The sequence below is a fragment of the Magnolia sinica genome, chromosome 5, assembly GCF_029962835.1.
Source record: "Magnolia sinica isolate HGM2019 chromosome 5, MsV1, whole genome shotgun sequence".
Classification (NCBI taxonomy): Eukaryota; Viridiplantae; Streptophyta; class Magnoliopsida; order Magnoliales; family Magnoliaceae; genus Magnolia; species Magnolia sinica.
The window spans coordinates 18,488,846-18,633,024 of record NC_080577.1 but is presented as its reverse complement, the minus strand read 5'-3'; the positions used below and the strand labels follow the sequence as shown (position 1 = coordinate 18,633,024).

Genomic DNA, 144,179 nt, shown 5'->3' with positions numbered 1-144,179 from the left:
GGGCAATCCTCACGTTTCAAGAGTCGATTCGTCTCCCAATGATGATAGAGTTAGTTGGGATCAAAGATCTTGTTGCGAAACTCGGTAGTAATCTGAACCCCACATTCCCTTTCTCTTCCTTCCTCCACCTCTTCCGTATTCTTTCTTTTCTTCTTCCTACAACCCACATCTAGGAAATTACTGGGTCAAACCAGATCTTAGACTCAGGAAACTCACTGAGTCAACTCGGCAATGACTCAATGAAAGGTGGTGATGAGTCGAGCCATCGTAACACGGCACATACCAAGTTGATCAGGTAGCAACATTTATAAAGTCATCTCAGTCACCACTTGTCTCATTAAATAGCAAATGCTCCCCAAATGAATCGGATACAAGTTGGACCCGACGGACTCAATCGAGTTAACTCGGCAGTGATGTACAACCTCTCCTCTGTCCTTTCTTCTTCGATTCCTATCTTTCTTCTCTCTCATTCTCTACTGGAATTTCATCATCACGCGGACTAGACCTGAGTCTGGATTCGAGCCCTGAGTTGTCAGCGACTGGAACTAGCAAGTCACGAGCTTGACTTGGCAGCGACTCTAACAAGTCAGGCTGGTTTGGCAGCGATGCAGCGGCCACTCCACTCCTTCTATCTTCATCTTCTTCTTCCTTTGCTTCTCTTCCTACTGGAAATCATCTAGTAACGTATGCCCGAGCCGACCTGGCTCGGTTATAGTCGAGCTGAGTCACCTCAGAGCGACGCAAATGGTGCGATAGGGACGCACACACCTCCCCGCTTCTCTCGCTCTTCCTCTTCCTTCTTTCTTCTGCTTCCTTTCTTTCTCTTTCTCTGATGGGAAGCTTGAATGGGATGATGGACTCAGCCAGATTTTACAGCAACTCGGGCCGAGTCGACTCGACTAGGTGCAGGAGTCGAAACGGTGCATCACTCTCTTCTCTTTCCATTTTCTATTTTTAGTATTGGTTACCCTAAAAGGCCGCCTTTTATAGGCTTTATTAACCTATTTTTAGACTCTTCTACCACAACTAATCAGGGGATTAGTTACGGGTTAATCGTCTCAACTCGTTAGAGTTTTGAGACGGCAGTCCTGGTTACGGATAGCATGGCGTTGATCTAACATTGTAGATATGTTTTAGGCACCCTAGGTCACTAAATGAACGTCTCAGATTAGGAGGTGTGACCCATTTAGGGAAGATGGGTCTTTAAGCTTAACGGGGAAGATGATGGTCATTATAATCGCAGATTTGAACTCAAGGGTTAACCTTTCGATCTATGTCTGGAGGGCGTGGATTTGTCCCCTGATCATTGTGGGGCCCATGTTTTGGTGTTTCTCCTTAGTTTCATTGATTTCGTTCAAGGCGACTCGCGCCGGCTTGGATATCCGCGAGATATCGTTTTTGCTATATAGGATTCCCTGACGCCCTAACCTCAACGTTCGAGATCCTTTAACAAGGCTTTCATAAGCAACTAATAGTTGGGATTGTTTCAGCACAAGGAGTGGAGAGAATCTTCCATGCTGGCAGAAGTCTATTGGGAAAACCCTAATCCGTGCGATGAGGGTCGGATGGCTGGGTTTCAAGCATCATATGGTTGAGATTGAAGGGATTGAGCTTGCTCAGGTTGCTAGCTCACCTAAGAAGCGAGTTTTTCTTTCTACAAAACAATCGCACGCTCAGTTTGAGCTTGAACTGGCATGTGTACACGGGTGTGATATTATGGAAAATTTCTTGGGTGTTGGTCAGAATCATATGCTTGACATGATGAACAGCTTAGATCTCTGGTACGGATTGGAATAGTGGCCCGATCTGGATGAAACGTCTACTGTACGTTTGAATCTTGGTTGCTTGTGATCGAATCTGTGCGCACACAGGTGAGTTCCAACGAGTGTAAGGACTAGGATTTTGGTTAGACCGACCCTCCAAACCAGATGAACGATTCAGATCTTGATACTGTATCATGAGGTGGGCCACAAATCATGCACAAAATCGGCCGGTTTAAACGGCTTTGGCAGGAAAAACAAAGAAAGAGGGAAGAAGGTTTTCATTCTTTGGGAAACTGTTTGGTCAAACCCAGTTTGACTTGACTCTAAGTAGGGTGCACCACGACTGCATGCAATGTCCGTGCATATTCATGTAAAACGTGGGGTCCACTATGATGTTCAGTGCAATCCACTCCGATTACGAGGCTTTATGGATCTCCCTGAGTCATTTGACCAGAGATGGGAAAGATCACAGCTTAGGTGAGCCATACTCAATTACTTTAAGTTCTTATTTATAGATTTTCATCGACTCAACGGTCAGATTGCCCTATTAACACGATCAAGTTGTTTGTTGATGGAGAAGGTGTTGCAAGCCCAATAGATGATGGATTTGATGGTTCAAGTGTTGAGACTTAATAATATATAGTCCACTGTAACCTTTACACTATGAATCAATGGTGGGATTGATTCGAAATCATTTGTTAACAATCCTAGTAGCTCTACTATCCATCTAAGTGAACTTTAATATTTGACTAAACATTTAGATTGTTTGATTATTGCGATTAGGTGGTGGGTCACTTTACGGGATGTTGTTGGCCTGATGGATGGTATATTTGATGACCCAAGTCTCGATATTAAAATATTTGGTTTAATTAATGCATGGTTAAATTACATGCTGATCTCAACATTAATTGCCCAATTGGACCCATTCTATGATTACGATGGGAATTGTTCAAGTCAATTTAGGACCAAGTTGAGAGATTGGTTCATATGTGTAATTGTACCGATTATGGGTTGGATCACCATTGTTGGTGTAGTCTTAGGTTGAAAGGTCAAGGGTCAATTCAAAGTACTTGGTAGATACATTGTGAGTTGTCATAGTCCGAATCTAATGGTCAAGATGGATAAATTATAGATTGCTGGATGGAGGTGTGTGACGTAAATTAAATCTGTTCCCACACATGTACATACCTATTTAGGTCTCCATGGTAATATCCGAGTATAGAAAGTATGGGGTGTTACAATCTACCCCCCTTAAAGAGAATTTTGTCCTCAAAATTTAGTGCTTCTATCGTGAATAGGATCGACGATAATTTAATTTTTAGTGTTCTTAAGGATTCACTATTTCCCATAAAAGGTTGTGTGTTTGTATAAATATATATGGCTACTATCGAGATTGTGATTGTTACATAACTACTTCGAATCCACGGAGTTTCTCAATGAGACTTCTCGAATCCAAGAGGAAAAAGCAAGGAAAATAGAAAATAAATTTTATAAAATTTGTAATTTGATTGATGAATGAAATAAACGAGTTTACGACCCTTTAAATAGGGATACTAAGCCATTGTAGAAGTTTCGGAATTAAACCACAACTAAAATTTGTAACTTACTAGTAAATTTACTATTTATATTAAGTGTCCAATGTGCTTAACCATGTTATTATCCTAATTTTTCTAAACATTTTTCATGTTGGACACAACTTATAAAGCCCAACAGATGAAAATTTATAATCAAACCAAAACTTACTAAAAATAGTAATAACGGAAATAAATAGGAAATTCGACTGTTGATCTGACGGAATCTTGTAAATTCAACATGGGCAACCTAGCTATGTTGACTAGATTAGCTCATCCTACCCCAAAATCATATATGGTACATCGAGTAATTCATTCCGGTTTACGAGATATGTCAGTTTCAAAGTTCTGATGGTCTTGATGAGTTCCACCTCTGATTGGGCCTTCCCTGGTCCATTTTGGTCATGAAAGTGTCCACGAGCCACTCTACATCACCTTCCTTCCTATTGTCGGCAAAACATTAGTGGGGCTTACGCATGCGGAAGAAATCTCTCATGAGAATGAGTTTTTGAAAGTGAAAATCTCTCTCTTTTTCTCTTGATTGAGTTGAGTTGTATATGATAGGTATACAATTTGTGTTAAATACTTAAAATACCTGTAGTGAAGATTTGTTAAATCATACAACATTATCATGGAAGAAGTTTACTTCAATTACCCGTAACAAGAATTTTATTGTAATGGTGATAAGTTATTCTTATTTCAACTATATATAGCAGGGAAAAAGTTTGTTTGGTAAGCAATGTAAATGTTGTAGGATGCACGCCCACTTTCTTCGGCTTTACTATTGGATGAGTAAATGAAGCATCAATGACTCTGGTATTGAGTGCATTTAGATTGAAGTCACCACTACCCAAATGAAATTTCAAAATCTATAGTTGATTAAAAATTGTAGAGTTATTTGTGAGCTAGGAGATCATTAGTTTTTCCTTCTCATGTGACTCTTGTGGTTGAATTGCACTTTAAAAAAAGAAAGGGGTCAGACACTCTTTCTATCCACATGATGTGCATTATCTACTTTACGAGATTTTACTATTTCTGAGATATTTGGTGAAGATTCAACGATTTTACCTTAAGACATATTTCATAGGGTATTAAGACTCTTGGTAAATGAAATAAAAAAGTAAAAAAAGAAAATATAAGATAAAAGAGTACAAAAATAATACATGTGTGATTGTTGAGATGTTATTGAAATATGGATTGATATGAGATGTGAGAAGAAAAAAGAAAACTAGACACTCATTTCATGTAGAAAGAATGGTCGGATGTCCCTAAGTCTAACACAACTCTTTGGCTTCATTAGCTTCTTCTACTTTTGTTATTGAAACTTTCCGGTTGGGTGGAGTGACGACACAATTAAGCCTTTTCTAAACTTAGTGGGGCTTGGAGCGGATCCTGGCACATGCAACTATAATTTGGTGGCAACATGCTAACTTCATCCTTCCTTGACTTGTACCCAAATAATTCGAGCAAATTCCAAAGCCTTTTAGCTCTCTCAACTCTTAGTCACTGCCTTTTCAAATGGCTCATTATTGTGGTCCTTAACTAAGGCATTCAACTAACCTTTTATGTGTCAATTGTAGGCTCATAGGCTTGATTTCTGTGTCTTAACCTCTCTTTGGTGCATTTCTCTATGCCACAATTGGTACCTTTATTCAACTAGCCCTTCAAGAGCCTATCATGGAGTTGACCTATTTTACACAACCGGAATATGTATGGAGTCCTGTGTGTTTATGAGGCCGAGTTGCTTGGCCCTACGTTGCTGTTTGCCTAGTATGGTGTTAGCCAATCGGATCCTATGGTTGTCTTTAGGAGGTACCAAGGATCCTTTCGGCTTGACTTTTGTAGATTTTGATACCATTGAAGCATGTAGATGTTATTTGATTGATCCGTAGCTCTTTCACACTTACGGTGATTGATTGATATCAGAAATAAAGGGGTTCCGAGCCCGCCAATCTGTTCCGCTGATCACCTCGAGGTGACACCGATGATACTTTCTAACCGGCCCGTCTGGGGGTTTAAGGCTTTTTGGGCCAGTCAGAGGTGGATTTATTAATTAAATGACTTGCATTTTGAGTTCTTGAAGGATCATGGTGATTTGGTCGGCATCAGATCGGTTGGTCTTTTGATCCTTTGATTTGGTCCATCGACTGTTCTTGGGACCTACCCGAGACATATTTTGCCCGACTCGTCTAACATGTATTGAGCTATATAGATACATTTTGTTGAAGCTTAATTGAAGTTGGAGAATAGTTTTAATATTGTTTTCAGGTGGAGTGTCTATATGAGCCATGTAAAAAGTGAAGGATCTTGTGTCACTTCTAGTGTTATAGAAAATAAGAAAGTAGGAAATATGGGTGGAGTTTTTGAGTCTATCAAAGAGCGTGATGTTTGATGTTTACGTTAAAAATTCTTGCTTCCTTTTTAAAGATAGGAAAACTGAGAATTTTGAAGAATAGAAAAAGTCATTTGAAGAACATACATATCAAAGACATTAAAAGTGCATTACAAGATCTTGAAATATCAAAGGTGTATTTAGTTAAGTTAAAATTTGTACTTCATGATATCTTGAGTTTCAATTATATAAATTTTGAAGAAAACAATGAAAAATAACAATAGGTCTATTATAGAGAATTTTATAATTAAAGAGAATGATAAGAAAAGAAATATTCTACTTAACTTGAAGAACTTTCTAAGTATGAATTGATTTTTATATGATTGTCATAAAGAAATATTATGACCTGGGATATCAACAATTGAAGTTAGAGAAATTTCATTGGGATCCATCGATACAGGTGACAAAGTAAAAATATTCCCTGATACAAAAGAAATCAAGGCAACACTTATTACAAAAGCCAAAGGTTAAGATGAAGCATGTAAAATCCAAAATTTGCCATGTCATGTGGTTTGACACATATGACAAGGTCGCTGAGTATATTTTGCACATTAGTCCATATGAGATTATCAAATATGGTTTACACACAAATTAAACAGCCATAACAACTATAGCAATTGATATAAGTCAAGTAGAGTTCGTGTTAAAATCAATGTTAATGGTTCGGCTAGGGGTAACATGGGCCTCTCCGATGGTGGAGGGATATGCAGGGACAACAATGGAGACTTTCTTTTTGCCTATGCGGCGAATTATAGCATAGGTACAAACTTTATGGTAGAAATCACCGCCCTTGTTGATGGGCTGGACATGTCTATCTCTAAGGGCTTCTTTAACATTGATATGGTTATTGATTCAAGCTGCCTGGTGGATCTCTTGAACAACGATGGCACCCTGGGCTAGAGTAATTGGTATTTGTGGGCCAAATTATCCCGCCTCAGGTGGCAGGCCTCCCTCAAAATTTCTTTCTCGCCAAGGGAAGCTAATGACGTTGCGGACGGCCTGGCTAAGTTTGGGAGTGCTACCCAGGGCCGAACTGAGTTTTTGAAAGTAACTGATTTTCCGTTCCCTGCCAGGGGTGCCTTTTTTCTGGATAAGGTGAGATTAGGAGCCATTCGATTTGGCAGATGTAAATAGCTCCCCTGTTTTTCCGTTCTTATAAGTAACTGTGAGTGCTTTGATAGGATAGGTGCGGCTCTCGATTTTGGTGAGGCCCACCTGAATCTCTTGTAATTTCCTCCAATGGATATATAAGATCTCAAGTTTGCTTTAAAAAAAAAATAAAAAAAAATGAAGTAGAGTTCGTGTTTTATAAATATAAAGAGGAAGAGCCGGATAAGTTCTTGAAATCACTAATAATATTTTAATATTCTATCAAATGAAGACATTGAGCATAATGAATTTTGAAATGTCCAATTTAAGGGGGATATTGGAAGTCCTGTTTATTTGGACTTTTCAAAGTCTTTAATTTATACCATGGTAGAGGTCAAGTATATAGAGTCCACCGCTTTTTGTGTCTTACTTCATGTGAGCATAGAAAGTAGCGTCCATATATATCGTATTAGTATTATGTTAAGGGCCTGTTTGGATAGCACTAAATAAGTTACTTTCCTACTCACAGCATTAGATAAGTGCCTTATTTCAATTAAGTTTGATTTATGATTGGTTATAAGTAACTTTTTTAACTTTGAAGTTCTTAATCATTTTAGTTAAACTTTTTTTTTTTTTAATAAGCTTTTCTACTTTTCATAAGTTGTTAAAGAGAGTCATTAGGAGCAACGAAAGAGAAGAGAAGCTAATAAGTATGCTGTTTAACAAATGTACTTATCTTCTTAATAAGTAAAAACTAAGACAAGCTATATAATTGTAATTGTGGCATAAGTAGCTTATCTTAAGCAGCATACAATCCAAACACCCCATAAGAGTCTAAGGTCATGTTATTTGTATACTTAACATGCACGAGCCTGTTTGATTTTTCGGATCAACTGTAATCACCATTTAACACTTAAATTGAGGAATTTACAAAATCAATGTGAGGCCATTGTGATGTATATTACTTATCCATACTAATCATTTGTTATGCCAGCTGAATTTAGGGCACGACCAAAAAAACGAGGCAGATCCAAAGCTCAAGCAGACCACGCCCACAAGAAACAATAAGAATCGAACACACCCACTATTAAAAATTTCTTGGGGCCCTTGAAAGTTTTGGATCAAGCTGATATTTGTGTTTTCCACTTTTCCATGTCTGTGTGACCCTATGAATAGGTTAGATGATGAAAAAACCTCAATGTGGACTTAGAGAAGTAAATAACTTTTAACGATGGATGAATTAACGCTACCGTTTCCTTTCATGTGGGCCATTTAAGTGTTAGATCTGCCTCATTTTTCGGTTCATGCCCCAAAATATTCTAATAAAATAGATGGGCGGTGCGAATATATCTTGTACATTACTCTGGGGCCCATATTTGTATCGATTTTCGAGGTGAAATCAAACAAGGTGAAAGGTGAAAAATTAGTAAATACTTATTTAAGTCAACACATTTGTACCAAGGGAAGCCAACCGTTGGTGGACTAGGGAATTATATGCAATGGACCACATTTCACAACCAGCATACATGCAACTTATGTCACATGTAAATGGCACATATAGATGGTCCGCGTGGATAAAACACAAGCATCAATGACGGACTCACAGATGTAGGGATTCTTCCGTTAGACCTGGATAATGTAATACTAGGAATAATTCAATGCTTTTCATAGTTTCCAAACTTGGACGGGTTTGCACGGACCCAATGCAATTCCGTATCACCTGATTCTATGCACCAAACAGTTTCTCAGGGACTTCGATTGAATAGTGAGGAACACCTACTCCCGATGAAATGATGTCAGATTTGATGGATGAGGGTTTGTACATATCTAAGTACGGAGCCTTTAAAAATAAAATAAAAAAAACTCTGCCCAGCCTGTAGCTCCACTAATCAAATCTTGCCGCATCATCTCACCATTGAAGTGGTTGGTGAGCTCCTCGTCACCCAAGATGGATCCTTTTCCAATTGGGTTGTTGTTGAGATTGTGCATTGGGCCCATCCAGGGCTAACATGCTTCAATCTGTCACTCATGTTAAAAAAGATAAAAGAGTTCAGTTTGGTCCTTTCATCCCCGTGTAGACTTTTGGAAGGTTAAATTTAGTATCTTCTTGTAAATGAAAAATCTTAAGATTCTTATTTTATTTTATTTTTTTCCTTCTAAAAATATCTCTTATTTAAAACGATATTTAAGAAAATAAAATCAAAAGACAGCAGAATCTGAAAGTGAAACGTTGGGACGTTGATATTTGAAATAACACAAGCCATGCAGTCGAACTTCTCGGTAAAAGATAGAAGCTCGGCGGCTGATGGTAAAAGATATCGGTGAACAAAGATTAGAGTGTGGTGTCGCCCCAGTGTACACGTTGCGTACAGGTACTTAAATCCAAACCGTCCAAATTCTGGGACCCACCATCCGTCGTACATACCCCATAAATCACCCCGAGTGAAGATTTAGCCATCTGATTTTTTGTCTGTTTAATTTAGACTGTAGGAACGACTTTTTAACCATTGGTTTGAAGCCCGCCGATTGGATGGTTAGGATTATCAATCATTGTTATTTTTAATCTACGCATCTGCAACGGGCGACCAATTTGTGCGGCTTGGATGGAGATAAATATGTACCACGTGTCCAATGGATGGACTGTGACAGCTGTCATTAATGGTGTCCAATGCACACAATAAGCCAACGTCCACAAACAAAGTATCGTAGGTGGTGGTGCATGGTTGAGAGTGTGCCACGTGGTTGGCCCTGAACAAAACCTCAAAAATCCATCCATCCAATTAGAAGACATCTATAGATTTCGCAAGATAAGGACGGTGGGCGTCTTCCTTCCTCTCTCTCTTCTACTTAAACAACCAAAAAACCTTCTTCTCCTCCCACCCAAATCAACCTCATTTCACAAGCCCATTTCCTACGCTCTCTTCACCCCAGCTTAGATTAGCAACGACCATGGCTACAATGGCACTCTCCTCTCCTACATTGGCTGGGAAGGCCCTCAAGCTCTCTCCCTCCTCCTCTGACCTCCTCGGAGAAGGCCGCATCACCATGCGGAAGACCGGCAAGCCGAAGCCTGTCTCCTCCGGCAGCCCGTGGTATGGGCCAGACCGAGTCAAGTACCTGGGCCCTTTCTCCGGCGAGCCACCTTCCTATCTGACCGGTGAATTCCCCGGCGACTACGGGTGGGACACCGCCGGCCTCTCCGCCGACCCTGAGACCTTCGCCAAGAACCGCGAGCTCGAGGTCATCCACTGCCGGTGGGCCATGCTCGGCGCGCTCGGATGCGTCTTCCCTGAGCTGCTCTCCCGCAACGGTGTCAAGTTCGGCGAAGCTGTGTGGTTCAAGGCCGGTGCGCAGATCTTCAGCGAAGGCGGGCTGGACTACTTGGGCAACCCCAGCCTGGTCCATGCACAGAGCATTCTTGCAATCTGGGCCACCCAAGTTATCTTGATGGGTGCTGTTGAGGGCTACCGCATTGCCGGTGGGCCACTCGGGGAAATAACCGACCCGCTCTACCCGGGTGGCAGCTTCGACCCACTTGGGCTGGCCGATGATCCAGAGGCCTTTGCTGAGCTTAAGGTGAAGGAGATAAAGAATGGACGGCTGGCCATGTTCTCCATGTTTGGATTCTTCGTTCAGGCCATCGTGACCGGTAAGGGCCCACTAGAGAACTTGGCGGACCACCTCGCCGATCCTGTTAACAACAATGCATGGGCCTATGCCACCAACTTCGTGCCAGGCAAATGAGGGAAGTTTGTGGTTGGTTGAGATGCGTGTGAGAGTTTGAACTGATATCAATGTTGTAAATTAGTGATGAATGAAAGAGCGTTTTGCGTAAACCGGTGTGATTTTTGGGTCTATTTTTAATTTCTTATGCTTGCATTTGGAGCCAGTTCTTTAAAGCTTAAAGGCTATGGTTGTTTTACAACTGGGAAAGTTCGGTTTTAAGAGTCAGACAAGTCCCATGCGATTCTTCCGAGTTGACTCGGACTCAGTGTGACCGTATCCGGTCGGACATTGCCGGTCAAAATTGAATATAATGGCCGAGTAATGAGTCAACCTGGGATCTAACGAGTTGGTCTGAGTCACTGAGTCTTAAAACCTTGATGCAAACCACATTAGCCACACCGGCCTATGCAACTTGTCGGAGTCTTAAAACCACTCAGTGACTCAGTCCAAGTCACTGAGCTTTAAAATGTTGATGCAGCCACCTCGGCCACAGCTGCCATATTGGCTTATACTACAGCCAGTTGGAGTCTTAAAACCACTGGGTGACTCAGTCGAAGTCACTTAAGGGGGCGTTTGGATATATGCTAGGTTATTTTAGATAAGCTATTCATGTCATAAGCTACTTATGTTCATTTTTACTTATTCAATGGATAAGTATAATTGGTAAATAATATACTAATCAATTAAAAAGTAAAAAAAAAATATTTTGTTTTCAAGATCACACATAAGTATTTATCTCTCAAGTTTGTTTAGTCCACCATTGTATGTGAGGCCAACCTTTGAGGTTGGCGGTTCATTATGTGGGCCTCACCTTTGATGTGGGTTGTCCATCATGCAGGGCCCACCCTAGATGTGGGTCACTCATTATTAGAGGCTAACCTTTAATGTGCACTAGGGCCCACCTTTGATGTTGGGCATTCATCATGTAGAGCCCACCATCAATGTTATTATTTTTCCCATGGGGCCTACCTTCAATATCCACCAGCTATCCAGTAGAGCATACCTTTAATGTGAACCGTCCATCATGTAGGCCACACCTCTGATGTTGGCCGTATATCATGCAAATACCACCTTAGATATGGGCCACTCATCATTATGTGGGGCCCACCATTATTAATTGCCCATCATGTGGAGCCCACCTTTGATGTGGATTGTCTATCATATGGGTCCCACTTTCAATGTTGGTTGCCCATCATGCGGGACTCGCTTTAGACGTGGGTCATTTCTCAATAGGAGCCGGCCTTAATTTGTGTGGACCATCTATCATGTGTGGCCACCTCAATATGGGCCATTTATCATGTAGTACCCAACTTCACTGTCTACTGCCCATAATGTGGAACCCACCTTTGATGTGAACTGTCCATCATGTAGGCCTCATCTTTAAAATGAGTCGTCCATCATACCAGCTAGCTTTAGATTTGGGATATATATTTATTATTATGGGGCGACCTTTGATGTGGACCATCTATTATGTGGGCCCACATTAAGGTAGGGTCATTCATCATGTGAGGCCCACCTTTGTGTGGACTATCCATCATGTGAGCCCCACCTTTGATGTGGACAGTGCATCATGTGGGGCCTCTTTTGATATGGAATGTGAGAGAGAGCCTGCTTTGACATGATAGGTGAGAGAGAGCACTCTAACATGAGAGAAGTAGAAAAGCAATAAGTTAAGGAGCTAAAAGAAAAAATTTATTGAGATATAAGTAGTTTTTAGAACATAAGTTACTCTTACAATGATGCTTACTAAATTAACTTAATGGCATCTTTAGATTTAGTGAAAGAACAGGAAGAAATACTCTTTTTATTGTTTGTAAACACCTAAAATATAGGAAATGAAGGGAGTTCTATTTTCATACTCAGTTAATTTTTCAAAAAAATCAAATTTTAATTTTCTCACCACCTTCCAAAAGCGTTTCCATTCTCTCTGTCTCCTCTAAAAATTTCTACTAAACTAGCTTGCTATTGTTGGTGCTCCGTAAGTCCCACCATGATGTATGTATTTTATCCACCCCAACCATTCATATTTTCAAATCATTTTAAGGCATGAGCCAAAAAATGAGGCTGATCACCATCATAGGAAAACAATGACAATTGAACGCACATCATTAAAAAATTTCTAAAGCCCACTAATGTTTATTTACCATTCAGCCCTGTTTATTTACCATTCAACCCATTGATAAGGTCACACAAACCTAAATGAAGGGAAAACACTAATATCAGTTTTATTCAAAACTTTTGCAATCACCACTGCTTCTTATGGTAGGTCCATCTGAGATTTGGACATGCATCTGTTTTGGGTTCATCCATAAAATGATCTAGCAAAATGGATTGATGGCATGGATAAAACACATACTATGGCAGGGCCTACAGAGCACCAATCAATAGGGACGCTGTTACAGGCATCGTGATCGTGAATGGGTAACCTGCATTGGGCCTTAAAAACTAGAATTTTGAATAGGCCCGTCCGCCCAGCCCAAAACAGTTCAACCGGGCCGATACTTCCTCAGGCCCGACCCATTGACAGCCCTAACCCGCATTCCAACTTTGTCATTGAAAAATGCTTCCGGTAGTTCAGAGTATATAGATGATACACATGCTTTTAGAATTTGCACGTAAGAAATATAATAATTTAAAAATTGTTGATTCCACTTTAGATGTATCATGAACCTAGCATTACCCTTATTGGACCATCTTCCTAATGAATTGGTGGAAATCTATTCGATGGTTAAAAATGAAAAATATTCAACGGTTCTGTTTCAATAGACAAGTATCCATGAATCAATGGTTACAATTATTCAATGAATCTGATTTTCACCAAGTGACTTGGAGACAATGACTTCTATAGTCTAGCCGACTTAATTTAAGTTAATGAATTCAACACACAATTTCTAAGTTCTTTTATATTAAGCCTGCGAGATTATGCAATAACTCATGTTGGAAGTAGTGATCCCAAAATTTTAAAAATAAGAGCAGGATAACTTTCTTTAATTGAGTTTCACATGGGGCCACCATGTTCTCTTTGTCAAATTCACTCCGTCCATTGGAATTATTCCTAAATGTTAGACAATGGGATAAAAAATCAGTCCTATCCATAATTTAGGTGGGCCATGCTACAAGAAACCATATGAGTAGGATGAACATAAGTTTATGTCTGGTATGTTCCATCTAAACCATTCATTAGATGTCTCTCGTCCCTCTGATAAATACTTCCACCATGTTGTTAAGGCGACACTCTACCTCTGAGTTATAAACCTTCACTGCTCCAACTGAGAGAATAAAAAAAGTGCAGAGACTCAATGAAAGTTACTCTAGCAAATGGAGTTGGCTGCATTGGTAGAGGAAGCAAATCAATTAGAATGGAAACGAAAACATTAGTGAAAATAAAAACGTCAACAAAAATAAATTTTCTTTTTTTCATATATTCCTAGTCAAGGTCCTTGTAGCTCATATCATCCACATAAGATATAAAAAGAAACTCCAGATATTTGATATCTTTATCTTTGAATGAGATCTCAATTCGGCTATGGTTTCATTGGATATCTTATCATTAGAATTCTTCTTTTTTCTAATCTGGTTTCTCCACCACTGCGAACCCCAATTATAATTAACAATTAATATTTCTATATTGAAAAGAACATATTAATTGTTAATTATAAATTAATAGATAATTATTATTTTTAAATATACAATCTTATAATGGATTGGTTAAAAAATTTCAAACATTTTTATGTTAATATCGAGATAATTTCAAGAAAAATAGTAAAAAATTAAAGATTGCGATGGTTTTTAAAACCTTATAATATTGTTGGATAATATAATTTAGATGATTTCTTGCGACAAGTTTGTCAGATTTTTAATCTTAGCGATATGTCACGGTGCTTGTTTGCCATGGGCACAACTTTTTTGATTACTTTCAGGTATCTCCAAAGCATCATGTTAATTTTAATAAAATCAAATCAATGGTCATGATTCCACAGTCAAAATTGTAACATACATATGCATAACGGTATGAACTAAAAAACTACAAACTACAAATGAAATCCAATAAACGGTCTTAATTCCACAGTCAAAATTGTGTGGACCCCACCATCATGCATTTCGAACATCAAAACCGTGAATTTGATGGGTCCCCTTTAAATTATGAGATATCCCAAAAATCAGCCGTATACAGAACTCAGGTGGGCCATAGCATCTAAAACGATGTGAAGACATGCCTAAAACATATAAAGGCACTTGGTGGGGTCAACATGAAAGTTGGATGCGTCTGAAACTTGATCTGACCCCTCATCCAAGTGGGACACACATAATGGATGGGCTGGATTTGTGAACCACATCTCAGTGGGCCCAACAAATGATTATGAATGTTTTAAAGGAGGGAAACCCCTCTCAACTTTTGTACGTGGTGTGGCCCACAAAAGTCACGGATTGAACCATTCCATGGTGAGCCCTAGGCTCACCATGGAATGGTTCATCTAAATGATGGGGTAGATTTTCAACACGCATCATGGTGGGCCCACACAGCTCGACCTCATTGGAAGTTCCCATGAGCTCGACCGCATAGAACCTTTTCCCATATAGGGATAGGTGCTCATGAGTTATACACCTTCAATTTCTCAATGTTTGGTCTTCAAATACCATTTTGAAATGTGCTGGGGTTTTCAAGAATTGGATCGTCTCATCTAAAGAACCTCCCATTAATCATGGTATTGGTAACTTATTCTTCTTGAAATCCTTTAAACAGCTGGAGTGATTGATAACATCGATAAAGGAAATCATATGGTGTGTACTCTGTTATGGGTGGGCCTTATATTAAAAATCAAAATTTACATGAGCCTAACTCTCTAATTTAGGAGACCTTTGAGGATTACAAATGGATGGTTAAAAATGACCGACAAGGGAATGAGTTGAGATCCTCTGGTTGGACAATTAAAACAATCAGGTCAGCCTGTTTTTTTTAAAGCTATGGACCATTGAGGATATGACCCAAAAGATAGATGGTGCAGATCATGAATGGTGCTTATGAAAATTATTAATTATTAAACACTCAGAATTATTTTTTCTTCCTTTTCTCTTGGATTCCATTATTGGAACATTAGAGTTGGAGGTGGACCATTGATCATTTTCATTTGTAACCATTCCGCAGACCGGCCATTAGGATCGTTTGCCGATGCTTAGACAGTAGTCCTTCCAACTGTGCTTATACACGCATCCTCAATACATGCGGCATGCAAGTAAATCCAGACCATCTGAATAATGGGTCCAGTGTGCAATGTGTATGAGTAGCCTGAAAAATCAGGTGGTCATGAAACACACAAGGAAAAATGGTCTACAATCCAAATTAAATAGGAAAAATTGAACGGCCAGGATAACTCGATTAATACAAATTTAGGGGCCGTGATATCATCAACAGTGGACCCATATCTCAAATGGCTCAAATTGTTCCACGTAAACAAAACGATGGACTACATTTCTGTGGATAGTTGCAGCAGATAGAGGGAAGAAGAGGCTGCCAATGAAATCAAAAGAAGACAGATATGACAAAGTATCTGTCATGTGATGTTTGGTGTAGAGAGTGCCAATGGAAGGACCCACTCAAGATCTCGCAATGGCAATCGACCAATGAGCAGACAGAAAGAAATCTCCTTGGATAAAAGACTCACCCCCTATCTCTCTTCTCCCAACTCCTACTTAAATGGATCCACCAAACATCCTCTTACAAACCACAGGCCCAGATAAAGCCCACTTCCTACTCTCTCTTCACCCCAGCTTAGATTAGCAGCAACCATGGCCACAATGGCACTCTCCTCTCCTACATTTGCTGGGAAGGCCCTCAACCTCTCTCCCTCCACCTCTGACCACCTCGGAGAAGGCCGCGTCACCATGCGGAAGACCGGAAAGCCCAAGCCAGTGTCCTCCGGCAGCCCGTGGTATGGCCCAGACCGAGTCAAGTACCTGGGCCCTTTCTCCGGCGAGCCCCCTTCCTATCTGACTGGTGAATTCCCCGGTGACTACGGGTGGGACACCGCCGGCCTCTCCGCCGACCCTGAGACCTTCGCCAAGAACCGTGAGCTCGAGGTCATCCACTGCCGGTGGGCCATGCTCGGCGCGCTCGGGTGCGTCTTCCCCGAGCTGCTCTCCCGCAACGGGGTCAAGTTCGGCGAAGCCGTGTGGTTCAAGGCCGGTGCGCAGATCTTCAGTGAGGGAGGACTGGACTACTTGGGCAACCCCAGCCTGGTCCATGCACAGAGCATTCTTGCCATCTGGGCCACCCAAGTTATCTTGATGGGTGCTGTTGAGGGCTACCGCATTGCCGGTGGGCCGCTCGGGGAAATAACTGACCCACTCTACCCAGGTGGCAGCTTCGACCCACTTGGGCTGGCCGATGATCCGGAGGCCTTTGCTGAGCTGAAGGTGAAGGAGATAAAGAATGGAAGGCTGGCCATGTTCTCCATGTTTGGATTCTTTGTTCAGGCCATCGTGACTGGTAAGGGCCCACTAGAGAACTTGGCAGACCACCTCGCCGACCCGGTTAACAACAATGCATGGGCGTATGCCACCAACTTCGTCCCCGGAAAATGAGAGAAGTTTGTTGTTGGTTGAGATGAGTGTGAGAGTGTGAACTGATATCAGTGTTGTAAATTAGTGATTGAATGAAGGAGCATTTTGCATAACCTGTTGTGATTTTTTAGTCTATTATAGGGTTGCATTTGGAGCGAGATGTTTAGATCATTGGACTTACTTTTCAAAGTTGAAAGTTGTTTACATCTATGGTTTTAAGACTCAGACAAGACCCATTCGACTCTCCGTCTCTTCCACTACTCTTCCGAGTTGACTCGGACTCTGTCTGACACTACCACTAACTCAGTTGGTCTGAGTCACTGAGTCTTAAGATCTTGATGGGCAAGTGAATTGGATTGCAGATATCCAATTCAATCAAGAGGACAGTCGGAGAAAAAACTTTGATACTCTTCTTGTGTGATGCATGATGTGCAGATCGCTTAGAAATTGCGTTTATGGCAAACGAGTAATTTAAGTTGAACTGTCCAGATTATTATTCCAGCCTGGATGTATCATGAACCCAATAATTTTCCTTAATTACTTATCTATATATGGGATTAGTGGACGTTTATTGGACAGTAGAAAATGAATAATATCCAACAACTCTATTTCAAGAAAACAAGCATCCACAAATCAGAGGTTTGGACAGTTTATTAGAATTGCCTCTATGGATAGTGGCATGATCCTGTTCTCGGGAATTTCTTAGCTACCTAATTTCTCAAGAAGTTTTCAGAATTTGAGGTTTTTAACAAGGGTATTATGTGAAAATCTTGCTAAAAATAAAAATAAAAATAAATGTTATAAATTAATAGATCATTTATACTTTTAAATATGTAATTGTATAATGAGTTGGTTAAATTTTTAAAAAGTTCCTCATTAATATCAAGATAATTTCATGACAAAAATATATAAAAAATTTAAAAACCGTCAATAATTTTAAAATCTTACAATATTGCTTAGTTGAATTTTGTGAAAATACCATGAGATTTTTAAGGTCTTGGCAACATTTATCACTATACTTGTATGGTACGGGCACAGCTTCTAAGTAACTTTTAGGTTTCTGCATAGCATTTGTAATTGAGTCAATAGTCATGATTCCATAGCTAAGATTGTGAAACACATGGTAATGAAATCAACTCAAAATTTATAGACTTGAAAAGATATTAATTACATGCCTCTATCTAATCTAATAATGCACAACACTACTCTAGGCAGTCATATTCGATGATAAATGGCTCTTATCATCGCTCCACACATCCTTGCACAATAGATGCCTTTGGCTCACATTCTCCCAAATTGTCCTTCAAGTGTGCTTAGATATAACCCCACACATTTTGAGCTTGGATGGCGAGGGCCACCATTCTCTCTTAGTTATAGACTTAGGATTTGTTTGGCATCTCTTTATTTAATCTACTAATAGCTTAGAGTTACTTTAATAAGAGTTAGAGAATTAAGACTTTTCATTATGGCTCTCGATTTACAATAAGGTCATTTGATAAAATCACTTTTTAAGAATTAAAAAAAATTCTTATTTGAAATAAGCACATTTGGTAAATGGAATAGGAGACTTTTATAGGGGTAGTTGCTATCATTTCAAAAAATTGTAACAACTCCATTTCAAACAAACACATCCTTTTATATGCCTTTCACTTTAGATGTGGGCCGTCCATCGTGTTAGACATTGGATGTGGATTATCCATCAAGTGGAGTTCACCTTTGATGTGTATGATGTGGATCACCCATCATTTGGGTCCAACCTTTGAAGTGGGTTGTTGATTATGTGAGGCCCACATTAGATGTGGACCATTCATTATTAGGGACCGACCTTTGATGTGGACCATCTATTATGTGAGGCCCACCTTGATGTAGGTCATCCATCATGTGGGGCCCACCATCAATGTTAATTGTCCTTCATGTGGGGCCTTACAATGTTCATTACCCATCATGTGGAAGCCATATTTGATGTGTCCATTATGTGGGCCTCACCTTCAAAGTGAGTTTTTCATTATGTACGAGTCTCGCCTTGGACATTGGTAATTCACCATTAGAGGTCAACCTTTGATATGAACTGTCCATTGTATAGGGTCCACCTTGATGTGGGCCATCCATCAAGTGGAGCCCACTTGATGTGGGTTGTCCATCATGTGGGCCATCCATCACGCGGGGCCGACCTTTGATGTCTATTGTTCATCATGTGAGGCACACCTTTTATATATGTGGATCATCCATCATGTGGGCCATCCATCACGCAGGGCCGACCTTTGATGTCTATTGTTCACCATGTGAGGCACACCTTTTATATATGTGAATCATCCATCATGTTGGGTCACTTTGAGTATGAACTATCCATCATGCGAGACCTTGGATGTGGACTGTCCATCAAGTGGGGCTCACTTGATGTGGATCTTCCATCATGTGGGGCCACACTTTGATATGGGTCATCCATCTTGTGAGGCCCGCTCTATCCATTATGTGGGCCCACCTTCAATGTCCACCATCCATCATGTGGGTCCCAACTTTGATGTGTTCCTTCGTCATGTAGGGCACACTTGATGTGTATCATCTATCATCAGGGCCAAGCTTTAATGTGGACCATCCGTCATATATATGGGGCCGATTTTTTATGTGAACAGTGGAAGTAGAATTCATAGTGTGGCCTCGTCGTGTGTTGACATTACTATGTTTTGTGGGCCCCACCATGATGTATGTGTTATATCCGCACTATCCATCTATTTTGCAATATCATTTTAGGTTATGGGTGGCCCAAAAATGAGGTAGATCCAAAGCTCAAATGGACCATGACATAGAAAGCAATTGGAATAATGATGCCCACCATTGAAAGATGTTTCTTTACCATTCAAACTATTCATAAGGTCACACACACCTGGATGAAGGGAAAACACAAATATCAGCTTGATCTAAAACTTCTATTGGCTTAATAAGTTTTCAATGGCAGGCATTCAATCCTCATTGCTTTTTGTGATGTGGTCCACTTAGCTTTAGATCTACCTCATTTTTGGGCTCTTGCCCTAAAATGATCTTGCAAAATGGATGAACGGTGTGGATATAATATATGCATATATGTGAGGCCCACATAACATGGTAACATCAACACGCCATCAGGGTCGGTAGTGTGTGGCACACCACGCAATCCGCTTTCATGAACTGTGCAGTATGTGGGCCCACCTTGATGTCGACCACTCATCATGTGGGGCCCCTCCAATATGAGTCATTCATCATGTGTACCAGAGAGAGAGAGAGAGAGAGAGAGAGAGAGAGAGAGAGAGAGAGAGAGAGAGAGAGAGAGAGAGAGATTTAAAAAGTTTAAAGACAAACTTGTCCAAGAATCAACCCAAAAATGTCCACTGCTTTGGCTAAAGAACCTCTTAGAAAAGAAGTAAACTCTCAATCCCAAAAGGATTAAGAGGTAAAACCTTTTATTTGTAAAATAAATAATGAATAATAGACCATTTATTAAAAATATATTAAAAAAGGATTATTTATTTATTCATTTATTATTTTTTATATAAAAGAAATAAGTTCTCATTATATATACTAGAGATGTGAAGTGACCCCTTGATTTTCTATCTCATCATAAAAATTAAGTCTTATATGAACTCGCTTTCTTGCAAGTGTTAGGTTACTTTAATGTGAAATTTTCTTTTATAATTGAATTTAAAAATTAGGAGCCCAAGTTAATGTATATTAAGGCTGCATTTCGATGCAAATGAAATTGAATTGCGAAAATTCATGCCATTTTTGGATATCATGAATTCCATGCCAAACAACGGAAAAGGAAAATGTCTTTTTCTTTGATGGGATAATGTATGTTGATTAATTAATTTGGTAGAGGTGTATTCCACGTTAATCTTTATACTTTTCCCTCAAGTTTAATTTTTTATAAAAGAAAGTAAACGATCGATAGGAATATTAGATTTTTCGTTGCAATCCAAACAACAACTCTAAAATGGAACTCATATTTTAATGGTGCTAATGAAAATTATTATTGAATAATAATAATAATTATTTTTCTCATAGATTCCACCTATCCAAACATGCCTTCAATGTAATCAAGAGGAAGTTATTGGAGTATCGAAGTTGGTTGTGGACCATTGATCATTTTCATTTGTAACCATCCATTTCAAGGCAGGCAGACAGACCGTCAGGATCATTTGTCATTGCTTGGACAGTAGCCCATTCACTGTGCACATACACATATCCTCAATACATGAGGTATTCAAGCCAATCTAGACCATCAGAATACACATATCCTCAATACATGAGGTATTCAAGCCAATCTAGACCATCAGAATCACGAGCTCCACTGTGAATGAGTAGGCTGAAAAATCATGTGGTCATCAAACACACAAGGAACAATGGTTTACAATCCAAATTAAATAGGCAAAATTGAACGGCCAGGACAACTCGATTAATAAAAAATTATGGGCCGTGATATCATCAAAAGTGGGTCCACATCTCAAATGGCTCAAATTGCTCCACGTATGCCCCCTGAACAAAACGATGGCTCACATTGCTACGGATAGTTGCAGCAGATATGGGGAAGAAGGGGCCACCAATGAAATCAAAAGAAGACACATAGGACAAAAGTAGCTGTTCTGTGATACTTGGAGTAGAGGCTGCCAATGGAAGGGGACCCAATCAAGATCTCGCAATGGCAATCGACCAATGAGCAGACAGAAATCTACTCGGATAAAATACTCACCCCCTATCTCTTCTTTCCCAACTCCTATTTAAACGGTCCACCAAACATCCTTCTTACAGATCACAAGCTCAGCTAAAGCTCATTTCCTACACTCTCTTCACCCCAGTTTAGATTAGCAGCAACCATGGCTACAATGGCACTCTCATCTCCTACATGGGCTGGGAAGGCCCTCAACCTCTCTCCCTCCTCCTCTGACCTCCTCGGAGAAGGCCGCGTCACCATGCGGAAGACCGGCAAGCCCAAGCCAGTCTCCTCCGGCAGCCCGTGGTATGGCCCAGACCGAGTCAAGTACCTGGGCCCTTTCTCTGGCGAGCCGCCTTCCTATCTGACCGGTGAATTCCCTGGTGACTATGGGTGGGACACTGCTGGCCTCTCCGCCGACCCCGAGACCTTCGCCAAGAACCGTGAGCTCGAGGTCATCCACTGCCGGTGGGCCATGCTTGGTGCGCTCGGGTGTGTCTTCCCTGAGCTGCTGTCCCGCAACGGGGTCAAGTTCGGCGAAGCCGTGTGGTTCAAGGCTGGTGCGCAGATCTTCAGTGAGGGCGGGCTGGACTACTTGGGCAACCCCAGCCTGGTCCATGCACAGAGCATTCTTGCCATCTGGGCCACCCAAGTTATCTTGATGGGTGCTGTTGAGGGCTACCGCATTGCCGGTGGGCCGCTCGGGGAAGTGACTGACCCTCTCTACCCAGGTGGCAGCTTTGACCCACTTGGGCTTGCTGATGACCCTGAGGCCTTTGCTGAGCTTAAGGTGAAGGAGATAAAGAATGGACGGCTGGCCATGTTCTCCATGTTTGGATTCTTCGTTCAGGCCATCGTGACTGGTAAGGGCCCATTAGAGAACTTGGCAGACCACCTCGCCGATCCGGTTAACAACAATGCATGGGCGTATGCCACCAACTTCGTCCCTGGCAAATGATGGAAGTTTGTGGTTGGTTGAGATGAGTGTGAGATGTGAACTGATATCAATGTTGTAAACTAGTGATTGAATGAAAGATCATTTTGTGTAACCTTCTCCCATTTTTTAGTCGATTATTCATTTATTATGCATGCATTTGGAGCCAGTTCTTTAGATCGTTGACTTACTTTTCGAAGCTGAAAGTTCTTCACATCTATGGTTTTAAAAATCTGGCAAGTCCCATTCGACTCTTCCGCTATTCTTCTGAGCTGACTCGAACTCAGTGTGACCCTATACCATCTGACATCACCTATCAGAATTGAAAATATCAGCCGAATCATGACCCAACTTAGGACTAACGAGTCGGCCTGATCAGTCACCCAGTCGGCCCCATCAACCTATGCAACCAGTTGGAGTCTTAAAACCACTCGCTGACTCGGTCCGAGTCACCGAGTCTTAAAACCGTGACACAACCACATCAGCCACGTTTGGATGCGCAAGTGAATTGGATTGCAGACATGCAATTTTATCAAGAGGACCTTGGAGAAAAACTTTGATACTCTGCTAGTGTGTGATGCATGATATGCAGTCCCTTAGAAATTGCATACGTCGCATACAAAGTCGAACTGTCTAAATTATTATTACTGTGTCGATGTATCATGAACCCAGTGATCATCCTTAATTGATTATCTATATATCAGATTAGTGGACGTTTATTTATTGGACGGTCGCAAAGGAATAATATCCAACTGTCCTATTTCAACAGAACAAGTATCATCGAATCAGAGGTGATTTGTGGACCACACATCATGTGGGTCTAACTTTCAAAATGGGTCGTTGATCATACGGGCTTTGCCTTAGATGTGGACCATTGATCATTAGGGACCGACCTTTTTTGTGAACTGTCCATTATGTGGGGCCTATCTTGATGTAGGTTATCCATCCTGTGGGGCCCACCATCAATATTAATTGTCCTTCATGTGGGACCCTTCAATGTCTAACGCCCATCACATGGAGCCCACATTTGATGTGTCTATTGTGTGGGCCACCTTTGAAGTGCATTGATCATCATGCAGGACCTGCTATGGATGTGGGTGATTTATAATAAGGGGCCAACCTTTGATATGCATTGTCCATTTTGTGGGGCCCACCTTGATGTGGATCACCCATCATATGGAGCCCACTTGATGTGGGTCATCCATCATGTGGGGACCACTTTTGATGTCGACTGTCTAACATGTGGGGCACAACTTTTATGTGGATCGTCCATCATGTTGGGCCACTTTGCATATGAATTGTCCATCATATGAGACCTTAGATGTGGACCGTCCATCAGGTGGGCTCCCTTGATGTGGATTGTCCATCGTACGCAGCCACACTTTGATGTTAATCGTACATTATGTGGCCCCACCTTGATGTTGAACAGTCACAATGTGGGGATCCACCTTGAATATGGGTCATATGGCCCACCTTTGACGTCAACCTTCCATCATGCAGGCCCACCTTCAACGTCCACCATCAATCATGTGGGTCCCACCTTCAAAGTGGAATGTCCATCAAGTGGGCCCAGTTGTTCATCATGAGGGCACCGCCTGGACATAGTCCTTTCAGGCAGTGAGACCTGGAGTTGGTCAAGGTACAAGGGCCAAGCCATAGAAGGTACCGCGAGACGACCAGAAGCAGAGGGGGAAGTAGAGGAGGGCAATATCAAAATTATTTACAAAGTTCAACGGCAAACTTGTCCATGTCTGACTGCAATAGCAAATTCTTTAAAAAAGTAAACTCTCCGTTCCAAAAAGGAGAGGTAAAAGCTTTTCACAAATGATTAATAGGCTATTACTAAACAATCTATTTTGAGAAAAAAATTGTGTTTTGTTTTTCATAAATAAGCAAAAAGCTCTTAATAGTAGAAATGTCAAACAATCCCTTAGATTTCCTATCTCATTAAAAAAACTAAGTCCTATGTAGACTCTCTTCCGTACAAGTATTAGTTTGCTCCAATGTGAAAGCTTCCTTTTATAATTGAATTTTAAAATTTAGCTTTCAAAAAATCAAATGTGCATATGTATTGTAGACACCCCAACTTGGGTGAAGCGGATTGCCAGTTGTTCATCAGTCGGCGGACACCTGGTGCCGCAAATCTTCCCTTGGGATTTCTAACAGATCCTGCATGTAAAAAAAATTGCCAAGTGTTTGTCAATCGTCCATTAGCCAACGTTTTACTAGCATATATAAACAACACTTGTGAAAAGGGTGGGTGAATAGGACTATGCCAAAATAAAAGATTGTTGAACAGAAATAATAAATAATTGAATCAAACGCAGATCTCGATTAAAATGGTATTGAGAAATTGATTCAAACTTTTTTCAAAGGATAACCTTACACTGAAAACAAATATTTATTATAGGACAACCTGATTTCTTAAACTCAATAAAGATTAAGATCACAAACTAAAATAAGAGGCAAATAATAGAAGTTATCTATTACAAGCATTCACCACATGTACATGAAAGAAAGGATTACAAACATTCATCACACATCTATCACATACATCATCATCCACCACAAACACCAATAGTTATAGTGGTTCGGTGTGTAGACCAATTCTCAAACAGCCACACCTACTCCACTCTTAATAATCACAACCCACGTGATATTGGCGTTCACTATGAAACAAGGTTTTTTCAAGTTCACCTTAAAACCTATACAGTTGTGTTTTCAATTGGGCTTACACAATCAAACCCCGTGCTGAGATTTTTTGGCTGATCTCGGTCAAAACCAATGTAGAGATTTTTCTGGCTAATCTAAAAAAAAATCAAAAAGCAAATAAAAAGTATTTATCTTCTTCTTAAAGATGCTACTTGATGTAGCCCGTAAAACCGCTTCACTTGATGTAGATGTTTAATGTTCAACAAATATAATTAAGGGTTTTAGGTTCTAAATAGATTTTAAATTATCTCAAACCTTAGGCTACTTGTTTGAATTCCTTAGATCTCAAAGGTAGAGTGAAAACTTTCTTTAAAAAAATCATATTAACAATGCAAAAATCAAGGAATTATAAAAACAAATAAGTTATTAAAAGGATCTAAAATTATCAGACTATAGCTTGATAATGACGGAGACTTTTCTCTGAAAGTGGAAGCTTTCTATGGCTTAATTGAATAATTTGGAATGAGAAAAGACCTCTATTTATTAGCTGAAAAATAGTTGGTTTCCTTTGACTGGTCTAAGGTCTCCTTCGACTGATCTAAGGTCTCCTTCAACTGGTTTTAGATTCAACAAAATTTCAAATTTTCTGTCACGATCAGATAAAATTGACCTATGACTGGTCGAGTGGCTTCCTCGACTGGTCATGAGATGTAAAAATATATTGCTAGAGTTCGAGTTGAGCTCCCCACGACTGGTTGAGCAGATCTCCACAACTGATCGAATAGGGTGCTCGACTGGTCGAGGATCTACTAGAAAAACTCAAAATTTGAGTTTGAAACCTGGACTGGTCGAACTAGAGCCTGGACTAGTTGAACATAGGTTAGGACTAGTCGAATTTTAGTCTATTCAAAGTGTAATAACCTGTAACGTCCCGAATTTTTTCCCAACTTGGCAATGGACGTCCTTGGATGTAGAACTACCCTAGGACCTTATTCTGTTGTAATTAGGGTGTAATTTAGTTAAGTATTAATAGCTTGAATCACTTTCTATACAAACTACAAAGGCCCAAGTACCACCTTAGGCAGAAATCAAATAGGACCAAATCCTTTAGAAACTAAACGAGAATTAATTTAGCGCTAAACTAGATTCTCTATGCAATTAGCACTAATTACTTTAAATATGATCTGCAAGACCCAAGCCGTGCAGTATCATTGACGCTGCATTATCCTGAAATATAGAATCCATCCCTAAACCCGGTTGCTCTCGGGAGCGTACCAAAACTCTGTATCGGACCTGGACCGCACGTCGAAAGTCCGATAATCGCAAAACTATACAGTTATGACTGCATTACTGGACTTGACAACTCTCTCAGAAATCAAGTCTTAATTGTGTCTAGAAATGCATAATTTGAGCCTGGAGCGAAGTGTGTGAGAAACGTGAAAATATTTAGAAATAAAATCCGAATTTAAGTAATTTGAGTCGTGTCGCTTGCGTGCCAAATATAAGGATTCAGATCGTCAGAATTTGACCTAAATACACCCTTGGATTAGGGAAAATGTCCTACACATGTCGGTGTACTTGTGGCCCTGATCGAGTGCCCGTGACCGTTGAACTGAAACTGGTCCGCCACGGCTGATCTGTAAATCCGATCGGAACGAAAACTTAGCCTGAACTAGATCTATGGTCAAGAGCTTAAGTCCGACCACACGTGGAAAAGGGGCCACCAGAAGTGCTCCGTTGGACCGGAACAGTCCGTATTTAGATATAACCTAAGTATACCTTGGCCCTGGGGTCATTTCCATTAGTCCTGGACCTATATAAGAACCTTAAACCCTCTTTCTCTCATTCCATACGATTTTGCAACCCTAGGAGAGAGAAGAGAGCAAAGAGAGAAGGAAAGAGAGAGAAAGTGAGAGAGTAAGTGGGAGAGAGTTCCTGGTATCCGAGCCCATCGCTCCACGTGCTGAATCGACCTATCTGTATCGCTATACTGGCGATTCTGATTCCATTTTCGGGTAAGAAATCCTAACCCTAATCTGTTTTAGGGATTCAGGTAGAGTAAATGGTGAAATAGCTGACCTGTTTCATGCTATAGGTTGTCGTTGTGCCATAAACAAAGACTTAGTGTTTAAACTGAGTTCGTTACGCGTTTATCGGCGAAAGGTGCGGACTATAAACGTTTAGGTTATGGTTTTCAAGGCCTTCAATGTCAGTAATGGTTTATGACTGACTTGATTACTGTCACATGTGATTAGATGCGATGTTTCCCGTATATTACACATATATGTAAACTATGTTGATTTTAATGCCTTCCATGTGTTTGTTGAAATGCTTAAATGAATATGAAATTATGATTTCTGCTTGCCATGATTATTGTTTGAGAATACATGCTTGTTGTATGGGTGACAACTCCTTAGTGGAAGGATTTGCTATAATATAGGTTATAACTAATTTATTTCATATATGATGGAATGTGTAGACTAAGTGTTTGATGAAATGTTTGAATGAGAAATGGTCCAATGAATTGTATTTATTTAGGGCGTTGAGATAGGATTTCCCAACTACCTTACCTAGGTATATAATTTCCTCCATGTAGTCTTAATTTCAACTATGTGGTTTATGTATAAAATGCACATGTATAATAACATATTCTATGTGATTATAAAATGTCTGAATGAGGTATTGTTCATTGAACTGTATTTAATAAGGGTGTTGAGATAGAATTCTCAGCTACCTTATCTATATGTATAGTTTCCTTCATGTAACATAATTCCGATTATGCAAATTTATGGATGAAATGCAATATATGGAAATATGTGCAATGTGTTTGATGAAATGCTCGAATGAGATTCATGTTGAAAATGTTCTCTAAATGCTTATATGATTATCAAATGTCTCCATATGCTTTATCTGAATATGATTGGGACTACTATGTAGTCCAGACAATCGGTAACAATTCCTATTTTAGTGGCCGCATTAGTCTCGCCACAATTGACACGTTCGGTGAATCCGAGTCGTACGATGATCGTCGACAATGGTACCTTTTCGATTAATTCAGCGTACGCTCGTACCAGTCAAGCTCGTCAAGTAACCCGATTGACCCGATGTATGTTCACCATGTATGGACGCTACTGCTTGAATCTAAGGTACTAAACTCACCAGTAGAAAACCCTTTTAACCTTGGTACCTCGATCCACTAAGACTCATGAGCCGGGCATGGTAGTATGGGACACCGTGGTCAAGCTGTCGGCCTACGCTGGGATGACGAGCCTCCCCGTAGTGACCAGTGAGCAACCCAAACTCGTGAGCCGAATACGGTGGTATGGGATACTGTATTCGAACTGTTAGTCTACCCTTGCGCAGCCTGGCTGTGGTCCCCAGTCCGGTTGGTGACGAGCCTTCGAAAATAGACTGCCAGTTAGTAGGGTGTGAGTGGTAGCGACCTCGAGTATACTCTGAGACTGCGTTGAGGCGACGAGTCTTTCCGTAGCAACCAGAGTACAAACTAGGCCTGCACTGATAAGGTGACGAGCCCTTTGCAGTGACCTAGAACCGAACATCGTATGAGAATTGATAGGACTGACGACCCTAGAATGGATCATTGTTTGAGTATTGATATAAGGGAGGTACCTTAGCTTCCCAATCTTGCTGTATTAAAAGGACTAATAAGAACTTGGTAATCACGTTCATACACCACACTATATGTGTCGTTTGGCGTTGGGCAGAGCACTGAGGAAGTGACTGACATGTGCGACCGTTAGATGAAGATCGCAGAGGGAGTGCAGGTGAGGGCATGCATCATTTATACATACCATTCTTGCATTAATCAGAGTACTTAGGGATGTTTGATTGTATTATTTTATCATTACTGCTTGACTGAATTGATAATATGTTAACCTTTGCTTTATTATTCCACTGAGTTGATCACTCACTCCCACGTTACGGGACGGTGTTTTAAACACCAACTAGACCCTGTTGTAGGATCAAATGATGGCGTAGCCTGCGAGGTGGAGCCGGACTCTGAGGATGACGAGGAGGCATTCTCATATATGCAGTATTCAGGCGAGTTCATATACACCGTTCTGATCGACGGGGCTTCAGAGCTTATACTTGTACTGGACCATCATTTCTTATGGATATTTTGTATCTTGAAACAGTACTTGTAACTATTTAACTTGGAAATGCATTCATACTTTGGGGACCTACAATGATTTATATATTTTATACTCTGATTACAGTCTTCCGCTTGTGTAAATTTAACTGTCCATGGAGTATGATCTGCTGATTTAGCTTAATCTCATTCATGTTTTATGCACTAACATGGACAACATTAAATCATCATTATGTATGTTGCACAAGTGATGTGTTGGAACTTGGGAGTTGGGCACCTGCTCGACCCCCGATTTTTAAGGCGTTACATAACCCGTAGATAATATGCATAAGAAAAGACCTAAACCTAGGTCTTTCTAAGGTCACTTATACCTGAATCATTGGACATTGAACTCAAATCTTTAGTAACTTCAGATCTTTTACTTGAAGTAGAATCGCATTAGAAGCTTGAACTTGAAGTAGACTCGCTTTAGAAGACTTATCTTAGTAGCTTGATCTTCATGTCTTGTACTTCAAATCTTCATATGATGATGATCTTGAAGGTGAACTTTCAATCATATGAACAAGTCACATTCTAAATTGTTTTGTCTTACCGAAATTTGACAACAAGGGGTGCTTAATACATTATAGCACTTACAACTTGCCCGGTGTTCAGAAGAGGCGGAAGGTAGCAAAGAAAATTGTCTAAAATTCTGAGAGGTTTCTATTAGTTTCCTTAATGCCTGCTCCCCAAACAATGAAGAAATTCTGTCACCTATGAAGTTCTACAACTCCTACACTCATGCATAGGTCCTGCTTCAGCCAGCTACAACAATCCAACTCAGCAAAGCCAACCTTGTCAAATCAGGAGTAAAGTCAGGATTAGGGATGTCTGATCATCCCTTTTTTTTTATTTAAGAAAAGAGAGTTTGACTTTCATTTTCTCTTTCTCACATCTCAATTAAGCTTAGAACACGGTCCATTCCGCACATTCCTTTTCTAGCTACAAATACTATTTCTTTTCTTTTTACTGCATTAGCTATTATTTATTTCTTATTCTGCATGCCCGCTTGCCCAAGGTCTCAGCTCTTTGAAGCAAGACTAAGACCTTTCATCTTTTTTAGTGCATGTATATTTTATTTTGATTGCATGTCCATTGTCTTTTAACTTTATGAAGTAAGGCCGACACTCTTTTGCTTTCTTTCTTACCTATCCGGCTCTCTCATAGGGTTATGCGAAGCATGTTTGCATGACTAACATTTCTTACGGATATGCGATTTCCCCAAAAATTGAACGTCCACATAAGTGCAAGTAAGAGAAAGTGTCTAACCTCTTCTTCTCTCGTAATCGAGACCCTTACCCAAGTCGCATGCCAATTATCGCGGATCATTTAGGCCAAAAATTTTCTTGATTCCCCAGCCCAAAGAAAGTCCATAGGCTCTAGCCAACCATGGGCACATTGTAACCTAATCGGCTAGTAGTGACTCAAGTCCTTTAAATAAAACATTCAAAATCGCCTTTGACGAAGGTATTGCATGATCAAGGAAGACAATATGATCTAAAAAATCATACGCATCAGGCTGTGGTCACCCCAAGAGAATCAACTGCACATAACCATGGAAATGTCCAAACCAGTGAAAGACAATCTTCCGCTGCGTCTCATATTCAGTCTGTACACACGCGTTGGAAAGGGTGTTCACAATATGCATTCATGTGGGGCCACCGTGTGGAAGACTGGCTAACACATCCATCACATTTTGTCCAAGTATCCAAGTGTTTCTCCATATTAAAATTCTAGCATGGAGTCAAAAGGACAGATTTAGGGTAGCATTGGCATGCTGTGCTCAATTTCCCAATGCTTGGTGAATTGCAATTTCTCAATGCTTGGGCTTCGAGTCCCATTTTGAAGCATGCCCGAGTTTGCAATGAACTGAACCCTCTCACCCAAAAAGCCTCCGTGAATCATGGGTATTAGTGACTTATCATTCAAGCGGGGTGAATGTATTGAATATTTGATCTAGGATAAATGATGAATTAGAGAAACAGGTAGGAGTGTGGCAAGATGGGCAGTGGATCACCTAGTAGACCCTACCATAGAGAGTGCATGGTTCAAAAAACCGCGCAAATTTGATTATAATAGACATTGTGATTGGTGGCTTCAAAAGGCAAAAATAATTAATGGTCCAACATTCAGCAGGGAGAAAAGAAGGAAAGTGATGGCTAGGACTGGCTGAGGCCTACATTATCTTGGGAAACTCTTTCTTCTTGCATTCGTTTAAGCAAATGGAGTGAGTGATAATTAGATCATGAGATTCATGTGTGGTGTACTCTATTGTTGTCAGGTCCAAATTGGACACCGAATATAAGGACTGAACAAGTTATGGATAACCTTGTACTGAATGTTGGCACTCGGTTTGTTTTCTATCACGTGTGGTGTGTGCGGGCGTGCCAAAATTGATATAGTGGCTTGATTCAAACCGATTAACTTTGATCTCAAGTGTCAAAATAGGCAGATATGCCAATTTTTAAGAGTATATAATCGAATATGAGGAGATCAGTCACTTACTCAGCCACTAGCAGAATAACTGTAATGATCAGGCGGTAATCGAAAGGTGAGGTTCTTCCTCTGAAGATGGATTACACATTGCCTTTCATAAGAAATGACTTTTCAGGATATTAGTGCAATCAAATAAAAGGAAAAAAAAAAGAAGCTTACAGTCAATACAAGAATGTGTCTTTTGAAAGAACTGCTTGTATTGAATAAATATCAAGTTCAGTGTATGATCATAAACTTGGATTACGACTAAAAGATTATCGTTATTGAATTATCACTACTTTTAAGATAAACTAAGTTAAGATAAATTAATAGATTTGATTTGTTTGTTAGATTTAATTGTGTTGGGTTTTCATTAATTTCCTTTTCTATTTATAGACTCATTTGCTACGTAGATGCTTTGTATCCATCACTCTTTACCTCAAATGTTATGGTAGGTGAATCGTTGCGATGTAAGTCTTTCAAATTCTTATTTCTTTATTTTATTGATTATAGCATTTGAGTAGTTGTTATGTTTAGTCTTTCTTATCCTTTTGTTTACGTTTAGTCTTTCGTGCCCTTCCGTCTCTTCTTGTTTAATTATTCCCTTCCCTTGTCGAGTTTCGTTTCTGGCTTCTCAGTGGCTCTCTGAGTCTCTTGGCAACTCGACTGTTTTTTGCTTCGGGATGTCTCGTTCACATTCTGCTCATGGTATCTTGAATTCTCGACAGCACTCCGAGTCCTCAAAGATCATCCAAATACCATAGCTTTCCTGCAATGCCACGTGTCCATTCCTGATTGGCCATTTCAGGAACCGCTACAAATAGGCTACAACACTGAGAATCAAGTTTTTGATGAGCCTGCCGTCTAATTTGGAGGACCTTTGGGGATTAGAGATGGATGGTTAAAAATGCAAAACAAGGGAATGAAACGAATGGGTTTGAGGTCCTTTGGTTGGGCAGTTAAAACAGTCTGATCAATATGTTTTTTAAGGCCGTGGGCCATCGAGGATATGACCTAAGAGATGGATGGAGCAGATTAGAGTGCCGAATATATGTGGAAAGAAGATTGTGGAAGATGTAAATTAAGGCCGCGCTTGGATGCAAAGTAAATCTTATTGCAAACATTCACAGCTAAATCTGGAGGAAATTATTGGAATATTAAAGTTGGTTGTGGACCATTGATCATTTTCATTTGCAGCCATCCATTTCAAGATGGGTAGATGGACCACCAGGATCGTTTGTCAATGTTTCGACAGTAGCCCAACCACTGAGCTCGTACACATCCTCAATACATGCGGCATGCAAGTCAATCCAGACCGTCTGAATCATGGTATCCACTGTGTACTGTGCACGAGTAGCCTGAAAAATGGTCATCATCAAACACAAAAAGAACAGTGGTGTACAATCCAAATAAAATAGGCAAAATTGAACGGTCAAGATAACTCGATTAATAAAATTTTAGGAGCCGTGACATCATCAACAGTGGGCCCACATCCCAAATGGTTCAAATTGCTCCACGTGTGCCACCTAAATAAAACGATGGACCACATTGGTGAGGATAGTTGCAGCAGATAGAGGGAAGAAGGGGCTGCCAATGAAATCAAAAGAAACGGATATGACGAAGCATCTGTCCTTCGATGTTTTATGGGAGTAGGATTGTGGAGTGAGTAACTCTGCGGGGCCCACCTTGATGTATGTGTCATTATCCACGCCGCCCATCCTCTTTTCCAGCTGATTTGAGGAAATGATCCCAAATTTGAAGAGTATCTACAGTTCAAGTGAACCACACCAAAGAAAATAGTAGGGATAATGACGTTTACCACCGTTGAAACCTTATTAGTATCCACGGTGATGTTTATTTGTCATCCAAACTGTTCATAAGGTCACACAGACATGAATGATGGGAAAACACAAATATCATCTTGATCCAAAACTTCTGTGACTAGATAGGAGATTTCAACGGTAGATGTTTAATTCCCAATATTTCCTGTAGTGTGGTCCATTTGAGCTTCGGATATGCTTCGGTTTTTTCCCCACGAACTAAAATGAGCTTATAAAACGGATAGATGGCGTGGATAGGACATATAAATCACGTGGGCTCCCATCCCACAGTGTTTACTCAGTACGCTACAGTGTACTGAGTTGCTCAAGATGCAATCCGCGATCCTGTTTGGTGTAGAGATCGCCAATGGAAGGGGACCCAGTCAAGATCTCGCAATGGCAATCGACCAATGAGCAGAAAGATATCTCCTCGGATAAAATACTCACCCCCTATCTCTCCTTTCCAAGCTCCTATTTAAACGGTCCACCAAACATCCTTCTTACAGGCCACAGGCTCAGCTAAAGCTCACTTCCCACACTCTCTTTACCCCAGCTTAGATTAGCAGCAACCATGGCTACAATGTCACTCTCCTCTCCTACATTGGCTGGGAAGGCCCTCAACCTATCTCCCTCCTCCTCTGACCTCCTCGGAGAAGGCCGCGTCACCATGCGGAAGACCAGCAAGCCCAAGCCCGTCTCCTCCGGCAGCCCGTGGTATGGCCCAGACCGAGTCAAGTACCTGGGCCCTTTCTCCGGGGAGGCCCCTTCCTATCTGACCGGTGAATTCCCCGGTGACTACGGGTGGGACACCGCCGGGCTTTCCGCCGACCCCGAGACCTTCGCCAAGAACCGCGAGCTCGAGGTCATCCACTGCCGGTGGGCCATGCTCGGCGCGCTTGGATGCGTCTTCCCCGAGCTGCTCTCCCGCAACGGAGTCAAGTTCGGCGAAGCTGTGTGGTTCAAGGCCGGCGCGCAGATCTTCAGTGAGGGTGGGCTGGACTACTTAGGCAATCCCAGCCTGGTCCATGCACAGAGCATTCTTGCAATCTGGGCCACCCAAGTTATCTTGATGGGTGCTGTTGAGGGCTACCGCATTGCTGGTGGGCCGCTCGGGGAAATAACCGACCCGCTCTACCCAGGTGGCAGCTTCGACCCACTTGGTCTGGCTGATGATCCGGAGGCCTTTGCTGAGCTTAAGGTGAAGGAGATAAAGAATGGACGGCTGGCCATGTTCTCCATGTTTGGGTTTTTCGTTCAGGCCATCGTGACTGGTAAGGGCCCACTGGAGAACTTGGCAGACCACCTTGCTGATCCTGTTAACAACAATGCATGGGCTTATGCCACCAACTTCGTCCCTGGCAAATGAGGGAAGTTTGTGGTTGGTTTAGATGAGTGTGAGAGTTTGAACTGAGATGTTGTAAATTATGCATTACTTATGCTTGCATTTGGAGCCATTTATTTAGATAATTGGACTTACTTTTCAAAGCTGAAAGTTGTTTACAATATATGGTTCTAAGACTTGGATAAGTCCCAGACGACTCTTCCGAGTCTTAAAACCGCTCGGTTACTCGGTTTAAGTCACCGAGTCTTGAAACCTTGATGCAACCACATCAGCCACATCGGTCTATGCAATGAGTTGGAGTCTTAAAACCACTCAGTGACTCGGTCCAAGTCACTGTGTCTTAAAACCTTGATGCAACCACATTGGCCACGTTTGGATGCGCAAGTGAGTTGGAGTACAGACATCCAATTTAAACAAGAGGACCGTCGGAGAAAAAACTTTGATACTCTGCTTGTGTGTGATGCATTGTATGCAGTCACTTAGAAATTGTGCATGTGGTAAATGAGTAGTTTTAAATTGAACTGTCCAAATTATTATTCAGTCTGGATGTATTATGAACCCAATGACTATCCCTGAATATTGATTATCTAGAATTGGTGGACGTTTATTGGACGGTTGCAAATGAATAAAATCCAATAATCTTATTTAAGTAAAACAAGTATCCACGAATAAGAGGTTAGGATTGCCCAAGCAGTCCGAGTCTATTTCTTGTAAACTTTATGTTAAAGGGGTGTTACTTATATTTATACTTGTTTTTGGCACACCTACACCAATGATATGTTATCACCCGTTGGTATTATGTGTTAAATGATAAGTGAAAATTTATTTATAGGCTAAGAGCATTGTTTACACATGATGTAGAATGCCCAAATTAAACAATCTAACGCGTGGCAGCTTTTCCATAGGAAAACATTAAGGCGTGTTTGGCCTGGCGCTGGATGTGGGCTATCCTGGGATTAGGAGGGTTATCCTGCTAGATCTTATCCCATCCCCCGTTTGGGATGGCGGGATGTACCTTGCCTCGTAAACACTGCCCTTTAACTAACATGGGTTCTGCCAATCTCAGGATGTGATTTTTCACCTCTATGTGGGGCTCACTAAGATATCAATGAGAAATCCAGTCCGTCCATCATTTTCACGGGCCTACATTTAGCAATAAATCTGCTTTAAGGCAAATATAAAATAATGAGTGGGGCACATCATAAGAAGCAGTGTAGATGCAAACCCATCCATTTAAGACTGTTCAAACAGGCTGCTGTATATCCCATGGGCTATACCAAACCCATGGGATCAAGGGACAAACACTGACACCACCATCATTACCTTAAAATCCATTCCATCCCACCTAATCTCATGGAATTGGTCCGGCCCTACACGCCCTAAATGTTAAATTCCTTTTACAATTACTACGTGCAAAAAGCAAGTCTCATGAAAATAAGTCTACTTCTCTCTCCCTCATTAAATGCTAGGGCCATGCAGGTCAAACGCAACTCCATAGCGCGGGTTTGGTGGATGGCACTGGTAAGGATTAGGTGGGATAGGATACAAAAAATATAACTATTAGTCATGGCAGGATTGTCCCTTGTTACCACCGGATAAGCTTAACTCCGTGCTTTGATTGTAAAACGGTGGTACATTGAATGGATATACCCACCATCATTTGAAACTATTGAGAATAACACACGTGTTATATCTAAACCGTTCATTTGTTTTGTAACCTCATTTTATGTCATGGGCTTAAAAATGAGGCAGATCCAAAACTTATGTGGCCCTAAAGAAGTTTTCAACGGTAAGTATTCAATCCCCGTTGCTTTCTATGGTGGGATCCACTTGAGCTTTAGATCTGCCTGATTTTTTGGCCCATGCTCTAAAATGATCTCGAAAAATGGGTGGACGGTGTGGATATAGCCCACACATCATGGTGGGACCTACACAACTTGCTAATATTGAGTAAAATTGGCATGGAACCCAATGCAATTCCACCTGATCTAATTCCAAGCTTTTCCGTTCTTCCCAAACATGGAGTGAAATTGGCACAGGACTAGATACAATTCTGTCCTACCTAAGCCCATCTTATACCATGCACCAAACACGCCCTTAGGGATTGCATAGCCAAGTGACACAAGGACTCGAACAACCTTCCAATGTGAGAGTTTAGGGTTAGAGAACTCCGGCCAATGTATGATCCAAAGAAGCAAGAGTACTCTCTCTCTTATACACATGGTCGTACATGATTGGCTATTCTAATGTAGAAGAATCAATGAGATTTTCACATTCGATCACCTGAATCCTTCATGATGTTGAAGATTATGCAAGGCTACTGCCTCCCAGAAGTCTATATAAACATCACTCCACGAAGAGCTTCAAGCCTCATGCCATTACAACCAAACATGTCTTTATTTTCCCGTCCACTACGAACATTTATCATTTTATTTTAGCTCTATCATTGCTCATAGCATAGGCCCTTAGTTTTTAATCTTTATTTTAGTTCTTAGTTTTTAATCTTTATTTTAGTTCTCCCCCCTTAATCCACGACATCACGTTAGATCGCAAGGAAGATTGCTTAGTTTTAAACGGAATGCTATAAGGTTTTTCTGCTATGTGTTAGGTGATTCTACTACCCAACTCGCCATGAAGTCCGGCCCACATCAGATGACAAATGGATAATCAAATCACGACCGTCTCGCCACGTTCTTGATTCCGATCAAGACCACGAACAGGCTATCACCTCACTGACCGTCTCGCCACAAAGCCTAATTTTGATCAAACAACAAACAGATTGTCAAAGATCTGCTCTACATCGGTCGTCTCACCACGATACCTAGTTTCGATTGAGCGACGAACAGATGTCCATCCCATACATCATGATTGCCCCACTATTAAGTTCAATCCTAATTGAGCAACGAAGAAATCGTTGGCCTCCAAGCCGATCGTAAGTACTATTATTGTAAAAATCATTAATAGAAAATGCTTTCGGCTTATATCTCTTTTTTTTCCATTGTAAATTTTTTTTTTTTGAACTTCGGTAATGAATCATGTTGAAAGAAAAAGTTCTTAAGTTCATATCCTCACATCTATTATCATAAGGCAAAAAGAACTCGTTTAAAAGGTTTAGCCTCCTACCATTTCTCCTACCATTTTATAAATCGCTTGAATGAAGTGCAATACAAATGGTTGAGAAGACTCTAAATCTCGTGTCCAGTCCAATCTACCTGTCTTGGTGCAGGGTACACCAATAATAAAGTTGTTGTATTTTAGGAGCGAAGTTGTTGATACCCATTGCATTAAGAATATTCTTTGTTAAGGTGAAGTTGTCTTTAATTTAATAATTATAACATGCCTGGGCTCTCCAAATAATTCCTTTATCAATTTCTTGTTTGTGATATTTTAATTTTTTACTTTATTTCTTTATTAAAACTAATAGAACCTCCCATTAATAGTCATATTAGTTACTTATTATTCAAGTGGGGTGAATGTATCAAATGTTCGATATGGGAAACACAAGTAGGAAAGTGGCGAGATGGGCAGTGGATTGGAACTATACACCCAGTGGACCCAACCATGCAGCCATCATGGTTCAAAAAATCACACAAATTCGAAGATAATAGATATCGAGATTGATGGCTTTAAAAGTCAAAAATAAGTAATTAGTAGAACATTCAGGAGAAGTGAAAAAAAGTGATGGCTAGGATTGCCCAAGGTTGATAGTGTTTACACCCGTCCCATATCTTGGGAAGCTCTTTCTTCCTGCATTCCTTTCAGCAATTGGAGTGAGTGTCACATAAATCATGGAATTCACATGGTGCATATTCGGACGCGGATTTCCTGCGAAAGGCTTTCGCAGGAAGTTCCTGGAACCCAGGTGGGGCCCACTGTGATGTTTGTGAGAAATCCTCCCCATCCGTCCATTTTGTGAGTTCGTTTTAGGACATAAGGCTAAAAATGAACCATGGATACCGTATCCAATGCTCAAGTGGGCTGAAAACGTGATAATTGAATGTCCACAGTTGAAATATTCGTGGGGCTACATAATTATGATAATATTTGTGTTTTCAGTTCATTCCAGTAGAAATGACGTTATTAACAGCGTGGATGGCATGTAAACATTATTGTCGAACCCAGGGAGATTTCAATGGTAGAAATTTCCCTAACCAACTTTTCCTTTAATACGGCCCACTTAAGTCTTGGATCCTGCTCACTTTTGGTATCATATTGTAAAATGAGCTCAAAAAACAGATGGACGGAGTGGATTCCTGACAAACATCACAGTAGCCCCACTTAAGTTCCCAATCCTGCAAAAGGCTTTCACAGGAAATCCATGTCCATCGGTGGCCGCACCTAAGTTCCCATACTATTATGGATGGACGCGGTTTTCCTGTGAAAGGCTTTTGGCAAGGAGTTCCTGACAAAGGATCGTGTGGGGTAGAGCTGTACACGAGCAGAGTTAGCTCGATAACTTGACTCGAAAAAGCTCGACTCAACTCGGCTCGAAATGAGTTCGAGCTGAGCACGAGCTGATTTTTGGTGCTCGAAATGAGTTTGAGCCGAGCACGAGCTTGACCTTGCTCAACTCGGCTCGACTCGAATAACACTTGAAATTAACTCAACTCGGTATAGGGACCAGGGTATATATACCCTTCTAATTTCCAAAATAAAAAATCCTAAGCCCTAACCCCATCCCCCATCCCTCCCAGCGCCCGTAAAAAAAAAAAAAAAAACCCCAACCCTTCAAAAAAAAAAAAAAAAACCCTCACCCTCTCTCAGCCATCCCATTGGCCATCTGGCCCATCCCAGCGCTCATTCGGCGTTCCCTTATCTCCAGCCATTTCGACGCTTGTTCCCCTCTCTCCCATCGGCCGTCCCAGCCACTCGATCGCCCCGTCCGGCTGTCCCTCTTCTTCCCTCACCTGTCCGGTGACCTTTTTGGTGGCCACAGCGACCGTCTCCGTCCGGCACTCCCTCTCTCTCTCTCTCTCTCGCGCGCGCGCGCTCACATTGCCCTGTCCGTTGCCAGTCGTCCTTGCCCCGCCCGGTAAGTACCTTTGATTCCTAGTTGTTCTAAAAATCACTTTGATTAGATAATTTAATCAATAGATTAACTCGGACTCAACTCGAAAACTCTGCTCGAACTCGGACGAGTTGAGCATGAGCTGTTGTTTTGAGCTCAAAGGCCAAGCCGAGCAGAGAGAGCTGGGACTCGAGCAGTCCGAGCCAAGCACGAGCTGGGCAATACTCATCTCGGCTTGACTCAACTCGTGTACAGCTCTAGTGTGGGGCCCACTGTGATGTTTGTGAGAAAGTCACTCCTTCTATCCATTTTTCAAGATCATTTTAGAACATGCGAAAATAAGGTGTATCCAACACTTAAATGGGCCACACGAGAGGAAACAGTAGGAATTTATTAACCACAATTGAAACATTTATATGGCCACAAAAGTTTTGTATCAGTCTAAGTTCTTAGTGTTTTCACTTCATCTTTGTGAGAATGACCTTATAAATGATGTGGATGGAATATAAACATCAAGGTGGAGCACAGGAAGGTTTCAACGGTAGGCATTTCTTTCCCCACTGTTTCATCTCATATAGCCCACTTGAGTTTTGTATCCTCCTCATTTTTGGTCGCATGTCCTAAAATAAGCTCAAAAAATGGATGGACAATTTAGATTTCTCATAAACATCACATTGGGCACACCCGGCATCCTTGCGCAGGAACTTCCTGCGAAAGGCTTTGGTAGGAAATCCCGCATACTCTATTATGGATGACCTTGGACGAAAATCAAGTTTTTGATAATCCTAACCCTCTAATTTGGAGAACATTTGAGGATAATAAATGGATGGTTAGAAATGATCGACGAGGTTACAAAACAAATTGGATGAGGCCATTTAGTTGGACAGTTAAAACAGTTTCATCAACCTTTTTTTCTTAAATGCTAAGGGCCATCTAGGATACGACCCAAGAGGTGAATGGAGCAGATAGAGTGCCTACTATATGAGGAAAGAAGACAGCCCAAGTCCCATTTGAGATGTCAATTAAAGTTGTGTTTCCATGCAAAGTAAATCAAATTGTGAACATTCAAGCCATGTTTGGGTGTGGGTGTGGGTGAGTGTGCAGGGATGGGTGTGTGTGTGTGTGTATGTCAATTAAAGTTGTGTTTCCATGCAAAGTAAATCAAATTGTGAACATTCAAGCCATGTTTGGGTGTGGGTGTGGGTGAGTGTGCAGGGATATGTGTGTGTGTGTGTGTGGGTGAGTGTTCAGGGATATGTGTGTGTGTGTGTGTGTGTGTGTGTGTGTATAAATAAAGGATTCCATGCCAAACAATGGAAAAAAATAAATGTTTCTCTTTGATGTGACAAAGGATGACAAAGGTATAAGTGTATATCACAGTGATAATTACACTTTTTATCAAATTTTATTTTTTTTTCAGAAGATTTAATTAGTGACTTTTATGAGGAGAATGTTAGATTTTCACTTGCAATCTAAATAAGAATTCTAGAATGAGATTCATATGTTAACGTTGTTGATGAAAATTATCATTGAATAAATATTAATTTTCCTTTTTTAAAAATTCCATGCATCCAAACATGCCCTTAGTTTAATCTGGAGGAAAGTATTGGACTTTTAAAGTTGGTTGTAGACCATTGATCATTTTCATTTGCAACCATCCATTTCAAGGTGGGCAGATGGACTACTAGGATCAGTTGTCAATGTTTAGACAGTAGCTCATCCACTGTGCTCATACACACATCGAGGCATACAAGTCAATCCAGACCGTCTGAATCATGGGCTCATCTGTATACCGCGCATGAATAGCCTGAAAAATCGGATGGTCACCAAACACACAAGCAAAAATGGTCTACAATCCAAATTAAATAGAGAAAATTGAACGGCCAGGATAACTCTATTAATAAAATTTTAGGAGCTGTGACATCATCAACAGTGGGCCCACATCTCAAATGGCTCAAATTGCTCCACGTGTGCTCCCTAAACAACACGAAGGCCCAAACTGCAGCGGATAGTTGCAGCAGCTGAAGGGAAGAAGCGGCTGCCAATGAAATCAAGAGAAGATGGATATGATATGGCAAAGCATCTGTCCTTGGATGTTTTGCTGGACGCCGGATTGTGTAGCGAGTAACGCTGTGAGGGCCCACCATGCTGTATGTGTCATTATCCATGCCGTCCATCCGTTTTTTCATATGATTTAAGAAAATGTTGGTAAAATCGAAGCATATCCAAAGTTCAAATGGACCACACCAAAGAAAATAGAGGGATATTGACATCCATCATTGAAACCTTCCCAGGGTACATAGTGAAGTTTATTTGTCATCCAACCTGTTTGATAAGGTCACACAGACATGAATGAATGAAGGGAAAACACAAATATCATCTTGATCCACAACTTCCGTGACCCACAGAATTTTTCAACGGTAGGCGTTCAATTCACACTGTTTCCTACCGTGTGGTCCATTTGAGATTTGGATATGGTTCAAGTTTGGGATTATAATCTAAAATGAGCTGGTAAAATGGATAGACGGCGTGGATAAGATACATACATCACGTGCGCCCCACAATGTTTACTTAGTTACTCAAGACCAATCCGCGGTCCTTTTTTGGTGTAGAGAGTGACAATGGAAGGGCCCAGTCAAGCACTCGCAACGGGAAGTGACCAATGAGCAGACAGAAATCTCCACGGATAAAATACTCACCCCCTATCTTTCCTCTCCCAAACTCCTATTTAAACGGTCCACCAAACATCCTCTTACAAACCACAACCCCAGTTAAACCATTTCCTACGCTCTCTTCACCCCAGCTTAGATTAGCAACGACCATGGCCACAATGGCACTCTCATCTCCTACATTGGTTGGGAAGGCCCTCAACCTCTCTCCGTCCTCCTCTGACCTCCTCGGAGAAGGCCGCATCACCATGCGGAAGACCGGCAAGCCCAAGCCTGTCTCCTCCGGCAGCCCGTGGTATGGGCCAGACCGAGTCAAGTACCTGGGCCCTTTCTCCGGCGAGCCACCTTCCTATCTGACCGGTGAATTCCCCGGCGACTACGGGTGGGACACTGCCGGCCTCTCTGCCGACCCTGAGACCTTCGCCAAGAACCGCGAGCTCGAGGTCATCCACTGCCGGTGGGCCATGCTCGGCGCACTCGGATGCGTCTTCCCTGAGCTGCTCTCCCGCAACGGAGTCAAGTTCGGCGAAGCTGTGTGGTTCAAGGCCGGTGCGCAGATCTTCAGCGAAGGCGGGCTGGACTACTTGGGCAACCCCAGCCTGGTTCATGCACAGAGCATTCTTGCAATCTGGGCCACCCAAGTCATCTTGATGGGTGCTGTTGAGGGCTACCGCATTGCTGGTGGGCCGCTCGGGGAAATAACCGACCCACTCTACCCAGGTGGCAGCTTCGACCCACTTGGTCTGGCCGATGATCCGGAGGCCTTTGCTGAGCTTAAGGTGAAGGAGATAAAGAATGGACGGCTGGCCATGTTCTCCATGTTTGGGTTTTTCGTTCAGGCCATCGTGACTGGTAAGGGCCCACTGGAGAACTTGGCAGACCACCTTGCTGATCCTGTTAACAACAATGCATGGGCGTATGCCACCAACTTCGTCCCTGGCAAATGATGGAAGTTTGTTGTTGCATGAGATGAGTGTGATGGTGTGAACTGAGATGTTGTAAATTATTCATTTTTATGCTTGCATTTGGAGCCAGTTGTTTAAGATCATTCGACTTACTTTTCAAAGCTGAAAGTTGTTTACATCTATGGTTCTAAGATTCGTATAAGGCCCATGCGACTCTTCCATAACTCTTCCGAGTCGTAAAACCACTCGGTAACTCGGTCCAAGTCACCGAGTCTTGAGACCTTGATGCAACCACATCGGCCATATCGGTCTATGCAACGAATTGGAGTCTTAAAACCACTCAGAAACTCGGTCCAAGTCACGGTGTCTTAAAACCTTGATGCAACCGCATTGGCCACGTTTGGATGCGCAAGTGAATTGGATCGCAGACATGCAGTTTAATCAAGAGGACCGTCGGAGAAAAACTTTGATACTCTGCTAGTGTGTGATGCATGATATGCATCCATCTGAGAAAAACTTTGATACTCTGCTGGTGTGTGATGCATGATATGCAGTCACTTAGAAATTGCACATGTGGCAAATGAGTAATTTTAAATTGAACTGTCCAAATTATTATTCCAGTTTGGATGTATTATGAACCCAATGGCTATCCTTGATTGATTATCTATATTTCGGATTGGTGGACGGTTGCAATTGAATAATATCCAACGGTCTTATTTCAGTAAAACAAGTATCCACAAATCAGAGCTAGGATTGCTCAAGCAATCTGAGTGTATTCCTTATAGACATTATGTTAAACAGGAGTTACTTGTGTTTATATTCGTTTTTTGCACACTTATATGAGCCAATTAAATGCTATCATGTATCAATATCATGCAATAAATGATAGATGAAATTCTACTTACGGACTGAGAGCATTGTTTACACATGATGGTGTGTCCAAACCAAGCAGTCTAGGAAATGCTAAGTGGTAGCCTTTCCACATGTGGTATAGATAACTTTAAAGAGGAATAAGAGACGTGCATACAGAGACGTGCATACGAGAGAGAGAGAGACAGGGAGAGAGAGTATTAAATGAGAGAGTATTAAATGTTAGATTCCTATTAAAAGTACTTTATACTAAATCAAGTCTCATTAAAACAAGGCTCTCTCTCACTTTAAGCATTTAAAGAAATTTTTTATCTAATATTAAATGTTAGAGCCTTGTCAAAGGCAACTCATTATGGATTGCAAAGCCAAGTGATATAAGGACTCGAACAACCTTCCAATGTAGGAGTCCAGGGACAGAGGACTCCAGCTAATGCACGATCCGAAGAAACAAGAGTCTCTCTCTTATACGCATGTTCTTACATGATTGGTCATTCTAATGTAGATGAATCAAGTAGATTTTCACAACCGATCACCTGAATCCTTCACAATGTTGACAGCTATGTAAGGCCATCGCTTCCTAAAAGCCTATATAAATAGCATTGCACGAAGAACTCCAGGCTTCATGCCATTACAACCAAACATGTCTTTATTTTTCCGACCACTACAAACATTTATCCTTTTATTTTATTTTAATTTAGCCTCATCGCTGATCATAGCATAGGGCCCTTAATTTTTAATCTTTAGTTTAGCTCTCCACCATTCATCCACGGCATTTCGTTAGATCGCAAGGAAAATTGCTCAGTTTCGAATGGAAGGCCATGGAGCTTTCCTATTATGTGTTAGGTGATTTCACCGGCCAACTCGCCACGAAGTCTAGTCCACACCAGATGACGAACGGATAGTCAAATCACAACCGTCTCACCACGTGCATGGTTCTAATCAAGACCACGAATAGGGTGTCACCTCACCGACCATCTCGCCACGAAGCCCAATTTCGATCGGATAATTAATAGATTGTCAAATATCTAATCTACATCGATCATCTTACCAAGATACGTAGTTCCAATAGAGTGACGAACAGATATTCATCCCGCACATCACGAATGTCCCACTGTGAAGTTCAGTCCTGATTGAGCCTCTAAGCTGATCGTGAGTACTATTGTTATAAAAATCATTAATAGAAGAACACTTTGGCCTTATATCTTTTTTCCCATTATTTTTACTGTTAAACTTCAGTAGCAAATCACATTGAAAGAAAAAGTTCTTAAGTTCATATATTCACGTCTATTATTACAAGGTAAAAAGAACTCATTTGAAAGATTTAGCATCCTACCTTTTTATAAATCATTTGAACAAAGTGCAATACAGGTGATCAAAAAGACTCTAGATCCAGTGTCTAGTATCCAATATGCCTGTCTTGGCCAACAATTTAATTTGCTTGATCCAAGCTATTCATCTTAAAGGAAAGTCGTAGTATTCCAATGGGGAAAGTTGTTGAGACCCATTGCATTAAGAATATTCCTTGTGAGGGTAAATCTGTCTTTAAATCAATAATTGTAACATGCCTCAACTTTCTAGATAATTTTTTTTGTCATTTTCTTGTTTGTGATATTTTAATTTTTTGCTATATCTCTTTATTAAAATCAATAAAACCTCTCATTAATAATCCTATTAGTGACTTATTACTCAAGTGGAGTGAATGTATTGAATGTTTGATTTGGGATAAATAATAAATTAAAGACATAAGTAGGAATGTGGCAAGATGGGTCATGGATTGGAACTATACACCTAGTAGACCAGACCATGCGGCGATCATGGTTCAAAAAATCACACATGTCACGCCCCGAACTCGGAAACCGGGCTCACAAAATTCCCGATCGCCAAATCCGGCGCCGACAGCCTCCGTAGAACCCCATTTTCGGGTCTCGGCACCCATTCACCAGGTTCCGATCCTGGGATACTACAAGGAGGATTTCAAGTCATCAGTCTGATTCATAATGAGCATAACAAAAGCATAACCCACAAACAATAACCACAAGAACACCACCACAAAATCCACTATGATCAAAAACTTTTTAGTACAATGCGACTGAAAGAGGGAAAATACAATGTAATAAAAGAAACAAAACTCCAGAAGCTCGGCTGCACGCTCCAAACTGCGGCAAAGCTACAGCTACGTCTGGCGTCACCTGCACGCATCAATCGTGCATAAGCTTATGGAAAGCTTAGAGGGTGGTGTAAGTGTGTGCGCAATATAAACGTGCTCAAAATGCAAGGTCAGAGTGATGCAGAATCATGGTGATGAGCTCATGAATGCAAACAGCCGTACCAAGGCTATGCGGTGCAAGATATAAATGCTATCGGCCATAACACGGCCATGCGATATAAGATGCAACTCAAGCATGCCAATCCTCAACATGTATCAGTACAGTTCTCATTCTAGATAATCACCGGGGTTCAATACACTCCAAATGGCATTGTCGCTCTCCTAGCCGCACAGTCCAAGTGAGCGTAAGAAACCTCACTATCCGCCTGACCAATAGTCTGCCAATACCTATCCGGCACGTCGATAGCGGACCCATTCGCGAGCTGGTCAAACTCAGCCTAGTATTGCCCCCTACCCTCGGGCGAGTAAGGCCATACTCCTTTCCAACCGACCACGACACAGTGGGAGACGCGGCCTCCTGGTATTCGGCCCTCGTGCGCTCGTATATCCACTCGGTCTCGATGTTGGAGTCATCCTCTGGTACCATCGGGTTTAGGGATTTTCACCCAGGGACGTCTATGGCGCCCGTATGCTAGAACCAAATATTTCCGGTTTCCAATCCTGCCATCCACGATGTATCTGTGAAGGCTATGGCCCTGATGTCGCTAGGGCATACAGTAACTACAATCACACAAATGCAAGTGCATGAATCATACTATCAGTCATGCAATAGTCCTGCGTAACCCATGCGCTCATACTGGGCAACTCCACCTATCAGGGAGCCCATAAACAGTCTATCCAAAGGTATATGCTATGATCGGTTATTCCTCACATCAGGCATACATATGGTGCGAATGATCATGAATCATGCATCTATACTAAACATGTAATAAGAGATGGGTCTTAGGTATAATGGAGATGGGCCTAGACGGCCTACTTACCACAAGTTTGGGCCTATCAGTGGGCCTTAGGGAGAGCTATAATGCGGACATTTAACCAACATTATCAACGTGGACGTCAAACCAACATCGCTCCCAAGGAATGGCCTTCCATGGAGTACATATTGTAATGGGCTTTTTATACATCTAATTGGGCCTTGACCCAAGGACCCAAATACATCAAATGGGCTACATAACATGAGCCCCATATCTATATCAAGGTGGACCTCAATGGGCCTCATAATATGGGCCTAATACAAATCAAGGTGGGCCTCAACAAGGACCACTTAATACATGAAGATGGGCCTCCACAGTGGGCCTTAATTATCTCCAATACAGTTGGACAGTTGGATAAAACACATACATCATGATGGAGCCCACACTAATAGAGGGCGTGGGTTACAATACATACATAGGCAGGTCCTAAGTAGGACTGGCCATATTTTGTTCTCCACCCAGCTTAGAACCCAATAAAATGTTTATTTTCAACCCAACTTAGGGCCCATTATAATGTTTATTTTCCATCCAACTGTTCATAAGGTTATGTGGACCAGGGTAGAGCCCACAGTAGTTTTTATTTGTCATCCAATCTATTCTATTTGTCATCCAATCTATTCATAAGGTCACGTGGGCCTGGATAGGCCCACTGTAATATTTATTTTTCATACAACCTGTTGATGGGGTCGTGTGGACCAAGGGCCCACTGAAATGTTTATTTTTCATATAACCTATCCACAGGGCCACGTGGTGAAGGGGCCCACCGTAATGTTTATTTTCATCTAACCTGTTGACAGGTTACGTGGGCAGGGAGCCCACTGTAATATTTATATAACATCCAACCCCCTTTTTTTTTTTTTTTAAGGGTCATGTGGACGGTGGATGTGGGGCCCACCGAAGTGTAGTTCACGAATCCAGCCCGTCCATTATGTGGGTCCCATCTGGCTAACGGTCCAGCTCAAGTTTCAGAACCATCCAAAACTCAGGTAGGCCCCGCCAAACGATTTTATATGTTTTGGCATGTCTTCACATGATTTTAGATGGTATGGCCCGCCTGAGTTCCATTTATGGCTGATTTTTGGGGTGAACGGGTGGTCCGTGGGGACCCATCAAATGCACGGTGTTGATCAACGAAACACATCAAAGTGGGGCCCACAGCTGGGGCCGTGAGCCCCAGCTCGTTCGTCCGTTAGCAGCCGTACGGCATGGCAGCAGCAGCGTCAGCACAAGTTTAATGGAAAATAAAATCTATGGTGAGCCATACAAGTTTGAAACCGTAGATATTTAAGCTCCTCTATTTCTATGGTATGGCCCACATTATCTATGAATCGGGACAATTCTTTGGTCTATTTCTCAAAATGAGAGTAATTCAGAATGGGAGAAAAGTTGAAAGAGGAAAGGAGAGGGCTGCCATGAAGGTGGCCCCATGTCTGAAGAGCTCATTAGTACCGCCCATGCCACTTCCCTACTTGCCAACGTCCAGCGTGGACGCTGGATGGCATGCATGAACATGTTATCACGGTGGGTCCCACGTGGCTTGGCCCACCATCATATATGTATATACATATACAGTGATATGAGTGCCCACTCATATATGACATACATAATATATACTTATATACGTATCCTACTATAAAATAAAACACGTATAAAATGCCTTGGGCCCATTCAAACAGTGGATGGTGTGGATCATCACGTAATAGAGTGGGCCACATCGTTGATGTAGATGGACGGGTAGGATGTAACACATATTGGTGGGATCCATACCATCACAATGGAAAGAGATTAGAAAGAGAGATATACGATGAGATAGAGGAACCCGCCACTATGGGGCCCTCTTGATCAAATCACATAGCATTCAAATGGGTCCCACCTAACAGAGTGGGCCCAAAAATGTTGTAGATGAGGTAGATGAAAAATCACCCACCTTATCTTCCTTTTCCTTGCTCCGTTGGACTCCTTAGCTTCTTACCTTCACTTTTAATGGAAGGATGATGGGGATTAATGGTGTGGATGAGAGATGGGAGGGTATAGATGAGAAGATGGAAGTATGGGCCACACTTGAGAGAGATGAGGCTTGGACGTTTGAGGCTTGGAGTTGCTTGGGAGAGATATGAGAAATGAGAGAGAGAAAGAAGATATGGATGGGTGAGGTGAGGTGATGGAGTGATGGGTTGGGTTGAAAAATTGTAAAGGTGTATGGTTGTTGTTGAAATTTGGAAAAGAGGAGTGGTGAGGTGGAAAGAATGGTGGACTTTTGGAAAAAGAGGGAATGGGTGTAGTACTTGATGTATGGGATGCATTTAATGTTGATTGATGGGACTTATTGTGTAGAGATTTCCTCGAAATTCGCAACGCGCGGTGTTTCTTCGGAATAAACGCTGATCGGCATCTTCTTACCTGGGTATCGGTTCGGTGCGCAAGTCACGGCGTTGGAACCGCGGCGACGACGCGGTCGCTATGATACAACTTTTGGATCAAGCCGACGTCGGTGCGCGGGACCTGGCTGAGGATCATGCGCAAACACCGAATACGGTGCGAAGGTTGCCGAAATTTGACCGGAAGGACCGCGGAAGCTAACGGAATGGTACAGATTAGGACACGGGTCTTACAACACAAATTCAAAGATGATAGAAATTGAGATTGGTGGCTTCAAAAAGCAAAAATAAGTATTTGGTCGAACATTCAATAGGGAGAAGTGAAAGAAAGTGATGGCTAGGTTTGCCCAAGGTGAATAGTGTTTACACCCGTCTTGTATCTTGGGAAGCTATTTCTTCTTGCATTCCTTTGAGCAATTGGAGTGAATGCAACATAGATCATGGAATTCATGTGGTGCATACTCTGTTATGGATGACCTTGGACGAAAATCAAGTTTTTGATAATCCTAACCCTCTAATCTGGAGAACCTCTGAGGATTATAAATCGATGGTTAGAAATGATCGACAAGGGTACGAAATAAATGGGTTGAGGTCCTCTGGTAGGGCAGTTAAAACAGTCTGATCAACCTTATTTTCAAGGCTAAGGGCCATCTAGGATAAGACCCAAGAGGTGAATGGGGCAGATAGAGTGCCTACTATGTGAGGAAAGAAGACTGCCCAAATCCCATTTGAGATGTAAATTAAAGTTGTGTTTGGATGCAAAGTAAATTGAATTTTGAACATTCAAGCAATGCTTGGATATGGGTCCGGATCCATGGCTTAGTGGTAGAAGGACTCTGTTTCAACACAAAGATCATGATCATGGGATCAAATGCCCATTTGGGTGTGGGTGTGTGAGTGTGCAGGAGTGTGTGTGTATATAAAAGAATTCCATGTTAAACAATGGAAAAAGATAGGTGTTTTTCTTTGATGTGAGAATATATGTTGTTTGGATGATAAAGGATGACAAAGGTAGAAGGGTATGTGAGGGGAATGTTAGATTTTCACTTGCTATGTAAATAAGAATTCTAGAATGAGATTTATATGTTAGCAGTGTTTATGAAAATTATCATTGAATAAATATTAATTTTCCTTTTACAAAAAAAGTCCATGCATCCAAACATGCCCTTAGTTTAATCTGGAGGAAATTACTGGACTATTAAAGTTGGTTGTGGACCATTGATCATTTTCATTTGCAACCATCCATTTCAAGGTGGGCAGATGGACCACTAGGATCGTTTGTCAATGTTTAGACAGTACCCCATCCACTGTGCTCATACACACATACTCAATACATGAGGTATAGAAGTCAATCCAGACCGTCTGAATCACGGGCTCTGCTGTGTACCGTGCATGAATAGCCTGAAAAATCGGGTGGTCATCAAACACACAAGGAAAAATGGTCTACAATTCAAATTAAATTACGGAAAATTGAACGGCCAGGATAACTCCATTAATAAAATTTTCGGAGCTGTGACATCATCAACAGTGGGCCCATATCTCAAATGGCTAAAATTGCTCCACGTGTGCCACCTAAACAAAAAGATGGCCCACATCGGTGCGGATATTTGCAGCGGCTAGAGGGAAGAAGGGCTGCCAATAAAATCAAAAGAAGACGTATATGATGCGACAAAGCATCCGTCCTCAGATGTTTTGCTGGACGCTGGATTGTATAGTGAGTAACTCTGTGAGGGCCCACCATGGTGTATGTGTCATTATCCATGCCGTCCATCCGTTTTTTCAACTGATTTAAGAAAAAGATACCAAAATCGAATCATATTTAATTTTCAACTGGACCACACCAAAGAAAATAGTGGGATATTGACGTCCATCATTGAAACCTTCCCAAGGTCCACAGTGATGGTTATTTGTCATCAAACTGTTCATAAGGTCTCACACACATGAATGAACGGAAAATACAAATATAATCTTGATTCAAAACTTCTATGCCCCACAGAAGTTTCAACGGTTGGCGTTCAATTCCCACCGTTTCTTACCGTGTGGTCGATTTGTGATTCTGATATTGTTTAATTTTGGTCTAATATCGTAAAATGAGATGGTAAAACGGATGGACGGATTGGATAAGATACATACATCACGTGGAGGCCCGCGGTGTTTACTGTGTTACTAAGGACGCAATTGGCAGTCCTCTCTGGTTGTAGAGCGAGCCAATTGAAGGGCCCAAATCAAGATCTCGCAATGGCAACTGACCAATGAGCAGTCTGAAATCTCCTCGGATAAAATACTCACCCTCTATCTTTCCTCTCACAAACTCCTATTTAAACGGTCCACCAAACATCCTTCTTACAGACCACAGGCTCAGCTAAAGCTCACTTCCCACACTCTCTTCACCCCAGCTTAGATTAGCAACGACCATGGCTACAATGGCACTCTCCTCTCCTACATTGGCTGGGAAGGCCCTCAAGCTCTCTCCCTCCTCCTCTGACCTCCTCGGAGAAGGCCGCATCACCATGCGGAAGACCGGCAAGCCCAAGCCTGTCTCCTCCGGCAGCCCATGGTATGGCCCAGACCGAGTCAAGTACCTGGGCCCTTTCTCCGGCGAGCCACCTTCCTATCTGACCGGTGAATTCCCCGGTGACTACGGGTGGGACACCGCCGGCCTCTCCGCCGACCCTGAGACCTTCGCCAAGAACCGCGAGCTCGAGGTCATCCACTGCCGGTGGGCCATGCTCGGCGCGCTAGGGTGCGTCTTCCCTGAGCTGCTCTCCCGCAACGGGGTCAAGTTCGGCGAAGCCGTGTGGTTCAAGGCCGGTGCGCAGATCTTCAGCGAAGGCGGGCTGGACTACTTGGGCAACCCCAGCCTGGTCCATGCACAGAGCATTCTTGCAATCTGGGCCACCCAAGTTATCTTGATGGGTGCTGTTGAGGGCTACCGCATTGCTGGTGGGCCGCTCGGGGAAATAACTGACCCTCTCTACCCAGGTGGCAGCTTCGACCCACTTGGGCTTGCTGATGACCCAGAGGCCTTTGCTGAGCTTAAGGTGAAGGAGATAAAGAATGGACGGCTGGCCATGTTCTCCATGTTTGGGTTTTTCGTTCAAGCAATCGTGACTGGAAAGGGCCCACTGGAGAACTTGGCAGACCATCTTGCTGATCCTGTTAACAACAATGCATGGGCTTATGCCACCAACTTCGTGCCAGGCAAATGAGGAGTCATACTCGGCTTAGATCCACAGTGTGTGGGTTTGAATTGAGAATTGAGATTATTTGTTGTAATCTATATGTAGTACTGAGAGCGTTGTGTACCATTTTCACTTTATGAAATGTCTATTCCTCTTGACTATATACTTTCAATTGCTGTTTGTGGCTCAATTGGGACTGTTCATCCAGTGGGCCTTGTTATGGATGGCCTCCCTCATCTAAGCCCTATCCCAATGGAAGCGGATTGCATGCTGAGTAAACTCTGTAGGGCCCACCATTATTTATGTATTTTATCCACTCCGTCCATCCATTTACCAGATAATTTTAGGGCTTGAGCCCAAAAATGAAATACATCCAAAGCTCAGGTGAATAACACCACAGGAAACAGTATGAATTGAACATCTACCATTGAAAATTTCTCGAGGCCCACAGAAGGTTTGGATCAAGCTGATATTTGTGTTTTCCCTTCATCCATGCCTGTGTGATCTTATGAACAGGTTGGATGACAAATAAACATCACTGTGGACCCTAGGAAGGTTTCAACCGTTGGAAATCATTATTCCCACTGTTTCTTGTGGTGTGGTCCACTTGAGCTTTGGATATGCTTCAATTATGAGCTTAACACCTAAAATGATCTGGAAAAACGCATGGAAGGCATGGATAAACCACGTACATTTGTGGTGGGCTTAACAGATTTTACTATGAAGTATAGACAATCATAGTGATTGTTCTATTACTAGGATTCATGATCAAAGTTGGGAACAAAAGAATACTACATGCTAATCTGATGAAACCTGCCAATTTTATCTAGATCTGTCAATAGGTTAGGCTTAGACAGACAAAATCAAAATTTTGAGTAGGCCCCACTGAACAGTTCAAAATCCTGGCTCAAGCTGGCCCATTGACAGCCCTACTTTTATATGGGCTCTGGAACAACGGCGAGAATGCAATACTCCACTTCAGTATGGATGGCCTGTGTTTCCAAAATCATACTTTTAAGATGGTGTGAAAGCCATCATTTTTCTTCACTTTCTGGTCGTTTTGGATCATCCGATCTATTTGTAACTTGAATTATTTGACATCCATAGTAGCTCTTGCTAGATCTACGGTCTTGATTAACACATCACCTTGCTAAGCGTTGTGTACAGAGATGGCTCTACTGCACTCCGGTACTTCCAACTCTACCTATAGTTTCCCCCGTGCATCGCTTGATTAGCGGATGGGACTGCCTTTCGGGGATGGGCAAGTTGTACGGTGGGATCTGCCATCTGCCTGATGAATGGTGTGGATTTCCAATGACTTTGGCATCTCTTCGTGAATGTCCATGAGACGTTTGTTACAGTTGCAAGTTATTCTAAGCCGTGTATTTATTCGTACAATGGTGGCCTAACTAATGAGTTGATCTGTGCAAGGTCATCTATACAGTGGGTACAACTTGATATACGGCCCGGATGTCCCACACGAGTGACTCTCTGCACATATCAAGAGCTCCCGTTGGGCAGAGCTGTCAGACGTGTACACATACGTAGGCCATGGCCCAAAACCACTTGTACGATCCTAAACATTAGGTTTGAAGAAAAATGACCGTTGCACACTTTTGGGTCTTATTTACGTCGAGCAGTTTAGGATTTTTTATTGGCCTGATTTACAGGGGTGGGTTCATTAGGGGTGCACATCAAACCCATGGAACTGTGGGACTGGATCGGAACCGACCAAATAGTAGGGTTCTACAGTGCACCGGTTCTGATTCTGGTTCTGGTTCCAAAAATTAAAAAACCAGTTGGTTTGGTATGGTTCCAGTTTAGGGGTATGTAGAACCGAATCGTGGATCGGAACCGTGAACCCGAACTTGGAACGAAATTGTGGAACCAAAGTTGGAACGGTGAGTTTACAAATTTATTATTATTATTTTTAATACCAAAAATGCTATTAGCAGACCATATTCCTCTCAATCAAGGGACCACAAAAGACATTCTAATTTCCTTTGCATTGATACTCAAATCAAGCGTCAGATGCAAAAGGCTCCCTATCTTCACCAGTCAAAATCTCAGTTCTAGTATTCGCATATACAGTGGACCACCAAAGTCACATGAGCTAAGGTTCACATTGATAAGCGCTACCATTTCATCTAAGAGGCCTCACTTTTCTCTAGAGTATTGTAATTGAGGAGCTTCTCAATCAGGTCGAAGTGGGTCATGAGCATCCACCTGCAACAATAGCGGACCAAGCCCAACGCATCAAGAGCATCTCCTTCAGTGTAATCAGCTTGGAGAAGATCAAGATACGTGTCCCATTTGTTATCAATCACCTTCCCGCATGTGAAGCAACAAACAGGAATGATCATCTTCTCTCTCCCTCTCTCATCTGTTAGCCTTTGGAGTTGTCGGATTGTAAGTTTACAATATATTTAGTTGTATATGTGACTCATGATTTATAGTTTACAATGCACCTTTTGATTGCTTTCATAAATGTATTTTTTTCCGTCATATACATTATCTAAATCATTCATCAAATAGATCACAACAAGAATGGACATGGGCTAAATTATAAAATAGAACATGCAATTCGGCTGGATTATAAAAAGCCCAGAGCCGTGGAACCGAACTGATTTTCACGGTCCAGTTTCGGTTTTGTTCTAGGGTGTTAACAGTTCGGTTTCAGTTTCAAAAATCTTATAACCATAAGGAACGAATCAGTTCCGGTTTCACCCCAAAAGCAGACAGAACGGAACCGTGTGCACCCCTAGGGTTCATGCCTAAATTCTCTCTTCATTTGATTGTTCCCGATCTGTATACACGTCATCTAATGTTTTAAATTTGTCTATAATAAAGTCTATTGATGTCATTGACAGGTCACTTGATTTCATTGAGCAAATGTCAATGCCATTGACATATGCTTAAATCCATCAAAAAAATTCAAAAATAAATCTAATTGATTGTTGAATACTCTTGGAGGTTACTACTTGATGGCACTGAAGGATATTCAACATCATTAACTGGTCCTCGATGTCTAGCGATGCCATCGAAGACATGCACACTTTTGTGTAAGTGCACAATTTATTTTTTATTCCAATTGAGTTTTATATGTGTGTGTGTGGGGAGCTTTGTGGGCCCCACCGTGATGTGTATCGAACATCAACACCATCAATCAGATGCATCATTCCATAGTGGGCCACAATCTTAAAAATAAATTCAATTTATGACTTAGGTGGGCCACACCACATACAAAAGTTGAGAGGGGTTACCCTTCCATTAAAACATTCATAATCATTTATTTTAGCTCATCGAGATGTGGTTCACAAATCCAAACCATCCATTGTGTGTGTCCCACTTGGATGAGAGGGCAAACCAAGTTTTAGCCACATCCAAAACTAAGGTGGGTCCCACCAAGTACTTTTATATGTTTTAGTCATGTCTTCGCATGGTTTTGGATGGTATGGCCCACCTGAGTTCCATATATGGCTGATTTTTGGAATATTCCATAATGTAAAATGGACCCATCAAATGCACGGTGTTGATGTTCGATACACATCATGCTGGGGCCCACACAGCTCGACCTCATGGAAGTTCTCATGTGGTCGACCTCTTATTACCATTACTCTCTCTCTCTCTCTCTCTCTCTCTCTCTCTCTCTCTCTCTCTCTCTCTCTCTCTATATATATATATATATATATATATATATATATATATATATATATAAGGGAGAGAATTAGAGCTTTCTAAGTTGTTCTAAAAGATTTAAGGGCATAACTAGAGAGATTTGAGGGTTGTTCAAATCAATAGGATCTATTAACTCTTAGAATATTATTTTTATAGTGCAATACTTGCTTCTTTGTACCATGGTTAATTTTTTTCAGAAAGAATTTTTTCATGTAAGATTTGAATTGCCTTTTTGATTGGATTTATTTGTGCGATTGCAGTTACTTTGCTTGATCATGTTCCGTGTGTTTCTATGAGTCCCAACAATATATTCGTGGCACGTGTCCCATGATAACTCCTAGTAGAAAAACATACCCAACTAGTATTGGTAATCAAGTAATGTACCCGTCCTGGCTCCTAAAATATTGCACGGGCAGAATCTCATACATGTGTGACATATGGGCTAGAATGTTCTACACCAGCTGCTTCATATGGCATCGAGTGCACTTAAATGTCTTACTCTCACTTGCCAATAAATCTGCCATGTCAATAATAAAAAATGCTAATTTATGCATGCACTGGCACATCTTATCTCTAAGTTTTTTAACACATTTTATAATATATTTAGAAGACCCTTTAGGGAAAGGCCTCACTCTCACGTTCAGGTTGCTTTCATCACTCATCGCATTTTTTCTAATGCTATTGGGTTAGCTGCCCTGATAGCTACTGCTCCACTACATGCTACTGTATTTTAATTTATTGTCTTGGACCTTTGGGAAGGACAAAAAAAAAACAAAACAACTAGCCGATCTACCATTGAAGTTGAGTATAATGCCTTAGCTATGACGACTCCAGAGTTCCTTTGGCGCTCTAGCCTTAGCCATGGCAACTTCAGAGCTCCTTTGGTTCTATTGCTTTTTTCATGACCTTAGGATATAAGATTCGTAGCTGAAGTGGTAGACTGAGTGAAAGATACCTCGTTTCAACACTGAGGTCTTGGTATTGATCCTTGGTGGGGGTGGCTAACAGTGAAGTGTGAACTGACAGTGGGGGTGTACTAACCAGCTAACCCAAAAAAAAAAAAGTCTCATTATCATTTTTACTCATTTTAACTATCATTTTGTGTGAGATCTTGTTACTAATAGAGCCATTCGTCTTCAGTTCATTACTTCTTTCAATTAAATAGCTGATGTCTTTGCCAAGAGTCCGGCACCAGCCTTCATACAATTTCATACGAAACGTACTGATGGTTTCTTTCCATAATCCATTTGTGGGGCCATAACATTTCCCTATGCGTAGCCTGTTTAAGCATCCTTAAATCTCTTCATGATTTCATCAAATCTGTTTAATGTTGTAATGTTAGTGGGTATATAATATAATAAAGGTTTTTACTACCTCTCTAGGCACTGTGTTTGATTAGTAAACAAGTGCATGAAAGTTTACCCATTGCCCACCTCTCTTTGCACCTTATGGATGCTTTGGATGGGATATAAACATCTAGGTAGTGGCAGGAAGGTTTCAACGGGATGTAGCGTGGCTTACTTGAGTTTGGAATCACATTTGTTTTGTGGTCATATTGTAAAGTTAGCTAGAGAAACTTGTCCACGGAATCGGTATGACCATAAGAGCCCACCTTGATTTATGTATTGTATATCTACATTGTCTATCTATTTTTTCAGCTTATTGTAGGCCATAGTTCCAAACATGAAGGAAATATAAATTTCAGGTGGACCACACCATAAGAAACAATAGTTAATGACCATTGAAAATCTTTTGTAGGCCACAAAAATTTTAGGATGGATGCTAGGAATCTTTTAGGGCTTGTTTGGCCGAGCAAATTGGATGGGATTGGAAGATAGATCCCGAGATTGGCTGGGTGTGCCAAACAGACACCGGATTGTGATCCCTGGATATAGCAATCCCATGGATCTTAAGACAATCCACTGACATCACCATCATTACCTTTAAATCCCATCCAATCCACCCTAATCTGTTCAAATTTGCCTGGGACATGTTTGGTTTGCGGGATTGGAATGGATTGGAAGGTTTAATCTCGGGATTGGCTAGGCGTGCCAAACAGACCTGATATAACAATCCCGGGATATAGCAATCCCATAGATCTTGCACCAATCCACTGATGCAGCCATCATTACCTTGAAATCCATGCAATCCACCCTAATACAATCCAATCTGCCCAACCAAATAGGCCCTTAATGGTGGTAGTTTGATGACCATTGTTTCTTGTAGTGTAGTCTACTCGAAACTTGTATCAGCTTCATATTTTGGACCAGATCGTAAAAATAAGCTGGAAAAACAGATGGGGGGCATAGATATACAATGCATACATCAAGATGGGCCCTACGGTCAAGGTCCCACCTGCATAGCTGGTTCCGGAGTCTCACGCAAGTTGTCCCACCCATGGTCTAGGTCTCACTTGCATAGATTTGGTATAACACAAGCATCGCAGTGTGCCCCCCAAGGGCTTTTTTTTTTTTTTTTTTTTGTTTTTACACACACACCCCCACAAACTCAAGCTATAATAAGATTTCACCACATATGGATACTCGAACCTTGACCAGGTGTTGAAGCTCTTCTGGCCTGTTTGGGCAGTAAGAAGGTCACCTCGGTGGCTTGTGGTAGTTCCAAACAACGCATCCACGGATGGTCGATTTTACTGCAATCACATTCAATCCAAACGTAATTTGAATTTAAATCATAAGATTTACTTTTTTTATACTTACCTGCCAAACATGAGATCAGAAAACATGGGATAAACTAAGACCACCGATAATACAGGGCCTGTTTGGCCAGGCAGATCCCACGGTATTAGGAGCGATGGGATCGGTAATATCCTGGTATAGGCATGACGGGCCAAACAAATCCGGTGAACTTGTCCCGGGATACGAGCAATCCAATGGATCTTAAGACAATCCACTGACATCACCATCATTTCCTTAAAATTGATCTTATCCCTTGGTTGGATGGATTGGAAGGTAGAATCCCGGGATATGCACAGCGTGCCAAACAGACTGAGTGAACAGGTCCGGGATATAAGCAATCCCATGGATCTTAAGACAATCCACTGACACCACCATCATTACCTTAAAATTGATCCCATCCCTCCTAATACCATGGAATCTGCCCGGCCAAACAGGCCCACAGGGCCACAGAGTCAACCGTGCCCCACAGGGCTTGGGGTTAAGGGATGTGAAAAACCGGGTTTGAGGCAAGTCGCGTACGTCACTCGTGACGCATGTATTTCAGTCTTTGATAAACGAGAAGTGCTAAAGCGATTTGCAGCATATGTCTGCGTAATCGTGGCCATTCATGCGGCTGGACCAGTGTACACATTCCGAAGCCCATGAAAAATAAAAACGTCCAATCCCTCGTCAGCATATGGGACCCACATTGCCGTCCATCCGTTTCCCGAGTCCAAGTCTCAGGTGGACCACACCACATGAAACCGTGGTGATTGAGTGCCTCACCATTACAAATTTCAAATGGGCCGTTGTAAGGTTTTCATGATGTTTATTTGCAATCCAACCTGTCGATAGTATAAATAAGATTTGGATGAAGTGAAAACGCAAAGATTAGCTTGATCCAAAACTTTTGTGATTCACAGAGATTTTAACGATCATTCATCACTATTTCTAATGGTACGGTCTACTTGAGATTTGGATCTTCTTAAGGTTTGGAATCCATTACTAAAATGAGATGGAAAAATAGATGGACAGCACGGATATACAAAATATACATTAAAGTGGGCCTCACACGGTTAGGATAACACCCATTTGATCGTTGGCTGTCTCATTTTTGTTGTGATGCCTTACAATAATCTGAAAAAAGGGATAGACAGCTTGGATGTACAGATAGACCACGGTGGGCGTAACCACAGACCTGCCCGTTCGGAGCTAGGGACGAGCGGGGGTAGTACGCAATCCGCGTCCGCTAAGGACCAGGTGGCAGGGAGAGTAGCCAATCCTTTTCCATAAACAGGGTACCGATTAGGTGTGGCCCGGCCTCACGTGCAGGCCTTACCGTCGGGCCCATCTTGATGATATATTCTATATCCTTGCCGTCCATCCGTTTTTTCATGATCATTTTAGAGTATAAGCAAATATGAAGCGGATCCAATTCTAAGGAGGATTATATCGTAAGAAACCACGGTGATTGATCATCTATGAGCTCATATTCTAAAATAATCTCCATTTTCATCAGCGATGATGACGATTGATACATAGTCATACGACAATTGCATATGTGGCATACCAATAATTTAATTAAACGGTCCAAATCATAGGTACCAGCTTAGATATACAATAATAAAAAATTATAGTTATTTTATTATCTATCCATCCGATTGATAGAGATGTATTTTACAGCTAAAAATGAAAATATTCAGTGATCCTATTTCAACGAACTATCGAGCACGAATCAGAGGCTAAAAGTGTTCAACCAATCAGCGTTTGGGACCATCACTCAGAGACATCGGGCTCCAAAATTTTACCGGTTCAAATTGAGTTAATGTTTGCCAGGTGTGCAATTTTAGTGCCTGCGTATCAAGCCCATACTTTGCCAGAGTATCAAATACTATTTAACTAATGTTGACTCTGCAACCAAATGATAGATCTGAATCATCTGATAGGGCCGCCTCTGTTGTAACTCGTAATAGGGAGCGGACTAAGTAAGACCGGCCTCACTCGAGATGGTGCGGCCGTTAACGTGGGGCCCACATTGATGTTTCTATTATGTATCCACGCCGTCCATTCCTTTTTCCATATAATTTCAGTACATGATTAGAAAAAATGAAGTAGATCCAATTATCAGGTGGACAACACCATGGGAAACAGTTGTGATTGACCATTAATAGGCCACAAAAGCTCTGGATTAAGCTGATATTTTTCTTCCTCTTCATCCAGGCTTATGTGACCTTATCAACGAATTGGATGGAAAATAAACACTGCTGAAAGTGCCCTAAGAAGCTTGTAATTGTAGGGCGTTCAATCACCACTTCCTAGAGTATGATCCGCCTGAGATTTAGATCTTCTTCATTTTTTATTTTTGGGCTCATGACCTAAAATGATCTGAAAAAACGGATGGACGTAATAGATACATCAAGGTGGGCTCCACGGTAAGGGCCGCACCGTCTTGGGTGAGCCCAGGTCTCACCTAATCCGCTCCCACCATAATAACGAGAGGACCCTTTACGACCGTACACGTGGCAGGGAATCGGTGGATCGGCACCGTCTTCCTAGTGGGCTCTCACATGTGTGGCCTCGTGTAAGCTCTTCTTGCCACGTGTGCAGTCGGCTCCATTAACGTATATGCCGCCCAAGACAAGAGCGCGCGTGGAGGGGCTAAAGCTGCTGATACATGATTTCTTTCGTTTTTAAATCCAGTACCGCTTTTCTTCCTGAGAAGAAGAACTTCAATCTACTGCAGCTTTCTCTCAAGGTAAAGCTCTAACTACCCCATTTTCCTCTCGAAATCCGATCTTCTTTTGTGTTTTGATGTAATTTTCTCATCTGGGTCTTCTTCAATTTCCATTCATCTCCATTTTCATATCTGCTTTGTAATTTGTACTGGTTCTTTTGAATCACTTCATGGCATTTTAGTGACATACTTCATCAGCTTCTTGAAGAAATCTGGAGATCGGATCTTGCATTTTTGTGCTTTGTTTCTATAGTAAGCGCAGGTTCTCGGTCTCTACTACTGGTGAGACCCATGGTTCAGCGATCTGAACCGTTGGTATTACGGGTCCCCAGCATGCATTTTCCATGGACTGGAAGTATTCAAGATTGGATATCCTAGCCGTTGAATCCATGGCCTTTTCTTTTGTTCAAAATTGCCCTCCTTGCGGTATCTTCTTTCTTACCCATCCATTTGATGCCACCAATTGAAGGGTTGGGATTTTTCCCACCGAGAGATTTTTGATGCATGGGCCATCCAAATTGCTTTCATTTGGATCAGCAGATTGGATCACTGAAGCATGGGCCCCACTTGTACCAAATGAAAATCTAGGTCTACTATAGAAATTGTCAGCTGATACATTTAGGGTGTGGGGGTTGGGGAAAGATGGGTTGTTTGACTATTTGGGCTTGATTATGTTCTTATCTGCTCGTTCACTACCTGTAGATTGATAGATTATTTGGGCTGAATCATATGGGCTTCACGATAATGCTATCAACCTCGAACTTCATTGAGGATTTTCAGCTTATGATTTTTAACTATTCTTCAATTTCTTTTACGAGCATAGGATCATGGGACTTCTCTTCTCAGGAATTTTAAATATGTCACAAGCAGCTTGATTACACACTATGGTGATTGGTTTCTTTCTTGATTATCTAATGATACACGTGAATCTGATTCGGCACTTTAATCAATGTACATCTGCATTTGTAGAGAGCAATTGTCTAATTAACCATGTTTAATCCTTATTGAAAGGTGAAATAACCAGTAATAAGATTGTTAGTTGTTACTATTATGGGAAGATATGAGCCCCTTACAATCCTGAGGGCCGACACCTTTTTAATCCGGTTGGACACATAGGAGTATCCGAAATAATGAACGCTACTGAGGAGAAGAAAGATTCACGGTGGCGCTCCCACTCTGAAACTAGCGATCGGCTAGGATTGATCGGAGTCCAGAACAAACAGTGTAGCACTCGGACCAAATACTCCAAGCCGATCCTCTGCTGACCGACCAGATATGAACAACATAACCACTCCAATCGGTTGCAGGAAAACTCACCTTAATTGGACGGGTCCGCCGCTTGATTCGGTGCTCGGAAGGAAGACCTCCAGTATACTTAACAGATAAATGAAGCTAAGTCACACTCCGTCCAGACCGAAGCTCGGCTCGGACTCATGACACAATATGCGTCTAACAAATCAATGGTAAGGCCTCAGAAAAAGAACATCACAAAAGGATTTCTAAACGACGACCCTAGGCCGGGTAAGGTGAGCTTCCACTGACGAAGCGACTTGGCCGAGGCCTCGTCCTCATCCTCATCTCCATCTGAAGAAGGACATCCCAGCCGGAGCCTCGTCCTCGTCCTCATCTCCGTCCAAAGAAAAATGCCTCGAGCCAAGGCCGGGGTGGAATGTGGACATCTCAAACGCTAAACTAAGAAACTGCCTTAAGCAGACGTGACCGATAACCTCGCCCACGGATATGCTACACGATCTCTGGATTGCGTGCAATATGTCAACGATCTGAATATCCCATTGATTGAGCGAATCGTGCCGAGATTAACGGACCCAGACCATCCAATGGTCAGGTATAAATGCAGTAAGACTCCATTGCTACAGGTACGCAACATCTTGCACTCTCCCTCTACTCTTCAACTTAGACTCAGATTCCCTTGACCTGACTTAGGCATCGGAGGGTCCCCTAGCTTAGCCAGGGTCTCCTTTGCTAACCCTTTGTGCAGGACCAGGGTTCCTCGGAGTTACGCCGTGCGGAGTGGAGGGTGGTCCAGATTTTGTCATCAACATTTTTAGTGCAGTCTGTGGAAAACTGATACAAAAGGTCAGGTTCCTATTCTTAAGCATAATGGCAAGAGGAAAGAAGAAGGTAGTAGCCGTGGAACCAGAGCAAAATGAGCAGACTCGCTCTTCTTCACTACTTCACGTTGAGTCAGCCCCGGGGCCTTCCCAGCGTTCTCGCAATCGGGCGGGTAAGTATCGAGCCATGCAAAACAAGATATAGGCCCTGCGCGACGAGGTTAACCAGATGAAGCAGCGGCAGGAGCCACCACCACATCCGGCTCAGGAAAACCCTATTCCCGAGCCGATTGGTGTGGTCGTGGAAGCTCACTCCGTGCTGAGGAGCATGAGGGCCGAGGGACCTCAACGCCCCCGAGCTCTAGTTTCGGTTCAGAATCCTCCCCCGAACCAAATCCGAGTTTCGGCTCGAAACACAGCTACTCGAGCTCCGACGAATGCCTCGGTCACCTCGGCCCTGACACCTACGGATCTCCGCCACGAGCTAGAACGGAGAAAGGGAAGGAGGATTCCTGAGATAGAAAACACCCAGGAGATAGTTGCTGAGAACAAAGATCCTTGGGAAGTACGGTTTGTGAAGCTGAACGGCAAATTCCTGACACTAGAAAAGAAGCAGCAGCCGTCATCAGTCCCCGCCATCGTTCAGGCAATGATGGAAGAGACCAAGCCTCCCTTCACCTCGATAATCATGAACAAGGTAATGCCATAGAGGTTCCGAATACCTTCCGTTATCCAATACTCCGGGTCTGGTGACCCGTCTAAGCACGTGGAAGCTTATCGTTCGTGGATGCAGATCCAAACAACAACGGACGCGATGATGTGCATGAGGTTTTCAATTACACTCACAGGATCCGCTCGGATCTGGTACCACCAACTCAAGCCTAATTCCATCGGATCCTTCGCAAAACTTAGCCGATTATTCCTTACCCAGTTCATAAGTGGTAAGAAGAGTCGGAAGCCAAATACCCACCTGTTCACCATCAAACAAGGACCCAAGGAGTCACTGAAAGACTACATCGCCCGCTTCAATGAAGAAGCGTTACAGGTGGAGGACTATGATGATAAGATGACACTCTCCACCGTGTTCGGTGGTCTGAAAGAGGGAAGGTTCACCTTCTCTATCGGGAAGAATCCGCCAAAGATATTAGCTGACCTCATCGCCAGAGCTCAGAAGTACACTAATGCCGAGGAATTTACCAACGCCCGCAAGAATGTCCAAGTAATAGACCCGACCGGCAAAGGGAAGAGGCTTAGGAACGAAGAAACCCAGCCGACCGGCAAGGGATCTGATGACCACGCCCCTCGCGATCGTCGTCTGAGTAGAAGGCCGGAGGAAAAATTCCGTTCCTACACCCCCCTTAACATATCTACCGAGCAGATCCTACTGGACATCCGAGGAGAAAAGCTTTTGAATTGGCCGGTTTGTATGAAGGCCAACCCGGAACATCGGGACAAACGCAAGTATTGTCGTTTTCATCGAGATTATGGCCATAACACAACCGACTGTGTGGATCTCAAGGATGAGATCGAAACCCTTATTCGTAAGGGACATCTGCACCAATACACAAGGGAGAAAGAACTGCTAGGAAAGAAGAGCGGGAGCGGGAATAGCCGAATAACACCACGGAAGAGCCAGCCGAAATCCGCACCATCTTTGGGGGCTCATCCAGTGGAGGAGATTCAAATCGGGCTCGAAAAGCCCTCTCGGAAAACTGATCCGGAGCATCACGTCCACTTGACTAAGCGGCCCAGCAAGGAACTTTGGGTCAGCCCGTGCAGTCTGACCTTCACGGAAGAAGATGCGCGCGGAATCTAGCACCCGCACGACGATGCCCTGGTAGTTACTATAACCATAGCGAACCGCAAGGTGTATCGCATCTTGGTCGACACCGGAAGCTCAGCCGACGTAATCTATTCCGAAGCCTTTGAAAGAATGGGGATTCCGAGGTCCCATCTCAGACCTGTGAAGACCTCACTGCACGGCTTTGCAGGAGAAAGAGTAATCTCCGAAGGAGCCATCTCCCTTCCTGTGACCGCGGGAGAAGGACAATATCAAGCCACCCTCATGGTAGACTTCCTTGTTGTCAATGTGTCATCTATATATAACATCATTCTAGGCAGACTTTCTCTTAATGCGATGAGAGCAGTTGTTTCCACCTACCATTTGATGATGAAGTTCCCCGTCGAGGGCTTAACAGGATACATCCGAGGCGACCAGCGTGAGGCTTGGAGATGCTATGCTATAGCAGTAAAAAAGGGGTCGATCAAGCAAGCACTCATCATCAACATGCTAGACCCTAGAGGACCCGCAGAAGGTTCGTTTATAGAAGACCTGGAGAAAGTACCGCTCGACGAGGCAAACTCGAGCAGAACTGTTTAGCTCGGAGCATCACTAAACCCTGAGCAGCAGTCAGAAGTACTAGTCTTCCTACGGCAGCACATAGATGTCTTCGCATGGTCGCATGAAGATATGCCCGGAATCTCTCTGGACGTCATGGTCCATAGGCTGAATGTGGACCCGGATCACAAACCCGTGAAGCAAAAGAGGAGACCGTTCGTCGCCGAGCGGTACGATGCCATAGCCGACGAAGTCTCCACTCTACTCAATGCTAGTTTCATAGAGGAGGTACACTATCCCGAGTGGATCGCAAACGTGGTCCTCGTCAAGAAGACCAACGGGAAATGGTGGGTCTACGTAGACTACTCGGATCTAAACAAGGCGCATCCGAAAGATAGTTTCCCGTTGCCTCGGATTGATTAGCTGGTGGACAGTACAACGGGACACGAATTACTTTTCTTCTTGGACGCTTACTCCAGGAATAACCAGATCGCGATGCACCCTCTAGATAGGCAGAAGACTACATTCGTCACAAACAAGGGACTCTACTGTCATCGGGTCATGCCGTTTGGCCTGAAAAATGCTAGAGCCACGTATCAAAGGCTGGTGAATCAAATGTTCGCTAAGCAGATCGAACATACGATGGAAGTGTACGTCGACGACATGCTAGTAAAGAGTGTCAGGGCGGTCGACCACCTGACAGACCTCGGAGAAACTTTTACCATCCTCCGAGAATACCAGATGAAACTGAATCCCGCGAAGTGCGTCTTCGAAGTTGGCTCAGATATCCGGCTCTAGAGAAGCTAGCGCTCAGTCTCATCGTCTCAACTTGGAGGTTATGTCCGTACTTCCAAGCTCATTCCGTCGTCGTGTTGACGGATTCTCCTCTCAAACAAGTTCTCCAGAGGCCCAAAGTTTCGGGTCGGCTAACTAAATGGGCCATCGAACTTGGTGAATTCGACATTCAGTTTCGTCCAAGGACAGCAATTAAGGGCCAAGCCGTGGCCGACTTTATTGTGGAATTCGCCAGGATGGGTTCTCTACGTTGTCGGGTTGTCTAATGCCAAACGAGCCAGGGCAGGAATTGTCTTGATAGCACTTGATTCCACACCCATCCAGTATGCGATCAGACTCGGCTTCAAGGCCTCTAACAGTGAGGTGGAATACGAGGCCCTACTCGCTGGACTCAGACTGGCGGCGAGCCTAGGGGTCCAGTCTATTTAGATCCGATATAATTCCCAGCTGGTAGTAAACTACATCTCCACCGAGTACGAAACCAAGGAAACAAGAATGATTGCTTACTTAGACGAAGTAAGAAAATTGATTAAAAGATTTTAGAGCTGCACTATCCATCAGATCCCCAGAGCAGAAAATTCATGGGCCGACGCCCTAGCAAAGTTAGCCTCGGCCACGGAAGGAAAGATCCCGTGAATCATTCCTGTGGAGTTCATAGAACATCCAAGCATCGACCAGGTGGAGAAGAAAATGGTCACAATCCGGTAAATGATACTCCGAGTTGGATGGACCCGATTTTTTGTTACCTCACGTCTGGTGAGGTCCCTTCGGATAAATTGGAAGCAAGGCGCCTGAGAGTCAGGGCAGCATGGTACGTAGTTCTGGATGGGATACTGTATAAGAAAGGGCATTCGCAGCCCTACCTCAGGTGCCTCTGACCCGATGAAGCAGATTATGTGATTCGAGATATTCATGAAGGAATCTGCAGAAACCACTCTGGCGGCCTAGCCTTGGCCCTGAAGATACTCCGACAGGGATATTTTTGGCCAATCATTAAGGAAGATTCGAAGCACTATGTTCAGAAGTGCGACAAGTGTCAGCGATATGCTGCCTTGCCGAGGTAACCTGCAGAGGAAATGACTCCCATGAGTATTCCGTGGCCGTTCGCTCAGTGGGGAATTAATATCATTGGCCCCCTGCCCACAGGAAAGGGGCAGGTCAAGTTCGCTATAGTCGCGGTTGACTACTTCACCAAATGGGCCGAGGCCGAACCCGTCGCAAAGATTATGGAGCAGAAAGTAATCGATTTTGTCTGGAAAAATATCGTCTGCCGATTCGGAATCCCAAGGCCGAGGCCGAACTCGTTGCAAAGATTATGGAGTAGAAAGTAATCAATTTTGTCTGGAAAAATATCGTCTGCCGATTCGTAATCCCACGTACCATCGTGTCTGATAACGGCAAGCAGTTTGACAACAGCAAGTTCCGAGGCATGTGTCGAGGGCTCGGCATACCAACGCATATTCTTCGCCTCAACACCCGCAGTCCAACGGGCAGGTGAAAGCAGTTAACAAGGTCATCAAACACCACCTTAAAACAAAATTGAAGAAAGCAAAAAGTAACTGAGCCGAGGAGCTCCCGTTCGTCCTTTGGGCTTACAAGACTATGGCTCAGTCGTCTACTGGGGAAACCCCATTCTCACTTTCCTACGGTTCGGAGACAATGGTGCCAGTGGAGATTGGCCTCCCAACGGCTCGGGTCAGAAATTACCAAGAGAACCAGAATGCCGAGCAGATAGCGGCCAACCTAGACCTACTTGAAGAGGCTAAGGAAGTCTCCAAGCTCCGAGCTGCCGCTCGACATCAACAGGTGGCGCGATTCTACAATTCCAAAGTAAAGACGAGGCGATTCCATCCCGGGGACTTAGTCCTTCACCGAGTCTTCCAGAACACCGCGGAACCGGGGGCTGGAGTACTTGGGCCTAACTGGGAAGGGCCCTACCGCGTGGTCCGATCAACCAAACCGAGCTCCTACCACTTAGAAGATCTTGAGGGACGCCAGCTCCCTCACCCCTGGAACGCCGAGCACCTAAAAGTCTACTACCCTTGATGTAATGGCCTTTAAGGCCCCCAATAAATGTATGCCTCCAAGCGACCGACCTTTAAGGCTCTCAATAAATGCCTCCGGGCAACCAGCCTTTTAAGGCTCGTAACAAAGTTATCTCTTCTACACTAACGGATTATCTACTAAGGAAAAGTCGCCTCTCATAAGCAGGGGCACACTAAACGAGCTGATCCCTTAAAGAAGGGGTCAGAGCGTTATCTCATGAAAATTCTACAAGGCATCCCCTCATTGTCAGGAGAAAAGCTGGTAGATGACCCAACTCCCCGACAGAGGAGTTGGCTCATCGCTCGACTGACGGACACGTTAGAAGTCGCTTGCCAATCGCTTGCCAATCGTGGGAGAGGCCAACCCCTTAGGGCTCCGGACCTAACAACAATATCGTGAAAATTCAAAGTTTCATAAGACAGCACCGCAGCGAGCTGACCCGTCGAGGGGTCGGCTCGACAGTGCCCCCAAAGAACATCGACCTATCAACAAATTAGCTTAGCAATCAACGTCCAAGAATCAACTACAGATTAACACACACACAAAAAAAAAAGATCATCATCCATACGCCCTCTCCAGAGGGTCAAAAATCATCACCATCCATGTGCCCTCTCCAAAGGGTCAAAAAATAATATCGACAAGTCATTCATCAAATGGGCGAGTTCAAATAGCCATAAAAAGAAAAGTATTTCTTACTATGCAGGCGGGGGAGGAGCTTGGGGGCTAGGGGCTTGATCCGGGCGGACATCTTCAACCGGCTTCTCTCCTTCATCTTCAAGCAGCAGAGGCTCAAGGTTAAGGTCCGGGTACAAGTCCTGGACCACTTCGATATAGGTGTCGTAGCCACAATTGTAAAACTTAGTGGCTTCAGCGGCCCTCTCCTTCGAAGCCTTGAAAGCCTCTATTGTGGCGGCCACGACGGAAGCCAGAGACGCCTCATCCTCAGCCCGATGGGCATCCCTCGCTTGGGAAACCGCCTTGTGTTGTTCTTCTGTTGCCTCGGCTCTGATCCGCTCCAGCACTTCCCCAAGCTAAGCGTTCTCCCTGGCAAGCGAGTTCGCATGAGCCCGGGCCCGGGTCAGCTCAGTAGCCGCAGCACCGCATCGGGCCTCAAGGTCGTTGACGACCCTTTTTAGCTGAAGCTCTCGGGACTTCCCGTCATCAACTTGCCGCCGAAGTTCCGCTTGCTCCATCCGGAGGAAGGTGGCCTCGTCTCGCAGAATCCTGGCCTCACTCCTGAGGGCCTCCATCTCAGCATCCTTCTTGATGGCTTCCTTCAATCTCTCTCGAGTTAGAAGGAGCCTCGGGACGGACTGCATGAAAAAGAAAGGACCAGTTAAATGCAAAAAAAAATTAAAAACAAGAAAAGCTAAGAAAATTACTCGATAGAAGACGGAGGCCAAGTCATTGACAAAGGATTCATCCGCCTTCTCGAAGAGGCCGGTGATCTCCTCCTTTGGTGCATGTTTGCTGGCCCAAGAAACCAGACAAGACATGTGGTAGCCTGGTTCAAACCTCCCGCCGCTCGTCCTCACTTGGGCTGACCCCATCGCTCCCTCAGCCCCACTCCGTCTACCCGCCGAGGCTCAGGCCTCGGCCCTGAGATCAATCCCTGCCTCTGGAGGGGAGATCATGGCATCAGCCATTCAAATAGCCTCCTCCCGCTTGGATGAAGAGGGGACGGCAATGCAGGGCTCCGGGGCTGCGAGGGCAGCCTCGACAGTAGGAGGGGCGATGACTGAAGGAAGGGTCGAAGCCGGAACATTGACGGCCGCAGCCTCAACCGCCACAGACGCTATAGTCGGAGCTGCAACAACAGAAATTAAAGTCACAGCCGGAGCTGCAACAACAGAAACTAAAGCTACAGCCGGAGTTGCAACGACAGAAATTGGGGCCGAGGGGCCCTCACTGCGAGGAGCTGCCTGCTTCCTCCGAACGGTTGTCTTCGTTCGGGGCTCGGCCCTCTACATCTCATCGACGGTCGGGGCTGCTTTTCTCCTCCGGGACCCGGATGCCTTGGCCATGCCTGCGCAATCAACAAAGAGTTAGTAACCAAGTTAAGAAATTTAAACCGTCCAAGGGGTAAAAGGTTAAAGGTAAACTCGCTGAAAGAAGTGGGAAGCGGTTTGGATTTGCACAGCCCGTACCAATGAAGGTTGTTGGCTGTGATCAGATCCGACTAGGAGCGCAGATTTCCTGATTGCGCCCGAGCCTTAGCGACCCGATTCTTCTCAGCGCCCCCTGGGACAACCTCCGATGCCCGCTCAATCGCCGACATCTCAGCACCCCCTACCGTCAAGATTCTGGGGGCTCGGGTGGCTTTCTTCTTGCAGGCCTAACGGGTCCGAGCCCCCGCCTCCTTGTTTCTTCGGGGCCTAGGATATAAAGGTACCGCTTCGAAGGGGCCTTCAGATGCCTCCCTCCCATCATCCGAGCTCATCGGCTCGGAGTCGTTATAATCCTCTTGGACCACGTCCATGTCAGACGACATTTTGTCAAAGCAGATGAAAAAGAAGTGATGTTGAAAGGAGGGAGGAAATGCTCACCGAACGACCGCCAGAAATCACTTCTACCGTGGAATCCTCGATCGGTCGGAATCGCCTGCCAGAAACTTCAAGTTGGCCGGAATCGCCCTCACTGGAAATCGCCTCCTCCAATATTCACTCAAACACAAAATTAGAAGATATAAAGCGTTTCCAAAGAAGGCTTATATAGACTGAATAGAATCTCTGCATTAATGGCAAGGCATTGATGGCCATAGCCGAATCGTCGCGAGCCGACTTCGGAGCATACGTGGCTACTAACTATTGGTTCGAGTTCTGCCAGGCTGAACGATTTTGACACAAGAGTCGCTAGGATGCCTCCCAGGGCCTACGTGTCAATCAACCATAGGCCAAGCAATTATTTGAAATCTTAACCGTCGCCACGCGTCAGCCAGAGATTAACCCAATGAAGGGAAGACCCAAGGACGCGATTCTTCGACACAAGAGTCATAATGATAAACACATGCGTGATGGGTGCGACAGTGGAAACCGTTGATCTTCCGTACATGTTTACTCTCCGAGCCCGTCTCCGAACTCGAAGAGTAGGGGGCTTCTGTTATGGGAAGATCCGAGCCCCTTACAATCCCGAGGGCCAATACCTTTTTAATCCGGTCGGACACACAGGAGTATCCGAAATAATGAACACTACTGAGGAGAAGAAAGATTCATGGTGGCGCTCCCACTCCGAAACTAACTATCGACTCAGATTGATCTGAGACCAGAACAAACAGTGTAGCGCTCGGACTGAATACTCCAGGCCGATCCTTTGCTGACCGACCAGATATGAACAACATAACCACTCGCATCGGTTGCGGGAAAACTCACCTTGACTGGAAGGGTCCGCCACTCGATTCGGTGCTCGGAAGGAAGACCTCCAGTATGCTTAACAGATAAATGAAGCTAAGTCACACTTCGTCCAAACCGAAGCTCGGCTCGGACTCATGACACAATACGCGTCTAACAAATCAACGGTAAGGCCTTAGAAAAAGAACATCAAGAAAGGATTTCTAGACGACGACCCTAGGCCGGGCAAGGTGAGCTTCCATCGATGAAGCGGCCTGGCCGGGGCCTCGTCCTCATCCTCATCACCATCTGAAGAAGGACATCTAAGCCGAGGCCTCGTCCTCGTCCTCATCTCCGTCCAAAGAAAAATGCACCGAGCTAAGGTCGGGGCGGAATGTGGACATCTCAAACGCTAAACTAAGAAACTGCCTTAAGCAGACATGACCGATAACCTTGCCCACAGATACGCTACACAATCTCTGGATTGCGTGCAATATCTCCACGATCTGAATATCCCATTGTTTGAGCGAATCTTGCCGAGATTAACGGACCCAGACCATCCGATGGTCAGGTATAAATGCAGTAAGACTCCATTGCTACAAGTACGCAACATCTTGCACTCTCCCTCTACTCTTCAACTTAGACCCAAATTCCCCTGACCTAACTTAGGCATCGGAGGGTCCCCCGGCTTAGCCAGGGTCTCCTTTGCTAACCCTTTGTGCAGGACCAGGGTTCCTCGGAGTTATGTCGTGCGGAGTAGAGGGTGGTCCAGATTTTGTCATCAACAGTTACTACTGTAAAAGATGTCAGGTGTTGATGTTGAGGTCATCCAACAAGTTTTAAGGCAACATGGTCATGTTGCAAATCACCACAATGCCATGGCTTACTGTGCCTTGCCACTTCATTTTGTATATGTAAACTGGCTCGAACCTAAAACCCATGTCCTCAATGTTGAAACACGTCCTGTCTCCATTGAGCTATGGGCTCGAACCCTGCTCTGCCACTTTGGTAAATCTTAAATATCTTGTTTCTTAGGCTTTCGTTTGTGGTATGCATCAATTTATCTGGATCTATCATTCTTGTTTTGTTATTGTGTGTAACTTGTATTTGTTGTTCTTGTTTCAAAATGTCCCCCTTTGTGGGGCATTTTCTCAAATGGCAAGGGTTGCCTTTTGAAAAAAAAAATAGAAAATAAAAAATCAAAGTGTTCTGAGTAGCCCCATGTTGGATAGGAACAAGGAACTTCTCACCCTTTTATATAGAAGTCATCCCTTAGGGCCTTGAGCCCCTTCTAGAGACAATGCTTGTGTGTGCATATGGGGGTGTATGCCAGGGTGTTTTTTTTTCCATACACACTTGGCTGAGCTTAGCCGAGTAATGTCAGGCGTGGGTGTAGGTGTGCATGTGGTGTGGGTGTGGTTGGGTCCTCTATCACCACTTTTGAAGGAACTGTACCCATAAGAGAGTTCTCCGATCGACTCAGACTTGCAACTGGGGTCAAATGCACAAAAACCTACATTCCATGTTCCAACTTTTGTGATCATCGAAAAGGGGCCTAACCCATTATTTTTTATGATAAGATGGTGAAGGAACTAAAACAAGTTGTTCAATCCATAAGGGTACTTTTGATGCACTAATTGAATTGAATTGCAATTATTCATCTAATAAAGTGGATAAAACCAAACTGTGTTATACTTAGCATTCATATTGAGGATCTGGTATCCAGAGTAGCTATATTTCTTTCAGCTGCAATTTGAAAGAAACGATGTTACTTCCTCACTATGAATGCTAGGAAACATAATTGATCTTTGTCATTTCCTCTAGATTAAACTGAATGTTGCAATTCAATTCGCGTCTTCATCCAAACACGGTCTAAAGAATCACAAGCAATTTGATCTCTGTATGACAGGAGGCACTGATAGTGTCTACCACTACAAGATCTGGCATTCTGCAGTACCTTCATCTTCTCTTGAAGAATGTTGTTGTTGTTGTTTTTTTTTTTTTTTTTTTTTCCACTTTTTGTTATGGTATACCTTTTTCTTGATCTTGTAATAATTATCTTGGTTGCTACCAAATGTGCTAGATATAGAGATCATGGTACGTCAGCTTTTCCCTTTTTAATTATCAGTTGGAGTGCTTAATCTGCAAGTAATGTGATTTTCAGTGTACTCTTCAAATGGCTCGGTCATCACTGGACGAGATGTCGGACTCTGGTGCTTTTAAGCGCACTCCATCAACCTTCCGCAATTTCATTTCACGAGATAAAGCTTCTCAATTTCCTGCAGAACCCGGCAGATACCATCTGTATATATCATATGCATGTCCTTGGGCATCCAGGTGCATTGCATTCTTGGCGGCTAAGGGGCTTGAAAAAGCTATCAGTGTCACAGTAAATTATGCTTACTATATTCTTCTTTTGGTGTTTGTTGCATGTTGCAATGTGATGGGTGCACTAGTGAAAAGGATTTTGGGTCCTGCTACTATCCCATGTGTGTGCGAAATCTTGGCTGTTCATCAGGTGGGCCCCACTATCAATTTGAGCTGGCCCAAAAATCAGGTCAATCTGGCCATTATGCCGGCCACACTTGTATGGAGTATAGACAGCTAAAATATTTGATGTACCCTTCTGACCCACTCAATTCTAGGACCACAGCATGTATGGCATGTGTCCCTCCTGATGAACATCCTGGATCTCACACAAATGCGCCACATTGACACATGCAGATAGTAGGATTCCGAATCCTACTCTGGTCATTTCCACCGCAGGGGGCCTTTTTTGTCATTCATATCAATATGTTCTGCAGTCTGTCAAGCCCAAATGGGAAAGAACAAAGGAGAGCGATGATCACATGGGATGGGTATTTCCCGTTTCCAGTACAGAAGTACCAGGAGCCGAACCAGACCCTTTGAATGGTGCAAGTAGTATAAGGGAACTCTACGAACTCGCTAGTGCAAACTACGCTGGAAAATATACTGTTCCGGTATGTATCAGCCAAATCATTACATCCCATAGTCCATTTGTGTAGTGTGTTTCCTCGTCCATAGACAATCTTTTCATAATGTCTTCTGTGGCACTGTGGCAGGTCTTGTGGGATAAGAAACTCAAAACAATTGTTAGCAACGAGAGTTCAGAGATAATCCGCATGTTTAATAGCGAGTTTAATGATATAGCACAGAATGCTGCTTTGGACCTTTACCCTACTCACTTGCAAGCACAAATCGATGAGGTTAACGATTGGGCATATGATGCGATAAACAATGGCGTTTATAAGTGTGGATTTGCTACGAAACAAGCACCATATGAAGAGGTAATTGCATATTGTAGTAAACCATCTAACTATTCTATTATATATATATATATATATATATATATATATTGCTGTTTTTTAAGCTTACATACGCTTACTTGGACAGCTTCTTTTGTTGTATTTGGAATTTTGAGTAGGCTGCAATAAAATTATATCAAGCTTTGGATAAATGTGAGGAGATTCTTAGTAAGCAGCATTATATATGTGGGAATACGCTGACTGAAGCTGATATCCGGTTATTTGTCACTCTTATAAGGTTCGATGAGGTATGAATCTTTCCTATTCAAGACTCGTATATGTCGGAAATCTTTCTTACTTTGAATCCATCTTCGTAGAAATACGAAAAATGATTTATGTATTTATCGAAATTGTATTAACCATCGAGTCAGCAGCATGAATCATGATGTGTGATTTTTTTAGGGGTATGTTTGCAAGTGACTGCGTGGATGAATGACCATCAGCCCAAATGACCAATTGGGAGAAATAAGCTCGCTAGCCATTTAGAGCATAGGTCAAAAACTAAAAACCTGGACTCGACTCTATGTCCAGCTGGGTCTGGTTGACTGGAAGACGAGTCTTTATTTGACATGACTCTATTTTTCATAATTAAATTAATAATGTAGTAATAAATGTTTAATATAATTATGCGAATTTAGAATGTGTGTGTAATTGATAAGAGAAACATGATAACAGCTTGTTCTCTACTGGTTAGACGTGTTTGCCTCTTTCACAGAGGTCAACAGAGTGACTGAGTTTGAGTTGGGGGCTAGTTGACCAAGTTGGTGACTGAGTTTGAGTTGGGGGCTAGTTGACCAAGTTGGAAACTGAGTCTTGTATAATCCAATTTTACTGGATAACTTGGCCTGGAATGTAGCCGAGTTGAGCTAACTCTGCTGAGTTTTGAGTCAAGTCCCTAAGTTTTAGAACAATGATTTCAGGCATGTTTGTCTGAATTCCTCCGTTTTGCTGGATTTCCGCCCTTTCAAAACAAAGTGTGCGTCATTTAAAAGGAATTGGCATTTGCACCCTTTTCTAAACAGTACCTTATCTAGTGAATGGTTGTACTATCATTTAGTTGGAAATGCAATTTCATTGTTGATGTGATTCTATTGTATCTTGTGGCGCAATTACTGGCTGATCATGTGACACTCTCTTCCAACAGGTTTATGCAGTTCACTTCAAGTGCAATAAAAAGCTGATACGTGAATACCCGAACCTGTTCAATTACACCAAAGACATTTTCCAAATCCCAGGCATGAAGAGCACCGTTAACATGGAACACATAAAGCAGCATTACTATGGAAGTCATCCTTCTATCAATCCATTTGGGATAATCCCTTTTGGTCCCAGCATAGATTATTCTGCGCCCCATGACAGAGAAAGGTTCACTCCTTGAGAATATATTTGGCTGTGTATGCTGTAGTTTCATATACTTCCTTGCTGCTAGATTTCAATGTGGTGGGATATGTTTTATGTGCTTTTGTCTGCACTTCTATGAATGAGGCAGACCTTTCGATAGTGCTTGTTTGTTTGAGTTTTGCTGTAAACATGACATAACACCAATAAGTTTATGCTTGATGAGAGGTTATATTTGATATGGGTCTGTTCATGTTTCTTTTGGGGCGAATGATCCGGTGTGGAACTCCCATACTGAAGTTCTCCCGTGGGTGCCTGTTATCAATGCTGAATAAAGATTGGATGGTGATGGAAAGTGCACCCATTTGCTCGTCTTGTAAGCAAGTGTTGTCATCAAGTGGGGCCCATCACCCAATATCAAATTGTGATGAGCGATGCACAGTGAACTTAATGCTGCAAGTGTCATACACTCGTACTGGGCATCGCCCCTTTTTTTTTCATAGAGGTGCTATACGATGCTTGAATGAAAAGTTGTAAAATACAATCTGGGTTTTCAGTTTGTGGAGATGGGGGGCAAGTGGATCACTTGGTTCAGTTACCAAACAGTTTGATATCATGGTGTATTTATTCCACTAATCCCTGAATGTAGGAATTGACATTTTCCCTAAAAAAGGTTTTATTGCACAATCCCTTATTGACTAGTCTGCTGCTGTCCTCCCTGCAAACCCAAGCAATGCCAGCTTCATCTCCGAAGGCCTTCATATGAACATTGCATTGGAATCATTCAACCATGTAAGTATCTTCTGTCTTTTTTTATTATTTATTTTGCTCACATCATAGGTGCATTTAATTCTTTTCTGATTAACTTTGTTAATCAAATAACATATCTGCAAATTTTAAGATATGTAACTCTCAATCAAGGATGTCAACAAAAGAAAAGATCAACTACAACTAATGTAGAGTCACAAATACATGATCGACTGCTCTGAGGATTTGGAATTCCCATATGATTTGGAATTCTGGATTGAAAATTCCAACCATCAAGAAAGTTTATATGAATGCCTTAAAATTAAGCAAATACCATTACAAAGCTGGGAATTTTTATTCATTTCAAATTAGTTTTTGCAATCCACCAACTTTGTTCTGAGTCGATATGATTGCTAATTAGTGGCAAGAGGAATAATCTGATGTGCATAATCATTTTCACGTGACCACATCTGTGTTTGATCATCTAAACTGTTCATCCATTGGTCCACCATGGATGGCCACACATAGGCAGGAATGTTATAGACTCGCAGGTGTTTGATCGGAAGCCTGAAACTGGAATATTAAAACAAAACTAGGCTAGGGTCTATATTTCACAATGCAAAGACGCATTTGTTGATGGTGAGGATTGTGGATAATGTTGAGTTCGACCGAGACTCAGTCGGATCAAATCTGGTCTAATATAAGTAGTCACCCAGATGAATTACCCACGACTCTAGTGAGTCGGGCTGATTCAACCTTGACTCAGGTGAGTCATGACTCCACTGGAGACTAGATGGATCACTCTGAGTCACTGCCTTTTAACCATGTGTACAACCTAATATAATCTCTTTGATAACAATCAGTGAAGGGAAAATAAATGGGGAATTTGTTGGCCATGTAAATTTGGTAGAATAACTCAGTGGTTCATCTAGTGGGTCTACCTTGGATGCCCATGGCCTCTATAGTTGTCAATTTCTTCAATTTGTCTGTAACTGGGTCTGTCGATGGCATTGACAAACCACTTGATCCCATCGAGCAAATGTCAATCTCATCAACAGTCCACTTGATCCTATCGTGAAATTCCCAGCTTTTGGCTTTTGATCGCTGGACAGTTTTTTGGTCCAAATCGATCTGATCGAAGATGGCTTCGATCTCATTGATGGGTCGTTGATAGCTCTCGATCTAATTGAAGCTCCCATGACCGACTTGCACAGTCTTGCAGAATGTCAGGTTTTGTTTCCTAATTTGGTTTTAACTCTTTTAAAGGGTTTGTAACCAGGGATTAGGGTATTGGAAAACGTGTTTAGGGCTTTTGTGAGCAAATGGGGATCAAAGCTTGGGGTTTTTTTTTTTTTTTTGTATGGTTCTCGTGGTTAATACTCAGATCGGTAAGTTCTTCCATCTCTTGAACATCCATTGTTTCAAGTTAGTCGATGGGTCATATTCCACAATCTTAGGAAAATTATCTTGTCAGCCTATTCTGCCTATGAAATTGTCTATTATGTTGCATGTACCTTGGTTTCCTAACATTTTGCTATTTGTTATTGCCCATACTAAGCAATTAAATTGTTGTGCTACATTTTTTCTCCACTCAATTGTGTTATAGAGGACCTGCAAACCTGTCAAACGATCAGTGGTGAACGTAAGTCTCAGAACTATTTTTCAGAATTGTTGGGTCACATTTCAATTAGGTCATTATATCTTTTATTTTCAAATAAGTTCACCGTTCCGTTTAAAATTTCAATGTCAAACGTTTGTCGTTGGTCTCATATCTCTATCTCACGTTTCTTTTAAAAATCAATTGTTGCCAAGGCAATTGATTTTTCTCAACTTCGTGATATTATTTTCAAGCTGGGCACGCGTGATATTTATGCTCCACCTTGTGGAGTGTTAGAATAAGTGGACCTGATTAAGTGGGCCTGGGTTGTATTATTAGAGTGGCTCTTTCACCTGCAACATTATAAATAAAGTGGTGTAGAGAGATCTTTCTACACTTTTTATTCTGTTTAAATAACACACTAGAGATGATAAGGGCAGAGCAACTCCATAGCTCCATTTGAGTCAACTTTTTATATTTTATAAAAAGATGAAATAAATATAAATCTAATAGATTTAAAACTTATTCTTAGGTAAATCAATTGCGAAATGCTCCTGTAGAATGTCCAATATTTGTTTTACATCTTCTATGCGAATGCATGTATAGTTGCATGAATCTCTATTTAACTAAATAAAAATTTGTAGTTCATTGCTTGATATTCTTCAAAATTCATCTCTTCAAAGGGTGAGCGCATTAACTTCATTTTTAATTCGTTAATTCACAGTTTGGATTCGCATAATTTAATAGACTAGAATGATATTGTAGTTCAACATAATTTTGTTCAATCAAGACCATTCGCCTACTTTGATATTAATATGATTTTAGAGATATGTTCATCCACAAAGTGCCCCACAACTTGGATGGTCAAGATAACTGCACGTTGAAAGGAAGATTAGTCAGCACTATTTTCAAAATAAAAAATGGCGGAAATAGAAAATTTAATATTTGATTCTCACTTAGGAGCCATTTCATAAAACTTACTTTCAGCACTATTATTGAAAATTAATATTTAAGTGATTTATTGTTTGGCAAATTCAACTTATTAAGTGCTTAAATTAATTTTCACTGAAAATATAGGTCTTTTTTTTTCTTTTTTTTTTTTTTCAGTTCGCCACCCTTTGCTTAATACTGAAGGTTTAATGCTGAAAGTGGTGGTGTAATAAAAAAAAAAAAATTCACTTTTAATTAAAATATTTATAAATTTATTTCAAAATTACAATTTGGCACTTAAATTAATTTTCAGATCTTATTTTTCAGTTTATCAAATGCTTCTCACTCAATGTGACTGAAAGAGAATCCATCCACACCATATCAATGTGCCAGCATGGCACACTTGAGTTCCAAGTAGTCCGTTTGGTGGACCCGCCTTTGCAACATGTAACTCCACTAGTTAGTGCAACGGTCATATTTTTGGTCAATGGAACATCTGATGAACGGAGTGGATCGGCACACATGAGTGACTTTGGCACAGAAGCCGTACACACGCATATGCTTAGCAAAGCTCAAAGTTAGAAGTCTGAGAAAAACTTTTAATGCATTGGTAGATTATGTGGCCTCTAAGTAATTCAAATTAAACTGTCCAAATAGTGGGTCCCATTTCAGATGTATCATTAGCAAAAATAAAATAAAATAATTTGATTTCAGATTGATGGATACCAAAAGGACGGTTAAAAGCGAAAAATATCCAACAGTCCTCTTTCAACAGGCAAGTGTAAACTAACGGTTCAGATTATTCAAGTAATATGATTTTGGGACTGGAGGCAGCAGGTTTTGGCTCAATTTGAATTATATATGCCTTGTGATGAAAAGGTTATTTGGAATTTGTTTGTTAGAACTTAGAAGGTAGGGGTTGCAATGGGTTCAGGCCGAGTTGAGGTGAGTTCAACATAGACCCATTTACTCAGCACAAACCCAACCCACAAACTATTACCTTGTGGTCTGACCCGACCTACTTAAAATTGTAATTGGGTTGGCTTGGACTGACCCAACTTGACCACACATGGGTTTTAGAATGGAATATGGGGCTAAAAGATGGATAGATGAGCTTATGTACGTGCATCGTGTTTTGGTTTCAATCGGGTCATCTGGCTAGGATCCATTTACTTAAACAGGACACATTTTCCAATTTGGACCCGACCCGCTCCCTATTTATCTATGCCTTAGAAGCGGGTCAAGCGTATTTAAGTAATTGGGTCTACCCAACCCATTGGTGTGCGTGTGCATCAACCATCACACTCTGCCAGAGTATCAAAAACTCTTCTTCTTCTATTCTTCTTGGGGCTGTCAATGGGTCAGGTTGGCTCATCAGCCTCGACCGGACTTAGGCTGGAGTACTAGGCCCAAGGGCCGGGCTCCGGCTAACAATTCAAGCCTGCTTATTATTCATGCCAGGTTTCAATCTTATGCAGCATCCCATCAGCCTGGCCTGAGTCTGGCCCCGCCCAGCCCATTAGGGTTTGCCTAGATGACTATTCTTAAGGCTGAGGGGTGATTAGTAGCTTGGGTGGGCCCACCATGATATTTATGTGAAATCCACCCTGATTATCAAGTGAGTTACCCCATTTAGATATTAGGTAAATAATTAGCTCCATCTATTATTCAGGTAGACCATAAGATTGGAAATAGTGTACAGGACAATCTTCATACTCCAAATGGTTTCCCTTGTTGTGGTCCACCTGAATCACTTATAAGCCTGATTTTTGGGCTGCATGCTTATTTTAGTTTGGAATTTAATGGTTGGAGTATATTTTATATACTCATCATGGTGAGCTCTATAAGAGTCAAGGGTGGATGTCTCTTCCCCAATCATTTCCTTTATGTCGCTCACACAAATCATAAGTCAACCTGATTTTTTTGTCCCTCGGGTTAAAGTGGGATTACACATCTAATGGTGTATTTCAAATATAGATGAATGTGGGCTCATAAAAAATCAATATGGCGACCTTCTCCCAAGAAGGCCCACCCTCGACTTTTTATGAGGCCCACCCGTGATGTGTACGTGAAATCTACTCTAACCATTAGATGTGTAAACACACATTAGGCACAATGCTAAAAGAAAATAGAAAAAAGAAAAAAAAAAAGAGAGGATGCTAACATGCGAATCCTATGGGCCACACCAAAGAAAACAGATGTGAGAGAGAGGTCCACCTTTGATTTTTACAGGATGCACGGTGATGATTATATTTTATGCACTCCAATCATTAAATGCTATACCAAGTTTTAATCATGGGACCCAAAAATCAGGACCAAAGGTGATTTAGGGGCCACTCTAGGTAAACAGTTTGAAGAGTGAATGTTTTTCTATACACTCTTTCCAATCATGTGGTCCATCTGAATCAGTGATGTGGACTGATTTTTAAACCATGGGCCTAAGATGGAGTGACACACTGAGTAGGTATGGATTTCAGATAAATATTACGGTGGGCCGACTCTAGAAGACATCACCTTTACTCCGACCCACACCCACTCATCTTCAAACATCCATGCCACGCCCCTCATTAGCCATGCTTCAACCCACACTCATATCTCTCTCTCTCTCTCTCTCTCTCTCTCTCTCCCCTCATTAGCCATGCTTCAACCCACACTCATATCTCTCTCTCTCTCTCTCTCTCTCTCTCTCTCTCTCTCTTCCTAACTTCCTCGAATCATCGCTTCCAACCAAACCGTCAAATTTTCACCAGGATCAACCCAAAATATGACATCATTCAGGAAGCGATTTTGTACTGAGTAAGCTAAATGAGTAAATTTTGTGGGCCCATTGTAATTTATGTATTTTATCCACCCTGTCCATCCATTCTACTAGACAATTTTAAGGCTTGAGCCTAAAAAATAAAGCATATCCAAAATTCAAGTCACCAAACCAAAGGAAAAAAGTGTGAATTGAACATTTACCGTTGAAAACTTTTTGGTGCCACAAAAGTTTTGGATTAAGCTGATATTTGTGTTTTCCCTTCATCCTGTATGTGTGATCTTATTAACATGTTGGATGTGGGCCCTAGGATGTTTTCAACTGTGGAAATCATTATTCCCACTGTTTCCTATGGTGTGGTCCACTTGAGCTTTCGATATGCTTCAATTTTAGGCTTAACATCTAAAATGGTTGGAAAAACTTATGGACAGCGTGGATAAACTACGTATATTCAGTGGGCTCAACAGGGTGGATAATCAAATGACGGCACTGCCCTCGCATGCCACCCCGTTTCCGCAGGACGCAGCTTGGGTTCGAGCTCGGGACAGACTGGGCCTTTTCTTTCTTTTTTTTTAAACACACGCACACACACCACCATGCACTCACGCCGTGGTGAGATTTCACCACCTATGGGTACTCGAACCCTCAACCAAGTGTTGAAACTCCCGGGAGTCTACCACCGGAGTAAGAGCAAGGACCATTAAGCATATCCAAGGCTACCATTAAAAACTTCTATGGACCACAGAAAAACATATGCTTACCTTTAAAAACTTCTTATGGGCCACATAAAATTTGGATAAGCTAATATTCGTGTTTTCCCTTCATCTAAGTCTATGCGAACTTAGGAAAAGGTTGGACAGCAAATAAACATCCCGGTAGGCACCAGTAAGGTTTCAATAGTGAGCCTCATTAGCACTGCTGCTTCCTATGGTGTGGTCTACTTCAGCCTTAGATATGCTGATTTTTTACCTTATAACCTAAAATAACATGGAAAAATGGATAGATGGTTTGAATAAACCACATATATCATGGTGACCCTCAAAGCTCCAGCTTGTCCCAAGCTCAGGACAGACAGGGGTGGGACCCAATCCATGTCCATCCCATTCATACAATCTCCATCCTCTTTTTCCTCTACCGCTAGGAATGCAAGTCCAACTGGTGCAATGCATAATTTTAAAGCATAGACCCAAAAATGATAAATACACTCTGTTCATCCGATTTTCCTTGTGATTTTAAGGCCTGGCCAAAAAATAAAGTTGATAAATTGTGGCCCAAAACGAACAGGAAAGAGTGAGGATTAAGTGCCCATTGTTGAAATATTCATGGGCCACATGATATTTATGACAAATTCATTCTGTCCATCTAGTAAAATGGCCTAAAAATATGGCAGTCCACAAGATTAAGTGGGCCACATGACAAGTAAACAGTGAGATTGAACGTCCACTGCTGAACATCTCAGGGCCATCATAGGCCATTTTGAGCTTCGGATCTGCCTCATTTTATGCCCATGCCTAAAATGAATTAGAAAAACAAATGTATGAGGTGGATTTCTCACAAAGATGTTCCTATGTACAGTTAAGTTGGCATAGTGATCAACAACAATCAATGTGCCAGCAAGAGGTTTAGTACACATTTAAGTCTGAAGGGGTGATGGTTGCCCCACCGTAGGTAGGGCCCACCATGATGTTTGAGAAAGATGGGGATCATGATGTTTGTGACAGATATGTTTTGCACCTCATTTCAGGGCATGGGCAAAAAATGAGGACGTTCTAAAGCTTGAGTGGACCGAACGAACATGAAACAATGGGACAAAATGTCCATTGTTAAAACATTTGTGGGGCCACATTATGTTTTTGGAAAATCTGCCTCGTCCATCTTTTTTCCCCTGCTTATTTCATGGCAAGGGCCAAAAATTAGGCCAATAAAAAGCACTATTGGGCTACAACCTTGGAAACCACTGTTGAAACATTTCAATCCATCTTAGGGCCCACTTTGAGCTCTTGATCTACCTCATTTTTCTGACCCATGCCCTAGAATGAGCTGGAAAAAAAAAATAAAAAAAAATGAATCGGTGGATACCCGTGAGTGGACATTTAAGATGCGCGTTGCTTGACCATAGGTAGAGTCCCCAATTTATTGGGTCCATCTATTTTGTCACTTCATTTTAGACCATAGGACTAAAATGAGGCAAAGCTCGAGTAGGCCAAGGGAACATGAACAGTGGAGATTAATGCCCATAGTTGATATATTTATGGGCCAAATAATTACTCTTTGTGAGAAATTCACCCTTTCCATCCATTTTGACCGCTCATGAACGTTGTACTCATTTTAGGGACAGACAACAGGAAACAATGGGGATTAAACGCCCACCGTTGAAAAATCTTGGAGCCATTGTGAGGTCATTTTGATATTTGGATCTTTCTCATTTTTGGGCAAAACATATAAAAGGTGTGGATTTCTCACAAACAACATGGCGGCCTTATGTACGGTGAGGGGTCCATGAATCCAATCGTAACAGGAGATTGCAAATGCGGTGGGAGTTTTTTTTTTTCCTTCGCAATACCAAAATACATGGTGCAAGCTATGAGAAATAATTAAAAGTGAGAGGTTCTAGTACCTATCAGGATGGTGACAATACTCACGAGAGGCTAGCGGTAAGCGGTTTCACGTATAACGATGAAAACTATAGGCGAGTTTTGGGAAATAATTTAAAGCGGGAGGTTTTTGGTACATAGCTGAAAATGCAAGCGGCCATATAGAAGAATACCTTCATTCTCTTCTCTTCTAGGAATCCAAACCGGTACAACCGCCGGTCCGGTCTGGTCCGGTTTGAAAACTCCGGAGTCTGTTAGAACACAAGCTCATTTCAGTCTCCTCCCAAAATCCGACCTCTTCCACCTTCGTCCATCTCCGAAAACCCTAGAAAAGACAAACATTAGAACAAAACCCAAGAAGAAGAAGATCAAAACTTAGTTTTCCTCTCTCCATCCATGGCAGCAGCTACTTCGTCTCCATCTCTCCATCGTCTCCCATCTTCCCCTCTCCAACGGCTCTCCACCTTCAAAGACCGCTCATCTACTCTCCCTTCTATCACCACCACCACCACCACCACATCTACTCCGTCATCTGCTTCTTCCTCCCCTCTCGACGCATTCTCGTCCGATCCCGTCTTCTCCGTTTTCCTCTCCCCCGACTTCGATTCCACTCGCTTCTCCTCCCAAGCTCTCAGCTCCGGCTCCGCTGCCGCCCGTGCCGAGAAGCTCGAGGACGGCATTCGCCTACTCGAGAAGCAGCTCCGTTCTGAAGTCCTCTCCCGCCATGATGACCTCCTCGCCCAGCTCTCCTCCCTCAAAGACGCCGAGTCCGCCCTCTCCGTCGTCCGATCCGGCATCTCCACCCTCCAATCCTCCGTCCGCCGCATCCGCCACGAGATCGCCGATCCCCACCGCCAGATCCGTACCAAGACTGTCCAACTCTCCAACCTCCACGCCACTGCCGAGTTCCTTCAGTTCACTGTCCGCGTCGTCCGGCTTTCAAAGAAGCTCAAGGATCTGATGGCCTCTGCCGGGGCTGAGTCTGAGAGATTGGACATTGCCAAGGCGGCGCAGCTGCATCGTGAGATCGAGAGCATGTGTAAGGAGAATGGGCTCTCAGGGATCTCGGTCATTGACGAGGAGATGGTGTGGCTGGCGGAGACTGGGACCCGGCTCCGTGCGGAGGGGATGAAGGTTTTGGATAGGGGTATGGAGGGGTTGAATCAGGCCGAGGTTGGCAGCGGTCTGCAAGTTTTCTACAATTTGGGGGAATTGCGATCGACTGTGGACGGATTGGTTAACAGGTACAAGAACCAGGCGGTGAAGAGCTTGAGTTCTGCTTTGGATATGAAAGCTATATCAGCGGCATCATCAGGGAATTTTGGCCCGGGGGGGATACACAGGAGTGGGACACCTCAGATTGGTGGGGGGTCTAAAGCAAAGGAGGGGCTTTGGCAGAGGATGGGAAGTTGTATAGATCAGCTGCATTCGATCATGGTGGCTGTCTGGCACTTGCAGAGGGTACTGTTGAAGAAACGGGACCCATTCACGCATGCCCTGTTCCTTGACGAGGTCTTGCAGGTTGGTTGCTCGGTTTTCTAATCCTATCCTTCACTTTATGAGAAATCACATTGGCCCTTTTTTTTTTTTTTTTTTTTTTGGGTTTTTGTTACAATTATCCATCATGTTGAATTTTGCCATACTATTGGGGTTGGAATTCTGGGTGTTTTGCGTTTAGATCAAAATGGGATTCAATTTATTTGATTTTATTTCAGGATGTGTTTGGTTAATCATGAAATATCATGAAATTGGTGCAACCAAAGTACCAAACGCAACCTTAGAGAAGTCATTGTAATGCAACTAGATCAAGGAAGAAACTAAGTGCAATAAGATTCAACGTATCAGACTGAAAGTTGGAAGCGCATAGAAAAGTCATTGTAATGCAACTAGATCAAGGAAGAAACTAAGTGCAATAAGATTCAACGTATCAGACTGAAAGTTCGAAGCGCATAGAAAAGTCATTGTAATGCAACTAGATCAAGGAAGAAACTAATTGCAATAAGATTCAATGTATCAGACTGAAAGTTCGAAGCGCAGAGAGAGAGAGAGATGCAATGACTGTGAGCAAGTTCAACAGTCCTCTAGTCTTCTACTAGAGATCACTACTTCTCCTGGGTTCGAGTTTTGTTTGGCACATTAATGCCCCTCCAAAAGTAATAGCATTTGGTTGGTTGGTGTGCCCTAATATTTGTCTTTTGCGTATCCATGATGAGCTATCTGTGGATCATCTCCTTTTGCATTGTTCCTCTCTTAGGAATATTTGGGCTGATACGTTTGGTCGCTTTCGGTTGAAGTGGGCTTCACCGAATTCAGTGGACCGTGTCATACCCTCTTGGTTTTGGAGCATGCATTGGGAAAGGTAGATCGAGCCTTTGGAAAATGGCGCTTCTTGCTATTTGGTGGGTAGTTTGGGAAGAAAGAAATGCGAGATGCTTCTCTAATATGTGCAAGTGTCACGTCCCAACATTCGGGTACTCGAGTAGGGTATTCGGGACCCGAATCTCAAGTTCGTGAGTTTTAATAGATTAATATTTATTATAATCCACATAATTTCATCAAATTTAATAGATATTCAGAGTCATCTAAAAGGAAAATACTGTCGAAATAATATAATATTTAATAAATTCAATTCTCTTGATATTTTTTTTTTCTTCTTTTTTTTTTTTTACTAAATCGAAATTTGGAATTCAAACTAAACCTAATTTGCTAAAAAAAAAAAAAAAACCTAATAGTAAAGCCGCGCCTGCTCGTAGTATTTCAGCTTTGCACCTGTGTATTTTTTTGTAATAGAGTGAGCATAACAACCCGGTAAGATCATTTTTTACCCAAAATTTAAAATGCTCAGATTATATCAAATTTTTATAAACAATAGAGAAAAATAGAATACAGATAATAAAATAACATGAATTTAAACACCAGAATCGTAAATATGTTATACATGTGTTACGTTTTATAAATTCTCATAAACAATATCTGTAATCTCTTACAACATTGTACCCAAGTGGATGAACACGTTGCATTAACGCCCACGCACCGGTACCTCGTGGTGAGGGACCCATTAATACACTAGTTGGTCAGACTATTGCTCTAGTTTTACCTCTGACGTATGTCCGCGCGCACAATTGTACTCATATGTCGTATACAAAGGAGACTCCAAAGGATCCAGTGGGTTCTAGGGTTTTTCACCTAAGGGACACAATCGTCCTATTTGCTGGCTTTAGGGTCTTCCACCCAAGGGACACGATCATCCTACTTATTTACATTACATCCAACATATCAATATCGATGCTTAATGAATTCTATAAATACATGTAAGATAATCATTGTTTCACAATTGAAAATATCAACATAAGATATCATGAATTTATTCTCATGCTTTTGCTACTCTTAAAATAATATTCTTAATTTATTATAAAAATCAATAATTACTTAATTGAATTCTCAAAATATAAACAATTTTTTTATTTCTAATTAATAATTTTATATATAACTTCATTGAAACTTTAATAATTGAATTCCTTAAATACAATATTTTTAATTTATTATCATTAAATTTAGGAATTTTCAAATTTTGATAATGTATATAAAAATTATTTTAAATTCTAACTTTAATTAAATCAAAATTTTAACTTAAATCATATTTTTCATATTAACCAAATAAAAAAAGTATTATATATATATATATATATTCATTAAATTCTAAAATTTAAATTTTATTTAATTTATAATATAAACTTAACAAATAATTTTATTTTATTTTTTATTCTGATCAAAATTTAACAAATTTATATAAACCAAGTACTTTTACAATTAAGGAATTAATTCATATTTAAATTTAACTTTTGGTGAAATTGATTTAAATCAATCAAATTATAATACCACAAATTTATTTAATAAATTCCAAATCTTATGAATTCGGATAGTGTAATAACAAAATTTATTTACATTATTAATTTTTAAAAGTTCAGAATTAAAATTAGATTTATAATTTAAAATTTAAATCAAATTATGCTTTCAATAATTTATTAATTGAGTTATGTTATATTCTAAGCTAAATAAGATTCATTTTTTTTATAATTTGAATATTAAATCAGGATTATACTATGAACCAAAATGATTTAATTCAACAATTATTTTAAGATATATTTCAAAATTTTAAAAATTAAGCTAAATAAATAAATAAATCTTAATTGAAAAGAATAATCAATCACATCAATAATTATATAAGTAATCCGAAAATAATTTAAACAGTCTTATTATTAAATTTTGGATTAAATAAAATAATAAGCTGAAAATTTCAAACTTTAAGTTGAGATCACCTACCTAACAAAAACTTTAAGAAGCCCTTTTTTTTAAATTTCTTTTTTGATTTTTTTTTTTTTTGTCACGTTATGGTACTCGAACCTACACCTACGACCCTATTTATAATAGATGGGTCCCGTCATACACATATTTACAGTGACTAAAACATACCTTAAATGTATACATGCTTAGATCACCTAAAGCACTTACTTATTGATTATAACAATGGATCCACGTGTGTGTATGATGTGACGATTGTGATGCTTAGCAAAGTATGTATATGTTGCTCATGTGTGGGTAGTGTATACATAGGTGTATACATGAAATCATTGATGTACAATGGTCGATTGATTAGATGGATGGATCAAATAGATGGATGGATTTGGGTAGCTGATGGATTTTGAAGTTTTATGGACAGTGATGGTTTTGCGTATGAATTTAATGGCTGTATGCTATTGGACTTAGTTATTAAATGGATGGTCAGCTAATCTTGTAACTTAGATATTTTATAATAGTTAGGTTGTTAGGTATAATGGACGGTCTAGATTATGGATCACCAATCCTGATCATGCGCCTTGTACCTTCTAAAATCCACACACCCGTGTGACTAACACATGTAGGTGTTTCATTTGTTTTATTAAAAAAAACATTTATAACATACACTTTAATTAAAAAGGAAACGTTGAATGCATGCTCTTAACCATGTATGCTCTTAATATCTATTCATGCTACATGCATGTAAACAATTATGTTGCATTAGTGAGTTATATCATTAATAGGTGGACAGTTGTGATGTATTTGGTTGGTCAATTGTGTAGGGTATAGAAGGACGGGTAAATGGGTGATTACATACCTTGATCACGTGTGTAGTGGATGGTATGGTGGGGGAAATGCATGAGTGTACGGTGGATGGTCGCGTGCATAAAAAAATTGGGTTATTATATTTGTGCGAGCATTTCCCTTGGGGCGAGGAACTCGGTTATCGAATGGGCCTCTTGTGATCCTAAGCTAAAGGAGTGTAATTTGGGTTTTCTTGGATAGTGTGGGCCGTCTTCTCAACACCCATCTTGTATTTGTTTTGTTTTTTCTCCGTTGACTAATAAAATTTCAGTTATCTTTGAAAAAAAAGAATGATGAAGGATGGTTTGTTCGCTATAATCTGCTCCAGTGAATGGGAACAGATGAAGGTGTCATTTTTTACTATGAAATGTGAGGGCATGCATGTGAACAGATGAAGGCCGTCTTCTCAACACCCCTCTTGTATTTGTTTTGTTTTTTACCGTTGACTAATAAAATTTCAGTTATCTTTGAAAAAAAAGAATGATGAAGGATGGTTTGTTCGCTATAATCTGCTCCAGTGAATGGGAACAGATGAAGGTGTCATTTTTTACTATGAAATGTGAGGGCATGCATGTGACCAGAAGAATGGAACACTCTTGTACCTGAAAATGTCTTGTGCTGGTGGTAGTTTTGGACTGGTACTTTGTTTGATTGTGCATATGGTGTACCTTCACTTCATTTGCTACAAGTGTAACTTTCAGGCCCTGTTTGGTTGCCACTTAAAAATGATTTCATCTCATTTTAGTTAATAGTTAAGTGGCAACAAAACAGGGCCTAAGTCTTCTATTCCATAATATTGTCAATCTTTGATTTGGCTAAACTCAGTCAATGATTCTTGTGCAGGAGGGTGATCCTATGCTAACAGATCGAGTTTGGGAAGCACTTGTGAAAGCCTTTGCGAACCAAATGAAGTCTGCTTTCACTGCATCAAGTTTTGTCAAAGAAACATTTACTTCAGGCTTCCCTAAACTCTTCACCATGATAGAGACTCTTCTTGAAAGGATTTCACGGGACACTGATGTCAAAGGGGTCCTCCCAGCTATCACATCAGAAGGAAAAGATCAAATGGTTGCTGCGATTGACATATTCCAGACGGAATTTAAGAAAGACTGCTTGCGCCGCCTTTCAGATCTTGTTGATAGTGTGTTTCCAGTATCTGGTCGGGGAAGTAGTCCCTCAAAAGAGCAGATCTCAAAAATTATTTTACGCATTCAGGAAGAGATTGAAGCTGTTGAACTAAATGTGCACTTGACTCTCATTGCCTTACGTGAAATTGGCAAAGTCCTGATCCTGCTGGGCCAAAGAGCTGAATTCCAGGTATTATTACTTCATACAGTGAAGATATCGAATCTGCATCTCACTTTTTTTTGCTGTATTTCTTCAAACTCTTTTGTTCAACCTTTTTTTTATGAGTTTGACTTGGTGCTAGCACTTTTTTCTTTCCTTGTCTTTTGCCCTTTTTCCCTCCCCTTCCTGTTTGTGTTTCTTTTCTTCCAGTCTTTCTTTGGTGGTAAGATTGAAGCCTGAACTTCAATGTCGAGGCATTTAGGTCATAATTCCTAGGGAAAGAGATTCAACTGCACACTTCTTGTTGTCGCCAATATGTGAAATTCGATAAAGCAATCGCTGCTGCTGAATGTAGTGCATTGCTCAGTCTGTACTCTTGATCTGTTTTGTGTGTCCTGAGCATGGCAATCACATTTATCTGCTTAACTCAGCTACATTATCATTTCTCCCAAACTTGATCCTCTGTGATTATCATTTTAGCTTGTTTGTTATCTCCTGAAAATTATAAATCTATGATATCATCATCATAGCTTTTTCCAAATTGCCTCTAAAAAACAAAGCTTTTTCCATACTATTTGGGGCCAGCTTTACTAATCCAGATTTGCTAGTCATTCCTATTGAAGGGTCTATCCTCAGTAAGTTAATAATCCTTCATATCCCTTCTCACCATCTCAATGCAAGTCCTTTTAGGCCTTTCCAACTGATCTTCTTATCAAGCTCTTCAACCCTAATCAGTCCTCTACTTACCAAAACCGTCTCCAATATTTGTTGCACATTACTAAACCATCTCAATATACCCCCCATCATTTTATCTATTATCAGAACTACTCTTAGGCTGCTTTGGCTGACCTCATTCTTAATTATGTCCTTCTTAGCCTTCCCACACATCTATCTCAACATGCTCATCTATGCAATATCAACATGTGCTCATTTTGCCTTTTAATTGCCCCATTTGACCCGGTAAAATAAATGTGTTGTAAAAATCCCTAAAATGTTATATGGATGTGTTATTAAATAAATAAATTAAAAAAAAAAAAAACCTCGTCAATCTCCATCCATTTTTAACACTGAAGAGCCCAGGTAACAAAACAATTCACTTTGAGAGCTCTCTTGACCATCAATTCTGTGTATGAAGAATGACCATATGCAGTTGACTACATGATAAATTACCAGTTGAAGTGTCCGACAAATGACACTTTTTATGACATCACCAAGGCACTTCATCCAAATGGTGTTTTGGCGTGTCCAAGGGTCCCCAAGTTTGTCATGGTGTACCTGTAACATTGCTCTAGAGTTTCCTGAATCAAATAGAATAGATTTTTAACTGATGTTTCTTTTGCAATATCACTTCTCATGTGTACTAGACTGTCAGCACCATCCAAAGTCATAATCGTGTTACAAGACCCTAGGATAGTACTGTCAAGTGTCAACTGATCAGGTTAGGGTCCTGGTAGGTTGAAAAGGAGGGCATTGATTGAGCAATCCCAAGCTTTTGATTAATGGACATCTGTTCATAGAAAAGCAAATCATTGTGCAAAAGTGTAGCTATTGGTTCATGATCTACAGTAGCCCATGATTTGGATGGCTTAGCTTGAATTGACTTCTTTGAGCATGGCAGCTAACACTCAAGTGATCAGAAATTGCACACGCAGCATGCATTTACTGAAAATAAATTGTACAAGTTATGAGGACCTATCATGGATAGGTCAGAACCTCAAAGTCAGATGATTGAGGAATCTTATCATCCGCTTAATGGACTTTTTTTTTTTCGAAAGATGAGATTATATTAATAAGGCAAAGCCAAAAACAGAAACAAAGCAAACAACAAGAAAGGAAAATTAAAAAGAAAATAAGGAAAAACAATTCCACAAAAGAGTTTCATGAACTCTGGACCCAACCCAATAGACACTCAAAGAGCCCAGTCCTTAATCCAATGGTACACTTTACAAAGAAGCCAACTCTGGGAAGAGGGCTTATCTTCAAACTCTGACTGTTCCTTTCAAGCCATAAAGCCCAACACGCAGCAAGAAAAGCAATTTTCCATCTCTAATGCCAAGCTTCCCTCCTTCTCCAACTTCCCAAGAACGAAGATGATCTTGAATGTGAAATGGCACCACCCAAGCAACATCGGCCTGCTGAAGAATACCATTCCAGATATGTGTAGAGAATGGGTAGTGAATGAAGAGGCAGTCAACGGACTTTGCATCCGCCATGCAAAACATTGGGGAGGTAGAGGCCTCTCTTCTAGAGATTATCAATGGTTATAATGCGATTTCTTGTAGCCAGCCAGATGAAAACAACCACTTTCAAGGGTTCTCCATAAGTCCAATTCAAGGCAGTGCAGCTGGGAAGGCTAGGAGCTTCTGGGTAAGCAAGGGTGATGTAGAAGGACTTGACAGAGAACATGCCATACTTGATAGGACTCCATATAATTGAATCTTCAGCCTTAGGGTCCACCACAAAGCTTTGCAACCGAGAAAGGAGAGAAATGAATTCCGCTAATTCATTATCCCTAAGGTTTCTGTGAAAAAAAGGGGACCAAGCTCCTCCCTAGCCAAGCATGAAAAAATACTCAGACCCAAAGGCTTAAGGGGAGGAAGAAATCCATGCCAAGGCTAGGAAGGAAGATGCAAGGGGGGTGGAGCCACACCAAGGGTCAAGACAAAAACTAATATTTTTTCCATTCCCCACAGAAAACGAAGGATTTTGGAATACCAAATCACCCACCCTATGGATCTCTTTCCAAAAATTGGACATCCTGTACCAGGATGAGCTTTTGGATGCCCTAATAATAGATTTCCACAAGGCAACTTCTCCCGTGTCAAAACGCCAAGCCTACTTACCTAGGAGAGTTGAATTAACCAAATCTAGCTGTTTTATACCTGATCCTCCTTCCCACAAGCTTACAAACCTCTTCCCATCTTAGAAAAGGAAATTTTCTTAAGAGAGATCCCCTTTGCCCCAGAAAATTCCTCCAAAGCCTGTTGATCTTAAGCAGAACTGATTTAGGATAGTGGAACAAAGACATAGAATACATAGGGAGGTTGGAAAGAGTCTTTAATGAGAGAAATTCTCCCCCACAGAGATAGAAGATTACTTCTCCATGGAGAGAGCTTTTGCTCCATCCTTTCAAGGACAATGTTTGAAAGCTGTAGGGTTGGTAATGCAGGGGCATTTTCACACCCGGCTCGAGTGGTGGGGTGGCCTATGGGATGTAGGGGCACACTCAGGGTGGGCGGCCCGTGTGAGGCGGGTGGCTCGTGTGATGCGAAACCCATGTAATATGGGGGCCACGAGGGGGGTTCAGCCAAAGTCCTAACCCATGGGATGTGGGGCCTGACTAGGAGATAAGGGATTGATTCGCCATGCTCTATCAGTTTGAGCTTTAGAGCAAGTGGCTAATCGTCCTACATCTAAGTAGTATCAGAGCGGAGGGTCTCGTGTTCGAAACTCCTCACCAGAGGTGATTAATGCAGGGGCATTTTCATGTCAGGCTCGTGTGGGGTGGCCTGTGGGATGCAGGGGCACACTTGAGGTGGGCGGCCCGTGTGAGGCAGAACCCATGTGATGTGGGGCACATGAGGGGGGCCGATGTCCTAACCCATGGGATGTGGGGCCTGGGCTATGAGATAAGGAGATTGATTCACCATGCTCTATCAGTTCGAGCTTTTAGAGCAAGTGGCTAGTTGTCCTGTATCAGCTGACTTCCCAATGCACAATGGAAGGCCTAAGTAAGCAGAAGGGAGGGAGCCCACCCGACACCGAAAAGCATGGGCAAGAGAGGCCACTTCGTTCTGGGATAGATGGATGCCAAAGAATTCATTCTTCGCTCGATTAAGCTTAAGACCCGACACTAGTTTGAACTAGCACGCAGTCATGCTAAACAATCCACCATGGAGTCAGAAGGGTCACATAAAAGAAGAGTATCATTTACGAATTGGAGGTGGCTAATTCTTTGTTGGAAATTGTCCACCAAAAAACCATAAAAGAGCCTCACTTCTTGACCCCTAGAAAGCATTCTGCTAAGGGCCTTAAACAGGATGATGAATAGGAAGGGAGACATGGGATCTCCTTGTCTAAGGCCCTTAGAGGACTTCAAAAAACCAAAGGGGGAGCCGTTTAGGATAATAGACAACCTGGCTGATGAAATACAATTATGGATCCACCCACACCACTTGTCCCCAAAGCTCAAGTGGTTGACCATGTAATCTAGAAATTTCTAGTTGACATGATCATAAGCTTTTTCAAGGTCTAATTTGTAAAGAATTCCTTTTTTACTATCCCTATGATAGGAATCCATGGACTCATGGTCAAGCAGAGCACAATCTAGAATTTGTCTCTCAAAAACAAAGGTACTCTGGAAGGTGGAGATTACATTGGTGAGGACCAACCTAATTCTGGAGCTAAGCAGTTTCGAGATTATCTTGTAGGGGCTGCCAATCAGGCTAATTGGCCGAAAGACTTTGAGGCTTTCAGCTCCCTCCCGCTTAGGGACCAATGCAATGAAAGAGCATCCCATTTCCGACGAAATTCAACCAAAGTGAAAGAACTCTTGGACAAAGTCAAAGACATCTTGTTTCCCCATATCCCAAAAGGATTGGAAAAATGCTAGAGGAAATTTTTCGAGGCCAAAGGCTTTTTCCCTTCCGAGATCGAAGACTGCAACCTTAATCTCTTTAGGGAGGAAATCCTTCTTAAAAGAGTCTCTATCCTCGGGAGAGAATTGGTAGAAGGATATATCATCTAACAAAGGCCTATCAAGGTTATCATCCGAAAGCAGGAGGGAGTAAAACGAAACAACAACCTTTGAGATAGTTTTTTTGAGTTAGTCTTTAACCTCGACCATAATAGAAGAAATAGAGTTACACCTTGCACAAGCACTGGCTATAACGTGGAAGAATCTTGTGTTTCTCTCCTTTTAGCCGAATTGCTCTAGAGCGCTGGCACCACTTTATTTCTTCCTCGGAAATCTTACCTGAATACTATGATAATAATTTAGTTCTTGAAGAAGCTTCATCCTCTGAAAGGGTCCCTCCTTCTTTAATGTCTAGGGCCCAAATCTGGCTCAACAAGGATCCCCATCTCCTTTTCTCTTTGACCAAAGATCTCATGGTGCCACACCTTCAATTTCTCCTCGAGCATCTGCATTTTCTGGAAAAAAATATCCCGGTTTTTCTTTGACTGAAAAAGAGGACCACCACTCGTCTACCATGGTCTGAAACCCTTCCAGTTCAAGCCAAGCCAACTCGAACTTGAACAGCTTAGGGCCCTAATTGATTTCATCTACCTCCAAAATAATTAGGCAGTGATCTGGCATAGGCTTGGGGCAACCCTCTTTAGCAGGAAAATGGGGAATTTCTTAATTTAATTGGGGAGAAACCAAGAAATGGTCTACAAAGACATAGTTGGGGGAACACGCTTATTAGAGCAGGAAAACTTTATATGTCCCAGAGGGAGGTCTACCAAGTTATGTTTTTGGATCCATTCAGAGAAACCTCGCACGCTGGCTATAACCCTATCTCACTTCAGTTTTTCATGAACAAAGCGGGTAACATTAAAGTCACTAGCAATACACCAAGGTAGTTGCCATCTATCCCAAATAGAGAACAACTCTGCCCAAAAGGAAGCATTGCGGGGGGGATGGGTAGGACCATAAACACTAAAAAATACCCATTGAAAGCCCGAAGAAATTTCAATGAAGACTAAGTTAACAAACTCACCTGACCAACTTTCCTCCTTTTTCTAGGATGCAGAGTCCTACATCACTAGAATGCCCCCAACCAACCGCACAGTGTCATGGCTTCCTATTCGACCCCCTTACAACCCCAAATAGATATGACTAACTTTCAATCCAAGGAACACAACTTGGATTCATAACAATAAGATGAGCTTTCGATTTGTTACAAGTTTCCTTTGTAATGGTTCGCTTGAGAGGGCAACCATGAATTTGGGAGGTCCCTTCGGGGAGCTTAACGTGGAAATGTCGATCCCCCATTCCGCCGTAAGGCATAATAGGGCAATGTAGTCCTCTGTCCTCCTCCCTTTCCTTGAACACAACTCCAAGAAGTCTACCAACATGACGATGATGTAGTCCTCATCCCTTTCCCTGAACAAACTCCGAGAAGTTTGCCAACATGGCGAATAACATCCTTAATCCAATGCTTTTCTTTAATGAGGGCCACTAGGTTATCTGTCTGGAGTTGAATTAGGCTTTTGGGGGGGGGGGGGGTGGGACTTGGGGGGAGAGAGCATCCACTAAGTTAAAAGATGCCTTGATGGGGGAGACCACCAGGGCTTTTAGCACAATATTTTGAAGGAACGTCCCCAAGTCCAAGGTTGGAGGGTCATCCCTATCCAGAGAGGAAATCAAAAGGGAACAAACCAAGGGACTCACATGCTGACGGACGGACGCAGATCAAAGCTTTGGCGACCTTCATCGGAGATGGAGAGACCGACTCAAGAGAATTAATGTTGGAGAGTGAGTTAGAGAGAGTCTCCTCTTTCTGAGGGCCCCTGCCCAAGAGCATTAATGTTGTTAACGTTAGCACTCTGTAAATTGTCATTCCCATTAAGACAGGGGAGGTCAGGTGGCTGCATCTCTAAGACCTCAACAAATTATGGGGGACATGTGGCCACCTTCTTCGGAGAGGGGATACCCACCTCGAGAGAGGCTCCTTGATCTTTGACACACGTTCCTTGGGCCCTGAACGCCTTACAATCGCAGTAGGCAACAAGAGGAAAAGCGAACGCATAGATGCCTCATTAATGTTAGTCGGTTGAGGCAGTTGTGGGGTCATCTCGGGCAGGGGAGTCGAGAACACACTTGGGAGCGAGAAGCCATCTTCGAGCCGGTTGAGAGCACGAGATTGTTCCTAAGGAGATGATATAGGCAATGTGTTGCGCAATAATCTCATCTCGGGAACAGAGGGCGGCCCTGATGGCGGGGTTGTGTGTAGGTCCAACATCAGAGAAAAGATATTCATATCCAATACTTACTCCACGCCTACTCTCGAGGACTGAGCATGTGAGGGCTAAGGACAAATTCTTAAGTTTGATAGGACCGAGGGTGGAAAGTGAGAGAAGGGCAAGTGGAGCGTATCCCTCGGGCCACGTGGAGCCTCCTCAGCCTCACTCGAGGTCATACGAGGCGCATGGTCTGTGTGTGTCACTAGTGGACCTTGGCACGATTCACATGCAGATAAGCTCCAAATGAAGGTCGGGCTAGCCACTGGACTGGATGGCAAGATGTCAGCAGCGACCAACCATCGGCGTCGAAGATGGAGCAGGAGCTTAAGAAATGCCATGGATGCAAACTGCAGCAGCACCTCTCCAGGAGAGGAAGGCTGAGGAACCCTCCTTCAGGACAGGGATAACAAATGACGATCTTCCAACTGTCACTTGTATCTCCGATCGGGACCGAGTTCTCAACTCAAATGAGAAGCCTCGCCACACGGAGCTGCTCCCATTTCTTGGAGACCTCATCTATAACCAAGGTTTCATTAAAACATGAACCCATGGAACGAAAGAACTCAAAAGACCAAAGTTCAAGAGGGATTTGGGGGAAATGAAACCAGATATTAAAGGACCTAAATAGAGACCAATCCGACCATTTGACAATGGATGCAACCGACCCCACCTGGTGAATGTGCCCAAAGAAAATGATCTTATCTAAGTCCTCTGACTCTTTAGGAATACTCAGACCGAACAATGATTTAGGTAACAAAGGATGAAATCTCGAGGGTCTAAATTGCAACAAAATACAAACTAGACTACTAGATCTTGCAAAGAGAACCCTAAGTTAATTCTCACCACCAAACTCCAATGGAGCCCCTCCACTGCCTTAGAGACTACCAAATGGGATATAACTATCTTAGGGGAGACGGTCCCTTAGAGGGGCACAAAGGTGTTGGAGGAAGGGGCGTTGATTGACCCAGACCTGGGGCAAAGCCCTCCTGTCTACCCTTTAGAAGACGAGAGGGGTTAGGACCTAAAAGGGTATCTTTAAAGGAGCGGGAGTTCTCCCGCTACCAGCTCATCCCGTAGGAGGCCCTGGGTGGGGCATGGAGGACCTTGCATCACTAGAACCATATATGGCTGGACAGCCTTTACCAGATCTCTCCTTGATAACCTCTGACGGCACAAAACATGTTGTTTGCACTCTTATGGCCTTACCTAGGAACTTCTTACCGTTCAAGGCTTTAATGGTGATCGCGAGATATGATGCTTTTTCCATCCTTACAAATGCAAATCCCCTTATGGTAGAGGATCCTTTGACTCTCGGGATGGAAACATCCAATATATTCCTAGAACAACCGAAGACCCTAGAGAAATTGGTCTCGTTCTAGTTAGCAAGGAAGAGAGGACCCCTTTCATCTCCTCAATGAGTTTTCTTCCTCCTCTTTTCCACAACTACCCAATCTTGCTCCCCCTCATGCTGAATCTGGTTGTGGGGGATGTTGTTGTTCTTGCATTGTTCGCCCCCCATAGGGGTAACAAAAGCATACTCCATTTTTCATAAGCCCTTGTTGTGAACATCCCTGAAAGCTACCACTTCCCCCATGGCCGGAGGACTTACTAAGGTAACCTTGTCCTGGCTAAAGGAGTCCTCCTCTTCAACCCCATATTCCACAATCACCCATCTCCTCATTGCTCCGCTGCTACCACCCCTACGCCATGGGGAGGGGGGTCCTATCCTTGGTGAAGAACCTTGTCGTTCTCTCTTATTGCCTCTTCCATCTCCAACCATTGATCCCTACGAGATCTCACTTCTCAGTCCCAATATTCTCAATCACAGTACATTTCCAAGGATCAGTATTTTCAATAGCGTGCGTAGCATAGCAAAATCGCTACGTAGCGTAGCAAATAGCGTATATCCCCTATAGCGCACGCTACAGGGGTCGTAGCATGTAGCATAGGTAACGTGCGCTACCTGTTCTTCTTCTTCTTCTTCTTCTTCTTTTGTTCACTGTATTAAATAGTGGTGAACTCACACCACAAGCAACAACTAAAGTTATTAAAATAAAATTAATTTTTAAAAAAAAAAAAAAAAAAAAAACCTATTCGAAAGGGCTTCCAGACCCAAACCGACGCAGCTGGCGCTGCTCCTCTCCCCACCATTCGATCTTCAGATCGAAAATCTGCTTCCAGACCCAAATCGACGCTGCCGACGTTGCTCCTCTCCCCACCCTTCAATCTTGAGATCAAAAATCTACTTCCAAACGCAAACCGACGCTGCTGACGTTGCTCTTCTCCCCACTCTTCAATCTTGAGTTCGAAAAGCTGCTTCCAGACGCAAACCGATCAGCTGTGGGGCTTCAACATTTGCAGTTTTCACTGATTCAATCTCATCTTGAGACAAAAATAGGTACGCTCGTTCCTTTTTTTTTGAATTTTTTTCGATGTATAATGAAAATAACTTGGTATTTTCATTTTTTTCCTCATTTTTTCCCTTTTAAAATGGCGGTTACTGTCGGTTTTTTGTTCTTTATACTTTTTTTTTAAAATTTTTTTGTGGTATGGCCCACGTGGGCCCCACTGAGGTGCCTGAAGGGCTGGATGTGCATTATTTTCTATGGTGTGGCCCACGTGGAGCCCACTGAGGTGCGTGAAGGGGTGGATTTGCATTGTTTTCTATGGTGGGCCCACTGTGGTGTGCGTATGTATGTAAGTGGTGTGCATATGTTGATTTTTGTGATTCACTGATTTGTTTGTGACATGATTTTTTTTCTGAAGAATGTGACATTTATATATTTTGCTTTTTTCTTACTATTTAATATTTATCATATATATATATATATATATATATATATATATATATATATATATATATATATATATATATATATATAATAGAAGTATTGTGTAGCTTACGCTACACGCTATGGAGGGTTTAACACTACACAACACGCTACTGCTATTTAAAACACTACCCAGGATTTCTCATTAAGAACCTTTAATGAAGAAGTTAAAAAGGACAAGAAAGACAAACATCCACTAAGATAGTGGATGTGCACTGATTAATGGACATTTACTCGTCAAATTTAGGATATTGAGTAGCTTACACTAGAACCGTTTATTAAATGCCCATCAATTGTCCAATTAGAAAATCTTATTAGTATAACTTTTGGTTTATAAAATTATATAAATAGAGGCCCACAATTTATACAATTCAAATTGAGTTTTTGTCACATGTACAATTTCTTATTGCCTGCTTATTTGCCATCACATTCTCTTAATGCTTAAAAAACTTAATTGTTATTATAAGCTCTTGGACACAAGGGAGAGGCCAACTACACACCAACCATGTGTCAAAGTGGCTCACGAATGAGATCTAAGCGTCCATCAGATGGGTCTCACCATGTTCATGTTGTTGGCTGAAAATGAGGCCTGTTCATTGATCAATTGAGTTACAGTTTAAAAGATAAGAGTTTTGTGTGTGTGGGCACTTCACACATGTTGTTTAGTTCCCAACGTGGAGATGATTCCGGTCCCGAAGCAGAGGGAATCCACACTATAACAAAGAGGGAGGGAGAGAGGGAGGGATGGTGTCTCCCCTTTTAAGTGTGTTTATGTATATGTTCACACACAAACACACACACAAACGGAGTCAGGGATGGATACAGTAGGGTCAACACTACTGTAACCTCTGATGCATGCATGACATCCATCTGTAGGCAAGGAGGGAGTGATCCTATGGTGTCAACACTACTGTAACTTACAGTAGTGTTGACCTCTATGGGGCCACCATGATGTGTGCATGATATCCATCTGTCAGTCAGACGTGCCCTTCGATGTTAGGCCATTGGACTAAAAATCAGCCTGATCAGATACTCAGGCGGCGACTTCACAGGGGAACAGTTGGTAGGGGATGCCCAACCCAACAAAATCTTCCACACTGTTTGTGGAGCCTATCATATTGTGTATATGCCATCCAATCCATTCACCAGACACTCCCCACTAGGATGAAGGAACACCAAAAGTTGGCCATTCCAAAACTCAGGTGGGCTACACCAGGTGAATTTATAGTCTTTAGGCATGATTTTACATCTTCACCACAAGTTTGGCCCACCTGAGTGTCTGGTTGGCCTGATTTTTGGGCTCCAGGATCAACCTGGGACAGCACACCTAATGGTGTATTCTAACCCAACCCAATTTTTAAATGGGTCAAAGAATTTGACTCAGTCCCATTTAAATTAGCTCAGGTATGTTCTCTACCTGTGGGTCCAGTGTCTGCTGACAGCCCTACACAATGTCTGGTATTACATCAAGTTGTGTCTTGAGTTTTTTTTTTTTTTTTTTCCCCTTCCATAATTGTGTCTACACCAGCAATTATTTCGGCAAATGTCCTTTGCTAAACTCATTAATATTAATGGAAACATTGAGGAGGGGAGAGTGGCTGGGCAGATTCCTCCATTGGGCTTTCAGAAGCTCAATTTTGATGAAGAATTCTAGTGTAATCCATGATAAGCCGGTGTCAATGGTATCTAGGGGGGCATGGAATACATATGGTGAGCTAAAACAATGGTTGAAGAGCTTAATGTAGACCCTGGCCAGTAAATGGACTTTTGTGAGCCTCTAAAATGTCTTTCAGACCATGACTGATGCCCCAGTTGATCCTATACATGTGATCCACTATCAGGAAAAGAACTGCAATGGCTAAATGATGGTGTGCAATACTGGCTAGCCATAGACCCCCGGTCACTGGATCGAATCTTCCACAAAAACAAAGAAATTTGGCGTATTTTGACCAATTCAAGGTTGAAAATGGGTTTGCTCCCTCAGCAAAACTGGGATAAAGCTGAAACAAAAGATCCTGATTCAAGATAAATTCATGAGGAAGTGGTATCTCTTTAGGTTCTTCTCCAGCATTGGAGAGGTGAAATCAACGTGCGCAATTCTTGTTTTAAAGAGGCAGAGGTTCATGCTATTTCTCTATGCGAGGAGCCTGCCTCAAGTTCCCTCGACCCCTTTGTGTTAGAGGATTCATCTAATGTAATGAGATGGGCAGAAACTGTGGTGATGGTTTTCGGTGAAGGCCTCTGCATTGTATTTTTGAATATCGAGAGGTGTATCAGAATTTTCAGTTTTCCTTCCTTGATCCACATAGAGATGCCAACTCGGAGGCAGGCTACTTTATATATATATATATATATATATATATATATATATATATATATATATATATATATATATATATATATATATATATATATATATATATATGAGAGAGAGAGAGAGAGAGATGAATGCTCACCTGCGCGAACTTTTCAGAACTCATCACACGTGATGTGGGCCCAAAATTTGAACCGTCCATGTGATGCAGCACCCCATGAAACCCTCGGGGCCCGACTTTTACCCTTATCCAAAACCTTGGTGGGCCATGGAAAAAGAGACAAATCAAGGGAGGAAACTATTTCCTTTTTCCATGGCCCACCAAAGTTTTGGATTAGAGTGAAAGTCAAGTCTCGAGGGTTTCATGAGGTGTTGCATCACATGGATGGTTCATATTTTGGGCCCACATCATGTGTGATGAGTTTTGAAAAAGTTCTCACTAGTTCTCTTGAGAACCAGTGTGCAGGTAAGCATCTCTCTCTCTCTCTCTCTCTCTCTCTCTACACACACACAGAGAGAGAGAGGAATGGTCACCTGCACACCTTCTTACGTGTGCACCTTTGCACACGTGTCATGGGCACAGAATCTGAACAGTCCATATGATGTAGCACCCCTTGAAACCTCATGAGCCCAATTTTCAGCCCGATACAAAACTCTGGTGGGCCATGGCAAAAGGAAACAATGTCCTCCCTTGATTTGCATTTCTCTTTGATATGGCCCACTAGAGTTTTGGATCAGGCTGAAAACTAGGTTTGTGAGGTTTCAAGGGGTGCCACATCATGTGGACCGTTCAGATTCCGTGCCCATGACACATGTGCAAAGGTGCGCAGGTGAGCATTCCTCTCTCTCTCTCTCTCTCTCTCTCTCTCTCTCTCTCTCTCTCTCTCTATATATATATATATATATATATATATATATATATATATAGTGGTTAGAGGTGGGCTACCTTACTAGAGCATTGATCAGAGGCTGTCTCTTGTGGGATAAGAGCATTACCTTTTTGCAAATTTTCCCCCATTGTTTTTCTAATGTTGCCAATGAAGAAAAGGGACAGCGGACAAGCAATTCCATGCTCCTAGAAAATGGATTTCTATAATACCTTGGAAGGTGTATTATCCTAAAATTTTAGTGGACTGTTCATCTTTTGCATTGTTCTCTCTCCACAATTTATCTTTGATGCATCTTCGCTCCTAGGGGTTGTACTAATACCATTTGCATTTTGCGACAAATATATTGACTAAACACAGTATATGTGTCTTACTTTGGAAGACCAGGTTTTACCTTTTCATTTCCTTTTTTTTTTTTTTTGCAGAATTTGGTGATATATCCTCAAATGATATTTCTCATTTTGATTGAGACATGATTATACTAAGATTCTAGAAAATCATCATATCGTATGTATACCGTGGATTTCTAATTTGTTTGAAAATGATATATGTAATCCCTCATAATCTTAAGATTTCTGAATTTTCATGTCGGAGGACCATAGACTCGCACAGTTTCTTTGGTCTGCATATCTGAGGAACCTAACTTGACAAATGGTGGCTTAAAAAAACTGCAAAACACTAATTAATGTAATTGTCGGCCAGAAAGGCCCCAGATTTTGGTTCATCACAGTGGCTTATTTAAATAGTTGTGGTTCCAAATGACAGATAACTGCCGGTCCTGAGTCTCGTCAAGTAACAGGTCCTGCAACTCCGGCACAAGTGAAAAACTTTGCTCTATGTCTACATCTGCAAGAAGTTCACACACGCATCTCATCTATGGTGTCTGGGTTACCAGATTTTGCTGCAGAGGTCCTATCTCCGTCTTTAGGTTTCATATACGGTGTTGCATGTGACTCTGTGACCTCTGTATTCCAAGCCATGGTCGATCGTCTTGAGGGTTGCATCTTGCAAATCCATGACCAGAACTTTGGTGTTCTGGGTATGGATGCAGCTATGGACAACAATGCATCAGCTTACATGGATGAATTGCAGAAGTGTGTAGTTCACTTCCGCACTGAGTTCCTATCAAGACTGTTGCCTTCATCTCCAACACATTCTGTCAATACAAGTTCGGAATCCATATGCATGAGGCTTGTCAGGAAAATGGCTTCTCGTGTTCTGATTTTCTTTATCAGGCATGCTGCTCTCGTGAGACCTCTTTCAGAGTCTGGCAAGCTTCGGATGGCAAGAGACATGGCCGAGTTGGAGTTAGCAGTAGGTCAGAATTTGTTCCCAGTAGAGCAGCTAGGTGCACCATATCGTGCCCTCCGTGCATTTCGACCTGTTCTCTTCTTGGAAATATCTCAGTTGGGGGAATCTCCGCTTCTCCAAGATTTGCCACCAAGTGTCATACTTCATCACCTTTACTCACGAGGACCAGATGAGTTGCAGTCACCGTTGCAGAGGAATAGGCTTACATCTTTGCAGTACTCACTGTGGTTGGATTCACAAGGAGAGGATCAGATTTGGAAAGGCATCAAAGTGACTCTTGATGATTACGCCGCAAAGGTCAGAGCAAGAGGAGACAAGGAATTCAGCCCCGTATATCCTCTTATGCTTCGGATAGGGTCATCATTGGCAGAAAATGCTCCAGCACTGCAGAAGGCTTGAATGACCAATAATAGTAAAGATCTTTTGTCAATTAGTAATCCTCCAATCAAGTCGGTGTTTGATGGTTCATGTTATTTCAGGAGAGGGCACCTTCGATAGTGTTGTTCTTGCCTTTGATTTTGTCCTCTATTGATGCTATGTAGGCATCATGCAGTCCATGGCCCGATCAGATATGCATCCCACTGAAACCGTGAGTTTTACTTTTCTGTTTTTCCTTTCCAAAACATCATGTTTTTGTTCTCATGTTCCATTCTTCCTTGGCATTCAACTGATGCAATAACGTGACCTATATGAATTTTTTTTATATGTTCAAGACCTTCATATGGGTTCAATAGAAATGTTTGATTTTATGGAATTCCTGAGCAAGGAATCATTTTTTCCTTGATACTGACATTTGATTGGATTCAACTTTTGAGAGACTTGATTCAGGCAGCATGGATTTTTTCCAGTCATTTTTCTGGTCCGTCTGGCCCGAGCATTGCATGATTGGATGGAGAATAGCTCTTTGCTAACTCTACTGGTAGAAGTTTCAGAGATTTATCATTAGCTAGGTGTTTCCACGGACTTTTGTTGATATAATCAAAGTTGCATGGGTTCAGTGCAACGGTGCAGCAAAATTGCTTTCATACCAGGCTGTGACGGTTCCAGTACAGGTCTGCCAGGTCAGCTTATGCTTGATTCTCTTTTGGTTGTCTTTCCAAATTCTTGCCCAGTAATAGTAGATAAGATGATGGATATATGACCTGCTTGTGCTGGACTTCTGTCAGGGAGCAATGGGTGAGATTTTAACACAGTTTTCTTGTTAGCCTTGGATTATTGCATGTAGCCTTATAATCATTCCAATTGGATGGTCCACTCCTTCCAAATGGACAACTTGTCTGTTGGATGTAGACTATTGCTCTACTTTTTAAACCATCCATTTGTTGGTGGCCTCTCAATTGGCCAAGATTGCCCATTCAGAATGATTCCTGCCCATACCCAAACCACCATGCTGTCCACTGACAAATGGTCCAGGTCATACTTGTCTAAATGGTGCTTATGTGATGTGGATGGCCTAATTGCAGTCCAACCATTGGCCCCATGACTAAATATTTACAGTGCATTCAATATTTACATGCATAGTTCTGAATTCGGTGACTTGACTCAAAACTCGGCTGAGTTGACTCGATTTGATGAGATTTCGAGCGAAGTCACCATGGAACTCAGAAGTGAGAGTGACTTGGTCTTGATTCAGTGTGACTCACTGAGTCAGCTCAATGACTCAGTCAACTTGTGATGACTCAAACCTAGTCATTCACTGGAAAACAGTGACTCTATAGTAAGGCAGGGTTTGAATCCAAGAACTCTCAAATGAGAACTACCCTCTATAACCAGCAAGCCATTCGCTAGCTGCTTGATGTCTTCTTTTTTAATTTTATGTGGGTACAAGCATGTAAACTATCATAAATATTATTAAATTAAATTAATTATTAGGTATCAAGTGGAGTCAAGGAAAGACATGCTGAGTCAAGTGAAGGCTTGCCTGAGTCTTTGAGTCCATCAACCCAGCTGAACATGGAGCTGAATTTTATTTCTGAATTATGTTTCCATGAGGTTTTAGGTAAAGAAATTAAGGCATTGAGCCTCTTCTGTTGTGATTACAAGACATGATTGCAGTGGGGCACAAAGGTCCAGGATTGGGTGGAGGCCCAGTGCAGAGTAATGTGACCCAGTTTCGGCGGTGAACAATGTGGTACGCTCAGACCAATTTTCAATTCTAGATTCCTAGTTCACTTGCAATCGGTATCATATTTCCAATCCTCTCATTGCACTATAAGTTACAATGCTTCTGGTTGCATTTACTTAGTTCAATTCATTGATTCAGACTCTTCATTAGGTCCAACACACATTTCATGGGGTACCATGCAGAAATCACGCCAATCTGATAAATGTTAATCATTTGATTAGTGGTCTTTAATATGGACAGTTAAGATTGTTTACACAAATAGTTCCAATCAACAATTTACTATCTATTTGTTAGGGCCCACCGTGGATTGCTTATGATGCTAAAGGATCTCTTTTGTTAGGCAAGCATAGCCATCCTATCCATGGCTTGGAAGAAGGATGGCTATAGAAATTAAGTCCAAATCAGGGATAGGTTGGATTGTTGCATCAGTGCGAATTCTGTATGGCGGTCCATATAATGTGATCTGGAGTAAACAGAGAGTCCAGATCAGTCAATGGAATTATCCTAGTGACCATATGCGACTAGGAACACTAATTGTGCTGTGATAGGAATGGAGTATTTCTTTTATTTAAATAAAATTATTGAAAATATGATTACATTGAGGAATCATATGATACTCAGGCTGCATGTGATTCTTGATACACAGGCACTCAGAACTTGCACACATGTCATACATAACTCAAGTTAAACTGATTAAACTGTGGAACGCCCTGTCATCATTGCCAAGTTATAGTCATAAAATCAGACTGGTGGACAATCCTGATCTCTGATTCACAGATTAGGACTACTTTTTTCTTCTCTGTTATATATATATATATATATATATATATATATATATATATATATATATAAAAGAAATTGGGTTTCCATTGCGTGGCATTTGATTGTTCCTATTAACACGGAAACGAAGCTGATTCAAGCCTTTTCATTTTCCCAGTCCTGTGAAACTGGTTTGCACCAAAACATCAGGGCCCATTGCTATTGCTCAACTTGGGCCTGTAAATTTGGTTCATGTTCAATTATAAGTAACTTTTTTATTTAAAGTTACTTAATCACTTCAGCTTAATAAGTAGAAACCAGGATAAGTTACTTAAGGCCCTCTAAGTATGGTAAAATTTCATGATATTTGGTGCAGCCAAACACACTCGTATATAATTTTAAATTATTAATTTAGAATGGGAAATGGTTCTATGTGGTCGACCTCATGGGAAGTTCCCATGAGGTCAAGCTGTGTGGCCCCCACCGTGATCTGTGTTGAACATCAACACCATGCATTTGATGGGTCCCCTTCAAATTATTGAAAGTCAGTCGTACAAGGAACTCAGGTGGGCCATATCATCTAAAATCATGTGAAGACGTGCCTAAAACATATAAAAGCACTTGGTGGGGCCCACCTGAAATTTGGATGCATCTGAAACTTGGTCTGATCCCTCATCCAAGTTGGGCTAGATTTGTGAAACACATCCCGGTTGTCCCAACAAATGATTATGAATGTTTTAATGGGAGGGTAACCCGTCTCAACTTTTGTATGTGGTGGACCACACAAGTCATGGATTGACTTGATTTTTAAGCCCAAGGCCCACCATGGAATGGTGCATTTGACTGATGGGCTAGATGTTCGACACACATCACAGTGGGGCCCACACAGCTCGACCTCATGGGAACTTCCCATGAGGTCGACCGCATAGAACTATGTTTATAATAATGATTCTAAACTTTTTTTCTAGCAAGATTTTCTCAATGTTGCGAGGAGAAGACCGGGCAACTCGAATTGACTCAAGCCCCCAACTCGCATGAAGGGTGACCTATGGTACTGGACCGGATTGGTGCTACAGAATCTGAGTCGACTCGTCCGAGTCTTAAAACCATCGTCACTGTGGTTAAGGTTACCTAGGTGCTGTCATACCAAAAAGTAACGGTAACGAGTAGTAGACAGTACCAAGCAAGTGCACTGCACTCGATGCACGGAGACTAATTGGTTGGTGGACCCCACTAGTTGGACTTACACAAAAATACAAAAGCACCCATTCACGTGCTTCCTGCCCAATGCCCGTTTTGTGGGCCATAACCGACCGTTGGATGCGTAGAAAAATAAAAAAGGGAATAATGGTAATTAGACTTTGTGCACTTGGTGGGGCCCGTTGCCTTTTTTGCTTCTTTAACCGTCCATCCAGCTTCAAATCACTTTTCCCATGGTTTGGATGGTCAGCATTGGTTTACCGCCTAGGAAGTGAAAATTATCAACAACAAAAAATAAAAATACTTGCTTCTGACTTTCGGACTGATGTAGAGCTATCCAGACCATCCAACCATGGGTCCATTGTGGACAGGGCATATATATAAAAAATCAGATTGATCAAGTAATCTTTTTTTTTTTTTTTGGGTTAGCTTGTTAGTACACACCATGTCAGTACACACACTCCATGTTAGCCACCCCCGCTGGGGATCGATACCAAGACAGATTGATCAAGTAATCTTAACCATCCAATAATGGCAATCAAATGGATGATTAAAAGTAAAATAGTGAGTGGTCCAAATTCAAAGGAAAAATAAATAAAAATAAAAATAAAAGCAGATGGCTAATGTTATGCTCTAGTTGCAATTTTCCACCGTTGGGATGTGGAGAGTCACCACCACTTTTTAAACCGTGCAAAAGTAAAGTCTGCAATCTAGCGGCCTGATTAAGACATATCAATATTCTTTCAATATAATTCTCCAAATATCTTTAAATATTGGTAAAATCCCTGCTGTAGATAATGTCAGGTGCCAATAGAGATTTTTGCCCATCCAAGTGCGTCCTGACTCCACCTGGACGGAATCAGTCCACGCAAGGGGTCTGTGGAGCTCACTGTGATAGATGGATTTTATCCACGCTGTTCATCCATTTTTGCAAATCATTTTAGAGTATGAGCCAAAAAATGAGGGAGAATCAAGGCTCAAGTGGAAAATAAACATCACGGTAGGCCATAGGAAAGTTTCAGTGGTGGTCGTTATTATCAGTACCGGTTCCTGTAGTGTGGTCTACTTGAGCCTTGGATTTAACTCATCTTTTGGATCCTAACTTTGAAATTATCTTTAAAATGGATGAACGGTGTGGATGAAACCCATACATCATAGTGTGTCCCACAGAGCCCTTGCCTAAACTGATTAGTCCTGTGTGACTTGTTTGGGTCGGCCTGGATTCAGTTGGACCCAACTCAGGAAAATCCGTCCAGTCATGACTCGTCGGGTCATTCTGTGTTGCCGAGTCCTTTTTAACCATTAATCCATCCCCAACGTTGCGCCTACACCGGATCCATCCAGGGGGGTGGGACCCCTGACTTTGGGGCCCACTGTGATGTATGTGACTACATCCACGCCGTTCATCCCTATTGAAAGCCCATCTTAGGGCATGATCCACAAAATGATGCAGATCTAAATCCCAGATGGACCATATTACGAGAAATAATAATGATTGTCCATTAAAAACTTCTTATGGGCCACAAAAGCTTTGGATCAAGATGATGTTTGTGTAGTCTCTTCATCTAGGTGTTCGTGACCTTATCAACAGGTTGGACGGCAAATAAACATTCCAGTGGAATCTGTGAAGTTTTTAATGGTCGGGATTCAAGGAAGACTGTTTCCTATGCTGTGGTCCACATAAGATTTGAGCCAGCTTCATTTTTTTGATTTGCACCCTAAAACAAGCCAATAAAATGGTTGGACGGTGTGGATTTGAGGCACATAGATCACCGTGAGCCTCATAGTTAGGGGTCCCACCCACCTCGGTGGATCGAGGTCTCGCCTAGGGCTGTACACAAGCCAAGCTAGCTTGAAAAGCTCGCTTGGCTCAACTCAATCTAGTTCAACTTGACTTGGCTTGAACGACGACTTGAAATGAACCAAGCTTCAAATGACCCAATTCATTTTGAAAACAAGCCAAGTTCAATCATAGTGGATCTTGAACTCGGCTCGGCTTAAAGTTCGAGTTCGAGCTTGGCTCGACTCGAATATATATTATATTATATATAATATATTATATTTAAAAATAAAAAATAAAAATAAAAATATTATATATATATATATATATATATATATATATATTATTAATTGAATATTTGATTTGAGAGTTAGGTCGGTATGGGTTGGATGAATTGGGTTGGGTGGCTAGGTTGAGTCAGGTCACTAGGTTGAGTCGAGTACGAGTTGGGTTGGGTTGGGAGTAGGATCGACTTGACTCGAGGTAAGCTCGCCTCAACTCGATCCAATAAGTTGCTTCAAGCTTAAGTCGAAATTTTTAAAAAATAAGCTAAGCTTCAATGGTAAGCTTAATGCTGAGCTCAAGCTCAAGCCCAAGAAGAGCATGAACGAATCAAACGAAGCTTGGCCCACCTCGACTCAACTAGGCATGATGTCTCGAACTAGTCTCACCTGATCCACTCCCACACCAAACTCCATTGAGTGCCATTCTCAACGTCGGTGGGGTCCACCACCTAAGTGTGGCCATTGATTTACTCCTCAAAAATCTTAAAGTCCAAAAGGAAAGGATGAGGTGTGGGGAAAAGGAAAAAAAAAAAAAAAGCACTGATGGAGACACCTCAGTAATGAAAATTTATTCAATTTTCATTGGTTGGGGCCCACCTTAAAATAATTGAGAAATTATTTCCTACGGTCACCCGTACGATAACTTGTGGTACCGTAACATCTTTCCAGCCACGTGCCACTCGGGTAGAAAATTAGTCTGATGAAAATTATAGACCCCACCACGAGGACAAAAATCATGCTGATCCGCTCGCTAGGTGGGCAACACCTGTACGTTGAGTCAGACCGTTGGTTCTCCACTGATTCCAATGGCTCACACAACTCCAAGATCTCGATGTTCACGTGTGCCATTTGGTACACGTGATTAGTGTAACCAGTTTCTCCATCTCAGGTAGAACAGCCGGCTAGCTAGTGGAAAAACTCCGTGGAACTAATAAATGAGGCAGATCCGAAGCTCAAGTGGACCACAAAACATGAAACGGTGGGAATTGATTTTTTTTTCTTTACGCACTCATGCTCCGACACACTCACGCCTTAGTGAAATTTCAGCACCTATGGGTACTCGAACTCTTGGCCGGGTGTTGAAACTCTTGAGAGTCTACCACCGGGGCAAGAGTAAGGACCTGAATGAAGGGCAAACATAAACTTCTGCAAGTTTTCAACGGTAGGCATTCAATCCCCACTATTTCCTGTGGTGTGGTTCACTTGAGCGTTGATTCTCTCATTTTTTAAGATCATGCCAAAAATTATCTGCAAAAATGAATTGACGGCGTGGATAAAACACATAATCATGGTGGCCCACGGATCTTTTCCACCACCTACCTGGGCAATGGAGAGGTCGCTACTCAATCCGAGTCCGCGTGACCCACCGCGTCCATACCTCAAAATCAATGCATCTGCTCATCGATCCAGACCATTCAAATAATGTCCCAGCTCTTAGATGGGCCACATTCCAAATCTAGTATTACAATAATAACTCCACTGACAGCGCAGCAAGGTTTTGTGGACTGTCGATAACGACAAAAAGGCAGGAAAATCAACGGGTGGTTGGAATAATTGGATCAATGAGGTTTTGGGGCCACTGGCCAGGAGAAGAGGTACCCCATCTAGGGAACAGTCCAGATGGACAAGCACGTGCACCGATTGTATCACGTGAACGTTAACATAGGCCACCCGACCACCCACATGGATGACGTTAGAAAAGGCCCGAGTCCCATGTGTCCCTAGCATTGACGCATGTCTTATATTAAAAGGTTATTGGTTCAAATGGCGCCATATTATGACATTACGATGGTAGGAGCTCATCTTTTCTAAACTCAAGTTTTTTAAATTCGTAATCACTTTTTCATTTTTTTTTAGGATGAAAATGCCCCACTACTGTAACTGCTTTTCGTATGGTGGGCTCTTGTCTTAAAAGGAGAATTATTTTTTGAAAAATGAACGTAGGACTTACAAAAAATAAGGATTCGGCTCATTCTTTGGCTGATCCAATTCGTTCATTTTAATTGAACAATTGCGAACTTAAATAATAATTTTTTCAATTATCTGTTTAAAACTCTTCGTGGCCCACAACTATATTAATATTGTACATAATTTTAAATTATTTTCTCATGTATGATCTATCTTTGATAAATTATCCCTCAAACTTGAGCCCATGATATGAAATTAAAACTTCTTATATGTGGAATGGATGAATTCGCTTCAATACAATCCAATGGATTCCACAGAAGATATGGATGGGTTCTAAATATAGGGCCCTTACCACACAAGAATCATTTAGTTATTTTATTTTTCCTTGGTTTTTCATAGATGGGATGAGTACGTGAAAGGGAGGATAGTGTTTTTTTTATTTTTCATACTTGTTCCTTCTTTCTTCTTCTATCATTTTTCCTTCCTTAGTTTCATTTATAGTTGTTTTTCGATTTTTTTTATTATTAGGTATTAATAGGTGTTTGGTAAAGAGAGGAGTGTATAGTGGTTTTCTTTATAGTTGTTTTTTAATTTTAATTTTTTTGAATAACTGGTGGGAGTTTGTGAAAAGGATGAAAGTATGGAAGAATGTTGTAATAGATAAAATTTATAATGAAAGAATGTTGTAATGGATAAATTTTGTAATTGAAGAATGTTATGATGGATGAAGGTAATAAATGTCGGAATGGATAAGTATTCTAATGAATGATTATTACAATTGAAGTATGTTGTAATGGATGAATGTTGTATAGTGAATTACTGATATTTACTATTGATCATTGATATTTAGTGTGGATCACTGATTTTCAATATGGAACACTAATTTTCACTATAGATCTTTTATATTTAATGTGGATCACCGATATTCACTGTGGATCGTCGATATTTTCACTATGGATCACCAATATTAAAAGTGGACATTTGATATTCCTAGTACACTACTAATATTCATTGTAAACCACTGATATTTACTATGGACCGTTGATATTAATAATAAACAATTTATATTCAATCTAGACAACTAATATTTTCAATGTAGATCGCCAATCCCATGAAAAATATCATAACTCTCTTGTTACATGTCAAATTTAAGTGATCTTATGTTCGTTGAAAAAATAATTTGATGAAAATTTAAATGAATTTGGAATTATAATTTTTTTTTAAACCATTTGATTGTTTAAAAGTATGCCTAGAGTTCATCAATCACTATGAACTGCAAATATTCACTATGGGTTGCCAATCCCATGAAAACGGTCGTAACTCCCTCATTACATGTCTAATTTCAATAATGTTATGCTCATTGGAAAGGTAATTTGATAAACATTCAAATAGCTTTAAAAATATCTCATTTCTATATTATTTTATTGCTAAAAATGAGCCCAAAGTTCAAAAAGCATTGTGTACTACAAATATTCATTGTGGGTCACTGATTCCACAAAACACCATAACTCCCTCGTTACATATTTGATTTGAGTGATCTTATACTCATTAAAAAGATAATTTAATTAAAATTTAAATAGATTTATAATTATCTCATTTTTAGTATTATTTGATTTTCTAAAAATGCGTTTAAAATTCATCATTCACTATAGATCATAGATGTACTTTGGGCTCATTATTGGGCAATCAAATAATGTTTCAATGAGATGATTCTAAAGTCATTTGAAAGCTTATAATTACCTTTTCAATGACATAATTTCACCTAAATCAAACATATAACAAGGAAGTTAAGACCGTTTTTGTGAGATTGTCGACCCATAGTGAATATCTGTTGTACACATTGAATGATGAACTTTTAGGTAATAAAATGGTGTAAAAATAAGATAATTCTAAATTCATTTAAAAGTTCATCAAATTACATTTCCAACAACTACAAGATCACCTAAATCAGATACGTAACGAGGGAGTTATGACCTTTCGTTGGATTGGTGGCCCATAATGAATATCAGTAATCCATAGTAAATGATAAGCTTTGAGCACATTTTTGCGCAATCAAATGTTGTTCAAATGAGATGATTATAACGTCATGTGAAAATTTATCAAATTATTTTTCCAACAAGTACAAGATCACTTAAATCGAACATTAAACGAGGGAATTGTGGCCGTTTTTGTTGGATCGATAGCCCATAGTGAATGTCAGTGATCCACAGTAAATATTGGTGATCTATAGTCAATATCAACGATATACAGTAAATATTGACGATATACACTAAATATAGGCGATCTAGAGTGAATATGGACGATCCATAGTAAATATTAATCATCTATTATACAACATTCATCTATTACAACATATATACTTTCACCTCAACGTTCTTCCATTATAAAAATGAACAATCATCCATTGCAACATTTATCAATTCTAATATTCATCCATTAGAACATTCTTCCATTACAAAATTCATCCATTATAACATTGTTTCATTACAATGCCTTTTTTTTTTTGCTTTCTCCTTTCACAAAGTCCCATCAATCATACCTAATAAAGAAATTCAATAAAAAATTATAAAGAAACCAAAGAAGGAAGAAGAAGGAAAAATGAAGGGAACAAAAAAAATATCATCCTCCCTTTCACACTCTCCTCCCCTCACGTGAAAAAAAAAAAAAAAAAATCAATGAAAGAATAAGAAAATAGCTAAATGGCCCTCGTGCGAAAAGGCAAATCTAACCCATCCACATTTTATATGAGGCCCACTAAATTGTCATAAAGCAAATACAAGCCGTTCACATATAACGGACTTTAATTTCATATCATTGGTTCAACTTTAATGGTAAAACTCATCACAGATGAACCACATCGAAAGAAACAATTAAGAATTAAAACACAATATTAACGTAGTTGTGGGCCACAAACATAAAAAAAAAAACCAAATGAAAACACTCTTAAGTGGGTTCATGGTTGTCCAATTAAAGTGGACGGATCAAATTGATAAATAAGTGGACAGAATCCTTTTTTTGTGGGTCCACATTCCCTTTTTAAAGAACTTTTCTTCTTCTAAGATGAGAGACCACAGTACGAGAAGCTGGTGTAGTAGAGAGGCATTTTCGTCCGTGTGAAAAAAAAAAAAAGAAAAAAAAAGAGGCATTTTCGTCTTTTAAAAATGAAAAAATAATTTTAAAGATACAAAACTGAACTTTATAAAAGATGAGCTCCTCCACGGCCGCGTCATGGCATGGGCCTATTGGGACCAATAAGTCCCAATAACCCTTTATTAAAGTTAAAAAGTGTGATGGATTATACTCTCGTACAATGCGATGATGATACGCAGGCACTTAGAAATTGCATACATTGCAAGAAACTAAGTCAAGTTAAACTGTCCAGATTATGATTCCCAGTTTATATTTTTGGATGACACTTAATTGATTATGTGGTTATCGGATTGGTGGACATTTAATGGACGGTTAAAAACAAAAAAATCAAATGGTTCTATTTCAACGAAACTGTGCCCAAGAATCGGAGATCTGGGTTGTTCATCCAAATTGATTTTGCGGTTGTGACTTCTAGAAAATGGTTTTCACAATTTAATCGGTTGAATTTATGTTAATATATGCCAAGTGTATAATTTCCCAGCGCCTGCGTATCAAGCGTCGTACGCTGTCTGAGTATCATATATCTCCCCTTGAAAAAAACCGCACGGATCATGTCTGTAATGTTCAACTGAAAATGTTAAAAAGAGGGATGGAACTCTCAAGTCTACTCCCCTCAACGTGGAGATGGGACACACGTATGTGAGATCTGAACCTCTCGCTGGAAAATCCCAAAAGCTTAGATACCATATCTAAAAGGTTCAGGCCCGTGTGATCATCATGTGGGCCACACATGTGCAAAGTTAATGAATGATTGATATAATTGCCCAATGGTTCAAATTCCTTGTAAATTGTGGCCCACCTGATGACAATTTTTCCATGATTTTACATGCATGGAGCCTACACAATGGGATCACCAGATAGGATAGCTTATTCTACTTGCGCCTAACTCATTTTCATGTGTGACACCCAGATCCATAGCTCAACTGGCAGACTGACTGGAGATAACTCGTTTTAACGCTTGAGGTCTTGGCATCGATCCCTAGGGTGGCTAACATGGAGTGTGTGTACTGACATGCGTGTGTACTGACATGGGTGTCTACTGACAAGCTAACCCCCAAAAAAAAAAAAAAACCTCATTTTCATGTGTGGACTGGAGCGAGTACAATTATCATTTATGGGTTATCGAACAAAGAGATAAAAGAAATATTTCATCGACACGTGCTCATGCCGGGTATGTTTCGATTCATGAAAAAGTACGTACGAAAATGGTAATTGAAAATTAGAAAATTTTATTTCTTTAATTATTTTTAATAATATTTCTCCTATTTTTTGTTTTAGAAATAATAATTTTCATAAAAACTTTACTTGAAGTTGAAAGATGACATGGCGTATGTTATCTAAGATAATTACAACAATACATTAATAAGATGATTGAAAATTAATAGTAGCGCATGTTACACATGTTGTATTTTTATGTGTGTAGTGTACGTGAATTACTTAAAGATAGATGGGATTATATGCGGTAGGAATACCACATATAAGTATATTTTACACATTGAGTGCTTGAAAATGAAAGTGGCACATGTTGCAAGTGGCATGTTAACACATTAGTGCACTTGATGATGGATGGTTTTATATCTCACAGATGTAGCAAATTAGCACATATATGGTCTTTTGACATGGATCACAGCATATGTGGCACATTGGCACATGTGAAGCACCTGAATGGGCATTTGCATTTGAAGGTGTTTGGTGGCATATCTTACATATGTCGCATATTGGCATATATTGTGTTTGTAAAGTGCATAAAGGATGATGGCCATATGGCACATGTGGCTCAATAGCACATGGTACATATAGAGCATTTGCATATGACACATTGAATAATAGTTTACTACAATAGCACATGTTATACATGTAGCACAAGTCTTATGTGTGGCATTTTAAGATGGAGGGTTGTACATGTTGCACATGTAATACATTGGCTCATGTGGGTTGGGATGCTCGGAGAGAGACAGTTGCATGCACTGAGAATTTAGAAGATGCATAATGGGATATATAACTACTATACAAGTAATTCATGGAAAAGAAATCAAATTCAATTTTTATTTTAATATAAAAACAACAAAATTTCATTTTTAAGAAGATGAGGCCTATGTTTTAATGAATTCCCTGTGGTCCTCTACGTGAACTTAGACAATACTAAGTATTTCCTTGACCATGGGGCCTATCTTGATGTATGTGTTGTATATTCTTATCGTTTATCTTTTTTTTTTTTCTTTTTTTTTTTAAGTTCGTTTGTAGAATATGGTTCCATAACTGAATCAAATTCAAATATCAAATGTAGAGGTGTACACGAGACAATTTAAGTCGAGCTTTGCTTAGCTCGGTTCAACTTGGTAGCAATATACCTTAGCTCGAACTTAGCTTGGCTCGGTCATCGAGCTTGGATTGGCAGCTTGGTTCGGCTCTTTCAGCAACTCGGTCCAATTCGAGCCAAGTTCAAGTTCGAGTTCCAATTTTCGGGTGGGATTTGACTATCTACTTGGGCCATAGCCACCAGGCTAGTGGTCGGGTGGGGTCCGCTAATCAGATGGACGCTGGAGAATAAAGAAAGAGTGTAAGAGAGTAGTTGTTGGTCGTCGTTCGGGCGCTGGAGAATGGAGAGAGAGAGAGAGAGAGAGAGGGTCTGGGTCGGGCGCTGAAGCTGGATGGCTGGAGTGCGTTAGGGTTTTTAGGATTGGATACTGAAGAATAGCCGAGACTTGAGTAGGTTAGGATTTTTTTTATTTTTTATTTTTTTAATGTTTTGAAATATATAGATATATACGTAGTCAAAAAATCGAGTTGAGCCAAACTGAGTCAGGTTTGAGCTCTAGACCGAGTTGAGTCGAGTCGAGCTTGGTCCAACTTGGACTCGACTCGAAATTTTTCGAGCTCAATAAAACTAGCTCGACTCAACTTGAACACAGTTTCGATCTGAGCTGAGTTGAGCTTTTCCGAGTCGATTCGAGCAAGCTAATTAACTGATCTAGCTTAGTTCATGTACAACTCTAATCAAGTGTACTATGGGGATTAATTGTCCAACATTAAAAACTTCTTGGAGGCCACAAAAGTTACCGATCAAGCTGATATTTAGGTTTTCCCTTCATACAGGTCGAGTTTCAAAATCTGATCGGTGGAGCATTTATAACTTCTGATTCGTTGACACTTGTTTGGACCATTTCATATTTTCATTAGTGGTCCAATAAATTTCCATCAATTTGAGAGTTAGACGCATCACTCTTGGTTCAAGAAACATCTAAGATGTATAATTTGGATAGTTTGATTTGAATTATTTTGCAAGCCAATATGCAATTTCTAAGTAATTTCAAAGTGCCAGTGTATCATCCATCGCACTCCTCCAGAGTATCAAAGTTTTATCCTTTTTTTTTTTTTTTTTGTCACCGAAATGAGGATCGAAGAAGGGAAATGCCAAGTGGGAGAGTCACGTGCCTAGTCTTATCCGTTTATCTGCTGTCGGTTTCTTCAACAAATTCCACACCCCCATACTCTCCCATTCATCACCAACCAACAACAATTGGCTCACTAAAAATATAGCCGTTGCTGTTCCCACCTTTTAAAATCCCCCCATCAAATCTCTCTCTCTCTCTCTCTCTCTCTCTCTCTCTCTCTCTCTCCATCATCGTCATCAGATCAATGGCAAGAGTCAGATCAATGGCAAGAGCAGAGCTGTCTCTTCCCATTCTCTCCCTTGTCATACTGCTCATGTCCTTCAACCCAGGCATCTATCTATATCTGTAGTCTTTGGTTTTATTTTGGTTGCTGCATTTCTCTGTTGTGTACTTGTTTTTGCTGACTTACCACTATTTGCTTATATATTCATGCATTGGCCAGTTTTTTCTTCACTTAAAAGCCATGATTCGCTTGAGGAGAGACTGGAGAGGCTGTCCATGGCCCACCCAATGAGTTAATTGGCACGATTGCAAGCCAGTGAGTACTCTGTGGGTCCCACCTGATAAGCAGTACAGATCCTGGACACCTCCGCCATTATATACATGTTCGGCATATCACCTCCTCAATCTCTCCTTGTGTGAATTGCCATAGCACTTCTCGTCTACGAATCTCAACTGGAAGCTCATTAATTGTCAGCCGTTTATTCAAATGCCAATTGGGTTTTTACTAATTGGCTAGTTATTATTCACATCTGATCTTTTTTTTTAGTGACTACCAAGCTTTTCTTTGAATTTTAGCTGGATTTTTATTGATGCGAATGTTCCTGTGCTTTTTCGTAAAAACAGAGCTAGTTTGTCTTCAAATGAGACTATTTTAACCAATGAGCTACTTTCAGATTGGAAGATCTTCAAATATCTGAAGTGGGTTTTCATTGACTGATCAGACTCATCAAAATTTTCAAATGATTCTCTTAAAATGTCCTCGTTATCTTTCAAATCTAAATTGGGCTTTGGTTAGTTTGGAAGTTCTTGTTCAGGATCCTCTGTTTGCCAGGAACAGTGATTTTCTGTTCTTTGCAATATGATTGGGCACATCATCGCCGACGACATCATACTGCATTAAATGCAGCAGTGCTGACATCATCAGTGATGACGTGGCCCAATAACAATGCGGGAAAACAGGAAATCTCCGTTCCTGACAAACAGATGATCCGAATTTCAGATCTGAACTGGGTGTTAGCAACTGACCAGATCTTCTTCAAATACCAACAATTGGCCTATTCAAGTCAAAATCTGAAATTTTCTTCAAATTTAAACTGGTTTTTCCTAATCCGAACTGGACTTTCATTAGTCCTCTAGTTCTTCAGATATGAACTGATATTTCACTTTCCTGGCACTTCTTCTTTGAAGTTTAACTGGGATTCCATTAATTGGATAATTTCTCATCAACTTTCTGAAATTTTGAGTCAGGATTTTTTTTTTTTTTTTTTTGATATTATACAATGCTCTGATCCAGAGATTGTACAGTACCGTACGGGTTTTCAGTTTCTTTGAGTGTGGCCCATTGTCCAGTGATCCAAACCGTTGATATTGTTAACTCCACTGTGAAATAGTCCATGCAACAAAATAACTGTTGGGGAAGAAAATTCAGCAATGGGTCCCATTAAACCATGTACAAACTGAAAGCCCGAACGTGTAGTAGAATCTATCTCAGCATTGTATAATTCCTCTTTCTTTTCTCTTTTTGGTTCAAATCTATTATGGGCTCACCAACACTTCAGCTGATGAAGTCCTCTCTACCTGTAATGTGCTTCTGTGAAATTGATAAATATTTATTTTTGGATCTTTAATCAAGTCCTTGTCGACAAACTCTTCATAGGATCTCACTTTAAAAGAATAAAATAATTTGAAAGGAGATGCAGTTTCATTACTTCACTTACATAAATTTTTTTCTTTCTGCAGGAGGAACTTTGAGGATTGTGTATGGACAGGTATTTGCCAGATCATTCAATGACAGTAATTTTGCATTATAACAATGGTGGAAATAATTCTTAAAAGAAGGAAAAAAAAAAACATTAGCATGTTTTTTCAATCATACTTGCACACTCCACTCAGTTTTATGAAATAAGTCTATTTTGAATTTTCTAAAATTAGTCATAAATTTTGAATTTTCTAAAATTAGTCATGATTATCTGATTATTCAAACTAATGATAGGATCAATGCTTCTCATGACAGAGGACTTGGTGTGTGGCAAAGCCATCATCCGATGATGCGACTCTTATAGCCAACATAAACTATGCCTGCTCTCAGGTGGACTGCACCATCTTGCGAAAAGGCTGCCCGTGCTCCTACCCAGACATTCTGATTAACCATGCTTCTGTAGCCATGAACCTCTACTACCAATCCAGGGGCAGAAACTCATGGAATTGCAACTTCAAGAACTCTGCTCTCATTGTTGTGACCGACCCAAGTAAGCATTCTCTTATACTCTTATAGCCAACATAAACTATGTCTGTCTCGACATGTCCACTACAGGGTTTCGAGCAGCTTGCTGCTTACCTTTCCTTACCATGCCTTAGAAGTCCATACTTCCAAGGCTACCCAAGAAAGAAAAAAGAAAGAAAGAGAGTTGTTGGTTGCTCAAGAAACTCATTGTGGGAGGTGTCGGGCCAGACCGACTCTAAATATAATGTATTGATACTTAGAGATTCGAGTTTCTTCTTATCTTTTGCAGGTTACGGGAATTGTATCTACCCTTGTCAGTAAGAATAGGAATCTGCAGCGGATGTTCACAGAACGGGTTATAGTGTTGTTCAACTGCCTGTGTTTTCATCTCAAATTTCTTTCATGAATGTGATGACTTGAGGCTGAGACCTTCTGGAAGTAGATTATTATCAGTAGAGAAATAGGTTGTTGATTTACCTGGAAAGATTTCTCTTCATTTTCTTATTTTCTTCTTAGAAGCAGTTGCAAGGGATTAGTATGCCTTAGTTACTCGGAAACTTGTTTCCCCTCACCAACACTGGCGTTTCTTGGTTCCCTTTACAGCATGCTTCATGCTTGTAGCTAAATACTATTATTACATTGTCATAAGAAGTGATGTTTTTCATCTCATTTTCTCACATCATTCCCTGCACCAGCTTCAGTCTGGTAATTATGCTAGAATGCAAGAGGGAACATACAAAATAATATGGCAAACATGACCATCATTCTCAATACAGGATGTCTGTACAATTGCAACTAGTGCAACAACAATGAGCATTTGGTGGACCCTGTCAGTCACACATCATAATTTATATGAATGAAAACAGACACATAAATGCACAGAAATTGAAACGACTGAGAGCAAAGCTATAGACATTTTCTTTTTTCCCCGAGAAGTGGATATAGACTGCATTTGGGTGCTCGAGAACTGAGATTGAGTTTACTAACAAGCCCTCAAAACTGCAGTTGGTGTTTCTTTCTACCCCAACTGAAACTAATACAAAGAACAGAAAGTAACGTAAACAGCAACTTGGAGTGCCTGCAATATAAATGCCAAGGAAGTAAACTACAATTTGGATATTTCCACCTTATTTAGATTGATACTGGCCATTAATGATGTACCCAAATGCAACACTCACAAAGTCTGCAATTTGTCCATTTTATACTAACACAAGTGCCAGAGACATGGGTATGAAAAGCACATCTCTTTATCAAGGGTGTCATGCCCACTGTATTTATCAGATTGGAATACAGGAGATACAATATTATATTTTTCTGTTTAAAGTATTAAGTATTGACAGTTCGCATGCATCTCTTCTTAAACTTGTATCTAAGCTACAAACACACCTATATGTACCCGTAGTCTAACAGCTCCCACCTGAATGCAACCACAAAGAGGACTTCAGGTGGGGTTTTTAAGAGGAGACTTACACATGCACAAACAGCGGCAATGGCCACCACTGATAGAATGGCCGGTCTGTAGTTCAGAACTCTGTGTCCTCTACTGCAAGCAGACAGCTGTTCACAGACCCTGCACTTCACTCGCTCCGTGCTTCTACTATCTATATCAAGACTGGCATTCTTCTGCTTACACTGCACTGAATTTCCCTGCAGCACCGGAGGCTCTTCGACCCTCCTTGTTGTGGACAAAGGATTGGACATGTCTAGGACCAGATGTGCTCCTGCAGCTTTGCTAGATATCTTCCTCTTCACAAGCTGAATATAGTGATCATGGCCTCTCTGATGAGCATAATCTTCGGGAGTAAACCCAGACACATCCCGTCCTTTCTCCCATGTTTGTATCCAATCCTGAACAATACAATTGATGAAAAAGCTAGTCCGCATAAAATCATGACCAAAAGAATGGCATTTTTTCAAGTTCTCTATGAAGTGTGGTCCCCAACATGCACATGCTGATATGTATGACATCAATTCTCTTGATCAGGAGGGCCACCATGTGGATGGACCATGACCCAAAGTCACCGTGACATTTGCACATTGAATGTGGAATTTTTTGTTCAATTTGAGTTAACCGTCTGTTTGTGGGCCACTGATGGGATGCCTGTGATAATCCGAACACATTGAATTTTTTGCCATGGCCCACCCACACGATGCACCACCAAATAAACAGTCCTGACCACCACACAAGTTCCGTGCATACGGTGATGTTTTGGTGCACACTCCATCGCTCCATGAATTACATCTTCTTGTCCAAGTGAAAAAAACAGCAGAGAAACGAAGATCAAAATATAAGCAAACCCTGATAAATACACAAGCTCCATGCATATGGTGATGTTTTGGTGCACACTCCATTGCTCCATGAATTGCATCGACTTGTCTTAGTGAAAAAATGGCAAAGAAATGAAGCACGATATATAAGGAAACCTTGATGAATATACATACCTGTTCTGGTTCATCAGTTAATAGATCCAGCATATCATAGGCACCTTCGGTTGAGGCAGCAATGTGAAGAGGTGTGATACCTGCTGGCCCACTCATGTTTGATTTGAATATCTTTTCACAGAATTTTGAATCCAGATTGGCTTTGGATGCTTGTTTCTCTTCTGGGATGTACTTAAGCAGGAATTCCACCAGCGGTCTGCAGTTTCTCCTGACAGCCCGGTGAAGAGGGCTGACTTCATTCAGCAACTTTTCCACCGAATGATCAACCCCTCTTGAATTGAACAGGATGTTAAGGATCTTCCTAACCACAGCACACCAAGCTCGCTCGATGGAGAATTCCAGGAGCCATTTGAATCTAATGTTAGAAAATTCTGTGCTATGATTGATTGCAAGATCTGATCCAGACACCAAGTGGGCCCTCTCAAGAAGCCAACCAAACTCATGTAGAAACTCTATGCCTTGATCCCTCAAGCGCATTTCACTAGAAGCAGGCTCAACAATATCGATGAAACTCTCCAGCATACGGAGTTCTGAGCAAATGTCATGCTCTGCGACTATAAAAGGAAGGAATCCGCCACTCAGATCATGAAGCTCGACCTGAAACAAACACGTCAGATAATTCAAAAGTTCTGCACCTGGGACCACCCACTGCTTGTTTGTATTTTGTTGCAGTTAGCACTGACTTGTAAATGACTAATGAGAGGCAGATTATAAGAAATGATTAAACAAGAAAAGAAAACAAAACAAAACAAAAAAACAAAGCACCTCAATAAATCCTCTCCCACTTGTGTTTGCAAATGAGCAAGCAAAGTTGAGAGTCTGAATCTTATCACTATGCCCATCAAAGCTTTCGAAGCTATCTGCAGAGGAACCATTCTCTTCTTGGGGAATGGAACTAATTTCATGGACTGATTGTTGTCCTTGAAATGAACAAAACAGCCTGCATGTAACCAAGATGGAGAAGTTGATAACAAGTCTTGTGTTGACGATAAACCTGTGATATATTTTTGAGACCCTTTGCTTCTTTTTTCCTACTTAAAACTCTTTGAATAAAATGAAGAGGTTTCAAACCCAGTGTGTACCAACCCTACAAAACCTTGATTGGTGTACTTTCATGATGGATCAGGACCATCCAATTAGTGGACCACCTCTTGCATGAACCATAGCCAAGTTGTGTCACAATCAGAAGAATCATAACCAACCAATCATCATCATTTTTGAATGGCCAAGAAAAGTTTAAAGCAACGGTACAGAAAATGGTCTATAAATCGAGTGGTTGGAAACATCAAGTCGCTGCAATTCTTAACCAGATGACTCATTTAGGAGGTGGCCCACCAGTTGGTTCCTAATAAATCTGCGCATTGGTAAATCTTATCAGTTAAAGGGTGGATACCATTTGCAGAATGATATTTCACAAGAACCGAAACCAACTTCAGCTGCAGAATAATGAAAAATATGAACTTACTTTGTGACCGACTTCAGGTGCATTCCTTTTACTGTGAATACTGCTTCTGAAGAAAGATCAACGGCTACAGGGGTGACGCATATAATAAAAGGAGTATCCTGATATCCCAAAAGCGGTACATCTAATAGAACTTTGCCTGTATTGTTGACACTGGAATATTAAGCATGGTAATTACATACATCATAAATAAAAAATCTGGAGCAACGAATTAGAGTGTCCATCTTTGAAAAGGTTTAAACATACCATCATACACAAATGCTAGCTGATGCCCCACTTTGGCACATATCCATCCAGTTCTCCAGAGACCATCATCTGAAGCCTCTAAAAGCCTTTTCAAGCTGGAAGTCAGATTACCGCAAAGCTACACAAAGAATAACTTCACCGAAATTACAAGGTTAAAGACTGAAAATTTGGAATGAGAAGAATGTCTTTGCATTTAACCATACCTCCTCCCACGCTTGCTTTGATAACCGCAAGTAAATCGTAAGGACTATACAGCCGGGCCTTATGTAGCTCTCTATATCTGTTGGGCTGTGAGATATCCAGTTCAGGATCTGAAAAAAACAGCATACATGTTGTTCCATGGAAACCAATATTCACGGTTGTGACATGTATATCAAAACAAGAAATGCATGGGGATCTAGCTTTCCTACAAGCCCAGAAAACTGAGAAAAGGATATTCCATATAAGAACTACCTGTGCACGTAAAACATGTGGAAGATCACTTGGGTCTTTACCAAAGAGTTTGAAAATGATCCGATCTGTGCAGCACTGTTAAAGATAAAAGGTAACCAATTTTAGAGTTTATCTCAACTAAAAGGCATCAAAATCTATTGAGCTCCACAAAATATGGACACCAAAATACACTTTAACCAAGTTGCAAACCATATCGTTCATGAAAAACAATGACACATTTGAAATCTTGATAATTTGACTGGCAGCTTATAAAAGGTGTCTCAAGAAAGGCAGCTTAAAGCTCTGATCACTATCAGTGATGATTTGGAGTTACAATTTAATTTCTATTCTAAAGATTTTGAATCATCATTTGTAATCTAACTGACTGCAGAATAGTATGCCAAGGCCTCCTAATTTCTGTCGAGTTCATGTAGTTCCTACATAATGAAACCAAATACTTTAGAACACGTAACACATCTGTATCATTGTTTCTGCAATCCAATTGTATGCGTATAATATATAGTTTTCACTCCCATAATAACCATGCTGCATTGCAGCATATCCACACCATATTTGGTGTATCGTAGTTCCTTTGTAGTAGTGCATTGCAGCATATCCACACCATATTTGGTGTATCGAGTATCGTAGTTCCTTTGTAGTAGTGCGACACCAAAATTTAAGTTACTAATGGTCCAACTCCTAAATTATAGTATTGATTTCCTAAAAGCTCAGTGGCACAGATTATTATTGTTAAGCTGGCAAAGTACCCATGTCAGACACATTCAAATTCCAACACCACTGATTCTGACATGACACTCATGTCATTTTATTTTGATCTAAATATTACAGTATGAATTACATTTTACCGAAAGTTATGTTCCACCCTTTTCAGTTTTCAATAGAATGATTTATTTGGAAAATATATGACATATTATAGATCCTGTAACCAAAAACCATCAAAAACTATTAATTTTCTAGAATTGATCAATAGATACTATTTGATCCACGAATCCTTCTTTGCCAAATAAGGCACTTCGAGTTGGCATCAGATTCCAACACTTTTAGTCGAATAAATGTAACTTAGCCTAAAAGGAATTGCTCATCTTGTTCCAATTTGATTAATTAGATATGATTTGGTAGGTGTTTCTAGCTTTCAGCCAATGAACTCTGTTCTCGACGAGTAAAGATCACAAATGACAGTAAGTTTCTCTGAGGCACATGAGGATCAACCATGCAGCCAGATAATCACACAACTCAACTCCACATACTTCAGTTTCCACACTTACGGAGAGAATTTAAAGCATGCACTACTTTCTGAGATCTAGTTAAGAGGGAACCCAGTTTGATTTTTTTTTCATCCAATGTCAGCTCAAAGAATTACTTACCTGAACGTCCTCACCGGAACTAGAAAGTGATTTGTCAGATGTCGATTCTGAATTTCCACTCATATGAGTTGGGCTAGTTTGATGAATATCCTGATGTAGCCGTGAAGGAAAATCGGTGGAACCAGCTTGAACCTTCCCATTGTTCTGGGATGGACTCTCCAATCCTTTGTAATCCCCATATTCAGTGTAGGTGCTATTCAGATCAAAATCATTCAACTTTGATTTGGTCCTCTCCCCACCATCAGCCTCCAGAGAAGGCATTGATGAGCATGGAGCAACTGACCTTCTTCGCGAGTCATCCTTTCTTAGACATGGGGCACTAGAATCCTGAGAAGGAATAAATTCCATATTCTCATCCAAAGAGTTTTTTGTCAGAAATGATACTTGTGCTTTCCCTTCTCTGGATACATTTACGGGCCTAGAATTACCCGTGGCCATTATAGGGTCTTGACAGCTTATGATAGAAGATGCAGCCCCAGTTGAACACGGCAGTCTGGAAGGTTCTGGAACAGTGAGGGCCCTCAGATAACTAGAAAGAAAGGCAGGTTGTCCTTCCGCACATACTCCCGTAGATGTCTCAGCATTCTGCAGATGTTGGGATGATTGTATGAGTCTGGAAAGGTCTGCTGGTGCAGGTGTACCAAGAGGACTAGAAAGCATTCCCAATAGCTGAAACAGTATATCGTGATCTTTTGACTGGTCTGAGTTTTTCACTGCAATTTCAGAAAGAATGCACCAATAGTACATGGGTCATCTAAAAGAGTAAAATTCTAATAAGCTGCTTCCAGTTATTTTGAAAATAAGCAACTGAAAATCATAGTAGACACAAGCAACCACAAACTAGTAAAGAGTGTTTTTACAAAAGTAGAATGTATATTTACCTCTCTTGATAAATGAACATGATATCGTTTGGAGAATTTCTAGCTAAACCATCTAGGTTACTTTCCATAAATATGACATTAAGGTCCTGTTTGGACGCCACTTAAAAATGAGTTCATATCATTTTAATTGATCGTAATTATGTATTAGAGATCACTGTCGTTGCTCATCAAGATTATTTTGCCAGAAAAACAAATATGATCTCTAATACACAATTACAATAAACTAAAATGAGATGAACTCATTTTTAAAGTGGCACCCAATCAGGCCCCAAAGGGAGAGACTTTGTAATATAGTTCCCAAATTCATCCAAAATACTACATGTAATATAGTTATGTAGTTCTGTATATATATTGAGGTTTTGAACAATGCCTCCATTTTATTTTTATTTTTTTTAAATTATTTTTTATTATATTTTTTTTTTACACACCCCCACAAACTCACGCCGGGGTGGAATTTCACCACCTATGGATACTCGAACCCTTGACTGGGTGTTGAAATTCATGAGAGTCTACCACCAAAGCAAGAGTAAGGATCCGAACAATGCCTCCATTTAGTTATCACTGAGAGGTACTCATCTTTCTTACACGACTATACATTAATGGCCCGTATATGATGAACACACGCTACATACATACGCGGAAGCAAAACATAATACATGTCTATTTGCTAAAGATAAAATGAATTTGCTAGCATAAAGAGAAATCCAAAATGAAATACCAGTCCTGGTAGTTAGAGCCTAACATTAATAGGACTCCATGTGAAACTCACAGTGCATATTGGAAAGAATCCTCAGGAGACATATTAAGATGTATCTGCTACTCTGATCATCATTCAAAGAGTGGTCAGCAACAATGGCGTTCTTCCTTCTCCGCCGGTTGTGACCAGCCAAGCGCCTCCTACAGCTTCTCTTCTCTTCATCAAATTCTTGCAGCAGATGAAACCTATCCACACGTCAAATGGATGTTAATTCTCTAATCCAGATAAAATAACTCAATATCTAAGGTGCTCAATGGTATTCACACCACAAAAACTACATATCTAAGAGGACTGCCATCATACCACAGTCAAGAGTTATTTCCTTCAAAAAATAATGGTCAAATCCAATATAGGATACAACAACCTTGAGTTACTCTCCACTCACATTTATTCTATCTTTCCACTTACTTTCACATCACCACTTCTTTCTTGGATCATCGTGAGCATTGTGATCAAAGCCTGTCTCCCAGCAAGCCAGGGTGCCCACCAGACATCAACCTTCCTCTTTAATGTCGGCTCTTGGAACCGACCATGGCAGAAGCTCACATCAACATTGTGATGGTGAGGACATTTGAATTATACAATCACCAGAAATAAGTGAAGACATTGTATTGATCATACACGAGAACAATAATAATGCTACTAGTTGCACAAAACATGGGTGGATTCCCAATAACTCGGAAAAGGAAGGGAAAGAAAACAAAACTAGCTGGATACCTCTTAGATATTTGAGAATCATTGAAGTATGCTCCCTAGTTACTTAAGGATGTGTTTGGACTTTGGATTCACTGTGGACTTGAATTACAATAAATAGTTTGTGCCGCATTTGGATGAGCTATTGAACTGACTTGCAACAATTAGTACAATAGAGTAGAAACAACAAAAATTGTAATTACCTTGGTATTCATATTGAGGAACTAGGCTCCTTAGCTTGCAGCTTGCAACTATGTCAATTCAAGTTGGAATTTAAAGGATTGTAAGTGCAATTTAAGTGCCTATTCCTCATCACAAATCTAAAGGTGATAATAGTGCAGTCATTTCCTCTTTATTGAATTGAGCATTGCAGGTTTTTTTATTTCTTGAACAGTAACTAATTTCATTAAAATTGAAGGAGCAATATATAAGAAGAGAAGTCATGAGACAAAAGACAGCTCAAATGTGGGGATGACAACTCAACATGAACCCCCCTTAAACTCTCGACTCTGCTCCCTAGTAGTATAATAGTTCTTCTTTATAACATCCTTTGAAAGCCCTTGGCACTCAAACTATGTGATGGCATGCCTCTGAGATTTTTGGAAAACCTCCTGGGGCTTCTCTGCTTTGTTGCAAAACTTTGTGTTGTTTTATTCTTTCCAAATCGCCCACAACTCAGCTAGCAATGCTAATCTCCACGAGATTTTCTATGGGTGCAACTCTGGCCGGTTCAATTGGGTTGAGGGTCAACCCAACCTCAAGAGGACCCAACCCAACCTGAATTCCAACCTGAAGTTCTGAACCCAAACCCAACCTGAATTCCAACCAGAAGTTCCAAACCCAAACCCAACCTGAATTCCTCTGTACTAAACTGACCTAAACCGACACAACCCAATCCAAATGCATGCAATTATTCCCAACCCAACCAAACCCAAATTTGCTCAACTCAAACCCAACCCAATTTCAAATGGGGTTGGGAGTTTTCCAATCCTAACCCAACCCAATGACCTGACAACCCAAACTTGGGTTGGGTCAGTCAGGTTCAGGTTGACCCCAACTCAAGTTGCAGTAAAAGATTTTCCTCTAGATATGCAGCTTCTTGCCATTTGATGCCTCAAAACAAGGTCTTAATTTTCCTATTAATTATTGCATTCAATTCAATGGTTCATCCAGACACAGGCATAAGAAGGTGGACATAACAAACTGTAATTACCATAGCTAGTATCCATATTGATTGAATAGAGCTCCAAATTGCAACTACATGCTTTAAAAATCGACTTGAAAGGAACATAATTGCAAATGAGGGGCTACCCACTACTCCCTCATCACAAATACTTGGAAACATCATTACTTTTTTTCCATTTTCATGACTAAATTGAAGGTTCATAACTCAATTCACTTATTCAAACACAGACTAAAGGCATAAAGTTCAAATCACTATAAAGTATAACCGAAGGACCTGTTTGGCTGCCACTTAAAAATGAGTTCACCTAATTTTAGTTAATCGTAATTATATATTAGAGATCATGATAATTACAATTAACAAAATTGAGGTGAACTTATTGGCACCCAAACAAGAACAAAGCACATATAAAGTTCACTAATATGAATATTGGAATGGATATGTTAGCAGAAAGACGTGTCAAATATCAAAGTGTTCTGGATTCCAACACAATCCAAATTAGCAGATGTGTACAACTAGACCATTGAAATTAAGTTACGCTCTGAAAATATTAAGTTATATCAAGATTTGATTGATCCAATTGAATTGCAAAATCAAAATTCACTCTCCTAGATGCTTTGGGACCAAAATTGATTTATTTCAATTCTCAAACACAACAAAACACTGAAATGAATATGGATCTAAACTGTGCTTAGAGAATGACCTGCTGCACTGTTGACAGAACCTTTGTAAGACACCACTCAGAAGAACTCTCCCAGATTTGGCATGCTTCTCGCAAACCTTATGGCGCCGATGGTAATCCCTCTCTTCACTCAGATTCGCGTTACAACTGTCAACTTGACAAAGGGAAGGGATTGGCACACCCAGCTGCGCCTTAAACCTCTTTGCATCTTTCAACTCAGAGTTCTCGCCCTCTCTCTCTGTAAATGGAAAAACATCCCCTCCCAGTTTAAGCGTCAGCAAGTCATCTCCTTGTTCCGACTCATCTGCCTCTAACACCGACAGCTTCCTACGTTTCTCAAAATCCGTCCTGTTCTCGGCATCCTTAGGAAGGAGCTCTTTGCAGCTATCAAGAGATTGACCAATGTTTAACCGCTCTGCAACAAAGAGATTGCTATCCCATTTCCACTCATTCAAATCCCAGTCATGATTCTTCCTACCCGACACGACCTCCTTCCCCTTCAGCATGGAATTGCGCCCCAAAGGGGTGGGAATTTTCGGAATTTCACCACGACCAACCCCCATTTCCATAGCCTTAAGAAATTAAGCACCAAAGACAACTCCCAAAACCTCATTTCACCTTCCGAGCGTCCTTTTCAACAACAAACAAGCCGTTGGAAGACTACAAACAATCCTCCCACATCCCCAAAAGTCTATAAACAATACACCCACATCACCCTGCATCCAAACAAGAGAAACCCACATATCCACAAGAACGAAAGTCTTAGACAGAGAGTATATGTGGATTTTTTTTCTTCTTTTTTCCTTTAACTTCAATCAAAACTGCAAATTCCCAACATCAAATTACAAGATAAAATCACCAGTCAAAAGCACCTAACATTAAATTCCTTGAGAAAACAACAACCCAATTCAAAGAGAAACAAAAAACCCTCATTTTCCATGAATCCAACAAACCCAACATAAAAAAAATTTAAAAAGGTTTTAAATTTTAAAAGACAAAAACAACCCAAATGGAAATTTTGGATTTTGGAAGAAGAACAAGCTTCAAACTATCAAACCCATCAGTGAAAACCGCCCAAAACCAAGAGAAAAATCAAAATCTTGTGAAGAAGCTTGTGAGTGGATGAACCGAAAAAGGCATCCCACCAAAATACAAAGATGCAACAACAAAAAGTTTTGGGTGCTCACGATAGCAACATGCGCACAGGAGACGAGAATTTGGAATCCTTCTCCACCTCTCTTTTTATCTATTCATTCGTTTGAAAGGAGAAGTAGAGATGTTCTCAAAGTCTAGTTTTCGAAGTCTCCATCACCGTTCATTTTCATCATTCATGGCTGCCTCTCTCTCTCTCTCTCTCTCTCTCTCTTTGATTTGTTTGTTTGTAGTATAAGCAAAAGGCGACAGTGAGAGAGAGTTGTACTCGCGCGGCAATAGAATATGCCTCCAGACACGCACGAAATTCGGGGCATCAGACAGTGGGGCCCACTTTAATGTACTTGTTTTATATCCACACCGTCCATCAGCTTTTATGGATCACTTTAGAAAATTAAGTAAATATTAATCACAATAAAATCTCAAGTGGGCCACAAAATAAGAAAAAGTGGTGATAGAAGGCCCACCGTTGAAAACTTCTAAGGGGCCACGGAAGTTTCGTATCAAGATGATATATTTTCTTTTTTTCTTCATCCAGGTCTAGTGACCTCATCAACAGGTTGGATGGCAAATAAACATTATGGTGGCTCTAGGAAGGTTTCAACGGTAGATGTCACTATCCCTACTTTTTTCGTGTGGTATGGCTCACTTGAGATTCTGGTCTGCTTCATATTTAATATCATAACCTAAAATGACCTGAAAAAAATGATTTACGGATAAGATATAAAACACATACATCGAGGTAGGCCCCACAGCACCTAACACCTAGCGAACCAATCAGCTTCACGGAGGGCAGGGAATTTTCTCCATCTCACTCGCGCGAGTATACATTGGCAAGGGTTTTAGAGAAAGCCTTTAACGAACCTTCCAAACAAACACAGGCCGTGGAAAGGGGAAAAGGAAGTAACTGACACTCCAACCTCTTTGTTTTACTTAATGACCAAAATGTCCCTTTATTGTTATCTCTACCGTAATCAGACTTTTATGTCAGTTTTCCACTGTTTTTTAAATGGCAGTGACTCTTAAACCGTACACATGGCACAGTATATAGTAATCCGGATCATCCAATCTCCGACCTAAATGATGGGTCATGAAAAAATCTTATTGATAAAATAATATGAACCATATGATTATTTTAAATTTGGACCACTTATTATTTAATTTTTAACCAACCATTTAATTGGTTAAATGGATAATTTTGATTGCTTGATTACTGTAGTATTAAAATTTTCATCCATCCATTCACGAGGGGACTAATAATTTGTATGGTGTAGATAGCTGTATAACATGGACACATGTGAGGAGATGAGGTAACCACTAATTTCAGAATGGTGGTATACTAACACCAGAGTCGACGATATCCTCTGTGCCATTATCTACGTGGGAGCCGATGCCCTATCATGGCTGATCTTCGAAAAGTACGCCTAAAAGACAATCTTAACCGTTAATTTTCTTAACTTCACCTGATATCAGCCATCGATTGCTTTTTATCTTCTCCTACCTTCGTTCTAAAAACCATTGATGAGATGGCTAGAATCATTCAATCGACGTGTATTTTGGAGAACTGTTCATCTGTTGTAAGGGTAACTAAATAGACGGTTTATGATGATAGTTGAAGGTGCCACTTGTACTCTAGAAAGATAGCTATACCATATTTCGGTTATGTTGGTTAGTTTATTTTCCCTGTACACACCGAAAAAAAAAATGGTGTTTGGAAATAAAAAAGTAAAAAAAATCAAAAATAAAACACTCAAAATTTAGTTGTTTATTTTTTTTAATCCTTAAAAGAGTGATTTTTCTTTTTAAGCGGTCCTGGCACATAATATTAGATAGGATTAGGTGGGATAAAATTGCATTTTGGTCCGATGCAATTCCAACCTGCATTTAGAGATGATGGAAAAAGTTGGGGATAAGGTGGGATGGAATTTCATCTAAAAAAGTGGAATTGCATTTGGTCACATGCAAGTTTATGTAGATTTTGAAATCGGCTACACATGTGGCTCCATATTGATACATGCTTTTGCCTATGCTTTTTACACACGACATTCTGGTGATATATGTATACAAGTGAATGACATCCATTTTCAATTTGGTCTGTTGATTACAAATTCATAGTCCGCCAGATATGATTTTGCTTAATTCCATGTTTTCCCGTAGTAAAAATTATGTCCCAAACATAAGTTTGGATGGCTATGATACCATGACATGTCCAGACATGTAATCATTGTACAATAATAATGTTAATCCCATCTAATACTTCAGTTCCAGAGACCAAACACGCCCTAAACACAAGGTGTGGGAGTGGGTCATTTCTTGGTCTAACTCCCTCAACACTTAAGGCCTTACACCTAAGTTTTGCCCCAGCATCATATGAGCCTGAAACATGAGCCTAGCCCAGGCAATAAAACTTATAGGATTGAAGCTAACCAATCCCAACTCGAAAATGGAAAATAAATCCTTATTTTCTACCTAAATGCTCCAAAGTTATCTGTTGATCAAGTGGCCTACACATACAACAAAAATACTTACAATGAACAAAATTAATGCTTGCATTCAATGAGCATAATGGTAAGATCTCTGAACCGGATCATCAAAGATGTAATATTCATCCAGCTAACGCTTTCAGAGGTCAAGCTTAGGTTGATCGGTAGTTGGGGTCGTAGGAGGACAATGCCCCTTTTTGGGATTAGGTGAGCGTAGCCCCCAACCTGCAAGGCATTATCGCAATTTCACATACAGTTTTATGTAAACCTTGATTCATTTAGGATACTATATATTTCGTGGCGAGAGAGAACCCTTGTTATATTGAGAGTTGTTTCTTCATTTTATACCTTGAGCATAATAAATTAATGTGAATCCATAAATATACCAAAAGAAAATCATATAAATTTATATATTATGGTTTGCATCTTCTTCTTCTTTTTCCTTTCAATATTAATATTGTAATATGTGTGGTTGAAAAGAGATCACTCTCACAATACATATGTTTCTTGGGCAATGATTACAATAATATTTATAAGATAAAAAACAGATACGAAGTTAGGTCAGGTCTGAGTTGGATAATAAGCCAAGTTGCGCTGAAATGATTGGAACCTAATCTCAGCTTAAAAAACTAATCAGGCCACACAAGTTAAGTTAAAATGTCCAAGCTTAGTCCAAAAGTTGAGTCAAGCTCATTAGGTTACCTAGCCCATTGTCACTTTACTCACAGCCACATATGAAAAAAATAATAATAACTCAAAATTAAATTGTTCATATGATCGGCCTCACTTCAGATGGACATAGAAGGAACACTTGAGAAATATGGAATTCAAATTAAAACATCCAAATAGTGATGGATCATAAAACAACATAAAATAATGAAATAATACTAGTAGTAATGTAGATGCTTGATACAAAATACTTTGTATATTTAATTTCAATTTTATAGTAAAATAGAGTTCAAAATTTTCTTATAATAACTAAGTATTTACTAAGTTAGATTAAAATTGTGTTTAGTTCTTTTCTTTTTTTTAATGGTAACAAAAATCTACCTTGAACATAAGAATAGCATTTTCCTTGATCTAAGGATGCGAATACGATACTCTTATTTTCAGTAGAAATTAGGCTGATGATTTAGCAGTCCAGATCATTTGGGTCGATGGTTTAATATTCCAGACCATTTCTATGCTGGGCCCTTTGTAGGGAACCATGGTTTAAAATAATTTTTGCAATCCTTCACCTTCAAGTCGATTCCTGCCTATGGATGCTGAACAAAAGAAACACTAGAAAAACTGTTGGCTGGGATCTTCTAATCTAGATTTGTTTTCTGCGAATGGGGTCCACCATAGTGGGCCCAAAAAGAATTCCATGCATTCAATTTGTTACCTGCAAATGGACGGTGAACAAGAGAAAGACAGCAAAACTGTTGGCTGGGATCTTCTAATCTAGAATGTTTTCGATGAATGGGACCATCCTGGTGGGACCCAACAAAAGAACGGTCTGGATCAAAGGACCATCGACCATTGCCCCATTGTTTGTGGAAACGGATTGGCTACTCCACCAACCAATGGCTGATTGTCGGTGCTCTCTGTGGGGCCCATCATGATGTATGCGTTTCATCCATGCGGTCCATCTATTTTTCTAGATCATTTTATGGTATGAGACTAAAAATTCGGTATATACCAATCTCAAGTGGACCACATTACATGAAACAGTGTTGAATGAACGTCGACCATTAAAAACTTTTTGGCGGCCATAAAAGTTTTGGATCAAGCTGATCTTTATTTTTTCCTTTCATATGGGTCTGCATGATCTAATCAACAAATTAGATGTCAAATAAAAAGTACAGTAGGCCTTACGAGGATTTTAATGGTGGATATCCAATCACTATTGTTTTCCTGTGGTGTGGTCCACCTGAGATATATATCTCTCATTTTTGGCATAAAGCCATAAAATGATCTTTAACAATGGATGAAACACACATCACGGTGGGACCCACAGAGCACCGACCACCAGCCCGGCAGGGGGAGTAGCCAATCCGTTTCCCTTGTTTGTGCAGATTGAAAGCCAGAGTATGTACGGCATGTCCTCATTGGCTCACGTGCTTCTGCCCCAGTCTGGCGGGATATTCGGGCGACGAACTGTATCATTGAGAGAGGATATGTACCGTTTTCTTGGGTTACCAGTTTCTACGATTGGGGCCCATCTTCTGGTGATCTAGACCGTTGGTCAGTTGATCCCCACCATGGATATACTCTATCTCGAAACTTCCTTCATAAAATGATCTTAAAAATTCAGGTCCTGACCTGAAAATAAACGGTTAAGGAGATAAATACAGCTGTTGTGCACATTCACCTGTAAGAACGCCAGAGACTTGTATCGAAGTTCTTCGAACGCAGGAGGTTTTAGAGGCATGGCCCATCCAAGATGGTTCACATCATCCTAACTGTCTAGATGACTGAATCTTGGGCCCTATCTGTACAAATGAAACCCATTTATGTTGTGCAACAGTAGTATGGTAAATTTGAACGCGGATTGCATGGTGACACTGCCACCACTGATCTCAATGGTAGCAGGATTCTGTGGGGCCACCATGATGTATGTCTTTTATCCACGTCATCCATCTGTTTTGCCGGCTCATGCCCTAATCTGAGCTAGTAAAACACATTAAAATGAGCTCGCAAAATAGATAGACGGTGTGGATAAAACACACACATGATGATGGGCTCCATGGAGTCCCTGAAACGGATGGCTAGTGGTCGGTGCTCAGTGGGGCCACCATGATGTATGTGTTTCATCCATGCCTTCCACCCATTCTTCCTGATCATTTTATGTTATGAGCCCAAAAATGAGTTTGATCCAAATCTCAAGTGGACCGCAAAATTTTGATTGAACGCCCACCGTTAAAAACTTCCTGGGCCACAAAAGTTTTGGATCAAGCTGATATATATTTTTTCCCTTCATTCAAGTATGCATGACCTAATAAACAGGTTAGATGTCAAACAACCATTACATATTTTTAACGGTGAACATTCAATCACTACTGTTTTCCCATGGTGTGGTCCACTTGGTATTTAGATCTACCTCATTTTTAAGATCATGCCATAAAATTACCTTTAAAAATAGATGGACGGTGTGGATGTGTGGATAAAACACATACATCATGGTGGGTCCACATAGAACCGACCATAGCCATTGGCCAAACCGCATCTCTTTTAACCAAGTTAGTGGACCATCCCTGACAGCGTGTGCCCCACCCAATCAAATATCGCCAAGTAATTTCATCACAGGTGGTGCCAACCAATCCGTGACCATTGAATTTATAGCGAAATAGCCCACTTGGTCTTCGCCCCATTCCCGGTAGGTAGGTTAGGAAAAGTCAAAGTGGGGCCCACTTGCCATCACCATCGGATCTTAATTGGACCAGCAATAAATTTTTGTACGGAATGTCTCTGATTAAATGTTCGATGAGGCATGGATTGGATACTACCCTCACCAGGACGGAAGCCGATTGGGTACTCCCCTCACCAGGACGTAGCCAACAGGGACGTCATGTCAGGGACTCTCTGGGGCCCACTTGTTTTAAACGGTAAGAGTTCAATCTCTACTACTTCATGCGGTGTGGTCCACTGAATTATCTATTATCTGTCAAAATGGATAAACATACAGATCATGATGTTCTCATGTAGTCCTTGACATAACGACCTGTCTCCAACTAGGGCCTGTTAGGTAAGGGTAGTAACTAATTCGCGCCTATACTTCCCCGATAGGATTAAGCTAGAGATAGACGACATGTCAGGGTCTTTGTGAGGGCCAATGTGATCTGTATGTTTTATTCATGCTCTTTTATCTATTTTTAGATATTGTTTTAGAGCATGAATAAAAAATAAAAATAAAAAAGATGGGGTGGACCACACCGTGTGAAGCAGCGGGGATGTTGAAAACTTCTCGAGGGCCATAGAAGTTTTAGATCAAGCTGATATTTATGTTTTCCCCTCATACTTGTCTATGTGACCTTATGAGCGAGTTGGATGGAAAATAAATGTTATGGTGGGTCTCAACAAGTTTTCAATGAGAAGAGCTCAATTTTAACCGCTTCGTGTGGTATGGGCTACCCGAGCCTTCGATTTACTTCCTTTGTGACTCGTGTCCTAAAATAATTTGTCAAAATAGATTAACAATATAGATAAAACATATAGGTCATAGTAGGTCCCATAGTGCTCCTAACATAATCGGCCGTCTCTAGCTAGGTCATGGTTTGGGTCAGCAGACCAAGGATGACCCACCTTGATACATGTGTTTTATTCACTTTGTCCGTTCATTTTGACAAATCATTTTATGTCATTAACCTAAAAAGGTAGTAGATTGAAGACTAAGTGAATCACACCACAAGTAGTAGTGAGGGTTGAATTCCTATCATTGAAAATTTTATAGGGCCTCGATTGAACCTAAGGGTTAACAACCCTAAGTGCAAGGCTACAATTTAGTAATAACTTGGTGAGACCAAAGTTGAATCCTCATGGAATTGGGAACACGGCTTACAATTAGTCTAACATTAAAGATTGGTTTGAATTTTTAATCCAACGATATAAGAAAATGGTTTTAAGACAAATAAATAAAAGGCTAAAGATTTAAGAATTCATTTATAATAATCACAATATCTAATTAATTGATTCAATGTATATCTTAATTAGAATTTGAGTCTTATCGCATATAATCAGAAGATAATTGGGTTAAGACATTCATAAATACTGATAAAATACAATTTCGATTAAACGATTCTCTCGTAAAGTACTCGGATCTCAATCATAAGAAATCAAGAGTATCTAATGTACTCGGATGTGACAATAGATCAATCAATTATACAAATTAAATCATTCTCTAATCAAGTATTGTAATTGCACTTTTAGGCATCCAATATACCGAAAGTTAACAATGGATCAAAAATGAAATAACACAAAAGTTTTAAAGTAAAATTTAAATTCATTTCAATCTACTATTATCATTTAACCCATTGTTATTAAATCAAATAAAGTAAATATTGTAATTAAACTACAAGCTTTATCCCTTAGCCTTAGGTAAAAGATTAGCTTAACATAACTAACATCTTAAAAGAAAATTAAAAGACAAATTAGATTTAAGAGGAATAAAAAGAAATACGACTCCGTAGAAGCTCAAACACCACTAAATCTTTCTCCTAAGCTCTAATTCATAATTAAGAAGCCTAAAACACCTATTTAAATATGAAAAATATGTACCAACTTTAAACTGACTTTAAATTTACACGCTTTTGTGATGCTTCGATTGCACCAACTGTACCATTCGGTCACATCGAATTAGTTTCTTGGTTGTAGCTAAATTTCTTCAAATTCATCTGAAGTTTCTATCTCCCTCAGGTCACACCGAACATGGCTTCGATCGCACCTAGATGTCAAGCAGAATTATCTCTGAAAATCACAGTTTTTTGCTGGAATATTCTCTGCACATTTGGTCGAACTGAACCAACCTCAGGTGGGACTAAAGAGTCTATTATTTTCGTTATTGTACTTTGTGATTTTTCAATCATTCCTTCATATTTTGTACTTGGTTTTCTTGGATCTTTAGCATGTGAATTCTTCATTAATATCATCAAAATCTTCAATTCTTCATCATATTCAACTTTATCTCTTTTTAAGCTTTAAATCATACTTTTAAACACGTATTTATCTTTAAATTAAAAATCAACTTGCATATTAAAAACATATATAATTATATCAAAATAATACTTAAATATCAAAAAAGCTAATAAAATTGAAAGGATAAATATATAATATTTCAATCTCAAGAAACCTACTTTAATATTATTTGTCATCTAACATGTTCATTAGGTCACATAAACATAAACATCAACTTAATCCAAAATTCAATTGTAAGCTTTCAATCTTTATTATTTCTTATGATGTGGTATACTTGAGCCTTCAATCAACTCACATATTGAAAACATATATAATTGTATCAAAATAATACTTAAATACCAAAAAAACTAATAAAATTGAAAGGATGGATATGTAATATTTCAATCTCAAGAAGCTTACTTTAATATCATCCAACATGTTCATAAGGTCACATAAACATAAACATCAAATTAATCCAAAATTCAATTGTAAGCTTTCAATCTTTATTATTTCTTATGATGTGGTATACTTGAGCCTTCAATCTACAAATTTTTTGGACATCTTACATTGGGCTGAAAAAATAGATGGACGGTGTGGATATATATATATATATATATATATATATATATATATATATATATATATATATATATATATATATATATATATATATAT

At 41.1% G+C, this 144,179-nt stretch overlaps 7 protein-coding genes and 2 pseudogenes across 10 annotated transcripts; 7 read left to right on the top strand and 2 right to left on the bottom strand.

Moving 5' to 3' along the window:
* Nucleotides 1–9,668: 9,668 nt before the first annotated feature.
* LOC131245640 (chlorophyll a-b binding protein of LHCII type 1-like) lies at nt 9,669–10,651 on the top strand. The gene has a single exon (XM_058245228.1). The coding sequence runs from the start codon at nt 9,765–9,767 to the stop codon at nt 10,557–10,559; it is 795 nt and encodes a 264-aa protein (XP_058101211.1). The 5' UTR covers nt 9,669–9,764; the 3' UTR covers nt 10,560–10,651.
* Nucleotides 10,652–16,249: 5,598 nt separating this feature from the next.
* LOC131245639 (chlorophyll a-b binding protein of LHCII type 1-like) lies at nt 16,250–22,831 on the top strand (annotated as a pseudogene).
* Nucleotides 22,832–34,318: 11,487 nt separating this feature from the next.
* On the top strand, nt 34,319–43,879 carry LOC131245638 (chlorophyll a-b binding protein of LHCII type 1-like; annotated as a pseudogene).
* An 8,588-nt stretch (nt 43,880–52,467) lies between these two features.
* Nucleotides 52,468–53,637, top strand: LOC131245636 (chlorophyll a-b binding protein of LHCII type 1-like). Its single transcript, XM_058245226.1, has one exon. It carries the CDS (start codon nt 52,545–52,547, stop codon nt 53,337–53,339), a length of 795 nt encoding a protein of 264 aa, XP_058101209.1. The 5' UTR covers nt 52,468–52,544; the 3' UTR covers nt 53,340–53,637.
* Nucleotides 53,638–55,283: 1,646 nt separating this feature from the next.
* On the bottom strand, nt 55,284–55,692 carry LOC131245637 (DNA-directed RNA polymerases I, II, and III subunit RPABC5-like). The gene has a single exon (XM_058245227.1). It carries the CDS (start codon nt 55,673–55,675, stop codon nt 55,460–55,462), a length of 216 nt encoding a protein of 71 aa, XP_058101210.1. The 5' UTR covers nt 55,676–55,692; the 3' UTR covers nt 55,284–55,459.
* Nucleotides 55,693–62,259: 6,567 nt separating this feature from the next.
* LOC131245635 (uncharacterized) lies at nt 62,260–77,882 on the top strand. Its single transcript, XM_058245225.1, has 6 exons — nt 62,260–62,423; nt 75,144–75,368; nt 75,784–75,960; nt 76,063–76,287; nt 76,425–76,553; nt 77,450–77,882. The coding sequence occupies exons 1-6, from the start codon at nt 62,343–62,345 to the stop codon at nt 77,681–77,683; spliced, it is 1,071 nt and encodes a 356-aa protein (XP_058101208.1). The 5' UTR covers nt 62,260–62,342; the 3' UTR covers nt 77,684–77,882.
* Nucleotides 77,883–86,201: 8,319 nt separating this feature from the next.
* LOC131245634 (conserved oligomeric Golgi complex subunit 5-like) lies at nt 86,202–108,215 on the top strand. Of its 4 annotated transcripts, none has more exons than XM_058245223.1 (5): nt 86,202–87,790; nt 92,255–92,728; nt 106,462–107,304; nt 107,487–107,596; nt 107,840–108,215. In XM_058245223.1, exons 1-4 carry the CDS (start codon nt 86,666–86,668, stop codon nt 107,547–107,549), a joined length of 2,505 nt encoding a protein of 834 aa, XP_058101206.1. In that variant the 5' UTR covers nt 86,202–86,665; the 3' UTR covers nt 107,550–107,596; nt 107,840–108,215. The 4 variants fall into 4 exon arrangements, with proteins under 4 accessions (XP_058101206.1, XP_058101205.1, XP_058101204.1 ...); XM_058245222.1 differs by having other exon boundaries at nt 107,836–108,215; XM_058245221.1 differs by lacking the exon at nt 107,840–108,215 and having other exon boundaries at nt 107,487–107,761.
* Nucleotides 108,216–121,867: 13,652 nt separating this feature from the next.
* Nucleotides 121,868–124,718, top strand: LOC131245632 (glucan endo-1,3-beta-D-glucosidase). Its single transcript, XM_058245219.1, has 4 exons — nt 121,868–121,937; nt 123,571–123,599; nt 123,845–124,079; nt 124,344–124,718. Exons 1-4 carry the CDS (start codon nt 121,871–121,873, stop codon nt 124,373–124,375), a joined length of 363 nt encoding a protein of 120 aa, XP_058101202.1. The 5' UTR covers nt 121,868–121,870; the 3' UTR covers nt 124,376–124,718.
* Nucleotides 124,719–125,236: 518 nt separating this feature from the next.
* LOC131245631 (squamosa promoter-binding-like protein 12) lies at nt 125,237–135,570 on the bottom strand. The gene is made up of 11 exons (XM_058245218.1): nt 135,405–135,570; nt 134,239–134,933; nt 131,672–131,844; nt 130,022–130,734; nt 128,658–128,732; nt 128,408–128,515; nt 128,205–128,322; nt 127,962–128,097; nt 127,262–127,436; nt 126,497–127,093; nt 125,237–125,902 (listed from the first exon to the last, which is right to left on the bottom strand). Exons 2-11 carry the CDS (start codon nt 134,784–134,786, stop codon nt 125,441–125,443), a joined length of 3,105 nt encoding a protein of 1,034 aa, XP_058101201.1. The 5' UTR covers nt 134,787–134,933; nt 135,405–135,570; the 3' UTR covers nt 125,237–125,440.
* Between the last annotated feature and the right edge of the window lie 8,609 nt (nt 135,571–144,179).

Excerpts from the sequence above, each read along its gene's own strand:
- LOC131245640 (XM_058245228.1), top strand. The coding sequence starts at position 9,765 with ATGGCTACAATGGCACTCTCCTCTCCTACATTGGCTGGGAAGGCCCTC.
- LOC131245636 (XM_058245226.1), top strand. The coding sequence starts at position 52,545 with ATGGCTACAATGGCACTCTCCTCTCCTACATTGGCTGGGAAGGCCCTC.
- LOC131245637 (XM_058245227.1), bottom strand. The coding sequence starts at position 55,675 with ATGATCATTCCTGTTTGTTGCTTCACATGCGGGAAGGTGATTGATAAC.
- LOC131245635 (XM_058245225.1), top strand. The coding sequence starts at position 62,343 with ATGATTTCTTTCGTTTTTAAATCCAGTACCGCTTTTCTTCCTGAGAAG. Across the intron at positions 75,961-76,062 it reads CTGGAAAATATACTGTTCCG|GTCTTGTGGGATAAGAAACT; the intron begins GTATGTATCAGC and ends GCACTGTGGCAG. Across the intron at positions 76,288-76,424 it reads AACAAGCACCATATGAAGAG|GCTGCAATAAAATTATATCA; the intron begins GTAATTGCATAT and ends AATTTTGAGTAG.
- LOC131245634 (XM_058245220.1), top strand. The coding sequence starts at position 86,666 with ATGGCAGCAGCTACTTCGTCTCCATCTCTCCATCGTCTCCCATCTTCC. Across the intron at positions 87,791-92,254 it reads TCCTTGACGAGGTCTTGCAG|GAGGGTGATCCTATGCTAAC; the intron begins GTTGGTTGCTCG and ends ATTCTTGTGCAG. Across the intron at positions 92,729-106,461 it reads GCCAAAGAGCTGAATTCCAG|ATAACTGCCGGTCCTGAGTC; the intron begins GTATTATTACTT and ends TCCAAATGACAG.
- LOC131245632 (XM_058245219.1), top strand. The coding sequence starts at position 121,871 with ATGGCAAGAGCAGAGCTGTCTCTTCCCATTCTCTCCCTTGTCATACTG. Across the intron at positions 121,938-123,570 it reads GCTCATGTCCTTCAACCCAG|GAGGAACTTTGAGGATTGTG; the intron begins GCATCTATCTAT and ends TTCTTTCTGCAG. Across the intron at positions 123,600-123,844 it reads TGAGGATTGTGTATGGACAG|AGGACTTGGTGTGTGGCAAA; the intron begins GTATTTGCCAGA and ends TTCTCATGACAG.
- LOC131245631 (XM_058245218.1), bottom strand. The coding sequence starts at position 134,786 with ATGGAAATGGGGGTTGGTCGTGGTGAAATTCCGAAAATTCCCACCCCT. Across the intron at positions 128,516-128,657 it reads CACATGTTTTACGTGCACAG|ATCCTGAACTGGATATCTCA; the intron begins GTAGTTCTTATA and ends TGTTTTTTTCAG. Across the intron at positions 128,098-128,204 it reads GCTAGCATTTGTGTATGATG|GCAAAGTTCTATTAGATGTA; the intron begins GTATGTTTAAAC and ends TCAACAATACAG.